General features: G+C 41.8%; 1 protein-coding gene and 43 non-coding genes across 44 annotated transcripts; 1 reads left to right on the plus strand and 43 right to left on the minus strand.

The window, feature by feature from the left end:
* Positions 1-47,255: 47,255 nt before the first annotated feature.
* TRNAP-AGG (transfer RNA proline (anticodon AGG)) lies at positions 47,256-47,327 on the minus strand. The gene has a single exon. It is a non-coding gene; the product is annotated as a tRNA-Pro (tRNA).
* Positions 47,328-48,539: 1,212 nt separating this feature from the next.
* TRNAP-CGG (transfer RNA proline (anticodon CGG)) lies at positions 48,540-48,611 on the minus strand. Its single transcript has one exon. It is a non-coding gene; the product is annotated as a tRNA-Pro (tRNA).
* Positions 48,612-48,859: 248 nt separating this feature from the next.
* Positions 48,860-48,931, minus strand: TRNAP-AGG (transfer RNA proline (anticodon AGG)). The gene has a single exon. It is a non-coding gene; the product is annotated as a tRNA-Pro (tRNA).
* A 728-nt stretch (positions 48,932-49,659) lies between these two features.
* TRNAP-AGG (transfer RNA proline (anticodon AGG)) lies at positions 49,660-49,731 on the minus strand. Its single transcript has one exon. It is a non-coding gene; the product is annotated as a tRNA-Pro (tRNA).
* A 1,212-nt stretch (positions 49,732-50,943) lies between these two features.
* Positions 50,944-51,015, minus strand: TRNAP-CGG (transfer RNA proline (anticodon CGG)). The gene has a single exon. It is a non-coding gene; the product is annotated as a tRNA-Pro (tRNA).
* Positions 51,016-51,261: 246 nt separating this feature from the next.
* On the minus strand, positions 51,262-51,335 carry TRNAP-AGG (transfer RNA proline (anticodon AGG)). The gene has a single exon. It is a non-coding gene; the product is annotated as a tRNA-Pro (tRNA).
* A 410-nt stretch (positions 51,336-51,745) lies between these two features.
* On the minus strand, positions 51,746-51,817 carry TRNAP-CGG (transfer RNA proline (anticodon CGG)). The gene has a single exon. It is a non-coding gene; the product is annotated as a tRNA-Pro (tRNA).
* A 246-nt stretch (positions 51,818-52,063) lies between these two features.
* TRNAP-AGG (transfer RNA proline (anticodon AGG)) lies at positions 52,064-52,137 on the minus strand. Its single transcript has one exon. It is a non-coding gene; the product is annotated as a tRNA-Pro (tRNA).
* Positions 52,138-52,869: 732 nt separating this feature from the next.
* Positions 52,870-52,941, minus strand: TRNAP-CGG (transfer RNA proline (anticodon CGG)). The gene has a single exon. It is a non-coding gene; the product is annotated as a tRNA-Pro (tRNA).
* A 248-nt stretch (positions 52,942-53,189) lies between these two features.
* Positions 53,190-53,261, minus strand: TRNAP-AGG (transfer RNA proline (anticodon AGG)). The gene has a single exon. It is a non-coding gene; the product is annotated as a tRNA-Pro (tRNA).
* Positions 53,262-54,471: 1,210 nt separating this feature from the next.
* On the minus strand, positions 54,472-54,543 carry TRNAP-CGG (transfer RNA proline (anticodon CGG)). Its single transcript has one exon. It is a non-coding gene; the product is annotated as a tRNA-Pro (tRNA).
* A 246-nt stretch (positions 54,544-54,789) lies between these two features.
* Positions 54,790-54,863, minus strand: TRNAP-AGG (transfer RNA proline (anticodon AGG)). The gene has a single exon. It is a non-coding gene; the product is annotated as a tRNA-Pro (tRNA).
* Positions 54,864-55,595: 732 nt separating this feature from the next.
* TRNAP-CGG (transfer RNA proline (anticodon CGG)) lies at positions 55,596-55,667 on the minus strand. The gene has a single exon. It is a non-coding gene; the product is annotated as a tRNA-Pro (tRNA).
* Positions 55,668-55,915: 248 nt separating this feature from the next.
* Positions 55,916-55,987, minus strand: TRNAP-AGG (transfer RNA proline (anticodon AGG)). The gene has a single exon. It is a non-coding gene; the product is annotated as a tRNA-Pro (tRNA).
* Positions 55,988-57,356: 1,369 nt separating this feature from the next.
* Positions 57,357-57,428, minus strand: TRNAP-CGG (transfer RNA proline (anticodon CGG)). The gene has a single exon. It is a non-coding gene; the product is annotated as a tRNA-Pro (tRNA).
* Positions 57,429-58,474: 1,046 nt separating this feature from the next.
* On the minus strand, positions 58,475-58,546 carry TRNAP-AGG (transfer RNA proline (anticodon AGG)). The gene has a single exon. It is a non-coding gene; the product is annotated as a tRNA-Pro (tRNA).
* A 408-nt stretch (positions 58,547-58,954) lies between these two features.
* TRNAP-AGG (transfer RNA proline (anticodon AGG)) lies at positions 58,955-59,026 on the minus strand. The gene has a single exon. It is a non-coding gene; the product is annotated as a tRNA-Pro (tRNA).
* Positions 59,027-60,717: 1,691 nt separating this feature from the next.
* TRNAP-AGG (transfer RNA proline (anticodon AGG)) lies at positions 60,718-60,789 on the minus strand. Its single transcript has one exon. It is a non-coding gene; the product is annotated as a tRNA-Pro (tRNA).
* An 886-nt stretch (positions 60,790-61,675) lies between these two features.
* Positions 61,676-61,747, minus strand: TRNAP-AGG (transfer RNA proline (anticodon AGG)). Its single transcript has one exon. It is a non-coding gene; the product is annotated as a tRNA-Pro (tRNA).
* Positions 61,748-62,476: 729 nt separating this feature from the next.
* TRNAP-CGG (transfer RNA proline (anticodon CGG)) lies at positions 62,477-62,548 on the minus strand. The gene has a single exon. It is a non-coding gene; the product is annotated as a tRNA-Pro (tRNA).
* Positions 62,549-62,636: 88 nt separating this feature from the next.
* TRNAP-AGG (transfer RNA proline (anticodon AGG)) lies at positions 62,637-62,708 on the minus strand. The gene has a single exon. It is a non-coding gene; the product is annotated as a tRNA-Pro (tRNA).
* Positions 62,709-64,078: 1,370 nt separating this feature from the next.
* On the minus strand, positions 64,079-64,150 carry TRNAP-AGG (transfer RNA proline (anticodon AGG)). The gene has a single exon. It is a non-coding gene; the product is annotated as a tRNA-Pro (tRNA).
* An 886-nt stretch (positions 64,151-65,036) lies between these two features.
* On the minus strand, positions 65,037-65,108 carry TRNAP-AGG (transfer RNA proline (anticodon AGG)). The gene has a single exon. It is a non-coding gene; the product is annotated as a tRNA-Pro (tRNA).
* Positions 65,109-65,837: 729 nt separating this feature from the next.
* Positions 65,838-65,909, minus strand: TRNAP-CGG (transfer RNA proline (anticodon CGG)). Its single transcript has one exon. It is a non-coding gene; the product is annotated as a tRNA-Pro (tRNA).
* Positions 65,910-65,997: 88 nt separating this feature from the next.
* Positions 65,998-66,069, minus strand: TRNAP-AGG (transfer RNA proline (anticodon AGG)). Its single transcript has one exon. It is a non-coding gene; the product is annotated as a tRNA-Pro (tRNA).
* A 1,527-nt stretch (positions 66,070-67,596) lies between these two features.
* Positions 67,597-67,668, minus strand: TRNAP-AGG (transfer RNA proline (anticodon AGG)). Its single transcript has one exon. It is a non-coding gene; the product is annotated as a tRNA-Pro (tRNA).
* A 1,846-nt stretch (positions 67,669-69,514) lies between these two features.
* TRNAP-AGG (transfer RNA proline (anticodon AGG)) lies at positions 69,515-69,586 on the minus strand. Its single transcript has one exon. It is a non-coding gene; the product is annotated as a tRNA-Pro (tRNA).
* Positions 69,587-71,432: 1,846 nt separating this feature from the next.
* Positions 71,433-71,504, minus strand: TRNAP-AGG (transfer RNA proline (anticodon AGG)). The gene has a single exon. It is a non-coding gene; the product is annotated as a tRNA-Pro (tRNA).
* A 1,846-nt stretch (positions 71,505-73,350) lies between these two features.
* TRNAP-AGG (transfer RNA proline (anticodon AGG)) lies at positions 73,351-73,422 on the minus strand. The gene has a single exon. It is a non-coding gene; the product is annotated as a tRNA-Pro (tRNA).
* A 2,965-nt stretch (positions 73,423-76,387) lies between these two features.
* Positions 76,388-76,459, minus strand: TRNAP-AGG (transfer RNA proline (anticodon AGG)). Its single transcript has one exon. It is a non-coding gene; the product is annotated as a tRNA-Pro (tRNA).
* A 2,485-nt stretch (positions 76,460-78,944) lies between these two features.
* On the minus strand, positions 78,945-79,018 carry TRNAP-AGG (transfer RNA proline (anticodon AGG)). The gene has a single exon. It is a non-coding gene; the product is annotated as a tRNA-Pro (tRNA).
* Positions 79,019-83,427: 4,409 nt separating this feature from the next.
* TRNAP-AGG (transfer RNA proline (anticodon AGG)) lies at positions 83,428-83,501 on the minus strand. The gene has a single exon. It is a non-coding gene; the product is annotated as a tRNA-Pro (tRNA).
* A 9,057-nt stretch (positions 83,502-92,558) lies between these two features.
* TRNAP-AGG (transfer RNA proline (anticodon AGG)) lies at positions 92,559-92,632 on the minus strand. Its single transcript has one exon. It is a non-coding gene; the product is annotated as a tRNA-Pro (tRNA).
* Positions 92,633-93,995: 1,363 nt separating this feature from the next.
* TRNAP-AGG (transfer RNA proline (anticodon AGG)) lies at positions 93,996-94,068 on the minus strand. Its single transcript has one exon. It is a non-coding gene; the product is annotated as a tRNA-Pro (tRNA).
* A 4,093-nt stretch (positions 94,069-98,161) lies between these two features.
* On the minus strand, positions 98,162-98,235 carry TRNAP-AGG (transfer RNA proline (anticodon AGG)). The gene has a single exon. It is a non-coding gene; the product is annotated as a tRNA-Pro (tRNA).
* A 1,846-nt stretch (positions 98,236-100,081) lies between these two features.
* Positions 100,082-100,155, minus strand: TRNAP-AGG (transfer RNA proline (anticodon AGG)). The gene has a single exon. It is a non-coding gene; the product is annotated as a tRNA-Pro (tRNA).
* A 7,936-nt stretch (positions 100,156-108,091) lies between these two features.
* Positions 108,092-108,163, minus strand: TRNAP-AGG (transfer RNA proline (anticodon AGG)). Its single transcript has one exon. It is a non-coding gene; the product is annotated as a tRNA-Pro (tRNA).
* Positions 108,164-108,411: 248 nt separating this feature from the next.
* Positions 108,412-108,483, minus strand: TRNAP-AGG (transfer RNA proline (anticodon AGG)). Its single transcript has one exon. It is a non-coding gene; the product is annotated as a tRNA-Pro (tRNA).
* A 407-nt stretch (positions 108,484-108,890) lies between these two features.
* On the minus strand, positions 108,891-108,964 carry TRNAP-AGG (transfer RNA proline (anticodon AGG)). The gene has a single exon. It is a non-coding gene; the product is annotated as a tRNA-Pro (tRNA).
* A 3,291-nt stretch (positions 108,965-112,255) lies between these two features.
* On the minus strand, positions 112,256-112,327 carry TRNAP-AGG (transfer RNA proline (anticodon AGG)). Its single transcript has one exon. It is a non-coding gene; the product is annotated as a tRNA-Pro (tRNA).
* A 408-nt stretch (positions 112,328-112,735) lies between these two features.
* Positions 112,736-112,807, minus strand: TRNAP-AGG (transfer RNA proline (anticodon AGG)). Its single transcript has one exon. It is a non-coding gene; the product is annotated as a tRNA-Pro (tRNA).
* A 407-nt stretch (positions 112,808-113,214) lies between these two features.
* TRNAP-AGG (transfer RNA proline (anticodon AGG)) lies at positions 113,215-113,288 on the minus strand. The gene has a single exon. It is a non-coding gene; the product is annotated as a tRNA-Pro (tRNA).
* Positions 113,289-117,675: 4,387 nt separating this feature from the next.
* LOC149635118 (uncharacterized) lies at positions 117,676-118,262 on the minus strand. The gene is made up of 2 exons (XM_089850894.1): positions 117,871-118,262; positions 117,676-117,812 (listed from the first exon to the last, which is right to left on the minus strand). Exons 1-2 carry the CDS (start codon positions 118,201-118,203, stop codon positions 117,798-117,800), a joined length of 348 nt encoding a protein of 115 aa, XP_089707020.1. The 5' UTR covers positions 118,204-118,262; the 3' UTR covers positions 117,676-117,797.
* Positions 118,263-119,315: 1,053 nt separating this feature from the next.
* Positions 119,316-119,505, plus strand: LOC149635119 (U2 spliceosomal RNA). The gene has a single exon (XR_016373236.1). It is a non-coding gene; the product is annotated as a U2 spliceosomal RNA (small nuclear RNA).
* Positions 119,506-132,886: the final 13,381 nt, after the last annotated feature.

The raw sequence follows: 132,886 nt of genomic DNA on the forward strand, positions 1-132,886 counted from the left end.
TTTTTTGATACAAAATAAATGTTCTATATTCTTCATTTTTGAAAATATATTTTTAAGCGTTTATAATGATTACTCTCTACACCTACACTAATCTTACACAAACAAGGAGTACTATAAACCCACTACTGGTAGCGGTATTTTTATTCAAACGTAAAACAATTTCGCTTAAGTTTATCATCTCTAGGCATCGTTAAAAATGTCTCTATCACTCCAAGGTCACTGTATGCACAGGATTTTACGACATTTTAACTCAAATTCATCTGATTATGTTTTAAAAAGGTTAAATCTAACTGGGAGTAAGATGAAAGGAGTAGAAGCTTATCTGTCTTAGGAAATATGAAATTTTATCTTAACAGTTCGTTAAATCATAAGTTTATAACGAAAAAACGCGGTAGGGGAAAACGAGCAGACAACAGCGATTTTTGGGGGTAGAAGGTTAAGAGCGCCATCTGTCGTCCGTGCCAAAGTTGAACTTCCTCTCGAAACGCAATGAGAAAGTGGATAAAATAATGCCATCAGCTATTTAACTGCGTAGATATATTTATCGACTTGACCCATGACATGCGCTTAACACTGGCTTTTATGAATCCTATTTAATGTTGGATGCTAGGAAACTTGGTAGACGTAACAGTCTGTACTAGTACCCAAGCATCCTTCAATAAACGCCTGGCAACATTGTGTTACGCATGGTACAACTAAAAACTAGGATGTGTATTTATCTTTCGACTCACTCCAAGCCTTTAAGCCCTCATTAGAGAGGATTTGAAACACTATCGTAATTCCAAGTGTCTCGAATCTCTACGTTCCTGTCCATTATGAACAGTGCTGAGAGAATGATACATCAGAAAGAGCCATTCAAATCGAATTGCCGAAAATATTATCCATATTTTCATTTCATACAACAGAGAAAACAAATTATTATGGTTCTGAGAGGAGCTTTCCATTTTGGTTGTTGTTCTCAAAAATATATCGCAATGCACGAGCCTTGTTGGATATAGGAGGCAATAAAGGAAATATATCACAATGCGTGGGCCTTGATAGATACAGGAGGCAATGTAGGAAATATAACGCAATGCACGGGCCTAAATAGATATAAGAGGCAATGTAGGAAATATAACGCAATGCACGGGCCTTGATAGATATAGGATGCAATGATTTATCGACTTCGGTACTTGAGAGGTTTATCTTTAATATTTAAATAAATATAATTATTTTTAATTATTTTAATCGCCAGTAAATAACTTTAAAAATAGTTAAATCGTTTAAAATAAAGTTGTTCCTATTATCTTTCGAAACTTTGCTAATATTGACGTTTAAAGTGAAGGGTACCCCTCTTGCCCGCTTTTTTCAAATTTTGGGGTATATATACGATTCGTTTCCATTATAATAATAGATAAAAACGCATTCGCGTGAACCGAAGCCTGCCATTGGGAGGCTAGACGTTTCTCGTAACCCTAGCCGATCGCCGCGTATATCTTGAAACCAATAATAGATAAAAACGCATTCGCGTGAACCGATGGTGGAAGCCCTGCCATTGGGAGGCTAGACGTTTCTCGTAACCCTAGCCGATCGCCGCGTATATCTTGAAACCAAACGATGACGAAGGAAAAGAAGCCAGAATGGACTGACTGGCGTCCATGTGGAATGGACAAAGACCTGAAGATGGTGGTGCATAGAAGCTAGTGTCAATGTGGAATTGACGAAGAACAGAAGATGGTGGTGCATAGAAGCTAGTGTCAAGGTGAAATTGACGAAGAACAGAAGATGGTTGTGCTTGGAAGCTTGCAAGTACAGACTAGTGTCCATGTGGAGTGGACGAAAACCAAAGCTGGTGGTGTTGGAACTCAAGTAGAATAGCCAGAGGAGACAAACCCAAATTTCCGTGAACTGTCAATGCAGTCCGGAAATTGGGAACACGTTTGCTCCGATACTCAAACTGCGAACGCGGTCACGTGGGGTCTGACAGACAGACACGGCCGGTGTAATACCTCTCCGTGACATACACTCACTCGGAGAGGTAAAAATATTATTGGCAATGAAAGAATCAACGTGATCACTTCGTCCGTTACTAGCAACCTACTCGCCATTTAGATGAACACGGACGGTAATAATGAACATTGAACTTTTAAATGATAAAATATACAAAAGGCTTTTCCTTTACCTTACAAACTGAGCATTCATGAGCACCATATACCCCAGGAGGCCCATCATTTTCGCATGCAATGCATTTAGTATTAGGTAGTACTGATGAAACTGCTGGTTCCGTAATGTCACTAGAAAATGTCGGAAGTGCTGGTCTCGTACCTTCACTAGATAGTGTTAGGACTGGTCGTTTCGTAACGTCACTAGATAGTGTTGTAACCCTAGGTACAGTGTCGTCAATAGTCGAATCTATAGCGGATTCTTCGAGTTTAGTTTCTACTTCTTCGTCGGAAGAAGAGTCTAAAATGGGGGTACAGAATCATTATGTGATGAAAATGAAAAAATGCATGTCTTACCATTGATTAAGGTCTTCGGTCGTTTGTTGCTTGCAACAAGCTTCATTCCACCATCGATGCACTTCATATGTGTTTCTAAAAAATCATCAATCCTCAACGGCAATCTCCCTCTGAACAGCCTGTTCTTTAAATCGTTGAAACTGCTCTCAACAGGGGCGCTGGTTGGAACGTCTCTCCCAAAACCAAAATGGTTTATCATGATTCCTGTCCAACAAGGTATTAGGCGAGTAAGTTTCAAAATATCTTCCACTAGGGCAGGCTGGTGCGCAGCGTTGTTATTTTCACCAACTTGTTCCTCTTGCGTTATTTCTTCCTTGCAAGAATTGAGAATCCTTGTAACCCAAGATCTATACGGATTTGCGACGTTACTCAGATCTTCTGTTTCTGGCCTTCATGGCCCAGAGTATTCAATTGTTGACGCATTTTCTTCCTCGTTGTCCTCTCCTACTTCCCGATCAATATAAACTTGCTCACATTTGTCGATACCATGAGATATGACGTTCTTCAGCCATTCCCTGCGTTGGGTGAACAGTGTGTCATCTTCAGTCAAACGCGATTTGCCATCGGTAGTGCTCAAACAAATTGTGAATATTGCTTGAAATATTCTTTGAAGATCGTCGATGTTTTTCGATAGTGCCGCTTGGGCCATCGCTCTAGTGTAAAACTGTCTGAAAGGACGATTATGCTTTTTGAATGATGGGAAGCTTACTACCAGTTTTATGACGTGAGCGATGTCACATCGTACAAAACAATTTGGCAAAATCGACTCAACAGTCCATCCTCGGGTGTCTTTAAAAACAATTTTTGCTGTTTTACTGAGGTAATCCACAAGAGACGAACAGTTAGCGAACGTTTTCACTATGGCTATCAGTAACGCAAGTGACATATCGGAAACTACTTCTTTGGGAGGGCAGTTATCAACATCTCGTAGCCACGTTGCCAACCAAAATTCAATTCTGTTCAAATTATGGGATTCTGAGAGCATTTGCGTGGCTGGGTAGATTTCATTAGTTGTGGCATATTTTGTTAAAAACACGAATAAAGTTAGATTTTCCGAAAATATTTTGTCATGAAATTAATTATTTAGAAGGGAGTACGTGTTGAGGAATACCAATATTGAATTAGGAGCAAGCGATCTTTTCAAAAGGAAAATGTAATTTTTTATAGCGGATACAAAATGAGGGTGATGCGTGAATTTATACATTTAACCTCTAATGCCTAAATGCTTGATTTCTTTTGTGGCCACTACTAAGGAATTTCCACTTCCGTACTTCAGAGTTTCTTGGTCAGAACTCATCTTACATTTGAAACATCACCACCTCTTACTACTTTGTAGGCGCTTCATTTTTTCCGTTTACAGATTAAGCGTATTAATTTTAGCACTGTCAAGGGCCTGGCTTCATATATTACGCGTAATCACTTAAGAACAGTAAAATGTACCAACAGTGAAGAGAAACCACATAGGAGAAACGTTGTTGCTTTGTTTTAAGTAGACGACAAAATAAGTTTATCCTTAATCATATTTTTTGAATATCAGTCTTCAATACCGATTGGTAACGAATAAATCAACTGATAGGGTTTCCAAACAATTAAACACCCATATGAAACAGACGAGTTATTGGAAGGTTTTGACTGAATCTTATTATTTCTGTTATATGATCTTTTCGCTCATTTTCAAATAAAAAGAGTTGAAAATATTCGAAATTTCTCTCCATAAAAAACATGTTTAAAACTTTTTGTTTAAAACGTTTTAAACAAATTTTTGTTTTCTTTAATGGCTGTTTAAAACAAGTTTTAAACAAGAGTTTAAAACAAATTGTTTAAAACCTGCCAACCCTGCTTAATATCTTCGTCAGAGATACTACTTTGTACATCCTCTCCAAGCAATGCAATTACGTTTTGTATACACCCATTAACATCAGCCTTAGATTTAAAAATACTGACTAAATCGGACTTCCTGAGTGATAAAGGTGGTTTCGACTTTGCCATTATGATGGGGCTAGCTTCTTCTTCAGTACCAGAAGAAGTCAGCAATTCAGCAGACATACTGCACTGGAAATAGTAATCAAATGACCTACTTTGATAACCCGGAGAGGTAGAGGTACAAAGTTCTCTTACCGTAATTTATTTTTTAAATTCTCTCAATATTACTCAAATTAGTGTTGCCCTATTGTTGGAATAAATGAGCTGTATGTTTTTTAAGTGCGTCGTTTATCGTTTTGCATATTTCGTTCCTTGTTTTTTTAGACTTTAGAACGTCAACTGTTAAAAGACCAGCCAAAACCGCAAATATATGTCCGGGTATTTCTATACAATGGCATTTACATTACATTTTAAAGAAAATTGCGTCGCAATTCACTTGTGCGTTGAAGAGTAATCATTGATCAAAAAAGACCCAATTTGTGCAATTTTCGATAGTTTTTTCGCTGTATCTCAAATGTTAGGTGATCTTTATAAACGGAGATTTAAACATAACATAGGAATGAAGCTCTTTACACATAACATACGTCAAAACACACTTAAACCTACTAGGGGGCTAACTTCGCCACCAGGTGGCGCACCCAAAAACTATTTACTTTGGGATCATCCTAGAAATAAGTGGAAGTCAAAAAACATGTATAAATATTGTCACTATGTGGCTTGTGGAATTATTGCCAAAATATCGGTCTTTTGTAACATAGTGCGCTGGCTTCTCTGTATTAAGTGTTGTATTTTCAGTTTTAGTCTGTTTATGAGACTCCGCTGGTTTTACTATATCATGTCTCGCATTTTCAGTTTTATCTGGTAACGAGACATTCCCCTAGCTCTCCCATAATAGGTCTATGACTTCCATATTTCAGGACTCTAATCAGACAGTCCAATAGTTACGATATATGAAGCTTCGCGCGTGCTAAATTTAGAATTGTTATGGAACAATCTGCCGGATGCTCTATTTTTGAGTTTCTAACGTCGTCGAGCTTGTTGAAATTTATCTGAATTATATCTATATCATGTCAACGTTTGATTTCTTCAATTTGTTCCGTTTTTCATTCTTAACTTCTGTTATTTTATTTTAACACTCGGTTTTCACTGGGCGTTTTTCGCAAAATTTTGCGGAAAAGGAAATTTTTTTCCTCTTTTTTGGCGAATTTCGCGATTTTGCGTTGCGGGACCTATTTCTATTTTTGCGAATTTTCCTGAGCCGCGTTTTTTTTCCGTAGGAACAAACCAATCATCGAGGGTATGCTAGTCACGTGGTTAACACTGAACGCGTGTTTACTAGGGAGCCGCCATTTTGAAATTTTCGGTGTTTAACCGAGACTTAACCTGTTTACCATCATTTTATTAGAGGACTGTGATGTTATTTAAATATTAAAATGAATAGATTCGAAAATTTTGGTGGAAAAGAAAGGAAGTGTCCTTTATCTTTGGGATGGAAGAAATTTAAGTTACAAAGATGTTAATATGAAGGAAATCTAATGAGCTCAATCGCTCAGTTCGGACACGGGGCTCAGATATTTATTTCCGCCGTGGTTTCGTCCTGTGGAAACCGACCACACAGGATAAAAAATTTCATGGCGGTTTTTACCCTTTTCGCTTTTTCTGCGAATATTTTTCCGGAAAGAAATTCGCCCAGTGAAAACCGAGTGTAATGATAAACCTTTACGGAAATGCGTCATTTCCTTTAATGCCGATGGATAGCGGCATGCTCGTCAAGTGATCACGACTCCAACACTCTTCGTGAACTGCTCAAAGTGTAGGATTTCGGTTGAAATAAAGGTTTAAGAAATCCAAATAATATCGAAACTTATTCTCCACTAAAGTTCCACAATTCTGCCGATGTAAATTTGAACTACAAGCAAAACATTCTTTAAAAACATTCTGTAAAGTGGGGTGGCGTAGCGGTTAGCGCTTTCGCCTCGCAGCAAGAGGATCCCGGGTTCGATCCCGGACTGTGGCACCGGGTAAAAATCTGGGAACAAATCCTTCTGCGTAGAGTTTGCAAGTTCTCTCCCCGCTTGTTTAAGGAGTTTTCCTCCGCGGTCTAACCCGGTTTCTCCTTTCCACCAAAACTTGCAGAGGTTAACGGTAATAGTTAGTATAGGGCGCTGTAGGTTAGCTGTGGCATAGGGGCTAGCCACCACCCCTCTATTCAATGTAAAGGGACCCGCCTGTAAACAAGCCACAGGCTTAGTGTGGAAATCCCTTCTAGTCAAAGCTATGATTATTATTATTATTAAAAGTCCATTATATCTCAACAACTAACTGTAACATGTTAATTTACCCAGATTAAAATAAAAATTTATCTTTATAGGCATGATTTTACAATAATATCAAAGAAAATGTTACGGATTGTGGCTAATTTCATCTTTCCCCTATATTTAGATAAGCCTTCAAATCGTTTGAAAATATAAATCTTTGCTATTATTATCGGAGATTAAATAGCAATGAACACTTTCGTCAAGTGCAGTCATTTGAGGCGTGCGGGAGTTCGGTCGAATGGGGCCTCCGAATTAATTTTTCGATCAAATGCTTTGGAACCTTCCATTTACCAGCCGATATCGTGTCTATTCGCCAGCCGATATCGTGTCCATTCGCCAGCCGATATCGTGTCCATTCGCCAGCCGATATCGTGTCCATTCGCCAACCGATATCGTGTCCATTTCGCCAACCGATATCGTGTCCATTCGCCAGCCGATATCGTGTCCATTCGCCAAAGGATATCGTGTCCATTCGCCAACCGATATCGTGTCCATTTCGCCAACCGATATCGTGTCCATTCCCCAGCCGATATCTTGTCCATTCCCCAGCCGATATCTTGTCCATTCCCCAGCCGATATCTTGTCCATTCCCCAGCCGATATCGTGTCCATCCGCCTGCCGATATCGTGTCCATAAGCCAGCCGTTATGTTGTCCATCCGCAAGCCGATTTTGCGTCTATTCACCTTGCGATTTCATAACCGTTTACCAGTTGATTTCGTGTCCATCCGCTTGCCGATTTTCTGACCGTTCGCTTGAAATTTCGTCTCCTCTAGACTACCAATTTCGTGTCCACTAGTCTACCAATAATTTCTTGTCAATTCGCTTACCGATTTTGTATCCATTAAGTGTATTTTGCAATCAACCGTAGTAAACGTTGGGATAGCAAGACTTATCTGGGCGGACATTTCGCACTGTAGGGTAGGGTCTAAAGTCACAAATCAGGCGATCCAAAAAACCGTCCAGCTAGTTAACATTCGTACTGTCCCCGCAGTTGATTTTTGTTGCAGGGGTACCAAACATGGCGCAGAATTTCAAAAGTAATAAAATTCCAGATGGCGCTTTAACCCTGTTTTTGTTTCGTGACGTGTCATAAATTTAAATATGGCGTTTCTGAGATAGCTCTATAGATCTAAATCGGTGGTTCGCACTTAGTTTTCAAACTAGGAGACGAAAACAAGTAAGCAAATTTATTTTTAAACTAAACTGAGAGTGAAAATGATTTTTAAAATGAAAATTTATTATCAAATTGGATAATTTTGTGTTTAATTGCTTATTTAGTAGCTTTTAAAGGACTTATTGCTTATATTTTCACTTTGAAATCTTTTTCAAACGTATTTTTCAAATTATATAACGGCTAACGAGCGCTGCTTTCTCTCATGGCCAAAGCGAGGGCTTAGGGGAAATAGAAAAAAGTCGGAGCTTCCATTAATATGGAAATGGTCTGAATGAAAAACGAAGATTAGTACCATTATAATAAATGTCTTTATTTCAAAATCCAGTTAACAAAATGGATCGATTGTTTAGTATATCAAATAATTGTACAGTTACTGTGCAATTCCTAGATGGAACGGTGGCAGGTCGCACCAGAGGACGCGGCAGAACCCGCCGAAATAGTTTTTTTCGAAATTGTAGCCAGTGGCGCTTAAGGCGCCACTTGTGGAAAAAGATATAACAAAAAAATAAATTCTTTTAATTCGAAGCAGACGACGCAAAGAGGATTTGTGTATGTCACGGTTACGAGCTTAAGGCTCGAAGCTCGATAAGAAACTTATTCGGGCTCGGCCCGAAGCTCGATAACCGAAAAATGCGAGGCTCGAGGCTCGGCTCGAAACCAAAAATGAAGGCTCGCGCAGCCCTAGTATCTCTATCCTTATAGAAATAATGAGATTTCGATGAGACTATACTTCACAGTAATGCATTTAAGTTCATATAGATAGTTCCTTTTAGCGCTTTACATTATGAAACCTATTTCCAAAAATTACTTAACCTCCGATCATGTCTTAGTCAACGTCTCAATGTTTTAACTTACTGAGGCTCGGTGTTTAATGTATTCGCAACAGTAATATTATCGCGTTAAAATACAAAAGGATATCATCTTAGTTTGCAATATTAATTGCTCGTTATTAACTTGAGCTTTCCATACAATAGTTACTAAATCATGGATCTCTATGATGTTATTTTTACGACTCAATGTTGAGCCTAAGTAGCACGATAAATTTATATTTTAGTTATTAGAAGTCAATAGTTTGAGGTGAATACTTTTAAATTTTGGTGTATCCTAAAATTAAACGTTACACATTAAAGGAGCAACAGTAAGCCCTAAACAAAAATCATTTTAGAACTCTTTAGAAAATTTCTTGAGATATTTCTTTGGAAATCCTTAGGGCATTCTATGGGAAATATTGGCTTCTTTTTCTTTAGAATTTTCTAAGGAACTATCTTTGGAATTTTCTTGGGAAATATCTTTGGGAATTTTCTTGGGAAATATCTTTGGGAATTTTCTTGGGTTGGGAAATACCTTTAAAGTTTTCATGGGTAATAGATAGGGAAATTATGGGGTAAATTAATTTAGCCCTGTAAAACGAAGGTAGTCCTGACATGCAGAACCATATCCCAATACAGGGAGTGCAGTTCTTATACGTTGAAGTACCCCTTATAGCGAACGCAGTTCTCGCATGCAGTGTGAAACTACTTTTAAAGTCAGACATTTAATCGACTTTAAATCATCCGAAAACGGCAGAAAGTTTTAACCTTGTGCAAATGTATGGGGTACTATGTTGGTTTTGGAGGCTTCATTGGCCAAGCAGTAGATACAGACGTTGTTGTCACATTTAATGAGATTTTTTCGAGCACCGGAAACGCGTTTAACCTAATTTTATCTACAATATTTAAAAAAAATAATAATTTTGAATAACGCTAGAAATAAGGATAAAAAATGTCACAAAAGAATTAGTTTTACCTTAAATTTACTTTTCAAAAGTAAAAATTCGTATAAGCAAACGTTCCGACTGCCAGCTTGTACTCCCTGTAAATCTAAACATCACGATTTTAATTATGCATATTTTACTTTTAATCTAATTTATTCTTTGCATAAACGCCTCACAGACTATTAAAGGCAAAAAATAGGCGTCTATAATAAACCATTTCAGCACTAGCCGAGCCTTAGCTACAGGATAAGCATTCGTGAAACGTTTTTAATTTTTTAACCATCAATGTCTATGTAGGAAAACTTAAGCTAAACAATTTCTGTAAAATACTTTGAGATAATTATATGAAAAGCATAATTGCAAATATATCTAGCCTTTTGAAATTCATCTCATTAATTCCTAACGAATTTTCTTTGGGAAATTAACCCTATTCTTTCTTTGGAAATTTATCCCAAGAATTTCTTTGGAAAACAAACCCTAGACCTTCTTTGGAAATTGATCTCTAGAATTCTTAAAGAATTTCTTTAGAAAATAATCCCAAGACATTCTTTGGCAATTTATCTCAAGAATTCTTTAGGAAATTCCAAGGAAGTCTTTCGAAATCGTTTCCCTAGAAAATGTCCTCAATGGCTCCCTAGGCTTTCAAAGAAATTCCTTAAGAACTCTTAAGATGATTTTTGTAAGGGAGCTTAGCCAGTATTCTACGCATAGTGATTTGGCTTATCCCATTCCCTTATTCAAGAGTCGATATTTTCAAATTTAATGTTTGTTTTGTCCACAGTATCGAAAGAATATTTGAAACCAGTCTACTTTCCACACATTTCTTTAATGCTAAATATAAAGCTCAAAATTACCTGCTCGAGTCTGATAGTTTGATATTGGACGAGCCCATGGACTTGTTCTTTCTCTGCTCCGTGTTTCGGGCCTTTGTTTTTGGCTGCGTTGGTTTTCATCGTCAAAGTGGTACTGTACGTAGTGAAACTTTACACGATTGATCATAAATAGGTACATAGCTATTTAGTTTGTAGTTGTAAACGGAATAAGTATAGCAATTTCCTTTTCTACTATACGCTCAAAAAATTGCGAAAGAAATTTGATGTAAAATCATCAACATTAAACTTTGAAAGTGTTTCAATTATCGAAAATTAGGCTCCAGTATTAATGGTAACGTTAGCCTATTAATTTTCGACAATAGAAAGCAGCACTTAAATTTCAGGCTGCAACAAGCGCAACCAAGGGAATATTTTTCCCATAAAATAAGCCGTCAAATATCAATTTACTTTTTATTCATTTTAAACCACTATGAAATAAAATTTGACGTATTATGTAATATTTTATCGCCCTTACAATCTCCGTGATATCACTTTTTTGGTGCCTTCGCGAAATGGAATTTTATACTCGTTAATGACAAACGAATATGTGAGCCTTATATAATACTTTTTTTTATTTCCGTGAATAAAACACGGGGTCGTTTCGGTAAGAAGGTAATTTCTCTATTGAGTTAAACCAATATAATTTCAGAAATATTTTTTTTAATTAAACATTTAAAAATTGGCGTATCGAGAAAACTAAATTTTTTACCATCGTGCTTACAAAATACACTCTAGCGGCTCGTTTTTATGATATATATATAATACATGAATGTAAGGTATATTTTCGTATTATATAAACATTTCTAGGAGTAAAATTTTAGTTTAACAATTTGTCTTTCTAATTCATGTGTTTTAATTAACATGAATGTGTGGGATCTTACGGCAGAATAAATATCAAAAAATTTAGGTTCTTTTTTACACGCGACAATTTAAGTTCTCTAACCGTTTTGGGTCAAATACAGAATTCTTCAAGAGTTGATATTTCGATTAAATCTTGTTTAGAATATAAACTTTATAAAGCATAGAAATCTTTAAACTACACTGTCGATTGTGAATGACAAGTGCGTAAAGTGTTTACCACTGAAATACATAATTTACAGTACATACAGTATACCATAAGTTTATAAGATATAATCCATTAACTATTATACTTCCTAGACCTCGCAATACTATACTGTATTTCTCCGCAGCAAAAAATAATTACTTTTTTCTCGGAAAGAAGCCATAAACAGTCCATACACATTTATTATTTCGTTTATACCGTGCACATTACCGATGAAAAACTCATTTACTTTAGTATTGTTTTACATTAGCTATGGAATATTGAAATTTGGTAATGGTATAAATAGTTTGATGGAAACTGGAGAGCGAGGGTCTCAGATTTTAAATTTATAAATCGCAAACAATATTTCCATCACTGCTATTTTTAATTTAATAGTATCACTGATCAAAAAAGGTTTTTTTTCCCAAAAGAGAGATTTTACCTTAATGCCATACGCAACATGTGGCAATTATTTTTCACTGATTGTTTAATACGACGCTTTCCCAATTTCACTCGACACGCAATGAACATAAAAGCAAGTACTAATAACAGAAAGAGAGACAATGGGTGTAGGAAAATCCTGTTCGCAAGCCGTAAATACGAGAAAACCAATTCACCATTTCTGGACTCCAATCGAAAGCCGATCGATTTCCGAAGCTATCGACATAATTTCCATAGCAATAACATCATAAACAAAAAAAGAAAAATCCTAATACTGCTTTTGAAATTTTTCGACTGTACGATTTTCAATTTAAAGGTAGGATTTTCGAAACATTTAAGGTTTGCAAAGAAAATCTCCCCATAAATCGTAAAATAATTGCAACGGATATTCCACATAAATATATAATGAAAATGCCAATAACGTCCGAGGCTTTAATTTGGGAAATATCATTTTTCTCGATTCTTTGAAGGCAGTTAATATAATGCTCGGAACTTTTGCGGATATCTTGTTGTATAAGTCCATTTTCAACCAGGTGAAGAGATCTGATGGAAATTATATAAACTTCCTGAGTAACGTCAGTGATAAAGTTTTTGAAGTGTATTTTTCAAATCCTTGACACTAATTCATTGTTGTTTATAAGGGTGCAAATAGAGCGTCAGGTAACAAATTAGAAGGTTTGGTACAAAATTACCTTAATAAATTACGAGCATCGAAAGATGAGATTCATTACGCCCTAGCATGAAAAAATAATATACAGTATAGCTCCCCATAAGTATGAAACGTAGTACATTTTCATACTACAGCATTTGCTTCCAAATTTGGCGCGTTTACACTTTTACGCTACGTGGGAGAACTTCAAGTAAAAGGAGGGCGATACCGACGCCGCCACCTAAGGTGTGTGCGAAAAGCAATATGGGCCAAGGAAATATGGCCGTGCCCGTAGAGACACAAGACACTCCTTACCTCGTACCAGTGTAGGCGCTAGCCTCGGTTGCCAAAATCTCGTGCCATCTATTAATTTATTATGATAATTTTGACATGCATATAATCAGTTATAATTATCATAATAATAACTTCTGGATCTTTAACGATTTAATTACAATATTACATTTTAAAATTTTCAAAACAAATATGTTATCTTTTTTAACGGCAAAAAATCTTAAAGGTGGCTCTAAAAGCTTTTTACAAATTTCAATGGAAGAATATGCTGTTTACATGGCCTAAATGGAGAGTTTTCTACTAATAGGGAGCTATATATTATTTTCTTATGGCCGTAGATGCTTCAATAAATTTTCTATCAAAGTTATAAGTAGGAGTAAGGATCTTACTCGAGGACAGGAGATGCAGCTTCGTGACAGAATAGACAAGGTGTACTTTTGAAAAACGCGTCGTCTGCTACTTATTCTGGAGTGAGATATTGACGAAAAACTTGAAATACGTAAATTTCCAGCACAAGATTTCTTAAGCAGGGCCGGAGATAAGAAAACATTCTTATAGGACATGTGTCCGGTGACTCCTCCTTTGACTGGAAAATTTATAGCACATCGTCAACTGGAGTGTGCATAAATAGTGTCGCATCTTCATAGTCAAGCTATCTAAACTTCGGATAAATTTTTTAGTCAAAATGTCAGTGACCGCGTTAGATTTTAAAACTATTATGGAACATTTTAAAATTTTATTGGACATTGTCTTATGTCCGGTGCTTATTTCCGGCCCTGGATTTAAGTCGTGCAACCGTGTTAGAGAAAGTACCTGTTGCATTCCCGAATGCAATAATCACTCATTTTCAAATAAAAATATAAGTTTCCATCGGTTTCCCAAAGAACAACCCGTTAAAAACTGGATTTTTGGCCTTGTGTAGCGCGTGATCGGGTGCGCTATGAACCCACAGACCAGAAATTATCTATCAAAATTTACCCTCTTCACTTGTGTCGGGGGGGGGGGGGAACCACGAAGAGTGAAATTTATTTAAAGAGGTAATAGTAATATGATATTCCACTAGCTAGGCCACCCGGGTTTGACGGACTGGTACTGTTTCTTTTCTATGAAGACAGTCACTAGGACCTACATTGCTTTGTCCTACTAGTATCAAAAAACTGCATGATTTGTTATTTTTATAAAATAAGGTTTTACAAAATATTCAAATTCAATAAGGCGATGCTTAATTAGAGCTTAATTATAGAACTATGATTTTACGGGTGGATAGGGCAATATTAATTGGATAATGGCTATAGAGTTTTGATCAAATCAAAACTTCTTCTAGTGTTAAAGATATAAACCATGCAATTTGGTCCAATCCGGTAACTAATTGTGTCTGTGCATGAAGAAAATGCAAATCACTTTCTCAAACATACTGTTTGTTTAATGACTGTCATAGAACCTTCTCGACTTAAATAGTATGACCCGCATTTTCCCTAAGAAAATGTAGCGTTGTCTTTCAGTTTCTTATTTAAATTTAAGGGGTAATACGTAAAACACTAATGAAAACTTTTAAATTGTACTTTGAACCTACGACTATTTTTGGAGCATCCTAGATATAAGTCGCAAACCTTTAAATAGATAAGATGAAATATAACCACACTTACAAGTAAGTGAGACTTTCTCTAGTTTTTGCAGGTAAAAATTTATTTAATGCAATTGCAGCTGCATTCCCATATTCTAATTGTTCAGTCAAATGAAAGCCGCATTTCAATTTTTCAATGAATCTATTATTCAGAAGAGTTACTCTTGTTGTGTAGTCGATGACAGCGAAATATACCCTTTGTAGCAATATACGTGACAAATATTCATTAGAGTGTAAATTCTGGTATGGTACCAGTGAACGAGTCGGATTTTCTTGCACACGTTTCCAGATCTTTTGAGTAACTGATGATTCGCCGTACTATAAATGATGTAAGGTTAACAGTATTATTTGAAAATCAACACGAATTCTCACTCAATTTCTTTGATGACAGTTATTTGGGATTTGTCTGGAAAATCTACGATATAGCACTATAGCCCAATTCTTTATTTGAACGTTCTCAGGTCAATTATTGGACACTTTTCCAAAATATACGTCCTTATAACTTGTTTACAGCTTTCTCCAAATTTTATGATCAAAAGATAATGAAATAATAACTATTGTCCCTGACTGTTCAATGAATTAGAGCTCGGCATTTTCTATCTATTATCCACAAATTAGTGGATAACCGATTATTTATAAACAAAGTTGTGGATATAATACGGTTTAACACATAAGTTCTAAGGATAATTTTCGAGGATGGATAAAGATAAAATGACGTGGATAATGGTTAGATAATGCCGGGTCCTATGCATTAGGTAGTTCCTGCTTTTGCTGTTCAGTTCAATAGGAATTTCAGTTCTATACATTTGGAAAGTGTCACTTTTGTACTTTTGTTCTACGGGAGTTAATTTCTGAGCCATTTTTTTTAAGTCAAACGGGATTCTACCCTATGGGATTGTGTTTAATGAGACACGAGTTCTGAAATACAGGAATCTTCTAGAGAAGGTGGCGTTTCGGGGACCCAAATTTGAGTAACTCAACTAAATTACTTCGAAAACCTTCGCGGGCGTGCGCAAAACCACTCATAAGTTTTATCGCAGACGGATGAATGGTTTAGGAATGCGAACGAGATAAACAATGAAGCATTAGATTTTATATACGCAAGGTGGTTCTGATAAAAAAAAGCCTGCCATAAATCAATGGCCGTGTTCTTATGGTCAAACTGAGTGGAAAGTTTTAGAAGTAGGGGGCCTAAAGCATTTAGTTATGAAGATATGTGCTCCCAAACTTTGGTCCCTAAAAAAAGGAATATTCGCACAGTGGAGTGTCACTTCTACTCATTTATTAGGACACTTCTGCTAGATAATTGTTAATTGTTCAAGAGCGTAAGGCTTTAGAAATTGTCTAATACTTCTAATCGAGATGGGCAGGTTGATATATCTTGATATGATATGATCGAAGTTAAGAGAGTTCGATGGGCAGTTTTGAGTCGAAAAGTCTCTGACATTGTGCCCTAAGGCCACTGCTCATAAGATATGATTAGAGTATTTTACTGATTATACGTTAATTTAATTAGCACTGTCTTTGAATTTTATAAGCTAAATGTAAGGGGTCATCCGTAAACCATTCTATTCAAATATTTTAAGCAATGGCCTTAGGGAAAAATCTCATGGAATATTTTCTACTTAAAAATGCCGACAGGACTCATTGTACTTCGGACCTACCACAAGTTTGAGAATACGCTCTTGAGATTTTAACCATAAGAATTAGAAGGATTACTACCTCAAACATATAGATTGTATTGGATCCTTTTTCAAACAACGGTATCGAATCAGGAAACGTGTCAAAGTCACTGAAGCTTTTGATGAAATTGCCAGGTTTGGAGACAATTAAAAACGATATTAAAACAGTGGAAATAGCCAAGCTTAAAAATCGTGATCCGAGTTTCCAAAACGTCAAAATGCATTTCTGGCTAAAGCGTTTATTTGGCATCTCAGGATAGCCTTCATTTAAAATATAAATTAATGAAAAAGGATTAAATTGTGACAAATGAAACTCACAACTGCCAACCAAAGGCGCTAAAAACTCCATATAAGCATCCGTGACTTCGATTGAGACTTTACATTTTTGAATAGAAAAAACAAACGATTAATGCATACATAAAAACAAGTGTCTGTGATACCAAGAGTAGCATAAACCAAACCTGGAAATATTTTTAAAATATGAGAAGGGACTCAAAATACTTCTTTTCAAAGTATAGCTTTGGTTTTTGAAGGCACTGGTTGTCTCTAACTGCGAGCCTTGACAAGTCATATTTTCCACAGATTTCTTTAATGGGGCATTACACTGCAGCTGCATCGAAATTCTATATCTATCAACAAGAATTCGAAACCAGGACAACAGATAGAAACGGCCTCCGAGATGCTGGAACACATGATACAACTTCTGGCTGCTAAACATAATTCAGTCATGATCTCTCAATCTATAAGGACCAGGAACTGAAGGTTTTGTGTAAGCTATTAACCAATACCATAAGTTCATAAGATATGTTCTATAAGTTTGTCACTGCTTAATGAAAGCTTGTCATGAAGTGACGTAGGGGAAACGTCATACATTCTCGTAAAGCGACGCCTGGTGGTGGTGAAGGGCTGTCAAAGGCTTAATACAGACTAAAAAGGAAGATGGACTGCTAAACCGCGTGTAGTCAATTCTCGAACTACCTCTCAGTATAGCATTAAGAAGTATAGGTAGTGTCATACTTATGGATCATATCTAATAAACTTATGCCAATATTAACATTACGTGCAGAGAAACAAACTTTCAAGGACACGCCTCCATGCTGTACAATATTCATCACGCCAGGAGACACCACTAGTAGCATCCCAAGCTAACTGCATGTGAGAGGTTAGCCAACTCTAGCGGTGTCTCTAGACGTGAGGGTAATTATCCAGTATGGAGGCTTGCCCCTGGTAGTTTGTTTCCCTGCTGACCCTGCATGCAATACGCGCATTGGAATTATTATTCAGTACTATAATAAAATAGCAACATATTAAATCGATTATAAGTATTGAACTTACACTTCAATAAAAGCAGAAAACAAATGCTCACTTTACTATCGTTTGAAATAATTGTGGGCCTTGGCCCAGTAAGACTCTCGCAGAGCCTGAATTAAACTATAGTCAGTGCTAGTTAACCGAAAAAGCATTCGAAAATATTTTTTCCCGCATTTCAAACGCTTGGGTATCATCTCTAAAAACCTTTTTTCTATTTAAATTTGTTCCTTCCTCAATTTAATCAGCGCGCAATAATTAAACAAGCATCACGGAGTGCAGCCATTTTGAATTTTTGAGGGTAAAATCGGGAAAACGTTTAATAACGTTCGTGATAAGCAAACGGATGGCGATACGATATCCCCGAAATTTGGCGTTATGATAACGCGTGATATCGTAACGCCGACACGTGAATCGCATTTTTTGAAATTTAACGCAAAGTGATATCATAACGCAAGTTTTCTTGCGTTAAAGCCATAACGCATGCCTGCTGAATCGCACCCTATATATATTTATTTATTATTAGCAAAATATTTATCAAATTACAGTGAGTTATATATTATATTTTATCTCTACTGAGTATTGATGTAAAGACAAATTTTTTTTTTGTTTAACACAGTACTATAGAGCTTCACAATTCATAAGTATATGAGATATGATTCATAGCTATGACACTTAGAAATGCAAGACCGCAATTTCGGTCCGCGACAATTTAATCTCGCCGTTATGGTCTTGCCGGTTTGGTCTCGCCGTTTTGGTCTCGGGACAAATGAGTCCCGGAAGAAATGGGTCTCGGGACAATTGGGTCTCGGTACAATTGGGTCTCGGGACAATTGGTTCTCGGGACAAAGGGGTCTCGGGACAATTGGGTCTCGGGACAATTGGGTCTCGGGACAATTGGGTCTCGGGACAAATGGGTCTCGGGACAAATGGCTCTTGAGATAATTGGGTCTCGGGACAAATGGGTCCCTGGACCTAACCCAACCCAACCTTGTTTGGAGGTAAGAAGATTATTTATATGAGTATTAAAAGCCCGCCTCTTACCACCAACAATTTATTTGCAATAATAGAAATATTTTGGAAAAGGCGGCAGCTAACTATTAGGAGAATATTTTGGAAAAGGTGGCAGCTAATTAGTAGGAGAATGTTTTGGAAAAGGTGACAGCTAATTAATTTCAGAATATTTAGGAAAAGTTGGCAACTAATTAGTAGGAGAATGTTTTGGAAAAGGTGGCAGCTAATTAATAGGAGAATATTTTGGAAAAGGTGGCAGCTAATTAATAGCAGAATATTTAGGAAAAGTTGGCAACTAATTTTTAGGAGAATGTTTAGAAAAAGGTGGCAGCTAATTAATAGGAGATTATTTTGGAAAAGGTGGCAACGAATTATCAGGACCATTGTTTTGGAAAAGGAGGCAACTAATTAGGTGACCAAATAATCACGAGACCACACCGTCCCGGGACCAAATAATCACGATGCCAAATAGTCCCGAGACCAAACATTCCCGAGACCAAACATTCCCGAGACCAAACATTCCCGAGACCAAATAGTCCCGAGACCAAATAGTCCCGAGACCAAACCGTCCCGGGACCAAATAATCACGATACCAAATATTCCTGAGACCAAATAGTCTCGAGACCAAACAGTCCCGAGACCAAACAGTCCCGAGACCAAACAGTCCCGAGACCAAACAGTCCCGAGACCAAATAGTCCCGATACCAAATAGTCCCGAGACCAAATTGTCCGGAGACCAAACAGTCCCGAGACCAAATAGTCCCGATACCAAATAGTCCCGAAACCAAATAGTCACGATAAAAAAAATAGTCCCGAGACCAAATAATCACGATACCAAATAGTCCCGAGACCAAATAATCACAATACCAAATAGTCCTGAGACCAAATCGGTGAGACCAATTAGTCCCGCGACCAAAATGGCGAGACCAAATTGTTCTGTTTCGCCGCAATTTACATGAAAATCACCGATTTAAATCTTACCGAAATTTTACAATTTTAATTTTATAAATTACCAAACAATTTCCGTATTTTGGGAATCAGAGTCAAAACCTTTTTGAGGAAAACTAAGTGTTTTAAACTGCCAGAGATTTATAACAAAATTAGCCTGTCTTTATTTCGGAGTTCAGTATTCCCTCAATTTATCTAAACATGGTATAAAGTTCTCACAATCCAAAATGGTTTAAAATGCTGTATACGAGTGAAAAAATAAATTGCCGACAGAACGGTAATTTTTTTCTCAAAATTTTAAATTACCGTTTTTAAAAATACAATAATTTCATATGGCTATTGACACTTCACAGTTTGTAATGAAAGAGATTTATTGAGAGCTGACTACACACAGTTTTGCTCTCTGCCTCCCAATTAAGTCGGTACAAAGCCTTTCACCGCGCCTCACCAGCGGTAGCTCTATGTCAGGGCTCAAAAACCAATGTCAAACTTAGGGTTCATACCTTATAAATTTATGTTCATGCCTGACCGATCCCAGCTCGAAGAGTTCTATTGGTTAAAGTTGGTAATGACGAATTCATTTAATCACAGACCTGTTTCAACTAATCCTTATATTCCACTCTACATAAACAAACATTAAGGATAAAAATTCTGTGTGGAAAACATTAATACTGCATAAATTATTGTTAAGATTAATTTTAAACAAGATTAAAACCAGTGGCTCGTCATCCAAATGATTTATAATAGGTGTAACTTTACTGTGTGACCACGTACGTCATAACTGACACTATGAGCTAAAAGATAACGCCTGGCAACATTATTACAAAACTAGTTGTTTTACGCTAATAAAATTGTCCTTGATGCAGAAACAATGGTAACACGGACGATGCAACTATTAAATGGACTGAAATTCTTCAGTGTTACTGGATTACGTATGACAAAATCGAAATTCAACTTTAAGCATCTGTTTCTAGCTTAAAGCTAGGTGTTTCACTAAAATAATATACGAACGTGCTACCTAATGCATTCAACATGTCAGAGCCATACACTTTTTGAAACTTTACGGTACTGCTGAGCATTGTGGCTTGTGGATTATCTATTATTATATTTTGTCCATAGTCGAAGACCCGTAAACCTAGAAATATTGAATGCTTCTCAGCACATAATATCGCCTCATGTTAAGATTACAACGCCAATTATGTCCATATAACATTCCTCGACCAGAGCGCGATTAAACGGGACTTAATTCTGGGACTACTTCTTGGTAAGTAATTGAGGTTTTAATCAGGCTTTGACGGAGGGTTGTTTTCATGTAAGTCGTCTTTTGCGGATACGAGGTAGTCGGCACCTTTAGGGTTCGCACGACAACAAGTTCCTTGTTCTCTCAAATTTGGTCGCCGAGAAGCTTACCTTACAAAAGTGTGCCACACTACAGACATTCTCGTAGTCATTGATTTCTTCTTCATGGAATCTTCCTTTAAAACTTTGTTAAACCGCCCTCTTTTTCTTCCTGGCGTTTCATTGGCTGTTCACAAGCATTGGAACAAAAAAAAGAAATTAAAAAACAACAGAAAAACGTACACCTAATCAAACAAACAAAAAACTAAATCCTTATCTCGCAACGACTCTATATAACTCAAACATTTTACAAAAATATTTCTTTCGTTATCAATAAATATAAAGCCATTATAACAAAAATACTAGTAATAGTAAAAAGTAGCTTGTAGGAAAACGTTAGACACCTGCTAAAGGGGAACCCAAACTTTAACTCGGAAAATTGAAATACCAAAAAAAGTGTACAAGCCTAGTTCTGCTCGATCAGCACGCGCAAAAGATAATTTCTTTATATAGGGTTTGCGCTCATATTTCGCAGGCCTCTGGCTATGTCAATAGCATGTTGTTGATAAGTTCTATTACGTTATGCGTGACATAAGTGGTGACGATTTCTATACCACCTCCCCTTTAATTCAAACAGAAAAACCCAGAAAAAGGATCTTTAAAGGCTTAAAGTACAAGAAATCAATGTATCCTTCACCATACTTGTATCATTGCACCTAACCCATGTACGTTAAATGACTTCACTAGACCCCTTCAGGAAGAAAATAATTTTACCCGTTGGGAATAAAGCTTGTGGCAATGCCAAATTTTCCCGGTTCCGAAAGTGGCTTGAGGAATATTCTAATAGCCAATTTCGTTTTTCCTTTGTTTTTTCTTCATTCGTTAGTAAGTAGTGGGCAGTATTAAGGAATGAAAATTTGACAAAAAAACAAACCTTCGAATTGCTTTCCAGACCAGTCCGCTTTCTAAATCAGATATCCGTGGTTAGAAACGATCTAAATTACTCGGTGTGACCGCTCGTATGGTTAACAGCTGCAAGCCACGATCAAACAATGCGACTAAAAGTATTTACTGAAGTATATAATACTTGAGAGGAAAGTTATGGTCATCATTAAAAATATGGAACTATGTCCCCGTTATCCGGGAAGTTATTTTTAGGCTAAGTGTTATTGGAAAGCCGTTAGTATGCCTGAAATCGATATTTTTATTCTAAGCACTTAAGAAAATACTTTATGGAACGGGTCACAAACATGAAAGGGATACTTAAATGCGCTACTAGCAGTATTGATACGAAATTCTGTCAATGTTAGATGTATCGTCGTGTAACAATTTCACCTCCTAATCTAAAATCAACAGATGTAGTTTAAGTTCCAAATTCGTATTCCTTTACCATCATTTGCTTTTTACCTCTCCGAGTGACGTATGTCACGGAGAGGTTCTGTAACGATCGTGTGTGTCTGTGTGTGTGGGTGTCTGTGGGGGTGGGTGTGATCCACTAGTGTAACAACGGACGGACACACATAGACTGCTTTTTAACCCTTTTCGTATTACTTTTGAGTTGAAAAAAAGATTATCTTAAATACTAATCTAAATACAATTAATATTATACATTTTCTTCGTTAGTTATTCGCCTTATTAAGCTTTACATCGTTTTAAAAAAGAACAATTAATCAATCTAGAAAGCCTTGACTAATATTGACGTATTAGATGAAGCATACGCATGTTGCTTCGCCTTACTCAAATAGGTAGTATACATATAAAGGTTTCGAATCGCAGCTATTGGTAATAACAGCGCAATTGCGTAAACCTTTGGTGGAAGCCCGGCCATTGCGAGGCTAGACGTTTCTCGTAACCCTAGCCGATCGCCGCGTATGTCTAAAGCTTTGTTCACATTGAGCTCGCACTTGCGTGTTCGCGCATTCGTTTATATGCATCGGCGTAACAGTACATGAAACATATTTGCCCTACTGATCAGATACACGCAAATATTTTGTTTTTCTATTCTGAGAGCCAATGAAATTTGAACAATCATTGCACTATCTACGTTGACCATATTTATTAATAGTGACTCGACTGAGCTTCACGCTGCTTCCGTCATTGTGAAAAAGTGATAAAATCGAAACTAATCGACATCCTGCACACCCCACCCTTCCCCTCGTCTGTGATTGGTGCTTTTCTCGTGAAGGCGCGAAATTCTTGGCCTAGTCGCAAGAAATTTGCATCTTTGCGATAGGAGCACGCGAAGTAACGAAAACCCAATTTGGAAAGTAGAGCGATGTTGCAAACAAGCGAAGCAAAGATGCGAACGCGCAAAAAGTGTCAGTCTGGACAGGCCTTTAACCTTAACGATGATGATGATGGAGATAGAAGCTAGTATGTACAGACTGGTGGCCATGTGGGATGGAGAAAAAAACCAGAAGATGGTGGTGTTTAGAAGCCATTACGTACAGACTGGTGTCCATGTGGGATGGACAAAAGACCAGATGATGGTGATGTTTTGAAACCAGGATGTACAGACTCATGTTCATGTGGGAATGACAGAAGGTCAGATGATGGTATATGATGGTGGTGCTTAGAAGCCAATAAGTACAGACTGGGGTCCACGTGGGATGGACAAAGAAATTTGTTCGATTTGCCAACTGCGAACACGGTCCCCTGGGGTGTAACAACAGACAAACAGACATACACACAGACAAACGCGTCGAAATTAGAACCTCTCCGTGACATCGGTCAGTTGGAGAGGTAAAAACTTGAACAATATGTATTTTCAGTTTTTTATGGAAATATTGTGCAAAGTGTATTGGAAATGATGTTCCATTTCCCAAAAAATATTGCGGCTTTGAACTTTGCGCAAATGTTAGTCAGGATAACGTTTATTTATACTATGTAAGTAAAACAACGGGTCCCACGTTTTTTGCGCAAATCATTGAGCGTGTAGTTTTATGTTTACATTAACATACAACTGGGAACATAATAGCATGCCAATGCTGCTAATGAAAACTGGACTAAAAACTTTCCCAAGAAAGAGAATTACAAGCGTTCGTGATTCGTCATAACCCATGCAGACGATCCGCTACCAGTTTTGTGAAGCGAGAATTGTGGGTGGAACCAAAATATAAGCAGACGACATTCTGATATAAAGTCCTCAATGATTTCGATATTAATTATTAATTAATGGAATACCATATATTAGTATGTTTAGTCCCGAAGCTCCTTTCACGAGGGTCGGAGGAATATGAATGAAGAGGCGGGTCATAGCGACAGAGGTAAAAAGGAATTTTTTAGCAATGTCATCAAAACGTAGTTTAACTGAGCCAATAAGATAATTTGAATTTTTCGTTACGTGTTGGAGGGAGGGACTCTATTCTGGGATATGAGTCGGACTGAATTAAATACAAACCATTCTCCATTCCGACTTCTAAAATTAAATCTATCCGTGGTGTTAGTAATAACCGAATTTTTTACAAATACGATCTCTAGTTTTAGGCTACGGTCTTTCTTCGAATTTAATCAACTCATTCCATTCTATCGTCGTTTGGAAAGAACCGAAGGCTTTAAATTAAACTCGGATCTTGGCGTTGAAGTTGATACGGCCCCTCTTGCGCTTTCCTTTGAGAGTATCGCGACCCTTCTTCAACTATGGCTCGTCTTTCTGTCGCTGTCATCATTGACCCTCGTTTTGGAAATCATTATAGATTATTTTCGCCATAATTTTTTATTAACCAATATAAACGCGAAACGCGTTTAAAAATAATTCATCGGCTTTAAGTGCAATTCAATCGTATTGTCTCGTACAAGTTCAGTACTAGCAGGAAAACATTGATTTCTTCTACTTGGAATCTTTAACAGGCCATTTTCTGGGTCTTTCTTCTTGAATTAAAGGGAGGTGTAGAATTCATCACCTTGAGGTCATGCATAATTTATTTGATCTTACAAACCACGGGGTATTAACATTTATATCGCCACTCCAACATATGAGTGGCAAACCCTTTTGTTAACAAATTATCTTTTCGTGTAGTGAACGAGTAGACCTAGGATTTTACAAATTTTTTTTAAATTTTGATTTATGGATTAAAGCTGGGGTTACCTCACAGTTCACAACGAACTTTTTTGTCTGGGCTACTTTCTTTCTATTATCATTATTAAACGTTTCAGTTGTGCCAGAGTAACCACGGAAGTCTGTAAACAGAGTGAAAACCGCGTCGAAATTTATTAAGTAGTTTTACCCGTGATCGAGGGCCGTTTTACGGTACCCGTGAATTTTTTAATCGCCACGCCAACTTCTCTGTGTCTTGCCAAAGCCCATTGATGTCTTGAGAACACTCTGTTCCTGGAAATAAAAATAGTGTAAAGTACTTTATATTCCTACCACGAAAAGGAGCACTTGGGGAATATATTTTTTTCCAGAGGTTTTACGCCCATGCTAGTTTTACGATTGAACTTGGCAAATCAGAAATGTGAGCACTTTTTATATTTAATCACCCTGTTTAATTTTGCAGGAGAAAAGAATTGTTTAAATGGCCCCTTATCTAATATTATGTCCAAAATGTGGAAAGCGAGTTTATGGAAGTCAAACGTTTTCTCCTTGTAAGCTATCTTCCGCTAGAGTACATACGAAGTGTTTAGGCATTATTGCTAAGGAGGATAATTTAGAATTTTGGGATTGGGTTGTGTCTAAACATACGTGTAATAACTGGAAGAGAAAAAGTGATGGTTTACTACCTATAAATCCTTTTAATTCATCGCAAGCCAATGACGCCGCAGCTAGATACAAATGATATATGAAGTAATGTAACTGGGAACAAGATAAAAAACTAGTGATATATTCCCAACCAGTGGCCCCATAACTTCTCATATAAGGAAGATTCAAGTAAAATGAAAGTATCAAAAGTTAATTTGTCAGCCGGCTCCCTTAACTCTATCAAGTCCTTCTATTCGAGCGAAAGAAAATCCCAGCAAGACCACATCTCGGAATATGTTGCGAAGTTGATAAGTTCACACTCAAGAACGGTATTGGGAAACAACGATCACAAACAGACGCAGTAAAATCAGTAACTGAAACGCAAAAACAGATGCAGGCTGTAAGTGCTGAAAACACCAGATTACCGACAATTATGAAGGACACTTCAAAGCTGGACAATCTGCTAGTGTCGTATACAGTACTTAAAAAACGAAAATAAAACGTTGTCAACTCTATTGGCAGACACCCTCTCCGCACGATCGGAGGGCACTATTAAGCTGGACAGCCTGACCTCTGAAATTCAAACTCTGAAACTTGAACAATCGAGGATCAGCGGACACCCTTCGAGAGCTCTCTGAATTAAACGAAAAAGATGACACTTCCCTCATGACCCGTATATACCTGATGGAACTGAGTACAAGAACATGACTGTGGACCAGAACGTGCCCAACAATACTACGGGTCAAGCATCGGTTAGAGTCACGAGAAGAAAATCAAACAAACCAAACTCAAACACAACGAAAAATTCGAAAAATAACAACTGTGTTCAAGGCTTGAATAAGCGAAAGCAAATCGTAGTCGGAAGCTTATCAGGGGCCCCATTCAAAGCTGCAGAAAATAGAGCATACAACAGTGCTGCGAAAAAAGGCCGTATTTGCAACACGTTTTGAATTTGGACTGACTAGCGTCGACTTGAGACATTGGCTTTTGGATAGACATGACTATAAAACAATCAAATGCCTAAAATTCAAATCAACACACCTTAAATTCTCCTCATTCTATATATCCGTCTCACACGATGAATATGAAAGACTAAAGGATTCCCATATTTGGTCAAGGACGTACATGTCAAACAATTTCGCGAGAGTTTATACAACAACCAAATTGACCCTGAAGGCGAAGAAGCTAGACCATGGAACAAATCATTCGCACAAAAACAATTCAACACGAACAATGATGAGTTACTAGACAAAGAAGGACACGTCTTCAGCTGAGAGCCTAGATAAAGACACTGACACCCGTCCTGACATTGAAATAACAAATTAATGAGGACTACAATATCCGGACAAATTATTCCGCAGGGACAGGACCGAGTAGCAAAAATGTGAAGAAAGGAAGCACAAGAAATTTATTGCCTTGCTTTAATCGAGCAAAAAAACAGCTGCGAGTCGCTTATAAAAATGTCAGAGGCCCAAGCACTAAACTAGATATCGTAAAGGCCAACCTATTTAACAACGATGACGACGTAGTATGCCTGACCGAAACATTCTTTGCTTAAACCACACACATTTTGTCAATGACTTTTTTCCGCCGGATATGAATGTTTTTAGAGCCGATCGGGTACAAACTTATATCAAGGACAAAAGAGGGGAAGCAGCTTGATTCTGGCAAAGAAGTATCTTTCCGTTAAGAGAAGAACTGATCTAGAGTATCGACTCGAGTGCGTATTGGTTCAAATAGACGGGCGAAATGGATCGAAAACCTTGATCGGAAATCACTACTTAGCACCTCAGATAGCAAAGGAACAATATATATCCAATATTTCGACGAATTTCATGTTGAACTAAAAGCAGTCCAAGATAATCGTTGGAGATTTAAACATTCCTGGAGTCAACTGGGAACTAGGGTTGACGACTGCATGTAATTCCTGGGTTAAAGCAAAGGCAGAAACTGTCCTTCATTTTGTTTAAACCTCAATCAACGTAATGTAGTACATAATATTTCTGGAAACATCTTGGATCTCGTTCTAACTACCTGCACGGAAACAGAAATTCTAGAAGATAAAACACCACTCGTTGAAGTAGATTGCTTTCACCCACCATTGACGATTAACCTTTTACTGAACGACGACCAACACACAAAACCTAATGAGAACAGGAAAAAACAGTTAAACTTCAAAAAAAGTACAACACACTGGGAGGACACTTTTGCGTTCAGTTTTGACCAGTTATTACCGGTACCAAAATTGAACACTTAAACAGTGTGCTAGGTTGCGCACTTTCATGCTCATTAATGAACACTGTGTGTGGTAGGATTTCTTCTTAGAGATGCAAAATTGAACAGTATAGTTAATAATTTGACACAGATAATGTGTCAATTTTGAATTGTGTAAATGACAATTAGGAAAGCTTATAGTGGTAGTTTTGAAAGCCTTCAATGACAAATTCTCATACTGAAGGTGGTAGTTTTGAATAGTTTAGCGGACCATTAATCTCCCATAATGCCGACCCTCGATATTTGTGTTGATTTCTTTTCAATGCACTGTATTCCCATTCGACCGTAACCTAAATGCTTAGATTCCATTAGATCGAACTCCCGCGCATTGGGCGGTTTACAATAAGTGGTATATAGCCACTAGGGACTGCACTTGACCAATGTGACCATATTCATGTTTTTCCGAAAATAATTGCTTTTTTTAAAGCAACGATTTGAAGTCTTAGGTAAATATAAGGGAATGGTGGAATACGCAATTCATTTGATATTATTGTAAAATGATGTTTGTAAAGACTAATTTATATTTAATTTAGGGTAAATAAGCTTGTTACAGTAAATGGTTGAGACATTACCGGATAATTTTGGAATTTTAATGAAAGTTTTGTTAATAAACCTCCTAACGTATTAGGCAAACTGTCAGGTTTTAACACATTCAATGTCGTCTAGTGTTATCAAGCACACCTTTCACCATTGAACGCCTAATATTTCCAAACTCTTCAAGAATGAAAAATTTCTTTCAAGTTTGAATACCCATTGAACCCTACTTTCTTAGAGTGTGTACAAACCTTTATACTCACCTGCGAGACCAGTCGTGGGAAGAATTACTTCGCACAAACTCGACTAACGAAGCCGTTGATATTCTGCATGATGTAGTAGATGAAACTCTTAATCAATTTATACCAAAAGAAGTTCGCAAGGGATTAAAACACTAAGAAAAGCGTTAAAACGAAAACAGTATTTCCATAAGAAGTACATACGATCCAATAACCAAACAGACTAGCTAAAATTTCAAGAATTAAGAAAGGAAACACAGGCGATTAACGATTAACAAAAGAAAAACATGGCCGTTCAATTGTGGACGAACTTAAAGAATATCCTCAAAACATATGGAAATATGCTAATAACGTGATTAAGCCCAAAGCTTGAGAGAGCGTAAGATTGGATGGGGAAAACGACAATAAGGCAATCACAGATAGTGGCAAAATTGCCGAAAAATTCAAATCCCATTTTCAAGAAATATGCGGCCAAAGGAGACAACTATTTAGCGTACATGAACGGAAAACTTTGATAGATAATGAGGGGCAAAACCTTCAGACTTTCCAAAGCCTTCAAGTCACAGAGAAAGACATTGATGAAAGATAAAAGCTAACAAGGCCAACGGCATAGACAACATTCCTGGTTTTATTGTTAAAGCCTGTGCACAGACATTAACAATCCCGCTCTTGCACATATTCAACTTGCCTCTGGCTCAGGGCGCTTTTCCTTAAAGTAGGAATACATCTTTGGCGGTACCACTATTTAAAAAAAGCAACAAAGGCGACATAAATAATTATAAGCTAATTACTATCATCTCGGTATTTTCAAAAGTATTCGAAAATGTCATGCCTGAGTACCTAAGCAACTGGTTCCTAACAGCTTTAGCACCGTCCAAACATCGCTTCTGTAAAGGAAGATCGAAAAATACCAACTTACTTTTATGAACTTCGTGGAACCAAGAGTCTCACACTTCATGGATTTAAGCAAGGCTTTTGGCCGGATGGACCAAGAGACAGAACTTACGCACGTCAGTTTTAAAACCACAGTTGGAATACCACAAGGGTCAGCACTTGGTCCTCTTCTCTTTTTAATATTTATAAATGATCTATTGTGGAGCAATGAGGACATGTCCCAAGCATTTGCAGACGACAACAAGATATTAAACGAAAATAAAACCATCGAACACTGCAAAGAGCTAAATACAAGATTAGATGGAATAAGTGATTGGGGAAAAACAATAGGCTTCCGCCTAACCCTGAAAAAACATACATCATGACTTACACTAAAAAGACAGACTACATTATCTATCCATACATGATTCATGGGAAAAAAATCTAATAACACGAATGCAAAACACTTACAATAGTTAAGAAGACAGGCCCGACCTATTTGATAAAACAAGCAAAGTTCATGTCTAATCTGAAAAGCTCCCTTTTTGGAAAGTAGAGATTTGCTATATTTAAAGTTGTAAAACATGGGAGGGGAGGTAAAATTTTATCGCATGTTATGTTTTAAATATCTAGATAATTTAATTTATTCGTGTATGGTTATGAAAAGTACTTTCCGGTATGTTATCATGCACAAAATTCAATTAAATTGTTATTTGCCTTAATGGCTATTTATTTATTGATAATTTTAGAAGTATTTTTTAAGTTTATGAGTTCTTTAGAGAGGAGGATTTATTTTGTTTTTTGATTGATTAGGTGTCGTTTTTTTGCTGTGGTTTCCTTAATTTTTTTTGTTCCTATACATGTGAATAGCCAATGAAACGCAAGGAAGAAGGCGCGACCGGTTAAACAAAGTTTTAAGCCCTTCCCCTTACATTCAATCAGTTGTTAGCCTTTTAAAGATTCCTGGTACTACTAATAGCAAAAGTCAGGGATATTTCATAACAAGTTCGGAAATCAAAATATTACCTTTCCTAGTCAAAAGGAGGTTTATCTACGTATATATTCACCTGAATGAGCAACCTTCATTGCTATTATTAATAGCCAACTGCAAGTGTTAAAATAATTATAATCACTTACTCTAGCGTGAAAAAATTTTATTTACAACTCTGTTGGTGTGTTCATGAAATTAACCACTATTATGACTATAAATATCTCCATTTTCGTGAAGGACTACAATATCTAGCCGTAAAATTAAAATATGTTGCATGTGTTTGTTATATAGTAATGCCTTGATACGAACATTTTCAAAAATAATGCAAATTTCATTTACGCTGGGCAGAAATTACGTTGAGTGTGGCGATAAAAGCTTTCTATTTTTTCGTCCGCATTCAACGTTAACGCTCTGCGCCAGCCAGTCAACAATAAGCTTGAGTTGTTATGTCATTTTCGACCATGCTTGTTCGGAAGGGGACGTCCGCGGTCCGCCGTGTTTTTATTTATTTAGTTCCTATTCGAGCTAGTTACTAGAACAAATCCCTTACAATGCCGAAATTCGATGCTGAAAGTTTTATGGAAGAAGTTCGGAACTATCCAAATCTTTATGATATTAGACACAGATAGGGTTCGAAATTACGGTAATTTACCTCGTAAATTACCGTTCATTGTAATTTACGAAAATTCCTAAATAAATTATATTGATCGTTTTAAGCTAAATAACGAAAAATACCACTTGAACATAGCTATACCTTTTAAAGCAAAGTGTTGTACATAATTTAAATACAGAATTTTGATGTTTGTAGCCCAAAATACTTTTGAACAGCATAATCCACTTTATTCTTCTTACCCATTATGCGAATTATTGCTATTTCAAGTTTTTAGAACAAAATTCTGACAAATACAGCTTTTCCAGCTGACGCAGCGGAACTCGACAACAAGAATAGACGAGAAAATACAATTTTATTTCCTTTTTCAAATTTTTCTCACGGTTGCCGTTCGCCCTTGTATCACTTACTCATGTGAAATCCTAATTACAAAAAATCTTTATTTCATTTTCAGTTTCTTTCTTTCTATCATAAGAAATAAAAAAAATAAATAATGATTATGTGAAAATAGAATTTCAAAGGCAAAACATGGAGCTTTTAGACCATTTTCCAAGAGAACGAAACGAGCGTAAATTACCACGGTAATAACCAGGGTAATTACCGTTTTCGTAATTTACCCGAGAAAATCGTTAATTACAGTTACCGTGCACAATGATTAATAAAAACAAAGGAAATATATGGCCCGCCATTGGTGCAATGTACAGTTTATCTGTTGAGCCTTGGTTCCATTATTTGCGAGAACTGCGCTAAGTGAAAACACAATAACGCTGGGCGTCAACTTAAAAAAACAAATCTGACGTTTTACGTTGAGCTGAAAAGTAGTTTTTTTCATCAAATGAAAACCATACTTAAGTAGTTACTGTTAGACCAAATCACATTCCTTTGAAGGTAGTTAATTTCAAGTATTTTCATACGTAGAGTTTAGATATCCTCTTTTTTACTATTAATGTTCCAATTATACAGAGCTGAAGCATTTATTAAATATATGTCGTGTTTTATAAACTAATCTACTTTAACTAAAGATTTAACGCGCTTTAACTAATCTACTTTACGTAAAGCGAGGAACACACATGCGTAAAAATTTCACGGAATCGTACTAAAAACTCGTAAACGTAAACTATTTTCTATTCCGTTTTCGTTTACGTTTCTGGATCTGAATCGCACTTGAACACGTAAACGCAAACGAAAAACTTAATTTGCGGTGTTGAAATTCGAAAACAGTGACATCTCTCTTTCGGTTAAAAAGGATTATATGCTCATAGAGGAGACCGAGGCTTAGGGTTGAAATCAATGCCACGAACCTAATAAACTGTACCGTGCCCTAATGGTATGCCAAATAGTTTGTTCGAAAATCGTATCATTAAAATAAACAGAAAAACTTGTCAAAAAGATGTAGAAAGCTTCTAACCCTTCCTTAAATAAGTTAGATAAGTGGCAATAAGTCGCAAGATGACTTGGTCCAATTAGCTAGCTGAACTTATTAAATATCCCCAAATCAGCGTTCTTCTACGATCTGCTTTTTTTTCTCTGCCATTTTTGCCCAAAACCTCGTACGGATCCGAGCATCTGATTGGCTGGAGCTTAGCGTAAAATGTTTTACGACGGAAAAAGTTGAGACAATTTCAACTCTCTTTTCTAGTACGTTTACGTCGAAGTTTTTTGTACGTTTACGTTTCAGTTTACGTTTCTGTCGAACTTTTACGCATGTGTGTTCCTCGCTTAAGTAGCTAATGTACTTTATGCAAAAAATAATCTACTTTCACTAACATTTAAACTAAAAAAATCGTTTACTTTAAATAAAAAATTACTCTATTTGGTTTGATCCCAGCATGTGTCATCGAGATTGACAAGATGACCCAATGGATGGGCTCATAATAGTAGCCACATCGTATGATCATGACATGTAGAAAAATTCGTACAAACACTTTAAATTTATTGGACTTTACCAACCCACTAAAAACCCCATAAATAAAATATTTGTAAAGAAAAAGGGTCAAAGGTTGATCAAGAAAAATGTAATTTTAAAAAATCACCCTTTTTCTCTCTAGCTCGATCATACCCAAAAATAACCCAAAAGCTTTAAAAGAAATTAAATATATAGCCTCACACTAAAACCCGAAAAGTAAAATTCAGAGTCTCATTGACGATGGACATTTGTAAAAATTCCCGGAAGTTTAAAATAGACCTTTTTCTTTAGCCATAATGAAATGTAAAAAAACCTCACAAGAGCTTGTAACTACTCCACGCCCTCCCCATTTCCCAAGAGAAAAGTCAACGTCGTCTACTTTTATAAAAAATTGTTCTGTTTTCTATTATATTTTTTGTTCTTTATCCCGATTCGGCTGGAGTGGCGCCTCACGCGTCACTCCCGATTAAAAAGAAAAACAAGCTGCTCCAGGGAGCATAACATTTTTGCACACCTAATAAATTTATAGGACATTGGTCCAGTGAGGAAGTGACCCCTATAGGTGTCTCAAAGTTATCTTATTTCCGTCCCTTCTTAAAATAAAACCAACAAAATAAATCACAGCTAGAAAAGGCTGATAGGGGGCGGAAATAAGTCAAATACTTTGAGCCTCCTGGAAATTCGTGAGAGCGGAAATAAGCAGAACACTTGAAATGTATCCAGGGACACTATTCTCTAAAAATTTCAATGATTAAATATCCAAATCCAAATGTAAACATTAGGGTTGGTTCCATAAGGAGAGAGAGCTTAAAACCTTATTCTTTAACCCAAATCCAAATCGACATTTGAATCTCCCACGAAACATTTCACCATTTCAAATTATTCTCTTATTTCTTTAACCAAAATCGACATTTGAATCTCACGCGAAACACTTACCCAAATGTACGTCACTTCCTCTTTCATTGCATAATTTTATTTCAGCATAAATTACACTAATTCTTTTGCCATTGGTTCTCCTACGAAACGGTGCCCACTACAATTGAGAAATTAAGAAGAAATAATGAATGTCGAAACAGCGAAATACTATAGAGCACCCTTCGGAAAAGTAAGTTAGAAGCATTTCATGATTTACTGTTGTGCAATGATATAGTTACTAGTCCAATGGCAAAGACTTCTTTGAACTAAAATAATTCACCAGATTGTGTTTAGCCTTTATCTTTCAAACAGTTCAGCTGAGTAAGTAAAGTTTTTTTACCAGTTTCCACCATATTTGATTTTCAATGAACAAGGAGAGAAAATTGGCTACATGATTAAATTCCTGCACGTTCTACAAACACTCGATAAGATCAAGTAATTCAGCGTTCTTTTTCTGTTTTGCGTAATAACCAGAATCATGCAAATGTTTTTCAGCGTTACTCTTATCCCGAATATTGACAAGTTTGCGGGAAAGAAAGTAAATAATTCTTGGAACGGACTTCTAGGAATGCTCCAGAGAAATGTACAATTAAAATAAATTCTGAACAAAGAATTAATTCTCGATACTAAGAATAAAATAACATGGCTTTTGCTTCCATGTAACGAAATTATGGTTTGGTCTTAAGGCTTATAGCACACTTTGTCATTTAATTGTTAAATATTTGTGAAAATAAGTTTGGCATAGTTTAATTGGAAATAAGTAGCTTTGAGTCTAATAGGGACATTAACTGTCAATTAACATGGAAGAATCAATTTATAGTCCGAGTCTTGAGGTATTCTTATAGTAACACAAGTTAGTTCTTGGTCAACTTATTTCAACAGTAATTGAGTAAACCTTTTCAATACACAGGAGGGAGACTTTTCACTAATACCGATGGTATTAACCACAGATCGTTTCAATTCGTTTGCAACTTCGCATCCTTTTTGGACTTCGAGAACCCAAATATTATTCGGAACGAACCAATCAAATGAAAACGATATTTTCTCTGTTATCAATAAATGCGTAACTTGTCTATACTAATTTCATATAATTTTGTAATCAAAGACATCAAGTTTCACGTTCCTAAAGTTTATCAGTCAACAGGATGAAGCTTTCTATTGCAGACTAATTTGAATGTCCAAAAATATGTTTAGTTTTAGGTTTTTAATTTGTTCCATCTTGAATCACTTAACCAATATGCAATAACCAAAAAGTGTTAATGTGAAAATATCTAGATAGTTGTTTTGTTCATTGGTGTCACTGCGCTGATTTACATTACTGGAAAACTAAACTCAAAATTTGGGAATGTGAAATCGGAACTACCCTTCATGTTTTTGTTGCAATGCCTTCTGGGAACGAGTAAGAAGTAATAAAGTAACGCTATGTACATTTCAAAACTAAATTCAATTTCATTCCCAGGTCCCCAAAGTTTGAATTGCAACGGAGTTTCTCGTTTTCTTTCTGTCTCGTGGAGTCTGGCGTCTTTCGTTCTATTGCTTTTCGTATCCTCGGAAATGACGTCACAGTTTGAAAGCAAAAAGGAAGCGCTCCCCTTCGATACCATCGAAGATGTATTTCACTTTCCCAATGCGAAGCCATTGTTAACCAAAAACGATGCAATTTTCAATTTTATTTAGGTCAGAAGAATTGCCGATTAGTTTATAAAAGTCATGCGTGGTGCTCTTATTAGCTTTAAAGAAATGTTTTCTGATTTCTTTTATTTTCGTTTAGAAAAATGCATTGATGAACACGGCTTATGCGGAAGTAATAAAACGAGGAGATGCGAACCCGGATTCGTGTTACCAGGCAATTGGCTCTTTAATGGAAAATGATGACATTCATTCGGGAGTTGAAAACCGACAAAGGTTTACCATTTCTAAGGATATTCTTCAATGGAATATGATCACCAAAACTGGAAGTTGCAAATTAAAATTAAGCAAACCTTTCACGATAAACTATTGGGCGATGTATTTTAAGAAAAATATTTCGCAAATTCTGATTAAGATTCTAAACACAAGGTTAGTGTCTCCTTTGAAGTTTAACGTTTATGGAGGAACGAACTTCACCGTATTTGTCAGGTTGCGCCAATTGACCGAGGGCAATTGCTTCGAGGATCTGAACCCGTCTTTGAAGAACGAATTGCATCCCTGTCAGAAACCGGAAACCCCTGATTCGTTCGTCGTCATCGACATCTCCGCTTTCATGGTCCTTTTCCGCCTCTGTCTCTTCGGATTCTCCATATCGTTCGTCACTCTCTTTCTCGAAATATACGTTTACATGTTGAAAGTTAACATGGTGGCGCCTTAGCTTATGGGTGTCATATCTTTAGACCGACATCACTCCTTCAAAAGGAAGTATACCAAAAAGAACAGTGCCTGCAAAACCCTATCCATCACTTACAGAATCGCTTTCTAACCATTACAGAATATTTTCAACTACTGCTATAGTTTATCGAAGTAATTCAGCCCCACACAGTCCCCCACAGAAATACAACCAAATGTTAGTGAATTTTGGTTGACCAAAACTTCATCGACAATCGCGTCGCAACAAAAGAAGACCGTTTTTCTTTTTCGCTTAATTAGTGTTTCTATTACGAGTCACTTGACTAGACCATCACATCAGTATAATATCAATCCACTGCCGAAGTTAATATCGTGACAAGCTTGGAAATTCGTGGTATTAAACAAAAATCACTCACTTAGCAAAAAAGGTGTAACGGGTCAAGTACAATCAACAAATAATCATCTATCACCAAATAATGTTCTTCCCCGAAAGAAAAGAAGAACCATTATTTCTCTTGTTCCCTTTAGAACTTTGGAAAACCATTAACGATATTTAATGGTTCCGACACACTACAACATTCACTATTGTTGGAATTAAAAAGTAAAACCAGCTAGCGAAAGTTCGGAAAGAAAAATTGAGAACGAGTAGTATTGATTCGACAACAAACAAAGACATAATGAAATATCCTGCCCCTATAAGAGTTTAAATATAAAATACTTTGATAAAAGCGTGAAAAATTAAGGACTCTAGAAAATGGTTAGTTAGCAACGAGTTCCACAAAAGTCGACCGCCCTTTCATCGATCCCCGCATTAAGTTTCCCTCCTAAGAAAGGAAGAACCATTATCTCCACTCTGATTCCTTCAAATCTTACGTAAACACCTTTCTTACTTTCATTGTTTCAACGTGGTTCGATATTCACTCAAACTATAAATTTATTGAAACATGAGACAGTGATAGCTTGGACAACAAGTTCAAACACGCAAAACGTTTTATCGGAATTTTTTCAATAATTTCCGTGCTTCCATGAGAATCGATCCCCACAAGTTAAATTGTACACGCAATAAAAATACTCCTCGGTTGCTATGTTGAAGAACGGCGTATGGGACCGATACACCTGATTACATTCTAAAACATTTCATTCTTTAGCAATTGCTTCCCCCACGACAACATTTAAGAAATTGAATAGAAATAATGACGCATGACGAAACAGCACAATACTACAAAGCACCCTTCGTTGAAGTAAGTTTAAAGCATTTCATGATTTACTACTGTTCAAAGATAATGTTACAAGTCCAATCGCAAGGACTACGTTGAACTAAGATAAGTCACAAGATTGAGTTCAGCTTTTGTCTTTCATAAACTTCAGCTGAGTAATTTATATATTTTTACCAGTTTTCGCCATATGTTTTTTCGAATGAACAAGGAGAGAAAATTGGCTCCATGATTAAATTCCTTCATGTTCTACAAATACTCGAGAATATCAAGTAATGTTAAAGACCTGTTTTACGCTACTCCTAAGAAAGGGAATAATGGAAGTGTTTTTCAGCGTTACTGTTATTCCGAATGCTGATCAGTTTTGGGGAGCGAAAGGTAATAATTCTTGGAATAGAATGTTAGGAATGCTCGAAAGAAATGTACAATTAAAAATATATTCTGAACCAAGAACACCTTCTCTATACTAAGAATATGTCAACATGGCTTCAGCTTCTTCTACAATCCACGCTTACTTTCATGGTTTGGTTGGAAATAGTAAACTTTGTAATTTATTGCTAAATTGTCGTGAAAATAATTAGGACATAGGTAATTTAAAATAAGTAGCAATGAGCTTTATAAGGTAGCTGATTTTCACTTAACATGGGAAAATTAGTTAAGAATCCAAGTCTTGCCATATTCGTACAGTAAAACGAGTTAGTTCTTGGTCATCTTTCATTAATAATTGATAAAACCTTTTCAATACACAGGAGGGAGATTTTTCACTATTACCCATGTCTCTAACCACGGATCGTTTCAATTCCTTCAAATCTTCGCATCCATTTTTAATTTCGAGATCCCAAATATTATTCGGAACAAATCAATCAAACGAAAACGATATTTTTTCGGTTGTCAGTAAATGGGTAACTAGTCTTTCCTTATTTCGAGATATAAACGTGATCAAAGATGTCCAGTTTCTCTTTCCGGGAATTACAGAATATTCCATGCAAAAATTTGTTTAATTTAGCTTTTCAATTTGTATCCATCAAGAAGCAATTGACATATGTTCAATATTTTAAAAGTGTTGATACGAATTGTCTCTAGATAATTGTGTGGTCCGTTGGAGTCATTCTGCTGATTAACATGACGGGGAAACTAAACTCTAAATATGTCAAAGTCAAATCTGAACTGCCCTTCATGTTTTTGTTGCAATGCATTCTGGGAACGAGTAAGAAATTCTAGAGCAACGCTAAACTCATTTCCCATATCTGAATTAGATTTCATTCTCAGGTCCCCAAAGTTTGAATTGCAACGGAGTCTCTCGTTTTCTTTCGGTCCTGTGGAGTCTGGCGTCTTTCGTTCTATTGGTTTTCGTATCTTCGGAAATGACGTCACAGTATTCAAGCACATCGGAAGTACTTCCCTTCGATATTATCGACGATGTATTTCACTTTACCAATGCGAAGCCTTTGCTGACGAAAAACACGGCAGAATTCAGTTTCATTCAGGTCAGATCAATATAAGAATTAAACGTCACTTCTTCAATTTGGCAAATAGAATTCATTCATGCTTCTCTTTACAGATTTAAAGAAAGATTTATAAAATTTCTTTTATGTTCGATTTAGAAAAACGCCTTGATTAACACGGCATATACGGAAGTAATAAAGCGAGCGCATGCCAACCCAGATTTATGTTACCAGACATACGGCACTCTAACCGAAAACGACGACATTCATTCACGAATAGAAAATCGAGAAAAATATATCATCTCCTCTGATGATCTTCGCTGGAATATAATCAAGACCAGATATGCCAAGACAGGAAGTTGCAAATTGAAACTAAGCCATTCTTTAATGATAACCTACTCGGTGTTGTATTTCAAGAAAAACATTTCGCAAACTCTGATCAAGACCATCAACAAAAGGTTAGTGTCTCCTTCGAAGTTGTAAGTTTATGGTGGAAAAAATTTAATCATATTTGTCAGGTTGCGCCAATTGACCGAGGGCGATTGCTTCGAGGATTTGAATCCATCTTTGAAGAACGAAATGCATCCATGTCAGAGAACGGAAACCCCGATGCGTTCGTCGTCATCGATGTCTCCGCTTTCATGGTCATTTTCCGCGTCTGTCTCTTCGGATGCTCCGCGTCCCTCATCAGTCTCGTTCTCGAAATATACGTTGACATGTTGAAAAGTTAACACGGTAGCGTCTCGCCTTAACAGAGTCTGACCTTTGGACTGACATTAATTCTACAAAAGATTAGTGTCCAGAAAAGCATATCCATCACCGACAAAATCAATTTTTGACCATTCTCGGATCTACTGAATATTTAAAGTAGTACAATAGTTATTAGATGTAATTAAGCCGCTACACGGTTCCCCACTGAAATTCATATAAGGACCTTCAACTGCGGTCCGAAAGCACCTAATGTATTTTAACTTTGTAAATATACTTATTTGATTAATTGCATTACGTATCAGTTTCTTATTAAAACAAACCAAAAGTAACAATCAAAACACCTTGGATCCAAAATTTAACATTTAGGGACTTTATCATCGACAACCCGACAATGAAAAAAAAACCATTATTTCTGCTCTGTTTCCTTCAGAACTGAAGTAAACAAGATTTTGGTTCAAAAGGGTATTATAATTTTCAATCATGCCACAAATTAAAAGTAACGCCACAAAGGCTCGGAAAATAAGGTGAAACACGCGAAGAGTTTCCTAAGACTGCGCTTTTTAATTGTTTGCCTGGGTGCACTCGGTATGGGAGAATTGATCCCCGCAATCTAATTTAAACTCGCCATCAAAATAATACTGCAGTTAAACATCCACTAGGTGAGCGCTAACTAGAGTACGAGTTTAAGGAAAAATACTTTATGCGGTTGCAATTTCAGGGGGTTTTTTTTGCATAACTGCACCAAGAACAACGAATAGTAATCAGCCCCTTTAATCGAAGTAAGTCTTAAACATCTAAGTGTAAAATACATTGGTACACGCGTCATAAAACTAACGACTCGAGTTCCCACAAAAGTCGACATGTCGTCGATCTCGAAAAAAGATTTTCCTCTCAAGGAAGGTAGGACCATTATCTTTGCTCCGTTTCCTTCGCTACTTTGGAAAACTTTACTATTTTCATGGTTTCAACGGGTTTCAATATTCACTCATGCCACAAATTAAAAGTAACGTACCAAAGCGAATGCGAAAAACACGCAAAGGGTGTTTTCAGGATTTCCTTCAAATTATACGAGTGACTGCTCGCTTTGCGCAAGGCGGGATCCTCGCAAGCTAAATTCTACACGCATTAAGAATACTGCGAGGTGCCTATGTCGAAGAACGGGGCTACTTGAGAAGAGACCAAAATACATTCTAAAATATTTCATTCTTTCGCAATTGGTTCTCCTACGAGACTGCGTCGACTACTTTAGTGTGTTACAACGAACTTTGTAGTGACGTCACATGCTCTTATCTCTTACCTTATTTTCAGGCGACCATATTGGCAGTCGCGAGACGTCGTCAGCTTGACAATACAAATTCGGGACCCAATATTGACGTCACAGTTTCCTCCCCCCAGCTTCGCGGTATCACACTATTGATAAATTAAAAACTGATAATAATGCACGTCGAAACAGCAGAATACTACAAAGCAACCATCATGGCAGTAAGTCTAAAGCATTTCATGATTTACTACTGTTCAAAGATAATATTACTAGTACAATGGCAAGGATTTCCTTGAACTAAGAAAATTCAGTAGATTATGTTCGCCCGTTGTCTTTCATACACTTCAGCTGAGCATGTTCTATTTTTACCAGTTATCGCCATTTATTTATTTGAATCAACAAGGAGAGGAAACTGGCTACATGATTAAATTCTTGCATGTTCTACAAACACTCGACAATATCAAGTAACTAAGAATAACGTTAGTGGTCTGCTTTTCTGATTTGCGAAATAACCCCAAAGGTGGGAATGTTTTTCAGCATTACTCTTATCCCGAATGCTGACACTTTTGGGGAGCGAAAGTTAATAATTCTTGGAACGGAATGCTAGGAATGCTCGAGAGAAATGTACAATTAAAAATATATTCTGAACCAAGAATTCATTCTCGATACTAAGAATATGTTAGGATTTAGCTTCCTAGAAATGAAATATCATGGTTTTGTTGTATTTGTCATTTTAAGGTTTAATTTTCACGGAAATAATTAGGGCCTACTTGATTCTGAAGAATCTGAGTTTTGTCATATTCTTATACAGGGTTCGTACGAAATTTTTACATTGAAAATCCCTGACTTTTCCAGGTTATCCCTGACCAAATTTTGCTAATATCCCTGACCTTTTCAAGGTGTTTACCAGAGCCCACTTCATCACACCTGTCTCATATCTAGCAATGCTCGAAGCATGGTTTGATATACCAAACGAAATCCCTGACATTTTAGGAAAAACTTTTAGATCCCTGACTTATCACAGACTTTTTCCCCTAATTTTCATATCCCTCACTTATCCAGGTTTTTCAGGTTCCGTACGAACCCTGTTATAGCAATACGAGTTAGTTCTTGGTCAACTTCTTTCAACAATAATCAAGTTAACGTTTCGAATACACAGGAGGTAGATTTTGAATTATCTCCCTTGGCATTAACCAGAGATCGTTTCAATTCCTTTATACCTTCGCACACATTTTTGATTTCGAGACTCCAAATATTATTCGGAACAAACCATTCAAATGAAAACGACATTTTCTCCGTAGTTGACATATGGGTAACTTGTATTTCCTAATATTCATATAAAATTGTAATCAGACGTCAAGTTTCACTTTCCTGAAGTTTATCAGTAAACAGGATCAAGCTTGCTATTGTAGATTAAACTCTCAGCAAAAATATGTTTCGTTGGGTTTATAATTTTATCCATGTTGAAGCAGTTGACTTGTATGTTTATATTTAAAATATCTAGATAATTGTGGCATCCGTTGGTTTCATTCTGCTGATTTACATGACGGGGAAACTAAAATCAAAATATGTCAAAGTCAAATCTGAACTGCCCTTCATGTTTTTGTTGCAATGCCTGCTGGGAACGAGTAAGGACTTTTAGACAAGCGATATGCTCATTTCATAATTGAATTCAATTTCAATCTCAGGTCCCCAAAGTTTGAATTGCAGCGGAGTTTCTCGTTTCCTTTCTGTCTCGTGGAGTCTGGCGTCTTTCATTCTATTGGTTTTTGTATCTTCGGTAATGACGTCACAGTATTCGAGCCAATCGGAAGCACTTCCTTTCGACACCATCGACGATGTATTTCACTTTCCCAAAGCTAAACCTTTGCTGACGAAAAACACGGCACAATTCAATTTCATTCAGGTTAATATAAGAGTTACGCGATACTTTCTCAATCGGTTAATATACGTCCTTCATTGTTTTCATCTTAGTTGTTTTTCATTTTTATTTCTTTATTTTCGATTTAGAAAAATGCACTGCATAACACGGCATATGCGGAAGTAATAAAGCGAGCAGACGCGAACCCAGATTCGTGTTACCAGACTTATGGCACTTTAACGGAAAACGACGACATTCATTCAGGAATTGAAAATCGAGAAAGATTTTTTATTGCTGGGGATATGCTTCGCTGGAATCTAATCAAGACCCGGTACGCAAAGACTGGAAGCTGTAAATTGAAGCAAAGCAAGCAGCCTTTAATAATAAGCTACTCGGTGTTGTATTTCAAGAAAAACATTTCGCAAACTCTGATCAAGACCATCAACAAAAGGTTAGTGTCTCCTTCGAAGTTGTAAGTTTATGGTGGAAAAAATTTAATCATGTTTGTCAGGTTGCGCCAATTGACCGAGGGCGATTGCTTCGAGGATTTGAATCCATCTTTGAAGAACGAAATGCATCCATGTCAGAGAACGGAAACCCCCGATGCGTTCGTCGTCATCGACGTCTCCGCTTTCATGGTCATTTTCCTCGTCTGTCTCTTCGGATGCTCCGCGTCCCTCATCAGTCTCGTTCTCGAAATATACGTTGACATGTTGAAAAGTTAACACGGTAGCGCCTCACCTTGCCAGAGTCTGACCTTTGGACTGACATTACTTCTAAAAATAGTATAGTGTCCAGAAAAGCAAATCCATCACCTCCAAAATCGATTTTTGACCATTCTCGGGTCTACTGAATATTTAAAGTAGTGCAATAGTTAATAGATGTAATTAGGCCGCTACACCGTTCCCCACCGAAATTCATATAAGGTCCTTCCAACGCGGTCCGAAAGCACCCAATGTACTTTTAGTTTGTAAATAAACTTATTTGATTATTTGCATAAAGTATTAGTTTCTTATTAAAACAAACCAAAAGTAACAATTAAAACACCTTCGATCCAAAATTTGTCATTAAGGGACTTTATCATCAACAACCCGGCAATGAAAAACCATTATTTATGCTCTGTTTCCTTCAGAAATGAAGTAAACAAGATTAATGGTTCGAAAGGGTATAATATTCACTCATGCCACAAATTGAAAGTAACGCCACAAAGGCTCGGAAAAGAAGTTAAAACACGCAAAGAGTTTCTTAAGACTGCGGTTTTTAATCCTTTGCCTGGGTGCACTCGGAATGCGAGGATCGATCCCCGCAAGCTAATTTAAATTCGCCAGTTTACCATCCACTAGTGAGCGCCAACTTGAGAACGAGTTTAAGAAAAAATACTTCATACGTTTGCAATTTCTGGTTTTTGTTTTTGCATAACTGCACCAAGAACAATGAAAACCTGAGAACTCGCTTACGAATAGTATTGAGTTCAAAACCAACTATACTGCCCTTTTAATTGAAGTAAATATTAAACATTTAATTGTAAAGCACTGTGTTAGACGCGTCAAAAACTATCGACACCATAAACTGGTTGCTTAGCAACTAGCGACTCGAGTTCCCATAAAGTTCGACACGTCATCGATCCCGAAATAAGATTTTCCTCACAAGGAAGGTAGGACCATTATCCCTGCTCCGATTCCTTCGCTACTTTGGAAAACTTTATTACTTTCATAGTTTCAAGGGGTTTCAATATTCACTCATTCCACAAATTACAAGTAACATACGAAAACGAAACCCTGAAGAACAAGTTCAAACACGCAAAGGGTTTTCTCAGGATTCTCTTCAAATTGTTAGAGTGGGTGCTCGCTTTTTGCAAGGATTGATCACCAAAAGCTAAATTCTATACGCAATAAGAATGCTGCGCGGTTGGAAAGTCGAAGTACGACACTACTTGAGAAACGACCAAAATACATGAATACATTCTATTACATTTCATTTTATTTTGCAATTGGTTTTCATAAGAAACTACGTCGAGTACAATTGAGAAATTAAAAACTCATAATAATGCACGTCGAAACAGAAAAATACTACAGAGCACCCTTCATTGAAGTAAGTTTCAAGCATTTCATGTTTAAGGATTATATCACAAGTCCAATCGCGTAGTCTAAGATAATTTGCTAGGTTATTTTCGTTTTCTGAATACGTTTAATTTTTTACTAGATATCTCCATTTGTTTTTTCGAATGAACAAGGAGAGAAAACTGGCTACATGATTAAATTCTTGCATGTTCTACAAACATCGACAATATCAAGTAATTAAGCGTAACGTTATTATAGACCCACACTTCGTACCTCCGTAGGTGTAGAATGTAGGTGTAGAGTGTAGGTGTAGAATGTCAAGGTCACTGTGTCAATGACCTATGACGTCATTATGCCACGCCCACCTGGGAAAACCCGCGCGCCACCTGGCGGGGAACCCGCGCGCACCCTCGCGGGAAAACTTGCGCGCCCCCTGGCGGCTGCGCCCCCTCGCGGGAAACTGGCGCACCCCCTGGCGGGAAAACACTGCGCGGGAATCTGGCAGTCCTGTCTCTTCTACAACTGTATCTGTGACGTCATTGGCGGGAAAACACCGCGCGCCGCCTATTGGGAAATTCCTGTCAGTCTCTTCTACAACTGTATCTGTGACGTCATTGATAAGAGAGAGATAGCTTTAAACGTACATTGACAAGGGCTAAATCTTCTACAACTGTATCTGTGACGTCATTAATAAGAGACGATAATGGATAGCTTGAAACGTACATTGACAAGGGTTAAATCTTCTACAATTGTGACGTCATTGATAAGAGACGAAGATGAATGGATAGCTTTAAACGTACATTGACAAGGGTTAAATAGAAAATCTTTCTTTGAGAAAGTGTAATTATGGAAAATAAGTTAAGCCGAGTGTATTATAACAGTGAAAGTCCTCTCAGTTACGGTAGCGCAAAGAAATTGAAACAAGGAGTGAAAAATGTTTCGAAGAAAAAAATTAAGACGTGGTTTCAGTCTCAGCCAACATATACCATTCACAAATCAAGGAGGATATACTTTCCAAGAAATCGTACTTACGTTACAACAGCCAATGAAGTATTTCAGTGCGACTTGATCGATCTACGAAATCTTAAAAAATATAATAAAGGGTTTCAATATATTCAAACTATTATTGATATCCTCTCAAAATATGCTTGGAGTCTTCCTTTGAAAATTAAAACTAGTAAAGAGGTTTTGAAAGCTTTGCGGAGAGTTATTAAAGAAAGAAAGCCGATACGAATTAATGTTGATCAAGGTAGTGAATTTTTATCAAAATTGTTTAAAGATTATTTAAGAAAAGAGGGAATAAGTCTTTATACTAGTGTAGGTGCAATTAAATAGTTGCTAAATTACTTCTGCAAAACTCGGGCCCGTCCGGGATTTGAACCCGGGACCACTCGCACCCAAAGCGAGTATTATACCCCTAGACCAACGGACCATGTGTGTAACAAAAAAACGCTCAACTTATTGGCCTTCCCTGTAGTTAGTTGCATTTAAATAGTCACTATTTTAATTCTGCAAAAACTCGGGTCCGTCCGGGATTTTTACCCGGGACCACACACACCCGAAGCGAGTATCTTACCCCTAGACCAACGGACCATGTGTGTAACAAAAAAACGCTCAACTTATTGGCCTTCCCTGTAGTTAGTTGCATTTAAATAGTCACTATTTTAATTCTGCAAAAACTCGGGTCCGTCCGAGATTTGAACCCGGGACCACTCACACCCGAAGCGAGAATCATAGCCCTAGACCAACGGATCACGTGCGTAACTAAAACATGCTCAACTCATAGGCCTACCCTGTAGTTAGTTGATTTAAATAGTCACTAAATTACTTCTGCAAAACTCGGGTCCGTCCGGGATTTGAACCCGGGACCACTCACACCCGAAGCGAGTATCATACCCTTAGACCAACGGACGAAAAATGACAATGAAACATGCTCAACTTATAGGCCTAACCTGTAGTTAGTTTCATTTAAATAGTCACTAATTTACTTCTGCAAAAACTCGGGTCCGTCCGTGATTTGAACCCGGGACCACTCACACCCGAAGCGAGTATCATAGCCCTAGACCAACGGATCACGTGTGTAACTAAAACATGCTCAACTCATAGGCCTACCCTGTAGTTAGTTTATTTAAATAGTCACTAAATTACTTCTGCAAAACTCGGGTCCGTCCGGGATTTGAACCCGGGACCACTCACATCCGAAGCGAGTATCATACACTTAGACCAACGGACGAAAAATGACAATGAAACATGCTCAGCTCGTAGGCCTACAATTTAACTAGTTGCATTCAAATAGTCGCACAATTACTTCTGGAAAAACTCGGGTCCGTCCGGGATTTGAACCCGGGACCACTCACACCCTAAGCGAGTATCATACCCTTAGACCAACGGACGAAAAATGACAATGAAACATGCTCAGCTCGTAGGCCTACAATTTAACTAGTTGCTTTTAAATAGTCGCTAAATTACTTCTGCAAAACGCGGGCCCGTCCGGGATTTGAACCCGGGACCACTCGCACCCTAAGCGAGTATCATACCCCTAGACCAACGGACCATGTGTGTAACAAAAAAACGCTCAACTTATTGGCCTTCCCTGTAGTTAGTTGCATTTAAATAGTCACTATTTTAATTCTGCAAAAACTCGGGTCCGTCCGGGATTTTAACCCGGGACCACACACACCCGAAGCGAGTATCTTACCCCTAGACCAACGGACCATGTATGACCCTGAAACATGCCATCCCGTAGGCCTACCATGTTGTTAGTTGTGTTTAAATAGTCACTAAATTACTTCTGGAAAAACTCGGGTCCGTCCGAGATTTGAACCCGGGACCACTCACACCCGAAGCGAGAATCATAGCCCTAGACCAACGGATCACGTGTGTAACTAAAACATGCTCAACTCATAGGCCTACCCTGTAGTTAGTTGATTTAAATAGTCACTAAATTACTTCTGCAAAACTCGGGTCCGTCCGGGATTTGAACCCGGGACCACTCACACCCGAAGCGAGTATCATACCCTTAGACCAACGGACGAAAAATGACAATGAAACATGGTCAGCTCGTAGGCCTACAATTTAACTAGTTGCTTTTAAATAGTTGCTAAATTACTTCTACAAAACTCGGGCCCGTCCGGGATTTGAACCCGGGACCACTCGCACCCAAAGCGAGTATTATACCCCTAGACCAACGGACCATGTGTGTAACAAAAAAACGCTCAACTTATTGGCCTTCCCTGTAGTTAGTTGCATTTAAATAGTCACTATTTTAATTCTGCAAAAACTCGGGTCCGTCCGGGATTTTTACCCGGGACCACACACACCCGAAGCGAGTATCTTACCCCTAGACCAACGGACCATGTGTGTAACAAAAAAACGCTCAACTTATTGGCCTTCCCTGTAGTTAGTTGCATTTAAATAGTCACTATTTTAATTCTGCAAAAACTCGGGTCCGTCCGGGATTTTTACCCGGGACCACACACACCCGAAGCGAGTATCTTACCCCTAGACCAACGGACCATGTGTGTAACAAAAAAACGCTCAACTTATTGGCCTTCCCTGTAGTTAGTTGCAATTAAATAGTCACTATTTTAATTCTGCAAAAACTCGGGTCCGTCCGAGATTTGAACCCGGGACCACTCACACCCGAAGCGAGTATCATACCCTTAGACCAACGGACGAAAAATGACAATGAAACATGCTCAGCTCGTAGGCCTACAATTTAACTAGTTGCATTCAAATAGTCGCTAAATTACTTCTGCAAAAACTCGGGTCCGTCCGGGATTTGAACCCGGGACCACTCAAACCCGAAGCGAGTATCTTACCCCTAGACCAACGGACCATGTATGACTCTGAAACATGCCATCCCGTAGGCCTACCATGTTGTTAGTTGTGTTTAAATAGTCACTAAATTACTTCTGGAAAAACTCGGGTCCGTCCGAGATTTGAACCCGGGACCACTCACACCCTAAGCGAGTATCATACCCTTAGACCAACGGACGAAAAATGACAACGAAACATGCTCAGCTCGTAGGCCTACAATTTAACTAGTTGCTTTTAAATAGTCGTTAAATTACTTCTGCAAAACTCGGGCCCGTCCGGGATTTGAACCCGGGACCACTCGCACCCTAAGCGAGTATCATACCCCTAGACCAACGGACCATGAGTGGAACAAAAACACGCTCAACTTATAGGCCTACCCTGTAGTTAGTTGATTTAAATAGTCACTAAATTACTTCTGCAAAACTCGGGTCCGTCCGGGATTTGAACCCGGGACCACTCACACCCGAAGCGAGTATCATACCCTTAGACCAACGGACGAAAAATGACAATGAAACATGCTCAACTTATAGGAATAACCTGTAGTTAGTTTCATTTAAATAGTCACTAATTTACTTCTGCAAAAACTCGGGTCCGTCCGTGATTTGAACCCGGGACCACTCACACCCGAAGCGAGTATCATAGCCCTAGACCAACGGATCACGTGTGTAACTAAAACATGCTCAACTCATAGGCCTACCCTGTAGTTAGTTTATTTAAATAGTCACTAAATTACTTCTGCAAAACTCGGGTCCGTCCGGGATTTGAACCCGGGACCACTCACATCCGAAGCGAGTATCATACACTTAGACCAACGGACGAAAAATGACAATGAAACATGCTCAGCTCGTAGGCCTACAATTTAACTAGTTGCATTCAAATAGTCGCACAATTACTTCTGGAAAAACTCGGGTCCGTCCGGGATTTGAACCCGGGACCACTCACACCCTAAGCGAGTATCATACCCTTAGACCAACGGACGAAAAATGACAATGAAACATGCTCAGCTCGTAGGCCTACAATTTAACTAGTTGCTTTTAAATAGTCGCTAAATTACTTCTGCAAAACGCGGGCCCGTCCGGGATTTGAACCCGGGACCACTCGCACCCTAAGCGAGTATCATACCCCTAGACCAACGGACCATGTGTGTCACAAAAAAACGCTCAACTTATTGGCCTTCCCTGTAGTTAGTTGCATTTAAATAGTCACTATTTTAATTCTGCAAAAACTCGGGTCCGTCCGGGATTTTAACCCGGGACCACACACACCCGAAGCGAGTATCTTACCCCTAGACCAACGGACCATGTATGACCCTGAAACATGCCATCCCGTAGGCCTACCATGTTGTTAGTTGTGTTTAAATAGTCACTAAATTACTTCTGGAAAAACTCGGGTCCGTCCGAGATTTGAACCCGGGACCACTCACACCCGAAGCGAGAATCATAGCCCTAGACCAACGGATCACGTGTGTAACTAAAACATGCTCAACTCATAGGCCTACCCTGTAGTTAGTTGATTTAAATAGTCACTAAATTACTTCTGCAAAACTCGGGTCCGTCCGGGATTTGAACCCGGGACCACTCACACCCGAAGCGAGTATCATACCCTTAGACCAACGGACGAAAAATGACAATTAAACATGGTCAGCTCGTAGGCCTACAATTTAACTAGTTGCTTTTAAATAGTTGCTAAATTACTTCTACAAAACTCGGGCCCGTCCGGGATTTGAACCAGGGACCACTCGCACCCAAAGCGAGTATTATACCCCTAGACCAACGGACCATGTGTGTAACAAAAAAACGCTCAACTTATTGGCCTTCCCTGTAGTTAGTTGCATTTAAATAGTCACTATTTTAATTCTGCAAAAACTCGGGTCCGTCCTGGATTTTTACCCGGGACCACACACACCCGAAGCGAGTATCTTACCCCTAGACCAACGGACCATGTGTGTAACAAAAAAACGCTCAACTTATTGGCCTTCCCTGTAGTTAGTTGCATTTAAATAGTCACTATTTTAATTCTGCAAAAACTCGGGTCCGTCCGGGATTTTTACCCGGGACCACACACACCCGAAGCGAGTATCTTACCCCTAGACCAACGGACCATGTGTGTAACAAAAAAACGCTCAACTTATTGGCCTTCCCTGTAGTTAGTTGCAATTAAATAGTCACTATTTTAATTCTGCAAAAACTCGGGTCCGTCCGAGATTTGAACCCGGGACCACTCACACCCGAAGCGAGTATCATACCCTTAGACCAACGGACGAAAAATGACAATGAAACATGCTCAGCTCGTAGGCCTACAATTTAACTAGTTGCATTCAAATAGTCGCTAAATTACTTCTGCAAAAACTCGGGTCCGTCCGGGATTTGAACCCGGGACCACTCAAACCCGAAGCGAGTATCTTACCCCTAGACCAACGGACCATGTATGACTCTGAAACATGCCATCCCGTAGGCCTACCATGTTGTTAGTTGTGTTTAAATAGTCACTAAATTACTTCTGGAAAAACTCGGGTCCGTCCGAGATTTGAACCCGGGACCACTCACACCCTAAGCGAGTATTATACCCTTAGACCAACGGACGAAAAATGACAACGAAACATGCTCAGCTCGTAGGCCTACAATTTAACTAGTTGCTTTTAAATAGTCGTTAAATTACTTCTGCAAAACTCGGGCCCGTCCGGGATTTGAACCCGGGACCACTCGCACCCTAAGCGAGTATCATACCCTTAGACCAACGGACGAAAAATGACAATGAAACATGGTCAGCTCGTAGGCCTACAATTTAACTAGTTGCTTTTAAATAGTTGCTAAATTACTTCTACAAAACTCGGGCCCGTCCGGGATTTGAACCAGGGACCACTCGCACCCAAAGCGAGTATTATACCCCTAGACCAACGGACCATGTGTGTAACAAAAAAACGCTCAACTTATTGGCCTTCCCTGTAGTTAGTTGCATTTAAATAGTCACTATTTTAATTCTGCAAAAACTCGGGTCCGTCCGAGATTTGAACCCGGGACCACTCACACCCGAAGCGAGTATCATACCCTTAGACCAACGGACGAAAAATGACAATGAAACATGCTCAGCTCGTAGGCCTACAATTTAACTAGTTGCATTCAAATAGTCGCTAAATTACTTCTGCAAAAACTCGGGTCCGTCCGGGATTTGAACCCGGGACCACTCAAACCCGAAGCGAGTATCTTACCCCTAGACCAACGGACCATGTATGACTCTGAAACATGCCATCCCGTAGGCCTACCATGTTGTTAGTTGTGTTTAAATAGTCACTAAATTACTTCTGGAAAAACTCGGGTCCGTCCGAGATTTGAACCCGGGACCACTCACACCCTAAGCGAGTATTATACCCTTAGACCAACGGACGAAAAATGACAACGAAACATGCTCAGCTCGTAGGCCTACAATTTAACTAGTTGCTTTTAAATAGTCGTTAAATTACTTCTGCAAAACTCGGGCCCGTCCGGGATTTGAACCCGGGACCACTCGCACCCTAAGCGAGTATCATACCCTTAGACCAACGGACGAAAAATGACAATGAAACATGGTCAGCTCGTAGGCCTACAATTTAACTAGTTGCTTTTAAATAGTTGCTAAATTACTTCTACAAAACTCGGGCCCGTCCGGGATTTGAACCAGGGACCACTCGCACCCAAAGCGAGTATTATACCCCTAGACCAACGGACCATGTGTGTAACAAAAAAACGCTCAACTTATTGGCCTTCCCTGTAGTTAGTTGCATTTAAATAGTCACTATTTTAATTCTGCAAAAACTCGGGTCCGTCCGGGATTTTTACCCGGGACCACACACACCCGAAGCGAGTATCTTACCCCTAGACCAACGGACCATGTGTGTAACAAAAAAACGCTCAACTTATTGGCCTTCCCTGTAGTTAGTTGCATTTAAATAGTCACTATTTTAATTCTGCAAAAACTCGGGTCCGTCCGGGATTTTTACCCGGGACCACACACACCCGAAGCGAGTATCTTACCCCTAGACCAACGGACCATGTGTGTAACAAAAAAACGCTCAACTTATTGGCCTTCCCTGTAGTTAGTTGCAATTAAATAGTCACTATTTTAATTCTGCAAAAACTCGGGTCCGTCCGAGATTTGAACCCGGGACCACTCACACCCGAAGCGAGTATCATACCCTTAGACCAACGGACGAAAAATGACAATGAAACATGCTCAGCTCGTAGGCCTACAATTTAACTAGTTGCATTCAAATAGTCGCTAAATTACTTCTGCAAAAACTCGGGTCCGTCCGGGATTTGAACCCGGGACCACTCAAACCCGAAGCGAGTATCTTACCCCTAGACCAACGGACCATGTATGACTCTGAAACATGCCATCCCGTAGGCCTACCATGTTGTTAGTTGTGTTTAAATAGTCACTAAATTACTTCTGGAAAAACTCGGGTCCGTCCGAGATTTGAACCCGGGACCACTCACACCCTAAGCGAGTATCATACCCTTAGACCAACGGACGAAAAATGACAACGAAACATGCTCAGCTCGTAGGCCTACAATTTAACTAGTTGCTTTTAAATAGTCGTTAAATTACTTCTGCAAAACTCGGGCCCGTCCGGGATTTGAACCCGGGACCACTCGCACCCTAAGCGAGTATCATACCCCTAGACCAACGGACCATGAGTGGAACAAAAACACGCTCAACTTATAGGCCTACCCTGTAGTTAGTTGATTTAAATAGTCACTAAATTACTTCTGCAAAACTCGGGTCCGTCCGGGATTTGAACCCGGGACCACTCACACCCGAAGCGAGTATCATACCCTTAGACCAACGGACGAAAAATGACAATGAAACATGGTCAGCTCGTAGGCCTACAGTTTAACTAGTTGCATTCAAATAGTCGCTAAATTACTTCTGGAAAAACTCGGGTCCGTCCGAGATTTGAACCCGGGACCACTCACACCCGAAGCGAGAATCATAGCCCTAGACCAAGGATCACGTGTGTAACTAAAACATGCTCAACTCATAGGCCTACCCTGTAGTTAGTTGATATAAATAGTCACTAAATTACTTCTGCAAAACTCGGGTCCGTCCGGGATTTGAACCCGGGACCACTCACACCCGAAGCGAGTATCATACCCTTAGACCAACGGACGAAAAATGACAATGAAACATGGTCAGCTCGTAGGCCTACAATTTAACTAGTTGCTTTTAAATAGTTGCTAAATTACTTCTACAAAACTCGGGCCCGTCCGGGATTTGAACCAGGGACCACTCGCACCCAAAGCGAGTATTATACCCCTAGACCAACGGACCATGTGTGTAACAAAAAAACGCTCAACTTATTGGCCTTCCCTGTAGTTAGTTGCATTTAAATAGTCACTATTTTAATTCTGCAAAAACTCGGGTCCGTCCGGGATTTTTACCCGGGACCACACACACCCGAAGCGAGTATCTTACCCCTAGACCAACGGACCATGTGTGTAACAAAAAAACGCTCAACTTATTGGCCTTCCCTGTAGTTAGTTGCATTTAAATAGTCACTATTTTAATTCTGCAAAAACTCGGGTCCGTCCGGGATTTTTACCCGGGACCACACACACCCGAAGCGAGTATCTTACCCCTAGACCAACGGACCATGTGTGTAACAAAAAAACGCTCAACTTATTGGCCTTCCCTGTAGTTAGTTGCAATTAAATAGTCACTATTTTAATTCTGCAAAAACTCGGGTCCGTCCGAGATTTGAACCCGGGACCACTCACACCCGAAGCGAGTATCATACCCTTAGACCAACGGACGAAAAATGACAATGAAACATGCTCAGCTCGTAGGCCTACAATTTAACTAGTTGCATTCAAATAGTCGCTAAATTACTTCTGCAAAAACTCGGGTCCGTCCGGGATTTGAACCCGGGACCACTCAAACCCGAAGCGAGTATCTTACCCCTAGACCAACGGACCATGTATGACTCTGAAACATGCCATCCCGTAGGCCTACCATGTTGTTAGTTGTGTTTAAATAGTCACTAAATTACTTCTGGAAAAACTCGGGTCCGTCCGAGATTTGAACCCGGGACCACTCACACCCTAAGCGAGTATCATACCCTTAGACCAACGGACGAAAAATGACAACGAAACATGCTCAGCTCGTAGGCCTACAATTTAACTAGTTGCTTTTAAATAGTCGTTAAATTACTTCTGCAAAACTCGGGCCCGTCCGGGATTTGAACCCGGGACCACTCGCACCCTAAGCGAGTATCATACCCTTAGACCAACGGACGAAAAATGACAATGAAACATGGTCAGCTCGTAGGCCTACAATTTAACTAGTTGCTTTTAAATAGTTGCTAAATTACTTCTACAAAACTCGGGCCCGTCCGGGATTTGAACCAGGGACCACTCGCACCCAAAGCGAGTATTATACCCCTAGACCAACGGACCATGTGTGTAACAAAAAAACGCTCAACTTATTGGCCTTCCCTGTAGTTAGTTGCATTTAAATAGTCACTATTTTAATTCTGCAAAAACTCGGGTCCGTCCGGGATTTTTACCCGGGACCACACACACCCGAAGCGAGTATCTTACCCCTAGACCAACGGACCATGTGTGTAACAAAAAAACGCTCAACTTATTGGCCTTCCCTGTAGTTAGTTGCATTTAAATAGTCACTATTTTAATTCTGCAAAAACTCGGGTCCGTCCGGGATTTTTACCCGGGACCACACACACCCGAAGCGAGTATCTTACCCCTAGACCAACGGACCATGTGTGTAACAAAAAAACGCTCAACTTATTGGCCTTCCCTGTAGTTAGTTGCAATTAAATAGTCACTATTTTAATTCTGCAAAAACTCGGGTCCGTCCGAGATTTGAACCCGGGACCACTCACACCCGAAGCGAGTATCATACCCTTAGACCAACGGACGAAAAATGACAATGAAACATGCTCAGCTCGTAGGCCTACAATTTAACTAGTTGCATTCAAATAGTCGCTAAATTACTTCTGCAAAAACTCGGGTCCGTCCGGGATTTGAACCCGGGACCACTCAAACCCGAAGCGAGTATCTTACCCCTAGACCAACGGACCATGTATGACTCTGAAACATGCCATCCCGTAGGCCTACCATGTTGTTAGTTGTGTTTAAATAGTCACTAAATTACTTCTGGAAAAACTCGGGTCCGTCCGAGATTTGAACCCGGGACCACTCACACCCTAAGCGAGTATCATACCCTTAGACCAACGGACGAAAAATGACAACGAAACATGCTCAGCTCGTAGGCCTACAATTTAACTAGTTGCTTTTAAATAGTCGTTAAATTACTTCTGCAAAACTCGGGCCCGTCCGGGATTTGAACCCGGGACCACTCGCACCCTAAGCGAGTATCATACCCCTAGACCAACGGACCATGAGTGGAACAAAAACACGCTCAACTTATAGGCCTACCCTGTAGTTAGTTGATTTAAATAGTCACTAAATTACTTCTGCAAAACTCGGGTCCGTCCGGGATTTGAACCCGGGACCACTCACACCCGAAGCGAGTATCATACCCTTAGACCAACGGACGAAAAATGACAATGAAACATGGTCAGCTCGTAGGCCTACAGTTTAACTAGTTGCATTCAAATAGTCGCTAAATTACTTCTGGAAAAACTCGGGTCCGTCCGAGATTTGAACCCGGGACCACTCACACCCGAAGCGAGAATCATAGCCCTAGACCAAGGATCACGTGTGTAACTAAAACATGCTCAACTCATAGGCCTACCCTGTAGTTAGTTGATATAAATAGTCACTAAATTACTTCTGCAAAACTCGGGTCCGTCCGGGATTTGAACCCGGGACCACTCACACCCGAAGCGAGTATCATACCCTTAGACCAACGGACGAAAAATGACAATGAAACATGCTCAGCTCGTAGGCCTACAATTTAACTAGTTGCATTCATATAGTCGCTAAACTACTTCTGCAAAAACTCGGGTCCGTCCGGGATTTGAACCCGGGACCACTCAAACCCGATGCGAGTATCATACCCTTAGACCAACGGACGAAAAATAACAATGAAACATGCTCAGCTCGTAGGCCTACAATTTAACTAGTTGCATTCAAATAGTCGCTAAATTACTTCTGGAAAAACTCGGTTCCGTCCGAGATTTGAACCCGGGACCACTCACACCCAAAGCGAGTATCATATTCTTAGACCAACGGACGAAAAATGACAATGAAACATGCTAAGCTCGTAGGCCTACAATTTAACTAGTTGCTTTTAAATAGTTGCTAAATTACTTCTGCAAAACTCGGGCCCGTCCGGGATTTGAACCCGGGACCACTCGCACCCAAAGCGAGTATTATACCCCTAGACCAACGGACCATGTGTGTAACAAAAAAACGCTCAACTTATTGGCCTTCCCTGTAGTTAGTTGCATTTATATAGTCACTATTTTAATTCTGCAAAAACTCGGGTCCGTCCGGGATTTTTACCCGGGACCACACACACCCGAAGCGAGTATCTTACCCCTAGACCAACGGACCATGTGTGTAACAAAAAAACGCTCAACTTATTGGCCTTCCCTGTAGTTAGTTGATTTAAATAGTCACTAAATTACTTCTGCAAAACTCGGGTCCGTCCGGGATTTGAACCCGGGACCACTCACACCCGAAGCGAGTATCATACCCTTAGACCAACGGACGAAAAATGACAATGAAACATGCTCAGCTCGTAGGCCTACAATTTAACTAGATGCATTCAAATAGTCGCTAAATTACTTCTGCAAAAACTCGGGTCCGTCCGGGATTTGAACCCGGGACCACTCAAACCCGAAGCGAGTATCTTACCCCTAGACCAACGGACCATGTATGACCCTGAAACATGCCATCCCGTAGGCCTACCATGTTGTTAGTTGTGTTTAAATAGTCACTAAATTACTTCTGGAAAAACTCGGGTCCGTCCGAGATTTGAACCCGGGACCACTCACACCCTAAGCGAGTATCATACCCCTAGACCAACGTACCATGAGTGGAACAAAAACACGCTCAACTTATAGGCCTACCCTGTAGTTAGTTGATTTAAATAGTCACTAAATTACTTCTGCAAAACTCGGGTCCGTCCGGGATTTGAACCCGGGACCACTCACACCCGAAGCGAGTATCATACCCTTAGACCAACGGACGAAAAATGACAATGAAACATGCTCAGCTCGTAGGCCTACAATTTAACTAGTTGCATTCAAATAGTCGCTAAATTACTTCTGGAAAAACTCGGGTCCGTCCGGGATTTGAACCCGGGACCACTCACACCCTAAGCGAGTATCATACCCTTAGACCAACGGACGGAAAATGACAACGAAACATGCTCAGCTTGTAGGCCTACAATTTAACTAGTTGCTTTAAAATAGTCGCTAAATTACTTCTGCAAAACTTGGGCCCGTCCGGGATTTGAACCCGGGACCACTCACACCCGAAGCGAGTACCATAGACCTAGACCAACGGATCACGTGTGTAACTAAAACATGCTCAACTCATAGGCCTACCCTGTAGTTAGTTGATTTAAATAGTCACTAAATTACTTCTGCAAAACTCGGGTCCGTCCGGGATTTCAACCCGGAACCACTCACACCCTAAGCGAGTATCATAGCCCTAGACCAACGGATCACGTGTGTAACTAAAACATGCTCAACTCATAGGCCTACCCTGTAGTTAGTTGATTTAAATAGTCACTAAATTACTTCTGCAAAACTCGGGTCCGTCCGGGATTTGAACCCGGGACCACTCACACCCTAAGCGAGTATCATACCCTTAGACCAACGGACGAAAAATGACAATGAAACATGCTCAGCTCGTAGGCCTACAATTTAACTATTTGATTTTAAATAGTCGCTAAATTACTTCTGCAAAACTCGGGCCCGTCCGGGATTTGAACCCGGGACCACTCGCACCCTAAGCGAGTATCATACCCCTAGACCAACGGACCATGAGTGGAACTAAAACATGCTCAACTCATAGGCCTACCCTGTAGTTAGTTGATTTAAATAGTCACTAAATTACTTCTGCAAAACTTGGGTCCGTCCGGGATTTGAACCCGGGACCACTCACACCCGAAGCGAGTATCATACCCTTAGACCAACGGACGAAATATGACAATGAAACATGCTCAGCTCGTAGGCCTACAATTTAACTAGTTGCATTCAAATAGTCGCTAAATTACTTCTGGAAAAACTCGGGTCCGTCCGAGATTTGAACCCGGGACCACTCACACCCTAAGCGAGTATCATACCCTTAGACCAACGGACGAAAAATGACAACGAAACATGCTCAGCACGTAGGCCTACAATTTAACTAGTTGCTTTTAAATAGTCGCTAAATTACTTCTGCAAAACTCGGGCCCGTCCGGGATTTCAACCCGGGACCACTCGCACCCTAAGCGAGTATCATACCCCTAGACCAACGGACCATGAGTGGAACAAAAACACGCTCAACTTATAGGCCTACCCTGTAGTTAGTTGATTTAAATAGTCACTAAATTACTTCTGCAAAACTCGGGTCCGTCCGGGATTTGAACCCGGGACCACTCACACCCGAAGCGAGTATCATACCCTTAGACCAACGGACGAAAAATGACAATGAAACATGCTCAACTCGTAGGCCTACAATTTAACTAGATGCATTCAAATAGTCGCTAAATTACTTCTGCAAAAACTCGGGTCCGTCCGGGATTTGAACCCGGGACCACTCAAACCCGATGCGAGTATCATACCCTTAGACCAACGGACGAAAAATGACAATGAAACATGCTCAGCTCGTAGGCCTACAATTTAACTAGTTGCATTCAAATAGTCGCTAAATTACTTCTGGAAAAACTCGGGTCCGTCCGAGATTTGAACCCGGGACCACTCACACCCGAAGCGAGAATCATAGCCCTAGACCAACGGATCATGTGTGTAACTAAAACATGCTCAACTCATAGGCCTACCCTGTAGTTAGTTGATTTAAATAGTCACTAAATTACTTCTGCAAATCTCGGGTCCGTCCGGGATTTGAACCCGGGACCACTCACACCCGAAGCGAGTATCATACCCTTAGACCAACGGACGAAAAATGACAATGAAACATGCTCAGCTCGTAGGCCTACAATTTAACTAGTTGCATTCATATAGTCGCTAAATTACTTCTGCAAAAACTCGGGTCCGTCCGGGATTTGAACCCGGGACCACTCAAACCCGATGCGAGTATCATACCCTTAGACCAACGGACGAAAAATGACAATGAAACATGCTCAGCTCGTAGGCCTACAATTTAACTAGTTGCATTCAAATAGTCGCTAAATTACTTCTGGAAAAACTCGGTTCCGTCCGAGATTTGAACCCGGGACCACTCACACCCAAAGCGAGTATCATATTCTTAGACCAACGGACGAAAAATGACAATGAAACATGCTAAGCTCGTAGGCCTACAATTTATCTAGTTGCTTTTAAATAGTTGCTAAATTACTTCTGCAAAACTCGGGCCCGTCCGGGATTTGAACCCGGGACCACTCAAACCCGATGCGAGTATCATACCCTTAGACCAACGGACGAAAAATGACAATGAAACATGCTCAGCTCGTAGGCCTACAATTTATCTAGTTGCTTTTAAATAGTTGCTAAATTACTTCTGCAAAACTCGGGCCCGTCCGGGATTTGAACCCGGGACCACTCAAACCCGATGCGAGTATTATACCCCTAGACCAACGGACCATGTGTGTAACAAAAAAACGCTCAACTTATTGGCCTTCCCTGTAGTTAGTTGCATTTAAATAGTCACTATTTTAATTCTGCAAAAACTCGGGTCCGTCCGGGATTTTTACCCGGGACCACACACACCCGAAGCGAGTATCTTACCCCTAGACCAACGGACCATGTGTGTAACAAAAAAACGCTCAACTTATTGGCCTTCCCTGTAGTTAGTTGATTTAAATAGTCACTAAATTACTTCTGCAAAAACTCGGGTCCGTCCGGGATTTGAACCCGGGACCACTCAAACCCGAAGCGAGTATCTTACCCCTAGACCAAGGAACCATGTATGACCCTGAAACATGCCATCCCGTAGGCCTACCATGTTGTTAGTTGTGTTTAAATAGTCACTAAATTACTTCTGGAAAAACTCGGGTCCGTCCGAGATTTGAACCCGGGACCACTCACACCCTAAGCGAGTATCATACCCCTAGACCAACGGACCATGAGTGGAACAAAAACACGCTCAACTTATAGGCCTACCCTGTAGTTAGTTGATTTAAATAGTCACTAAATTACTTCTGCAAAACTCGGGTCCGTCCGGGATTTGAACCCGGGACCACTCACACCCGAAGCGAGTATCATACCCTTAGACCAACGGACGAAAAATGACAATGAAACATGCTCAGCTCGTAGGCCTACAATTTAACTAGTTGCATTCAAATAGTCGCTAAATTACTTCTGGAAAAACTCGGGTCCGTCCGGGATTTGAACCCGGGACCACTCACACCCTAAGCGAGTATCATACCCTTAGACCAACGGACGGAAAATGACAACGAAACATGCTCAGCTTGTAGGCCTACAATTTAACTAGTTGCTTTAAAATAGTCGCTAAATTACTTCTGCAAAACTTGGGCCCGTCCGGGATTTGAACCCGGTACCACTCACACCCGAAGCGAGTACCATAGACCTAGACCAACGGATCACGTGTGTAACTAAAACATGCTCAACTCATAGGCCTACCCTGTAGTTAGTTGATTTAAATAGTCACTAAATTACTTCTGCAAAACTCGGGTCCGTCCGGGATTTCAACCCGGAACCACTCACACCCTAAGCGAGTATCATAGCCCTACACCAACGGATCACGTGTGTAACTAAAACATGCTCAACTCATAGGCCTACCCTGTAGTTAGTTGATTTAAATAGTCACTAAATTACTTCTGCAAAACTCGGGTCCGTCCGGGATTTGAACCCGGGACCACTCACACCCTAAGCGAGTATCATACCCTTAGACCAACGGACGAAAAATGACAATGAAACATGCTCAGCTCGTAGGCCTACAATTTAACTATTTGATTTTAAATAGTCGCTAAATTACTTCTGCAAAACTCGGGCCCGTCCGGGATTTGAACCCGGGACCACTCGCACCCTAAGCGAGTATCATACCCCTAGACCAACGGACCATGAGTGGAACAAAAACACGCTCAACTTATAGGCCTACCCTGTAGTTAGTTGATTTAAATAGTCACTAAATTACTTCTGCAAAACTCGGGTCCGTCCGGGATTTGAACCCGGGACCACTCACACCCGAAGCGAGTATCATACCCTTAGACCAACGGACGAAAAATGACAATGAAACATGCTCAGCTCGTAGGCCTACAATTTAACTAGTTGCATTCAAATAGTCGCTAAATAACTTCTGGAAAAACTCGGTTCCGTCCGAGATTTGAACCCGGGACCACTCACACCCAAAGCGAGTATCATATTCTTAGACCAACGGACGAAAAATGACAATGAAACATGCTAAGCTCGTAGGCCTACAATTTATCTAGTTGCTTTTAAATAGTTGCTAAATTACTTCTGCAAAACTCGGGCCCGTCCGGGATTTGAACCCGGGACCACTCGCACCCAAAGCGAGTATTATACCCCTAGACCAACGGACCATGTGTGTAACAAAAAAACGCTCAACTTATTGGCCTTCCCTGTAGTTAGTTGCATTTAAATAGTCACTATTTTAATTCTGCAAAAACTCGGGTCCGTCCGGGATTTTTACCCGGGACCACACACACCCGAAGCGAGTATCTTACCCCTAGACCAACGGACCATGTGTGTAACAAAAAAACGCTCAACTTATTGGCCTTCCCTGTAGTTAGTTGATTTAAATAGTCACTAAATTACTTCTGCAAAAACTCGGGTCCGTCCGGGATTTGAACCCGGGACCACTCAAACCCGAAGCGAGTATCTTACCCCTAGACCAACGGACCATGTATGACCCTGAAACATGCCATCCCGTAGGCCTACCATGTTGTTAGTTGTGTTTAAATAGTCACTAAATTACTTCTGGAAAAACTCGGGTCCGTCCGAGATTTGAACCCGGGACCACTCACACCCTAAGCGAGTATCATACCCCTAGACCAACGGACCATGAGTGGAACAAAAACACGCTCAACTTATAGGCCTACCCTGTAGTTAGTTGATTTAAATAGTCACTAAATTACTTCTGCAAAACTCGGGTCCGTCCGGGATTTGAACCCGGGACCACTCACACCCGAAGCGAGTATCATACCCTTAGACCAACGGACGAAAAATGACAATGAAACATGCTCAGCTCGTAGGCCTACAATTTAACTAGATGCATTCAAATAGTCGCTAAATTACTTCTGCAAAAACTCGGGTCCGTCCGGGATTTGAACCCGGGACCACTCAAACCCGATGCGAGTATCATACCCTTAGACCAACGGACGAAAAATGACAATGAAACATGCTCAGCTCGTAGGCCTACAATTTAACTAGTTGCATTCAAATAGTCGCTAAATTACTTCTGGAAAAACTCGGGTCCGTCCGAGATTTGAACCCGGGACCACTCACACCCGAAGCGAGAATCATAGCCCTAGACCAACGGATCATGTGTGTAACTAAAACATGCTCAACTCATAGGCCTACCCTGTAGTTAGTTGATTTAAATAGTCACTAAATTACTTCTGCAAATCTCGGGTCCGTCCGGGATTTGAACCCGGGACCACTCACACCCGAAGCGAGTATCATTCCCTTAGACCAACGGACGAAAAATGACAATGAAACATGCTCAGCTCGTAGGCCTACAATTTAACTAGTTGCATTCATATAGTCGCTAAATTACTTCTGCAAAAACTCGGGTCCGTCCGGGATTTGAACCCGGGACCACTCAAACCCGATGCGAGTATCATACCCTTAGACCAACGGACGAAAAATGACAATGAAACATGCTCAGCTCGTAGGCCTACAATTTATCTAGTTGCTTTTAAATAGTTGCTAAATTACTTCTGCAAAACTCGGGCCCGTCCGGGATTTGAACCCGGGACCACTCAAACCCGATGCGAGTATTATACCCCTAGACCAACGGACCATGTGTGTAACAAAAAAACGCTCAACTTATTGGCCTTCCCTGTAGTTAGTTGCATTTAAATAGTCACTATTTTAATTCTGCAAAAACTCGGGTCCGTCCGGGATTTTTACCCGGGACCACACACACCCGAAGCGAGTATCTTACCCCTAGACCAACGGACCATGTGTGTAACAAAAAAACGCTCAACTTATTGGCCTTCCCTGTAGTTAGTTGATTTAAATAGTCACTAAATTACTTCTGCAAAAACTCGGGTCCGTCCGGGATTTGAACCCGGGACCACTCAAACCCGAAGCGAGTATCTTACCCCTAGACCAAGGAACCATGTATGACCCTGAAACATGCCATCCCGTAGGCCTACCATGTTGTTAGTTGTGTTTAAATAGTCACTAAATTACTTCTGGAAAAACTCGGGTCCGTCCGAGATTTGAACCCGGGACCACTCACACCCTAAGCGAGTATCATACCCCTAGACCAACGGACCATGAGTGGAACAAAAACACGCTCAACTTATAGGCCTACCCTGTAGTTAGTTGATTTAAATAGTCACTAAATTACTTCTGCAAAACTCGGGTCCGTCCGGGATTTGAACCCGGGACCACTCACACCCGAAGCGAGTATCATACCCTTAGACCAACGGACGAAAAATGACAATGAAACATGCTCAGCTCGTAGGCCTACAATTTAACTAGTTGCATTCAAATAGTCGCTAAATTACTTCTGGAAAAACTCGGGTCCGTCCGGGATTTGAACCCGGGACCACTCACACCCTAAGCGAGTATCATACCCTTAGACCAACGGACGGAAAATGACAACGAAACATGCTCAGCTTGTAGGCCTACAATTTAACTAGTTGCTTTAAAATAGTCGCTAAATTACTTCTGCAAAACTTGGGCCCGTCCGGGATTTGAACCCGGTACCACTCACACCCGAAGCGAGTACCATAGACCTAGACCAACGGATCACGTGTGTAACTAAAACATGCTCAACTCATAGGCCTACCCTGTAGTTAGTTGATTTAAATAGTCACTAAATTACTTCTGCAAAACTCGGGTCCGTCCGGGATTTCAACCCGGAACCACTCACACCCTAAGCGAGTATCATAGCCCTACACCAACGGATCACGTGTGTAACTAAAACATGCTCAACTCATAGGCCTACCCTGTAGTTAGTTGATTTAAATAGTCACTAAATTACTTCTGCAAAACTCGGGTCCGTCCGGGATTTGAACCCGGGACCACTCACACCCTAAGCGAGTATCATACCCTTAGACCAACGGACGAAAAATGACAATGAAACATGCTCAGCTCGTAGGCCTACAATTTAACTATTTGATTTTAAATAGTCGCTAAATTACTTCTGCAAAACTCGGGCCCGTCCGGGATTTGAACCCGGGACCACTCGCACCCTAAGCGAGTATCATACCCCTAGACCAACGGACCATGAGTGGAACAAAAACACGCTCAACTTATAGGCCTACCCTGTAGTTAGTTGATTTAAATAGTCACTAAATTACTTCTGCAAAACTCGGGTCCGTCCGGGATTTGAACCCGGGACCACTCACACCCGAAGCGAGTATCATACCCTTAGACCAACGGACGAAAAATGACAATGAAACATGCTCAGCTCGTAGGCCTACAATTTAACTAGTTGCATTCAAATAGTCGCTAAATAACTTCTGGAAAAACTCGGTTCCGTCCGAGATTTGAACCCGGGACCACTCACACCCAAAGCGAGTATCATATTCTTAGACCAACGGACGAAAAATGACAATGAAACATGCTAAGCTCGTAGGCCTACAATTTATCTAGTTGCTTTTAAATAGTTGCTAAATTACTTCTGCAAAACTCGGGCCCGTCCGGGATTTGAACCCGGGACCACTCGCACCCAAAGCGAGTATTATACCCCTAGACCAACGGACCATGTGTGTAACAAAAAAACGCTCAACTTATTGGCCTTCCCTGTAGTTAGTTGCATTTAAATAGTCACTATTTTAATTCTGCAAAAACTCGGGTCCGTCCGGGATTTTTACCCGGGACCACACACACCCGAAGCGAGTATCTTACCCCTAGACCAACGGACCATGTGTGTAACAAAAAAACGCTCAACTTATTGGCCTTCCCTGTAGTTAGTTGATTTAAATAGTCACTAAATTACTTCTGCAAAAACTCGGGTCCGTCCGGGATTTGAACCCGGGACCACTCAAACCCGAAGCGAGTATCTTACCCCTAGACCAACGGACCATGTATGACCCTGAAACATGCCATCCCGTAGGCCTACCATGTTGTTAGTTGTGTTTAAATAGTCACTAAATTACTTCTGGAAAAACTCGGGTCCGTCCGAGATTTGAACCCGGGACCACTCACACCCTAAGCGAGTATCATACCCCTAGACCAACGGACCATGAGTGGAACAAAAACACGCTCAACTTATAGGCCTACCCTGTAGTTAGTTGATTTAAATAGTCACTAAATTACTTCTGCAAAACTCGGGTCCGTCCGGGATTTGAACCCGGGACCACTCACACCCGAAGCGAGTATCATACCCTTAGACCAACGGACGAAAAATGACAATGAAACATGCTCAGCTCGTAGGCCTACAATTTAACTAGATGCATTCAAATAGTCGCTAAATTACTTCTGCAAAAACTCGGGTCCGTCCGGGATTTGAACCCGGGACCACTCAAACCCGATGCGAGTATCATACCCTTAGACCAACGGACGAAAAATGACAATGAAACATGCTCAGCTCGTAGGCCTACAATTTAACTAGTTGCATTCAAATAGTCGCTAAATTACTTCTGGAAAAACTCGGGTCCGTCCGAGATTTGAACCCGGGACCACTCACACCCGAAGCGAGAATCATAGCCCTAGACCAACGGATCATGTGTGTAACTAAAACATGCTCAACTCATAGGCCTACCCTGTAGTTAGTTGATTTAAATAGTCACTAAATTACTTCTGCAAATCTCGGGTCCGTCCGGGATTTGAACCCGGGACCACTCACACCCGAAGCGAGTATCATACCCTTAGACCAACGGACGAAAAATGACAATGAAACATGCTCAGCTCGTAGGCCTACAATTTAACTAGTAGCTTTTAAATAGTTGCTAAATTACTTCTGCAAAACTCGGGCCCGTCCGGGATTTGAACCCGGGACCACTCGCACCCAAAGCGAGTATTATACCCCTAGACCAACGGACCATGTGTGTAACAAAAAAACGCTCAACTTATTGGCCTTCCCTGTAGTTAGTTGCATTTAAATAGTCACTATTTAAATTCTGCAAAAACTCGGGTCCGTCCGGGATTTTTACCCGGGACCACACACACCCGAAGCGAGTATCTTACCCCTAGACCAACGGACCATGTATGACCCTGAAACATGCCATCCCGTAGGCCTACCATGTTGTTAGTTGTGTTTAAATAGTCACTAAATTACTTCTGGAAAAACTCGGGTCCGTCCGGGATTTGAACCCGGGACCACTCACACCCGAAGCGAGTACCATAGACCTAGACCAACGGATCACGTGTGTAACTAAAACATGCTCAACTCATAGGCCTACCCTGTAGTTAGTTGATTTAAATAGTCACTAAATTACTTCTGCAAAACTCGGGTCCGTCCGGGATTTCAACCCGGAACCACTCACACCCTAAGCGAGTATCATAGCCCTAGACCAACGGATCACGTGTGTAACTAAAACATGCTCAACTCATAGGCCTACCCTGTAGTTAGTTGATTTAAATAGTCACTAAATTACTTCTGCAAAACTCGGGTCCGTCCGGGATTTGAACCCGGGACCACTCACACCCTAAGCGAGTATCAAACCCTTAGACCAACGGACGAAAAATGACAATGAAACATGCTTAGCTCGTAGGCCTACAATTTAACTATTTGATTTTAAATAGTCGCTAAATTACTTCTGCAAAACTCGGGCCCGTCCGGGATTTGAACCCGGGACCACTCGCACCCTAAGCGAGTATCATACCCCTAGACCAACGGACCATGAGTGGAACAAAAACACGCTCAACTTATAGGCCTACCCTGTAGTTAGTTGATTTAAATAGTCACTAAATTACTTCTGCAAAACTCGGGTCCGTCCGGGATTTGAACCCGGGACCACTCACACCCGAAGCGAGTATCATACCCTTAGACCAACGGACGAAAAATGACAATGAAACATGCTCAGCTCGTAGGCCTACAATTTAACTAGTTGCATTCAAATAGTCGCTAAATAACTTCTGCAAAAACTCGGGTCCGTCCGGGATTTGAACCCGGGACCACTCAAACCCGATGCGAGTATCATACCCTTAGACCAACGGACGAAAAATGACAATGAAACATGCTCAGCTCGTAGGCCTACAATTTAACTAGTTGCATTCAAATAGTCGCTAAATTACTTCTGGAAAAACTCGGGTCCGTCCGAGATTTGAACCCGGGACCACTCACACCCGAAGCGAGAATCATAGCCCTAGACCAACGGATCACGTGTGTAACTAACACATGCTCAACTCATAGGCCTACCCTGTAGTTAGTTGATTTAAATAGTCACTAAATTACTTCTGCAAAACTCGGGTCCGTCCGGGATTTGAACCCGGGACCACTCACACCCGAAGCGAGTATCATACCCTTAGACCAACGGACGAAAAATGACAATGAAACATGCTCAGCTCGTAGGCCCAAATTTAACTAGTTGCATTCAAATAGTCGCTAAATTACTTCTGGAAAAACTCGGGTCCGTCCGAGATTTGAACCCGGGACCACTCACACCCGAAGCGAGAATCATAGCCCTAGACCAACGGATCACGTGTGTAACTAAAACATGCTCAACTCATAGGCCTACCCTGTAGTTAGTTGATTTAAATAGTCACTAAATTACTTCTGCAAAACTCGGGTCCGTCCGGGATTTGAACCCGGGACCACTCACACCCAAAGCGAGTATCATATTCTTAGACCAACGGACGAAAAATGGCAATGAAACATGCTAAGCTCGTAGGCCTACAATTTAACTAGTAGCTTTTAAATAGTTGCTAAATTACTTCTGCAAAACTCGGGCCCGTCCGGGATTTGAACCCGGGACCACTCGCACCCAAAGCGAGTATTATACCCCTAGACCAACGGACCATGTGTGTAACAAAAAAACGCTCAACTTATTGGCCTTCCCTGTAGTTAGTTGCATTTAAATAGTCACTATTTAAATTCTGCAAAAACTCGGGTCCGTCCGGGATTTTTACCCGGGACCACACACACCCGAAGCGAGTATCTTACCCCTAGACCAACGGACCATGTATGACCCTGAAACATGCCATCCCGTAGGCCTACCATGTTGTTAGTTGTGTTTAAATAGTCACTAAATTACTTCTGGAAAAACTCGGGTCCGTCCGGGATTTGAACCCGGGACCACTCACACCCGAAGCGAGTACCATAGACCTAGACCAACGGATCACGTGTGTAACTAAAACATGCTCAACTCATAGGCCTACCCTGTAGTTAGTTGATTTAAATAGTCACTAAATTACTTCTGCAAAACTCGGGTCCGTCCGGGATTTCAACCCGGAACCACTCACACCCTAAGCGAGTATCATAGCCCTAGACCAACGGATCACGTGTGTAACTAAAACATGCTCAACTCATAGGCCTACCCTGTAGTTAGTTGATTTAAATAGTCACTAAATTACTTCTGCAAAACTCGGGTCCGTCCGGGATTTGAACCCGGGACCACTCACACCCTAAGCGAGTATCAAACCCTTAGACCAACGGACGAAAAATGACAATGAAACATGCTTAGCTCGTAGGCCTACAATTTAACTATTTGATTTTAAATAGTCGCTAAATTACTTCTGCAAAACTCGGGCCCGTCCGGGATTTGAACCCGGGACCACTCGCACCCTAAGCGAGTATCATACCCCTAGACCAACGGACCATGAGTGGAACAAAAACACGCTCAACTTATAGGCCTACCCTGTAGTTAGTTGATTTAAATAGTCACTAAATTACTTCTGCAAAACTCGGGTCCGTCCGGGATTTGAACCCGGGACCACTCACACCCGAAGCGAGTATCATACCCTTAGACCAACGGACGAAAAATGACAATGAAACATGCTCAGCTCGTAGGCCTACAATTTAACTAGTTGCATTCAAATAGTCGCTAAATAACTTCTGCAAAAACTCGGGTCCGTCCGGGATTTGAACCCGGGACCACTCAAACCCGATGCGAGTATCATACCCTTAGACCAACGGACGAAAAATGACAATGAAACATGCTCAGCTCGTAGGCCTACAATTTAACTAGTTGCATTCAAATAGTCGCTAAATTACTTCTGGAAAAACTCGGGTCCGTCCGAGATTTGAACCCGGGACCACTCACACCCGAAGCGAGAATCATAGCCCTAGACCAACGGATCACGTGTGTAACTAACACATGCTCAACTCATAGGCCTACCCTGTAGTTAGTTGATTTAAATAGTCACTAAATTACTTCTGCAAAACTCGGGTCCGTCCGGGATTTGAACCCGGGACCACTCACACCCGAAGCGAGTATCATACCCTTAGACCAACGGACGAAAAATGACAATGAAACATGCTCAGCTCGTAGGCCCAAATTTAACTAGTTGCATTCAAATAGTCGCTAAATTACTTCTGGAAAAACTCGGGTCCGTCCGAGATTTGAACCCGGGACCACTCACACCCGAAGCGAGAATCATAGCCCTAGACCAACGGATCACGTGTGTAACTAAAACATGCTCAACTCATAGGCCTACCCTGTAGTTAGTTGATTTAAATAGTCACTAAATTACTTCTGCAAAACTCGGGTCCGTCCGGGATTTGAACCCGGGACCACTCACACCCAAAGCGAGTATCATATTCTTAGACCAACGGACGAAAAATGGCAATGAAACATGCTAAGCTCGTAGGCCTACAATTTAACTAGTAGCTTTTAAATAGTTGCTAAATTACTTCTGCAAAACTCGGGCCCGTCCGGGATTTGAACCCGGGACCACTCGCACCCAAAGCGAGTATTATACCCCTAGACCAACGGACCATGTGTGTAACAAAAAAACGCTCAACTTATTGGCCTTCCCTGTAGTTAGTTGCATTTAAATAGTCACTATTTAAATTCTGCAAAAACTCGGGTCCGTCCGGGATTTTTACCCGGGACCACACACACCCGAAGCGAGTATCTTACCCCTAGACCAACGGACCATGTATGACCCTGAAACATGCCATCCCGTAGGCCTACCATGTTGTTAGTTGTGTTTAAATAGTCACTAAATTACTTCTGGAAAAACTCGGGTCCGTCCGGGATTTGAACCCGGGACCACTCACACCCGAAGCGAGTACCATAGACCTAGACCAACGGATCACGTGTGTAACTAAAACATGCTCAACTCATAGGCCTACCCTGTAGTTAGTTGATTTAAATAGTCACTAAATTACTTCTGCAAAACTCGGGTCCGTCCGGGATTTCAACCCGGAACCACTCACACCCTAAGCGAGTATCATAGCCCTAGACCAACGGATCACGTGTGTAACTAAAACATGCTCAACTCATAGGCCTACCCTGTAGTTAGTTGATTTAAATAGTCACTAAATTACTTCTGCAAAACTCGGGTCCGTCCGGGATTTGAACCCGGGACCACTCACACCCTAAGCGAGTATCAAACCCTTAGACCAACGGACGAAAAATGACAATGAAACATGCTTAGCTCGTAGGCCTACAATTTAACTATTTGATTTTAAATAGTCGCTAAATTACTTCTGCAAAACTCGGGCCCGTCCGGGATTTGAACCCGGGACCACTCGCACCCTAAGCGAGTATCATACCCCTAGACCAACGGACCATGAGTGGAACAAAAACACGCTCAACTTATAGGCCTACCCTGTAGTTAGTTGATTTAAATAGTCACTAAATTACTTCTGCAAAACTCGGGTCCGTCCGGGATTTGAACCCGGGACCACTCACACCCGAAGCGAGTATCATACCCTTAGACCAACGGACGAAAAATGACAATGAAACATGCTCAGCTCGTAGGCCTACAATTTAACTAGTTGCATTCAAATAGTCGCTAAATAACTTCTGCAAAAACTCGGGTCCGTCCGGGATTTGAACCCGGGACCACTCAAACCCGATGCGAGTATCATACCCTTAGACCAACGGACGAAAAATGACAATGAAACATGCTCAGCTCGTAGGCCTACAATTTAACTAGTTGCATTCAAATAGTCGCTAAATTACTTCTGGAAAAACTCGGGTCCGTCCGAGATTTGAACCCGGGACCACTCACACCCGAAGCGAGAATCATAGCCCTAGACCAACGGATCACGTGTGTAACTAACACATGCTCAACTCATAGGCCTACCCTGTAGTTAGTTGATTTAAATAGTCACTAAATTACTTCTGCAAAACTCGGGTCCGTCCGGGATTTGAACCCGGGACCACTCACACCCGAAGCGAGTATCATACCCTTAGACCAACGGACGAAAAATGACAATGAAACATGCTCAGCTCGTAGGCCCAAATTTAACTAGTTGCATTCAAATAGTCGCTAAATTACTTCTGGAAAAACTCGGGTCCGTCCGAGATTTGAACCCGGGACCACTCACACCCGAAGCGAGAATCATAGCCCTAGACCAACGGATCACGTGTGTAACTAAAACATGCTCAACTCATAGGCCTACCCTGTAGTTAGTTGATTTAAATAGTCACTAAATTACTTCTGCAAAACTCGGGTCCGTCCGGGATTTGAACCCGGGACCACTCACACCCAAAGCGAGTATCATATTCTTAGACCAACGGACGAAAAATGGCAATGAAACATGCTAAGCTCGTAGGCCTACAATTTAACTAGTAGCTTTTAAATAGTTGCTAAATTACTTCTGCAAAACTCGGGCCCGTCCGGGATTTGAACCCGGGACCACTCGCACCCAAAGCGAGTATTATACCCCTAGACCAACGGACCATGTGTGTAACAAAAAAACGCTCAACTTATTGGCCTTCCCTGTAGTTAGTTGCATTTAAATAGTCACTATTTAAATTCTGCAAAAACTCGGGTCCGTCCGGGATTTTTACCCGGGACCACACACACCCGAAGCGAGTATCTTACCCCTAGACCAACGGACCATGTATGACCCTGAAACATGCCATCCCGTAGGCCTACCATGTTGTTAGTTGTGTTTAAATAGTCACTAAATTACTTCTGGAAAAACTCGGGTCCGTCCGGGATTTGAACCCGGGACCACTCACACCCGAAGCGAGTACCATAGACCTAGACCAACGGATCACGTGTGTAACTAAAACATGCTCAACTCATAGGCCTACCCTGTAGTTAGTTGATTTAAATAGTCACTAAATTACTTCTGCAAAACTCGGGTCCGTCCGGGATTTCAACCCGGAACCACTCACACCCTAAGCGAGTATCATAGCCCTAGACCAACGGATCACGTGTGTAACTAAAACATGCTCAACTCATAGGCCTACCCTGTAGTTAGTTGATTTAAATAGTCACTAAATTACTTCTGCAAAACTCGGGTCCGTCCGGGATTTGAACCCGGGACCACTCACACCCTAAGCGAGTATCAAACCCTTAGACCAACGGACGAAAAATGACAATGAAACATGCTTAGCTCGTAGGCCTACAATTTAACTATTTGATTTTAAATAGTCGCTAAATTACTTCTGCAAAACTCGGGCCCGTCCGGGATTTGAACCCGGGACCACTCGCACCCTAAGCGAGTATCATACCCCTAGACCAACGGACCATGAGTGGAACAAAAACACGCTCAACTTATAGGCCTACCCTGTAGTTAGTTGATTTAAATAGTCACTAAATTACTTCTGCAAAACTCGGGTCCGTCCGGGATTTGAACCCGGGACCACTCACACCCGAAGCGAGTATCATACCCTTAGACCAACGGACGAAAAATGACAATGAAACATGCTCAGCTCGTAGGCCTACAATTTAACTAGTTGCATTCAAATAGTCGCTAAATAACTTCTGCAAAAACTCGGGTCCGTCCGGGATTTGAACCCGGGACCACTCAAACCCGATGCGAGTATCATACCCTTAGACCAACGGACGAAAAATGACAATGAAACATGCTCAGCTCGTAGGCCTACAATTTAACTAGTTGCATTCAAATAGTCGCTAAATTACTTCTGGAAAAACTCGGGTCCGTCCGAGATTTGAACCCGGGACCACTCACACCCGAAGCGAGAATCATAGCCCTAGACCAACGGATCACGTGTGTAACTAACACATGCTCAACTCATAGGCCTACCCTGTAGTTAGTTGATTTAAATAGTCACTAAATTACTTCTGCAAAACTCGGGTCCGTCCGGGATTTGAACCCGGGACCACTCACACCCGAAGCGAGTATCATACCCTTAGACCAACGGACGAAAAATGACAATGAAACATGCTCAGCTCGTAGGCCCAAATTTAACTAGTTGCATTCAAATAGTCGCTAAATTACTTCTGGAAAAACTCGGGTCCGTCCGAGATTTGAACCCGGGACCACTCACACCCGAAGCGAGAATCATAGCCCTAGACCAACGGATCACGTGTGTAACTAAAACATGCTCAACTCATAGGCCTACCCTGTAGTTAGTTGATTTAAATAGTCACTAAATTACTTCTGCAAAACTCGGGTCCGTCCGGGATTTGAACCCGGGACCACTCACACCCAAAGCGAGTATCATATTCTTAGACCAACGGACGAAAAATGGCAATGAAACATGCTAAGCTCGTAGGCCTACAATTTAACTAGTAGCTTTTAAATAGTTGCTAAATTACTTCTGCAAAACTCGGGCCCGTCCGGGATTTGAACCCGGGACCACTCGCACCCAAAGCGAGTATTATACCCCTAGACCAACGGACCATGTGTGTAACAAAAAAACGCTCAACTTATTGGCCTTCCCTGTAGTTAGTTGCATTTAAATAGTCACTATTTAAATTCTGCAAAAACTCGGGTCCGTCCGGGATTTTTACCCGGGACCACACACACCCGAAGCGAGTATCTTACCCCTAGACCAACGGACCATGTATGACCCTGAAACATGCCATCCCGTAGGCCTACCATGTTGTTAGTTGTGTTTAAATAGTCACTAAATTACTTCTGGAAAAACTCGGGTCCGTCCGAGATTTGAACCCGGGACCACTCACACCCTAAGCGAGTATCATAACCTTAGACCAACGGACGAAAAATGACAATGAAACATGCTCAGCTCGTAGGCCTACAATTTAACTAGTTGCTTTTAAATAGTCGCTAAATTACTTCTACAAAACTCGGGTCCGTCCGGGATTTGAACCCGGGACCACTCAAACCCGATGCGAGTATCATACCCTTAGACCAACGGACGAAAAATGACAATGAAACATGCTCAGCTCGTAGGCCTACAATTTAACTAGTTGCATTCAAATAGTCGCTAAATTACTTCTGGAAAAACTCGGGTCCGTCCGAAATTTGAACCCGGGACCACTCACACCCGAAGCGAGAATCATAGCCCTAGACCAACGGATCACGTGTGTAACTAAAACATGCTCAACTCATAGGCCTACCCTGTAGTTAGTTGATTTAAATAGTCACTAAATTACTTCTGCAAAACTCGGGTCCGTCCGGGATTTGAACCCGGGACCACTCACACCCGAAGCGAGTATCATACCCTTAGACCAACGGACGAAAAATGACAATGAAACATGCTCAGCTCGTAGGCCTACAATTTAACTAGTTGCATTCAAATAGTCGCTAAATTACTTCTGGAAAAACTCGGGTCCGTCCGAGATTTGAACCCGGGACCACTCACACCCGAAGCGAGAATCATAGCCCTAGACCAACGGATCACGTGTGTATCTAAAACATGCTCAACTCATAGGCCTACCCTGTAGTTAGTTGATTTAAATAGTCACTAAATTACTTCTGCAAAACTCGGGTCCGTCCGGGATTTCAACCCGGGACCACTCACACCCAAAGCGAGTATCATATTCTTAGACCAACGGACGAAAAATGACAATGAAACATGCTAAGCTCGTAGGCCTACAATTTAACTAGTAGCTTTTAAATAGTTGCTAAATTACTTCTGCAAAACTCGGGCCCGTCCGGGATTTGAACCCGGGACCACTCGCACCCAAAGCGAGTATTATACCCCTAGACCAACGGACCATGTGTGTAAAAAAAACGCTCAACTTATTGGCCTTCCCTGTAGTTAGTTGCATTTAAATAGTCACTATTTTAATTCTGCAAAAACTCGGGCCCGTCCGGGATTTGAACCCGGGACCACTCACACCCGAAGCGAGTACCATAGACCTAGACCAACGGATCACGTGTGTAACTAAAACATGCTCAACTCATAGGCCTACCCTGTAGTTAGTTGATTTAAATAGTCACTAAATTACTTCTGCAAAACTCGGGTCCGTCCGGGATTTCAACCCGGAACCACTCACACCCTAAGCGAGTATCATAGCCCTAGACCAACGGATCACGTGTGTAACTAAAACATGCTCAACTCATAGGCCTACCCTGTAGTTAGTTGATTTAAATAGTCACTAAATTACTTCTGCAAAACTCGGGTCCGTCCGGGATTTGAACCCGGGACCACTCACACCCTAAGCGAGTATCAAACCCTTAGACCAACGGACGAAAAATGACAATGAAACATGCTTAGCTCGTAGGCCTACAATTTAACTATTTGATTTTAAATAGTCGCTAAATTACTTCTGCAAAACTCGGGCCCGTCCGGGATTTGAACCCGGGACCACTCGCACCCTAAGCGAGTATCATACCCCTAGACCAACGGACCATGAGTGGAACAAAAACACGCTCAACTTATAGGCCTACCCTGTAGTTAGTTGATTTAAATAGTCACTAAATTACTTCTGCAAAACTCGGGTCCGTCCGGGATTTGAACCCGGGACCACTCACACCCGAAGCGAGTATCATACCCTTAGACCAACGGACGAAAAATGACAATGAAACATGCTCAGCTCGTAGGCCTACAATTTAACTAGTTGCATTCAAATAGTCGCTAAATAACTTCTGCAAAAACTCGGGTCCGTCCGGGATTTGAACCCGGGACCACTCAAACCCGATGCGAGTATCATACCCTTAGACCAACGGACGAAAAATGACAATGAAACATGCTCAGCTCGTAGGCCTACAATTTAACTAGTTGCATTCAAATAGTCGCTAAATTACTTCTGGAAAAACTCGGGTCCGTCCGAGATTTGAACCCGGGACCACTCACACCCGAAGCGAGAATCATAGCCCTAGACCAACGGATCACGTGTGTAACTAACACATGCTCAACTCATAGGCCTACCCTGTAGTTAGTTGATTTAAATAGTCACTAAATTACTTCTGCAAAACTCGGGTCCGTCCGGGATTTGAACCCGGGACCACTCACACCCGAAGCGAGTATCATACCCTTAGACCAACGGACGAAAAATGACAATGAAACATGCTCAGCTCGTAGGCCCAAATTTAACTAGTTGCATTCAAATAGTCGCTAAATTACTTCTGGAAAAACTCGGGTCCGTCCGAGATTTGAACCCGGGACCACTCACACCCGAAGCGAGAATCATAGCCCTAGACCAACGGATCACGTGTGTAACTAAAACATGCTCAACTCATAGGCCTACCCTGTAGTTAGTTGATTTAAATAGTCACTAAATTACTTCTGCAAAACTCGGGTCCGTCCGGGATTTGAACCCGGGACCACTCACACCCAAAGCGAGTATCATATTCTTAGACCAACGGACGAAAAATGGCAATGAAACATGCTAAGCTCGTAGGCCTACAATTTAACTAGTAGCTTTTAAATAGTTGCTAAATTACTTCTGCAAAACTCGGGCCCGTCCGGGATTTGAACCCGGGACCACTCGCACCCAAAGCGAGTATTATACCCCTAGACCAACGGACCATGTGTGTAACAAAAAAACGCTCAACTTATTGGCCTTCCCTGTAGTTAGTTGCATTTAAATAGTCACTATTTAAATTCTGCAAAAACTCGGGTCCGTCCGGGATTTTTACCCGGGACCACACACACCCGAAGCGAGTATCTTACCCCTAGACCAACGGACCATGTATGACCCTGAAACATGCCATCCCGTAGGCCTACCATGTTGTTAGTTGTGTTTAAATAGTCACTAAATTACTTCTGGAAAAACTCGGGTCCGTCCGAGATTTGAACCCGGGACCACTCACACCCTAAGCGAGTATCATAACCTTAGACCAACGGACGAAAAATGACAATGAAACATGCTCAGCTCGTAGGCCTACAATTTAACTAGTTGCTTTTAAATAGTCGCTAAATTACTTCTACAAAACTCGGGTCCGTCCGGGATTTGAACCCGGGACCACTCAAACCCGATGCGAGTATCATACCCTTAGACCAACGGACGAAAAATGACAATGAAACATGCTCAGCTCGTAGGCCTACAATTTAACTAGTTGCATTCAAATAGTCGCTAAATTACTTCTGGAAAAACTCGGGTCCGTCCGAAATTTGAACCCGGGACCACTCACACCCGAAGCGAGAATCATAGCCCTAGACCAACGGATCACGTGTGTAACTAAAACATGCTCAACTCATAGGCCTACCCTGTAGTTAGTTGATTTAAATAGTCACTAAATTACTTCTGCAAAACTCGGGTCCGTCCGGGATTTGAACCCGGGACCACTCACACCCGAAGCGAGTATCATACCCTTAGACCAACGGACGAAAAATGACAATGAAACATGCTCAGCTCGTAGGCCTACAATTTAACTAGTTGCATTCAAATAGTCGCTAAATTACTTCTGGAAAAACTCGGGTCCGTCCGAGATTTGAACCCGGGACCACTCACACCCGAAGCGAGAATCATAGCCCTAGACCAACGGATCACGTGTGTATCTAAAACATGCTCAACTCATAGGCCTACCCTGTAGTTAGTTGATTTAAATAGTCACTAAATTACTTCTGCAAAACTCGGGTCCGTCCGGGATTTCAACCCGGGACCACTCACACCCAAAGCGAGTATCATATTCTTAGACCAACGGACGAAAAATGACAATGAAACATGCTAAGCTCGTAGGCCTACAATTTAACTAGTAGCTTTTAAATAGTTGCTAAATTACTTCTGCAAAACTCGGGCCCGTCCGGGATTTGAACCCGGGACCACTCGCACCCAAAGCGAGTATTATACCCCTAGACCAACGGACCATGTGTGTAAAAAAAACGCTCAACTTATTGGCCTTCCCTGTAGTTAGTTGCATTTAAATAGTCACTATTTTAATTCTGCAAAAACTCGGGCCCGTCCGGGATTTGAACCCGGGACCACTCGCACCCTAAGCGAGTATCATACCCCTAGACCAACGGACGATGAGTGGAACAAAAACACGCTCAACTTATAGGCCTACCCTGTAGTTAGTTGATTTAAATAGTCACTAAATTACTTCTACAAAACTCGGGTCCGTCCGGGATTTTTACCCGGGACCACACACACAAGAAGCGAGTATCTTACCCCTAGACCAACGGACCATGTATGACCCTGAAACATGCCATCCCGTAGGCCTACCATGTTGTTAGTTGTGTTTAAATAGTCACTAAATTACTTCTGGAAAAACTCGGGTCCGTCCGAGATTTGAACCCGGGACCACTCACACCCTAAACGAGTATCATACCCTTAGACCAACGGACGAAAAATGACAATGAAACATGCTCAGCTCGTAGGCCTACAATTTAACTAGTTGCTTTTAAATAGTCGCTAAATTACTTCTACAAAACTCGGGTCCGTCCGGGATTTGAACCCGGGACCACTCAAACCCGATGCGAGTATCATACCCTTAGACCAACGGACGAAAAATGACAATGAAACATGCTCAGCTCGTAGGCCTACAATTTAACTAGTTGCATTCAAATAGTCGCTAAATTACTTCTGGAAAAACTCGGGTCCGTCCGAGATTTGAACCCGGGACCACTCACACCCGAAGCGAGAATCATAGCCCTAGACCAACGGATCACGTGTGTAACTAAAACATGCTCAACTCATAGGCCTACCCTGTAGTTAGTTGATTTAAATAGTCACTAAATTACTTCTGCAAAACTCGGGTCCGTCCGGGATTTGAACCCGGGACCACTCACACCCGAAGCGAGTATCATACCCTTAGACCAACGGACGAAAAATGACAATGAAACATGCTCAGCTCGTAGGCCTACAATTTAACTAGTTGCATTCATGTAGTCGCTAAATTACTTCTGCAAAAACTCGGGTCCGTCCGGGATTTGAACCCGGGACCTTTCAAACCCGATGCGAGTATCATACCCTTAGACCAACGGACGGAAAATGACAATGAAACATGCTCAGCTCGTAGGCCTACAATTTAACTAGTTGCATTCAAATAGTCGCTAAATTACTTCTGGAAAAACTCGGGTCCGTCCGAGATTTGAACCCGGGACCACTCACACCCGAAGCGAGAATCATAGCCCTAGACCAACGGATCACGTGTGTATCTAAAACATGCTCAACTCATAGGCCTACCCTGTAGTTAGTTGATTTAAATAGTCAATAAATTACTTCTGCAAAACTCGGGTCCGTCCGGGATTTCAACCCGGGACCACTCACACCCAAAGCGAGTATCATATTCTTAGACCAACGGACGAAAAATGACAATGAAACATGCTAAGCTCGTAGGCCTACAATTTAACTAGTAGCTTTTAAATAGTTGCTAAATTACTTCTGCAAAACTCGGGCCCGTCCGGGATTTGAACCCGGGACCACTCGCACCCAAAGCGAGTATTATACCCCTAGACCAACGGACCATGTGTTTAACAAAAAAACGCTCAACTTATTGGCCTTCCCTGTAGTTAGTTGCATTTAAATAGTCACTATTTTAATTCTGCAAAAACTCGGGTCCGTCCGGGATTTTTACCCGGGACCACACACACCTGAAGCGAGTATCTTACCCCTAGACCAACGGACCATGTATGACCCTGAAACATGCCATCCCGTAGGCCTACCATGTTGTTAGTTGTGTTTAAATAGTCACTAAATTACTTCTGGAAAAACTCGGGTCCGTCCGAGAATTGAACCCGGGACCACTCACACCCTAAACGAGTATCATACCCTTAGACCAACGGACGAAAAATGACAATGAAACATGCTCAGCTCGTAGGCCTACAATTTAACTAGTTGCTTTTAAATAGTCGCTAAATTACTTCTACAAAACTCGGGTCCGTCCGGGATTTGAACCCGGGACCACTCAAACCCGATGCGAGTATCATACCCTTAGACCAACGGACGAAAAATGACAATGAAACATGCTCAGCTCGTAGGCCTACAATTTAACTAGTTGCATTCAAATAGTCGCTAAATTACTTCTGGAAAAACTCGGGTCCGTCCGAGATTTGAACCCGGGACCACTCACACCCGAAGCGAGAATCATAGCCCTAGACCAACGAATCACGTGTGTAACTAAAACATGCTCAACTCATAGGCCTACCCTGTAGTTAGTTGATTTAAATAGTCACTAAATTACTTCTGCAAAACTCGGGTCCGTCCGGGATTTGAACCCGGGACCACTCACACCCGAAGCGAGTATCATACCCTTAGACCAACGGACGAAAAATGACAATGAAACATGCTCAGCTCGTAGGCCTACAATTTAACTAGTTGCATTCATATAGTCGCTAAATTACTTCTGCAAAAACTCGGGTCCGTCCGGGATTTGAACCCGGGACCACTCAAACCCGATGCGAGTATCATACCCTTAGACCAACGGACGGAAAATGACAATGAAACATGCTCAGCTCGTAGGCCTACAATTTAACTAGTTGCATTCAAATAGTCGCTAAATTACTTCTGGAAAAACTCGGGTCCGTCCGAGATTTGAACCCGGGACCACTCACACCCGAAGCGAGAATCATAGCCCTAGACCAACGGATCACGTGTGTATCTAAAACATGCTCAACTCATAGGCCTACCCTGTAGTTAGTTGATTTAAATAGTCAATAAATTACTTCTGCAAAACTCGGGTCCGTCCGGGATTTCAACCCGGGACCACTCACACCCAAAGCGAGTATCATATTCTTAGACCAACGGACGAAAAATGACAATGAAACATGCTAAGCTCGTAGGCCTACAATTTAACTAGTAGCTTTTAAATAGTTGCTAAATTACTTCTGCAAAACTCGGGCCCGTCCGGGATTTGAACCCGGGACCACTCGCACCCAAAGCGAGTATTATACCCCTAGACCAACGGACCATGTGTGTAACAAAAAAACGCTCAACTTATTGGCCTTCCCTGTAGTTAGTTGCATTTAAATAGTCACTATTTTAATTCTGCAAAAACTCGGGTCCGTCCGGGATTTTTACCCGGGACCACACACACCCGAAGCGAGTATCTTACCCCTAGACCAACGGACCATGTATGACCCTGAAACATGCCATCCCGTAGGCCTACCATGTTGTTAGTTGTGTTTAAATAGTCACTAAATTACTTCTGGAAAAACTCGGGTCCGTCCGAGATTTGAACCCGGGACCACTCACACCCTAAACGAGTATCATACCCTTAGACCAACGGACGAAAAATGACAATGAAACATGCTCAGCTCGTAGGCCTACAATTTAACTAGTTGCTTTTAAATAGTCGCTAAATTACTTCTACAAAACTCGGGTCCGTCCGGGATTTGAACCCGGGAGCACTCAAACCCGATGCGAGTATCATACCCTTAGACCAACGGACGAAAAATGACAATGAAACATGCTCAGCTCGTAGGCCTACAATTTAACTAGTTGCATTCAAATAGTCGCTAAATTACTTCTGGAAAAACTCGGGTCCGTCCGAGATTTGAACCCGGGACCACTCACACCCGAAGCGAGAATCATAGCCCTAGACCAACGGATCACGTGTGTAACTAAAACATGCTCAACTCATACGCCTACCCTGTAGTTAGTTGATTTAAATAGTCACTAAATTACTTCTGCAAAACTCGGGTCCGTCCGGGATTTGAACCCGGGACCACTCACACCCGAAGCGAGTATCATACCCTTAGACCAACGGACGAAAAATGACAATGAAACATGCTCAGCTCGTAGGCCTACAATTTAACTAGTTGCATTCATATAGTCGCTAAATTACTTCTGCAAAAACTCGGGTCCGTCCGGGATTTGAACCCGGGACCACTCAAACCCGATGCGAGTATCATACCCTTAGACCAACGGACGGAAAATGACAATGAAACATGCTCAGCTCGTAGGCCTACAATTTAACTAGTTGCATTCAAATAGTCGCTAAATTACTTCTGGAAAAACTCGGGTCCGTCCGAGATTTGAACCCGGGACCACTCACACCCGAAGCGAGAATCATAGCCCTAGACCAACGGATCACGTGTGTATCTAAAACATGCTCAACTCATAGGCCTACCCTGTAGTTAGTTGATTTAAATAGTCACTAAATTACTTCTGCAAAACTCGGGTCCGTCCGGGATTTCAACCCGGGACCACTCACACCCAAAGCGAGTATCATATTCTTAGACCAACGGACGAAAAATGACAATGAAACATGCTAAGCTCGTAGGCCTACAATTTAACTAGTAGCTTTTAAATAGTTGCTAAATTACTTCTGCAAAACTCGGGCCCGTCCGGGATTTGAACCCGGGACCACTCGCACCCAAAGCGAGTATTATACCCCTAGACCAACGGACCATGTGTGTAAAAAAAACGCTCAACTTATTGGCCTTCCCTGTAGTTAGTTGCATTTAAATAGTCACTATTTTAATTCTGCAAAAACTCGGGCCCGTCCGGGATTTGAACCCGGGACCACTCGCACCCTAAGCGAGTATCATACCCCTAGACCAACGGACGATGAGTGGAACAAAAACACGCTCAACTTATAGGCCTACCCTGTAGTTAGTTGATTTAAATAGTCACTAAATTACTTCTACAAAACTCGGGTCCGTCCGGGATTTTTACCCGGGACCACACACACAAGAAGCGAGTATCTTACCCCTAGACCAACGGACCATGTATGACCCTGAAACATGCCATCCCGTAGGCCTACCATGTTGTTAGTTGTGTTTAAATAGTCACTAAATTACTTCTGGAAAAACTCGGGTCCGTCCGAGATTTGAACCCGGGACCACTCACACCCTAAACGAGTATCATACCCTTAGACCAACGGACGAAAAATGACAATGAAACATGCTCAGCTCGTAGGCCTACAATTTAACTAGTTGCTTTTAAATAGTCGCTAAATTACTTCTACAAAACTCGGGTCCGTCCGGGATTTGAACCCGGGACCACTCAAACCCGATGCGAGTATCATACCCTTAGACCAACGGACGAAAAATGACAATGAAACATGCTCAGCTCGTAGGCCTACAATTTAACTAGTTGCATTCAAATAGTCGCTAAATTACTTCTGGAAAAACTCGGGTCCGTCCGAGATTTGAACCCGGGACCACTCACACCCGAAGCGAGAATCATAGCCCTAGACCAACGGATCACGTGTGTAACTAAAACATGCTCAACTCATAGGCCTACCCTGTAGTTAGTTGATTTAAATAGTCACTAAATTACTTCTGCAAAACTCGGGTCCGTCCGGGATTTGAACCCGGGACCACTCACACCCGAAGCGAGTATCATACCCTTAGACCAACGGACGAAAAATGACAATGAAACATGCTCAGCTCGTAGGCCTACAATTTAACTAGTTGCATTCATGTAGTCGCTAAATTACTTCTGCAAAAACTCGGGTCCGTCCGGGATTTGAACCCGGGACCTTTCAAACCCGATGCGAGTATCATACCCTTAGACCAACGGACGGAAAATGACAATGAAACATGCTCAGCTCGTAGGCCTACAATTTAACTAGTTGCATTCAAATAGTCGCTAAATTACTTCTGGAAAAACTCGGGTCCGTCCGAGATTTGAACCCGGGACCACTCACACCCGAAGCGAGAATCATAGCCCTAGACCAACGGATCACGTGTGTATCTAAAACATGCTCAACTCATAGGCCTACCCTGTAGTTAGTTGATTTAAATAGTCAATAAATTACTTCTGCAAAACTCGGGTCCGTCCGGGATTTCAACCCGGGACCACTCACACCCAAAGCGAGTATCATATTCTTAGACCAACGGACGAAAAATGACAATGAAACATGCTAAGCTCGTAGGCCTACAATTTAACTAGTAGCTTTTAAATAGTTGCTAAATTACTTCTGCAAAACTCGGGCCCGTCCGGGATTTGAACCCGGGACCACTCGCACCCAAAGCGAGTATTATACCCCTAGACCAACGGACCATGTGTTTAACAAAAAAACGCTCAACTTATTGGCCTTCCCTGTAGTTAGTTGCATTTAAATAGTCACTATTTTAATTCTGCAAAAACTCGGGTCCGTCCGGGATTTTTACCCGGGACCACACACACCTGAAGCGAGTATCTTACCCCTAGACCAACGGACCATGTATGACCCTGAAACATGCCATCCCGTAGGCCTACCATGTTGTTAGTTGTGTTTAAATAGTCACTAAATTACTTCTGGAAAAACTCGGGTCCGTCCGAGAATTGAACCCGGGACCACTCACACCCTAAACGAGTATCATACCCTTAGACCAACGGACGAAAAATGACAATGAAACATGCTCAGCTCGTAGGCCTACAATTTAACTAGTTGCTTTTAAATAGTCGCTAAATTACTTCTACAAAACTCGGGTCCGTCCGGGATTTGAACCCGGGACCACTCAAACCCGATGCGAGTATCATACCCTTAGACCAACGGACGAAAAATGACAATGAAACATGCTCAGCTCGTAGGCCTACAATTTAACTAGTTGCATTCAAATAGTCGCTAAATTACTTCTGGAAAAACTCGGGTCCGTCCGAGATTTGAACCCGGGACCACTCACACCCGAAGCGAGAATCATAGCCCTAGACCAACGAATCACGTGTGTAACTAAAACATGCTCAACTCATAGGCCTACCCTGTAGTTAGTTGATTTAAATAGTCACTAAATTACTTCTGCAAAACTCGGGTCCGTCCGGGATTTGAACCCGGGACCACTCACACCCGAAGCGAGTATCATACCCTTAGACCAACGGACGAAAAATGACAATGAAACATGCTCAGCTCGTAGGCCTACAATTTAACTAGTTGCATTCATATAGTCGCTAAATTACTTCTGCAAAAACTCGGGTCCGTCCGGGATTTGAACCCGGGACCACTCAAACCCGATGCGAGTATCATACCCTTAGACCAACGGACGGAAAATGACAATGAAACATGCTCAGCTCGTAGGCCTACAATTTAACTAGTTGCATTCAAATAGTCGCTAAATTACTTCTGGAAAAACTCGGGTCCGTCCGAGATTTGAACCCGGGACCACTCACACCCGAAGCGAGAATCATAGCCCTAGACCAACGGATCACGTGTGTATCTAAAACATGCTCAACTCATAGGCCTACCCTGTAGTTAGTTGATTTAAATAGTCAATAAATTACTTCTGCAAAACTCGGGTCCGTCCGGGATTTCAACCCGGGACCACTCACACCCAAAGCGAGTATCATATTCTTAGACCAACGGACGAAAAATGACAATGAAACATGCTAAGCTCGTAGGCCTACAATTTAACTAGTAGCTTTTAAATAGTTGCTAAATTACTTCTGCAAAACTCGGGCCCGTCCGGGATTTGAACCCGGGACCACTCGCACCCAAAGCGAGTATTATACCCCTAGACCAACGGACCATGTGTGTAACAAAAAAACGCTCAACTTATTGGCCTTCCCTGTAGTTAGTTGCATTTAAATAGTCACTATTTTAATTCTGCAAAAACTCGGGTCCGTCCGGGATTTTTACCCGGGACCACACACACCCGAAGCGAGTATCTTACCCCTAGACCAACGGACCATGTATGACCCTGAAACATGCCATCCCGTAGGCCTACCATGTTGTTAGTTGTGTTTAAATAGTCACTAAATTACTTCTGGAAAAACTCGGGTCCGTCCGAGATTTGAACCCGGGACCACTCACACCCTAAACGAGTATCATACCCTTAGACCAACGGACGAAAAATGACAATGAAACATGCTCAGCTCGTAGGCCTACAATTTAACTAGTTGCTTTTAAATAGTCGCTAAATTACTTCTACAAAACTCGGGTCCGTCCGGGATTTGAACCCGGGAGCACTCAAACCCGATGCGAGTATCATACCCTTAGACCAACGGACGAAAAATGACAATGAAACATGCTCAGCTCGTAGGCCTACAATTTAACTAGTTGCATTCAAATAGTCGCTAAATTACTTCTGGAAAAACTCGGGTCCGTCCGAGATTTGAACCCGGGACCACTCACACCCGAAGCGAGAATCATAGCCCTAGACCAACGGATCACGTGTGTAACTAAAACATGCTCAACTCATACGCCTACCCTGTAGTTAGTTGATTTAAATAGTCACTAAATTACTTCTGCAAAACTCGGGTCCGTCCGGGATTTGAACCCGGGACCACTCACACCCGAAGCGAGTATCATACCCTTAGACCAACGGACGAAAAATGACAATGAAACATGCTCAGCTCGTAGGCCTACAATTTAACTAGTTGCATTCATATAGTCGCTAAATTACTTCTGCAAAAACTCGGGTCCGTCCGGGATTTGAACCCGGGACCACTCAAACCCGATGCGAGTATCATACCCTTAGACCAACGGACGGAAAATGACAATGAAACATGCTCAGCTCGTAGGCCTACAATTTAACTAGTTGCATTCAAATAGTCGCTAAATTACTTCTGGAAAAACTCGGGTCCGTCCGAGATTTGAACCCGGGACCACTCACACCCGAAGCGAGAATCATAGCCCTAGACCAACGGATCACGTGTGTATCTAAAACATGCTCAACTCATAGGCCTACCCTGTAGTTAGTTGATTTAAATAGTCAATAAATTACTTCTGCAAAACTCGGGTCCGTCCGGGATTTCAACCCGGGACCACTCACACCCAAAGCGAGTATCATATTCTTAGACCAACGGACGAAAAATGACAATGAAACATGCTAAGCTCGTAGGCCTACAATTTAACTAGTAGCTTTTAAATAGTTGCTAAATTACTTCTGCAAAACTCGGGCCCGTCCGGGATTTGAACCCGGGACCACTCGCACCCAAAGCGAGTATTATACCCCTAGACCAACGGACCATGTGTGTAACAAAAAAACGCTCAACTTATTGGCCTTCCCTGTAGTTAGTTGCATTTAAATAGTCACTATTTTAATTCTGCAAAAACTCGGGTCCGTCCGGGATTTTTACCCGGGACCACACACACCCGAAGCGAGTATCTTACCCCTAGACCAACGGACCATGTATGACCCTGAAACATGCCATCCCGTAGGCCTACCATGTTGTTAGTTGTGTTTAAATAGTCACTAAATTACTTCTGGAAAAACTCGGGTCCGTCCGAGATTTGAACCCGGGACCACTCACACCCTAAACGAGTATCATACCCTTAGACCAACGGACGAAAAATAACAATGAAACATGCTCAGCTCGTAGGCCTACAATTTAACTAGTTGCTTTTAAATAGTCGCTAAATTACTTCTACAAAACTCGGGTCCGTCCGGGATTTGAACCCGGGAGCACTCAAACCCGATGCGAGTATCATACCCTTAGACCAACGGACGAAAAATGACAATGAAACATGCTCAGCTCGTAGGCCTACAATTTAACTAGTTGCATTCAAATAGTCGCTAAATTACTTCTGGAAAAACTCGGGTCCGTCCGAGATTTGAACCCGGGACCACTCACACCCGAAGCGAGAATCATAGCCCTAGACCAACGGATCACGTGTGTAACTAAAACATGCTCAACTCATACGCCTACCCTGTAGTTAGTTGATTTAAATAGTCACTAAATTACTTCTGCAAAACTCGGGTCCGTCCGGGATTTGAACCCGGGACCACTCACACCCGAAGCGAGTATCATACCCTTAGACCAACGGACGAAAAATGACAATGAAACATGCTCAGCTCGTAGGCCTACAATTAAACTAGTTGCATTCATATAGTCGCTAAATTACTTCTGCAAAAACTCGGGTCCGTCCGGGATTTGAACCCGGGACCACTCAAACCCGATGCGAGTATCATACCCTTAGACCAACGGACGGAAAATGACAATGAAACATGCTCAGCTCGTAGGCCTACAATTTAACTAGTTGCATTCAAATAGTCGCTAAATTACTTCTGGAAAAACTCGGGTCCGTCCGAGATTTGAACCCGGGACCACTCACACCCGAAGCGAGAATCATAGCCCTAGACCAACGGATCACGTGTGTATCTAAAACATGCTCAACTCATAGGCCTACCCTGTAGTTAGTTGATTTAAATAGTCAATAAATTACTTCTGCAAAACTCGGGTCCGTCCGGGATTTCAACCCGGGACCACTCACACCCAAAGCGAGTATCATATTCTTAGACCAACGGACGAAAAATGACAATGAAACATGCTAAGCTCGTAGGCCTACAATTTAACTAGTAGCTTTTAAATAGTTGCTAAATTACTTCTGCAAAACTCGGGCCCGTCCGGGATTTGAACCCGGGACCACTCGCACCCAAAGCGAGTATTATACCCCTAGACCAACGGACCATGTGTGTAACAAAAAAACGCTCAACTTATTGGCCTTCCCTGTAGTTAGTTGCATTTAAATAGTCACTATTTTAATTCTGCAAAAACTCGGGTCCGTCCGGGATTTTTACCCGGGACCACACACACCCGAAGCGAGTATCTTACCCCTAGACCAACGGACCATGTATGACCCTGAAACATGCCATCCCGTAGGCCTACCATGTTGTTAGTTGTGTTTAAATAGTCACTAAATTACTTCTGGAAAAATTCGGGTCCGTCCGAGATTTGAACCCGGGACCACTCACACCCTAAACGAGTATCATACCCTTAGACCAACGGACGAAAAATGACAATGAAACATGCTCAGCTCGTAGGCCTACAATTTAACTAGTTGCTTTTAAATAGTCGCTAAATTACTTCTACAAAACTCGGGTCCGTCCGGGATTTGAACCCGGGACCACTCAAACCCGATGCGAGTATCATACCCTTAGACCAACGGACGAAAAATGACAATGAAACATGCTCAGCTCGTAGGCCTACAATTTAACTAGTTGCATTCAAATAGTCGCTAAATTACTTCTGGAAAAACTCGGGTCCGTCCGAGATTTGAACCCGGGACCACTCACACCCGAAGCGAAAATCATAGCCCTAGACCAACGGATCACGTGTGTAACTAAAACATGCTCAACTCATAGGCCTACCCTGTAGTTAGTTGATTTAAATAGTCACTAAATTACTTCTGCAAAACTCGGGTCCGTCCGGGATTTGAACCCGGGACCACTCACACCCGAAGCGAGTATCATACCCTTAGACCAACGGACGAAAAATGACAATGAAACATGCTCAGCTCGTAGGCCTACAATTTAACTAGTTGCATTCATATAGTCGCTAAATTACTTCTGCAAAAACTCGGGTCCGTCCGGGATTTGAACCCGGGACCACTCAAACCCGATGCGAGTATCATACCCTTAGACCAACGGACGGAAAATGACAATGAAACATGCTCAGCTCGTAGGCCTACAATTTAACTAGTTGCATTCAAATAGTCGCTAAATTACTTCTGGAAAAACTCGGGTCCGTCCGAGATTTGAACCCGGGACCACTCACACCCGAAGCGAGAATCATAGCCCTAGACCAACGGATCACGTGTGTATCTAAAACATGCTCAACTCATAGGCCTACCCTGTAGTTAGTTGATTTAAATAGTCAATAAATTACTTCTGCAAAACTCGGGTCCGTCCGGGATTTCAACCCGTGACCACTAACACCCAAAGCGAGTATCATATTCTTAGACCAACGGACGAAAAATGACAATGAAACATGCTAAGCTCGTAGGCCTACAATTTAACTAGTAGCTTTTAAATAGTTGCTAAATTACTTCTGCAAAACTCGGGCCCGTCCGGGATTTGAACCCGGGACCACTCGCACCCAAAGCGAGTATTATACCCCTAGACCAACGGACCATGTGTGTAACAAAAAAACGCTCAACTTATTGGCCTTCCCTGTAGTTAGTTGCATTTAAATAGTCACTATTTTAATTCTGCAAAAACTCGGGTCCGTCCGGGATTTTTACCCGGGACCACACACACCCGAAGCGAGTATCTTACCCCTAGACCAACGGACCATGTATGACCCTGAAACATGCCATCCCGTAGGCCTACCATGTTGTTAGTTGTGTTTAAATAGTCACTAAATTACTTCTGGAAAAACTCGGGTCCGTCCGAGATTTGAACCCGGGACCACTCACACCCTTAACGAGTATCATACCCTTAGACCAACGGACGAAAAATGACAATGAAACATGCTCAGCTCGTAGGCCTACAATTTAACTAGTTGCTTTTAAATAGTCGCTAAATTACTTCTACAAAACTCGGGTCCGTCCGGGATTTGAACCCGGGACCACTCAAACCCGATGCGAGTATCATACCCTTAGACCAACGGACGAAAAATGACAATGAAACATGCTCAGCTCGTAGGCCTACAATTTAACTAGTTGCATTCAAATAGTCGCTAAATTACTTCTGGAAAAACTCGGGTCCGTCCGAGATTTGAACCCGGGACCACTCACACCCGAAGCGAAAATCATAGCCCTAGACCAACGGATCACGTGTGTAACTAAAACATGCTCAACTCATAGGCCTACCCTGTAGTTAGTTGATTTAAATAGTCACTAAATTACTTCTGCAAAACTCGGGTCCGTCCGGGATTTGAACCCGGGACCACTCACACCCGAAGCGAGTATCATACCCTTAGACCAACGGACGAAAAATGACAATGAAACATGCTCAGCTCGTAGGCCTACAATTTAACTAGTTGCATTCATATAGTCGCTAAATTACTTCTGCAAAAACTCGGGTCCGTCCGGGATTTGAACCCGGGACCACTCAAACCCGATGCGAGTATCATACCCTTAGACCAACGGACGGAAAATGACAATGAAACATGCTCAGCTCGTAGGCCTACAATTTAACTAGTTGCATTCAAATAGTCGCTAAATTACTTCTGGAAAAACTCGGGTCCGTCCGAGATTTGAACCCGGGACCACTCACACCCGAAGCGAGAATCATAGCCCTAGACCAACGGATCACGTGTGTATCTAAAACATGCTCAACTCATAGGCCTACCCTGTAGTTAGTTGATTTAAATAGTCAATAAATTACTTCTGCAAAACTCGGGTCCGTCCGGGATTTCAACCCGTGACCACTCACACCCAAAGCGAGTATCATATTCTTAGACCAACGGACGAAAAATGACAATGAAACATGCTAAGCTCGTAGGCCTACAATTTAACTAGTAGCTTTTAAATAGTTGCTAAATTACTTCTGCAAAACTCGGGCCCGTCCGGGATTTGAACCCGGGACCACTCGCACCCAAAGCGAGTATTATACCCCTAGACCAACGGACCATGTGTGTAACAAAAAAACGCTCAACTTATTGGCCTTCCCTGTAGTTAGTTGCATTTAAATAGTCACTATTTTAATTCTGCAAAAACTCGGGTCCGTCCGGGATTTTTACCCGGGACCACACACACCCGAAGCGAGTATCTTACCCCTAGACCAACGGACCATGTATGACCCTGAAACATGCCATCCCGTAGGCCTACCATGTTGTTAGTTGTGTTTAAATAGTCACTAAATTACTTGTGGAAAAACTCGGGTCCGTCCGAGATTTGAACCCGGGACCACTCACACCCTAAGCGAGTATCATACCTTTAGACCAACGGACGAAAAATGACAATGAAACATGCTCAGCTCGTAGGCCTACAATTTAACTAGTTGCTTTTAAATAGTCGCTAAATTACTTCTGCAAAACTCGGGCCCGTCCGGGATTTGAACCCGGGACCACTCGCACCCTAAGCGAGTATCATACCCCTAGACCAACGGACGATGAGTGGAACAAAAACACGCTCAACTTATAGGCCTACCCTGTAGTTAGTTGATTTAAATAGTCACTAAATTACTTCTGGAAAAACTCGCGTCCGTCCGAGATTTGAACCCGGGACCACTCACACCCGAAGCGAGAATCATAGCCCTAGACCAACGGATCACGTGTGTAACTAAAACATGCTCAACTCATAGGCCTACCCTGTAGTTAGTTGATTTAAATAGTCACTAAATTATTTCTGCAAAACTCGGGTCCGTCCGGGATTTGAACCCGGGACCACTCACACCCGAAGCGAGTATCATACCCTTAGACCAACGGACGAAAAATGACAATGAAACATGCTCAGCTCGTAGGCCTACAATTTAACTAGTTGCAATCAAATAGTCGCTAAATTACTTCTGGAAAAACTCGGGTCCGTCCGGGATTTGAAGCCGGGACCACTCACACCCTAAGCGAGTATCATACCCTTAGACCAACGGACGAAAAATGACAACGAAACATGCTCAGCTCGTAGGCCTACAATTTAACTAGGTGCTTTAAAATAGTCGCTAAATTACTTCTGCAAACCTTGGGCCCGTCCGGGATTTGAACCCGGGACCACTCACACCCGAAGCGAGTACCATAGACCTAGACCAACGGATCACGTGTGTAACTTAAACATGCTCAACTCATAGGCCTACCCTGTAGTTAGTTGATTTAAATAGTCACTAAATTACTTCTGCAAAACTCGGGTCCGTCCGGGATTTCAAACCGGAACCACTCACACCCTAAGCGAGTATCATAGCCCTAGACCAACGGATCACGTGTGTAACTAAAACATGCTCAACTCATAGGCCTACACTGTAGTTAGTTGATTTAAATAGTCACTAAATTACTTCTGCAAAACTCGGGTCCGTCCGGGATTTGAACCCGGGACCACTCACACCCTAAGCGAGTATCATACCCTTAGACCAACGGACGAAAAATGACAATGAAACATGCTCAGCTCGTAGGCCTACAATTTAACTAGTTGCTTTTAAATAGTCGCTAAATTACTTCTGCAAAACTTGGGCCCGTCCGGGATTTGAACCCGGGACCACTCACACCCGAAGCGAGTACCATAGACGTAGACCAACGGATCACGTGTGTAACTTAAACATGCTCAACTCATAGGCCTACCCTGTAGTTAGTTGATTTAAATAGTCACTAAATTACTTCTGCAAAACTCGGGTCCGTCCGGGATTTCAAACCGGAACCACTCACACCCTAAGCGAGTATCATAGCCCTAGACCAACGGATCACGTGTGTAACTAAAACATGCTCAACTCATAGGCCTACCCTGTAGTTAGTTGATTTAAATAGTCACTAAATTACTTCTGCAAAACTCGGTTCCGTCCGGGATTTGAACCCGGGACCACTCGCACCCTAAGCGAGTATCATACCCCTAGACCAACGGATCATGAGTGTAACAAAAAGACGCTCAACTTATAGGCCTAACCTGTAGTTAGTTGCATTTAAATAGTCACTAATTTACTTCTGCAAAAACTCGGGTCCGTCCGGCATTTGAACCCGGGACCACTCACACCCAAAGCGAGTATCATATTCTTAGACCAACGGACGAAAAATGACAATGAAACATGCTAATCTCGTAGGCCTACAATTTAACTAGTTGCTTTTAAATAGTCGCTAAATTACTTCTGCAAAACTCGGGTCCGTCCGGGATTTGAACCCGGGACCACTCACAACCGAAGCGAGTATCATACCCTTAGACCAACGGACGAAAAATGACAATGAAACATGCTCAGCTCGTAGGCCTACAATTTAACTAGTTGCATTCATATAGTCGCTAAATTACTTCTGCAAAAACTCGGGTCCGTCCGGGATTTGAACCCGGGACCACTCAAACCCGATGCGAGTATCATACCCTTAGACCAACGGACGAAAAATGACAATGAAACATGCTCAGCTCGTAGGCCTACAATTTAACTAGTTGCATTCAAATAGTCGCTAAATTACTTCTGGAAAAACTCGGGTCCGTCCGAGATTTGAACCCGGGACCACTCACACCCGAAGCGAGAATCATAGCCCTAGACCAACGGATCACGTGTGTATCTAAAACATGCTCAACTCATAGGCCTACCCTGTAGTTAGTTGATTTATATAGTCACTAAATTACTTCTGCAAAACTCGGGTCCGTCCGGGATTTGAACCCGGGACCACTTACACCCAAAGCGAGTATCATATTCTTAGACCAACGGACGAAAAATGACAATGAAACATGCTAAGCTCGTAGGCCTACAATTTAACTAGTAGCTTTTAAATAGTTGCTAAATTACTTCTGCAAAACTCGGGCCCGTCCGGGATTTGAACCCGGGACCACTCGCACCCAAAGCGAGTATTATACCCCTAGACCAACGGACCATGTGTGTAACAAAAAAACGCTCAACTTATTGGCCTTCCCTGTAGTTAGTTGCATTTAAATTGTCACTATTTTAATTCTGCAAAAACTCGGGTCCGTCCGGGATTTTTACCCGGGACCACACACACCCGAAGCGAGTATCTTACCCCTAGACCAACGGACCATGTATGACCCTGAAACATGCCATCCCGTAGGCCTACCATGTTGTTAGTTGTGTTTAAATAGTCACTAAATTACTTCTGGAAAAACTCTGGTCCGTCCGAGATTTGAACCCGGGACCACTCACACCCTAAGCGAGTATCATACCCTTAGACCAACGGACGAAAAATGACAATGAAACATGCTCAGCTCGTAGGCCTACAATTTAACTAGTTGCTTTTAAATAGTCGCTAAATTACTTCTACAAAACTCGGGTCCGTCCGGGATTTGAACCCGGGACCACTCAAACCCGATGCGAGTATCATACCCTTAGACCAACGGACGAAAAATGACAATGAAACATGCTCAGCTCGTAGGCCTACAATTTAACTAGTTGCATTCAAATAGTCGCTAAATTACTTCTGGAAAAACTCGGGTCCGTCCGAGATTTGAACCCGGGACCACTCACACCCGAAGCGAGAATCATAGCCCTAGACCAACGGATCACGTGTGTAACTAAAACATGCTCAACTCATAGGCCTACCCTGTAGTTAGTTGATTTAAATAGTCACTAAATTACTTCTGCAAAACTCGGGTCCGTCCGGGATTTGAACCCGGGACCACTCACACCCGAAGCGAGTATCATACCCTTAGACCAACGGACGAAAAATGACAATGAAACATGCTCAGCTCGTAGGCCTACAATTTAACTAGTTGCATTCATATAGTCGCTAAATTACTTCTGCAAAAACTCTTTTCCGTCCGGGATTTGAACCCGGGACCACTCAAACCCGATGCGAGTATCATACCCTTAGACCAACGGACGGAAAATGACAATGAAACATGCTCAGCTCGTAGGCCTACAATTTAACTAGTTGCATTCAAATAGTCGCTAAATTACTTCTGGAAAAACTCGGGTTCGTCCGAGATTTGAACCCGGGACCACTCACACCCGAAGCGAGAATCATAGCCCTAGACCAACGGATCACGTGTGTATCTAAAACATGCTCAACTCATAGGCCTACCCTGTAGTTAGTTGATTTAAATAGTCAATAAATTACTTCTGCAAAACTCGGGTCCGTCCGGGATTTCAACCCGGGACCACTCACACCCAAAGCGAGTATCATATTCTTAGACCAACGGACGAAAAATGACAATGAAACATGCTAAGCTCGTAGGCCTACAATTTAACTAGTAGCTTTTAAATAGTTGCTAAATTACTTCTGCAAAACTCGGGCCCGTCCGGGATTTGAACCCGGGACCACTCGCACCCAAAGCGAGTATTATACCCCTAGACCAACGGACCATGTGTGTAACAAAAAAACGCTCAACTTATTGGCCTTCCCTGTAGTTAGTTGCATTTAAATAGTCACTATTTTAATTCTGCAAAAACTCGGGTCCGTCCGGGATTTTTACCCGGGACCACACACACCCGAAGCGAGTATCTTACCCCTAGACCCACGGACCATGTATGACCCTGAAACATGCCATCCCGTAGGCCTACCATGTTGTTAGTTGTGTTTAAATAGTCACTAAATTACTTCTGGAAAAACTCGGGTCCGTCCGAGATTTGAACCCGGGACCACTCACACCCTAAACGAGTATCATACCCTTAGACCAACGGACGAAAAATGACAATGAAACATGCTCAGCTCGTAGGCCTACAATTTAACTAGTTGCTTTTAAATAGTCGCTAAATTACTTCTACAAAACTCGGGTCCGTCCGGGATTTGAACCCGGGACCACTCAAACCCGATGCGAGTATCATACCCTTAGACCAACGGACGAAAAATGACAATGAAACATGCTCAGCTCGTAGGCCTACAATTTAACTAGTTGCATTCAAATAGTCGCTAAATTACTTCTGGAAAAACTCGGGTCCGTCCGAGATTTGAACCCGGGACCACTCACACCCGAAGCGAAAATCATAGCCCTAGACCAACGGATCACGTGTGTAACTAAAACATGCTCAACTCATAGGCCTACCCTGTAGTTAGTTGATTTAAATAGTCACTAAATTACTTCTGCAAAACTCGGGTCCGTCCGGGATTTGAACCCGGGACCACTCACACCCGAAGCGAGTATCATACCCTTAGACCAACGGACGAAAAATGACAATGAAACATGCTCAGCTCGTAGGCCTACAATTTAACTAGTTGCATTCATATAGTCGCTAAATTACTTCTGCAAAAACTCGGGTCCGTCCGGGATTTGAACCCGGGACCACTCAAACCCGATGCGAGTATCATACCCTTAGACCAACGGACGGAAAATGACAATGAAACATGCTCAGCTCGTAGGCCTACAATTTAACTAGTTGCATTCAAATAGTCGCTAAATTACTTCTGGAAAAACTCGGGTCCGTCCGAGATTTGAACCCGGGACCACTCACACCCGAAGCGAGAATCATAGCCCTAGACCAACGGATCACGTGTGTATCTAAAACATGCTCAACTCATAGGCCTACCCTGTAGTTAGTTGATTTAAATAGTCAATAAATTACTTCTGCAAAACTCGGGCCCGTCCGGGATTTGAACCCGGGACCACTCGCACCCAAAGCGAGTATTATACCCCTAGACCAACGGACCATGTGTGTAACAAAAAAACGCTCAACTTATTGGCCTTCCCTGTAGTTAGTTGCATTTAAATAGTCACTATTTTAATTCTGCAAAAACTCGGGTCCGTCCGGGATTTTTACCCGGGACCACACACACCCGAAGCGAGTATCTTACCCCTAGACCAACGGACCATGTATGACCCTGAAACATGCCATCCCGTAGGCCTACCATGTTGTTAGTTGTGTTTAAATAGTCACTAAATTACTTGTGGAAAAACTCGGGTCCGTCCGAGATTTGAACCCGGGACCACTCACACCCTAAGCGAGTATCATACCTTTAGACCAACGGACGAAAAATGACAATGAAACATGCTCAGCTCGTAGGCCTACAATTTAACTAGTTGCTTTTAAATAGTCGCTAAATTACTTCTGCAAAACTCGGGCCCGTCCGGGATTTGAACCCGGGACCACTCGCACCCTAAGCGAGTATCATACCCCTAGACCAACGGACGATGAGTGGAACAAAAACACGCTCTACTTATAGGCCTACCCTGTAGTTAGTTGATTTAAATAGTCACTAAATTACTTCTGGAAAAACTCGCGTCCGTCCGAGATTTGAACCCGGGACCACTCACACCCGAAGCGAGAATCATAGCCCTAGACCAACGGATCACGTGTGTAACTAAAACATGCTCAACTCATAGGCCTACCCTGTAGTTAGTTGATTTAAATAGTCATTAAATTATTTCTGCAAAACTCGGGTCCGTCCGGGATTTGAACCCGGGACCACTCACACCCGAAGCGAGTATCATACCCTTAGACCAACGGACGAAAAATGACAATGAAACATGCTCAGCTCGTAGGCCTACAATTTAACTAGTTGCAATCAAATAGTCGCTAAATTACTTCTGGAAAAACTCGGGTCCGTCCGGGATTTGAAGCCGGGACCACTCACACCCTAAGCGAGTATCATACCCTTAGACCAACGGACGAAAAATTACAACGAAACATGCTCAGCTCGTAGGCCTACAATTTAACTAGGTGCTTTAAAATAGTCGCTAAATTACTTCTGCAAAACTTGGGCCCGTCCGGGATTTGAACCCGGGACCACTCACACCCGAAGCGAGTACCATAGACCTAGACCAACGGATCACGTGTGTAACTTAAACATGCTCAACTCATAGGCCTACCCTGTAGTTAGTTGATTTAAATAGTCACTAAATTACTTCTGCAAAACTCGGGTCCGTCCGGGATTTCAAACCGGAACCACTCACACCCTAAGCGAGTATCATAGCCCTAGACCAACGGATCACGTGTGTAACTAAAACATGCTCAACTCATAGGCCTACCCTGTAGTTAGTTGATTTAAATAGTCACTAAATTACTTCTGCAAAACTCGGGTCCGTCCGGGATTTGAACCCGGGACCACTCACACCCGAAGCGAGTATCATACCCTTAGACCAACGGAAGAAAAATGACAATGAAACATGCTCAGCTCGTAGGCCTACAATTTAACTAGTTGCATTCATATAGTCGCTAAATTACTTCTGCAAAAACTCGGGTCCGTCCGGGATTTGAACCCGGGACCACTCAAACCCGATGCGAGTATCATACCCTTAGACCAACGGACGGAAAATGACAATGAAACATGCTCAGCTCGTAGGCCTACAATTTAACTAGTTGCATTCAAATAGTCGCTAAATTACTTCTGGAAAAACTCGGGTCCGTCCGAGATTTGAACCCGGGACCACTCACACCCGAAGCGAGAATCATAGCCCTAGACCAACGGATCACGTGTGTATCTAAAACATGCTCAACTCATAGGCCTACCCTGTAGTTAGTTGATTTAAATAGTCAATAAATTACTTCTGCAAAACTCGGGCCCGTCCGGGATTTGAACCCGGGACCACTCGCACCCAAAGCGAGTATTATACCCCTAGACCAACGGACCATGTGTGTAACAAAAAAACGCTCAACTTATTGGCCTTCCCTGTAGTTAGTTGCATTTAAATAGTCACTATTTTAATTCTGCAAAAACTCGGGTCCGTCCGGGATTTTTACCCGGGACCACACACACCCGAAGCGAGTATCTTACCCCTAGACCAACGGACCATGTATGACCCTGAAACATGCCATCCCGTAGGCCTACCATGTTGTTAGTTGTGTTTAAATAGTCACTAAATTACTTGTGGAAAAACTCGGGTCCGTCCGAGATTTGAACCCGGGACCACTCACACCCTAAGCGAGTATCATACCTTTAGACCAACGGACGAAAAATGACAATGAAACATGCTCAGCTCGTAGGCCTACAATTTAACTAGTTGCTTTTAAATAGTCGCTAAATTACTTCTGCAAAACTCGGGCCCGTCCGGGATTTGAACCCGGGACCACTCGCACCCTAAGCGAGTATCATACCCCTAGACCAACGGACGATGAGTGGAACAAAAACACGCTCAACTTATAGGCCTACCCTGTAGTTAGTTGATTTAAATAGTCACTAAATTACTTCTGGAAAAACTCGCGTCCGTCCGAGATTTGAACCCGGGACCACTCACACCCGAAGCGAGAATCATAGCCCTAGACCAACGGATCACGTGTGTAACTAAAACATGCTCAACTCATAGGCCTACCCTGTAGTTAGTTGATTTAAATAGTCACTAAATTATTTCTGCAAAACTCGGGTCCGTCCGGGATTTGAACCCGGGACCACTCACACCCGAAGCGAGTATCATACCCTTAGACCAACGGACGAAAAATGACAATGAAACATGCTCAGCTCGTAGGCCTACAATTTAACTAGTTGCAATCAAATAGTCGCTAAATTACTTCTGGAAAAACTCGGGTCCGTCCGGGATTTGAAGCCGGGACCACTCACACCCTAAGCGAGTATCATACCCTTAGACCAACGGACGAAAAATTACAACGAAACATGCTCAGCTCGTAGGCCTACAATTTAACTAGGTGCTTTAAAATAGTCGCTAAATTACTTCTGCAAAACTTGGGCCCGTCCGGGATTTGAACCCGGGACCACTCACACCCGAAGCGAGTACCATAGACCTAGACCAACGGATCACGTGTGTAACTTAAACATGCTCAACTCATAGGCCTACCCTGTAGTTAGTTGATTTAAATAGTCACTAAATTACTTCTGCAAAACTCGGGTCCGTCCGGGATTTCAAACCGGAACCACTCACACCCTAAGCGAGTATCATAGCCCTAGACCAACGGATCACGTGTGTAACTAAAACATGCTCAACTCATAGGCCTACCCTGTAGTTAGTTGATTTAAATAGTCACTAAATTACTTCTGCAAAACTCGGGTCCGTCCGGGATTTGAACCCGGGACCACTCACACCCTAAGCGAGTATCATACCCTTAGACCAACGGACGAAAAATGACAATGAAACATGCTCAGCTCGTAGGCCTACAATTTAACTAGTTGCTTTTAAATAGTCGCTAAATTACTTCTGCAAAACTTGGGCCCGTCCGGGATTTGAACCCGGGACCACTCACACCCGAAGCGAGTACCATAGACGTAGACCAACGGATCACGTGTGTAACTTAAACATGCTCAACTCATAGGCCTACCCTGTAGTTAGTTGATTTAAATAGTCACTAAATTACTTCTGCAAAACTCGGGTCCGTCCGGGATTTCAAACCGGAACCACTCACACCCTAAGCGAGTATCATAGCCCTAGACCAACGGATCACGTGTGTAACTAAAACATGCTCAACTCATAGGCCTACCCTGTAGTTAGTTGATTTAAATAGTCACTAAATTACTTCTGCAAAACTCGGTTCCGTCCGGGATTTGAACCCGGGACCACTCGCACCCTAAGCGAGTATCATACCCCTATACCAACGGATCATGAGTGTAACAAAAAGACGCTCAACTTATAGGCCTAACCTGTAGTTAGTTGCATTTAAATAGTCACTAATTTACTTCTGCAAAAACTCGGGTCCGTCCGGCATTTGAACCCGGGACCACTCACACCCAAAGCGAGTATCATATTCTTAGACCAACGGACGAAAAATGACAATGAAACATGCTAATCTCGTAGGCCTACAATTTAACTAGTTGCTTTTAAATAGTCGCTAAATTACTTCTGCAAAACTCGGGTCCGTCCGGGATTTGAACCTGGGACCACTCACAACCGAAGCGAGTATTATACCCTTAGACCAACGGACGAAAAATGACAATGAAACATGCTCAGCTCGTAGGCCTACAATTTAACTAGTTGCATTCATATAGTCGCTAAATTACTTCTGCAAAAACTCGGGTCCGTCCGGGATTTGAACCCGGGACCACTCAAACCCGATGCGAGTATCATACCCTTAGACCAACGGACGAAAAATGACAATGAAACATGCTCAGCTCGTAGGCCTACAATTTAACTAGTTGCATTCAAATAGTCGCTAAATTACTTCTGGAAAAACTCGGGTCCGTCCGAGATTTGAACCCGGGACCACTCACACCCGAAGCGAGAATCATAGCCCTAGACCAACGGATCACGTGTGTATCTAAAACATGCTCAACTCATAGGCCTACCCTGTAGTTAGTTGATTTATATAGTCACTAAATTACTTCTGCAAAACTCGGGTCCGTCCGGGATTTGAACCCGGGACCACTCACACCCAAAGCGAGTATCATATTCTTAGACCAACGGACGAAAAATGACAATGAAACATGCTCAGCTCGTAGGCCTACAATTTAACTAGTTGCATTCATATAGTCGCTAAATTACTTCTGCAAAAACTCGGGTCCGTCCGGGATTTGAACCCGGGACCACTCAAACCCGATGCGAGTATCATACCCTTAGACCAACGGACGAAAAATGACAATGAAACATGCTCAGCTCGTAGGCCTACAATTTAACTAGTTGCATTCAAATAGTCGCTAAATTACTTCTGGAAAAACTCGGGTCCGTCCGAGATTTGAACCCGGGACCACTCACACCCGAAGCGAGAATCATAGCCCTAGACCAACGGATCACGTGTGTATCTAAAACATGCTCAACTCATAGGCCTACCCTGTAGTTAGTTGATTTATATAGTCACTAAATTACTTCTGCAAAACTCGGGTCCGTCCGGGATTTGAACCCGGGACCACTCACACCCAAAGCGAGTATCATATTCTTAGACCAACGGACGAAAAATGACAATGAAACATGCTAAGCTCGTAGGCCTACAATTTAACTAGTAGCTTTTAAATAGTTGCTAAATTACTTCTGCAAAACTCGGGCCCGTCCGGGATTTGAACCCGGGACCACTCGCACCCAAAGCGAGTATTATACCCCTAGACCAACGGACCATGTGTGTAACAAAAAAACGCTCAACTTATTGGCCTTCCCTGTAGTTAGTTGCATTTAAATTGTCACTATTTTAATTCTGCAAAAACTCGGGTCCGTCCGGGATTTTTACCCGGGACCACACACACCCGAAGCGAGTATCTTACCCCTAGACCAACGGACCATGTATGACCCTGAAACATGCCATCCCGTAGGCCTACCATGTTGTTAGTTGTGTTTAAATAGTCACTAAATTACTTCTGGAAAAACTCTGGTCCGTCCGAGATTTGAACCCGGGACCACTCACACCCTAAGCGAGTATCATACCCTTAGACCAACGGACGAAAAATGACAATGAAACATGCTCAGCTCGTAGGCCTACAATTTAACTAGTTGCTTTTAAATAGTCGCTAAATTACTTCTACAAAACTCGGGTCCGTCCGGGATTTGAACCCGGGACCACTCAAACCCGATGCGAGTATCATACCCTTAGACCAACGGACGAAAAATGACAATGAAACATGCTCAGCTCGTAGGCCTACAATTTAACTAGTTGCATTCAAATAGTCGCTAAATTACTTCTGGAAAATCTCGGGTCCGTCCGAGATTTGAACCCGGGACCACTCACACCCGAAGCGAGAATCATAGCCCTAGACCAACGGATCACGTGTGTAACTAAAACATGCTCAACTCATAGGCCTACCCTGTAGTTAGTTGATTTAAATAGTCACTAAATTACTTCTGCAAAACTCGGGTCCGTCCGGGATTTGAACCCGGGACCACTCACACCCGAAGCGAGTATCATACCCTTAGACCAACGGACGAAAAATGACAATGAAACATGCTCAGCTCGTAGGCCTACAATTTAACTAGTTGCATTCATATAGTCGCTAAATTACTTCTGCAAAAACTCGGGTCCGTCCGGGATTTGAACCCGGGACCACTCAAACCCGATGCGAGTATCATACCCTTAGACCAACGGACGAAAAATGACAATGAAACATGCTCAGCTCGTAGGCCTACAATTTAACTAGTTGCATTCAAATAGTCGCTAAATTACTTCTGGAAAAACTCGGGTCCGTCCGAGATTTGAACCCGGGACCACTCACACCCGAAGCGAGAATCATAGCCCTAGACCAACGGATCACGTGTGTATCTAAAACATGCTCAACTCATAGGCCTACCCTGTAGTTAGTTGATTTAAATAGTCACTAAATTACTTCTGCAAAACTCGGGTCCGTCCGGGATTTGAACCCGGGACCACTCACACCCAAAGCGAGTATCATATTCTTAGACCAACGGACGAAAAATGACAATGAAACATGCTAAGCTCGTAGGCCTACAATTTAACTAGTAGCTTTTAAATAGTTGCTAAATTACTTCTGCAAAACTCGGGCCCGTCCGGGATTTGAACCCGGGACCACTCGCACCCAAAGCGAGTATTATACCCCTAGACCAACGGACCATGTGTGTAACAAAAAAACGCTCAACTTATTGGCCTTCCCTGTAGTTAGTTGCATTTAAATTGTCACTATTTTAATTCTGCAAAAACTCGGGTCCGTCCGGGATTTTTACCCGGGACCACACACACCCGAAGTGAGTATCTTAGCCCTAGACCAACGGACCATGTATGACCCTGAAACATGCCATCCCGTAGGCCTACCATGTTGTTAGTTGTGTTTAAATAGTCACTAAATTACTTCTGGAAAAACTCTGGTCCGTCCGAGATTTGAACCCGGGACCACTCACACCCTAAGCGAGTATCATACCCTTAGACCAACGGACGAAAAATGACAATGAAACATGCTCAGCTCGTAGGCTTACAATTTAACTAGTTGCTTTTAAATAGTCGCTAAATTACTTCTACAAAACTCGGGTCCGTCCGGGATTTGAACCCGGGACCACTCAAACCCGATGCGAGTATCATACCCTTAGACCAACGGACGAAAAATGACAATGAAACATGCTCAGCTCGTAGGCCTACAATTTAACTAGTTGCATTCAAATAGTCGCTAAATTACTTCTGGAAAAACTCGGGTCCGTCCGAGATTTGAACCCGGGACCACTCACACCCGAAGCGAGAATCATACCCTTAGACCAACGGACGAAAAATGACAATGAAACATGCTCAGCTCGTAGGCCTACAATTTAACTAGTTGCATTCATATAGTCGCTAAATTACTTCTGCAAAAACTCGGGTCCGTCCGGGATTTGAACCCGGGACCACTCAAACCCGATGCGAGTATCATACCCTTAGACCAACGGACGAAAAATGACAATGAAACATGCTCAGCTCGTAGGCCTACAATTTAACTAGTTGCATTCAAATAGTCGCTAAATTACTTCTGGAAAAACTCGGGTCCGTCCGAGATTTGAACCCGGGACCACTCACACCCGAAGCGAGAATCATAGCCCTAGACCAACGGATCACGTGTGTATCTAAAACATGCTCAACTCATAGGCCTACCCTGTAGTTAGTTGATTTAAATAGTCACTAAATTACTTCTGCAAAACTCGGGTCCGTCCGGGATTTGAACCCGGGACCACTCACACCCAAAGCGAGTATCATATTCTTAGACCAACGGACGAAAAATGACAATGAAACATGCTAAGCTCGTAGGCCTACAATTTAACTAGTAGCTTTTAAATAGTTGCTAAATTACTTCTGCAAAACTCGGGCCCGTCCGGGATTTGAACCCGGGACCACTCGCACCCAAAGCGAGTATTATACCCCTAGACCAACGGACCATGTGTGTAACAAAAAAACGCTCAACTTATTGGCCTTCCCTGTAGTAAGTTGCATTTAAATTGTCACTATTTTAATTCTGCAAAAACTCGGGTCCGTCCGGGATTTTTACCCGGGACCACACACACCCGAAGTGAGTATCTTAGCCCTAGACCAACGGACCATGTATGACCCTGAAACATGCCATCCCGTAGGCCTACCATGTTGTTAGTTGTGTTTAAATAGTCACTAAATTACTTCTGGAAAAACTCTGGTCCGTCCGAGATTTGAACCCGGGACCACTCACACCCTAAGCGAGTATCATACCCTTAGACCAACGGACGAAAAATGACAATGAAACATGCTCAGCTCGTAGGCTTACAATTTAACTAGTTGCTTTTAAATAGTCGCTAAATTACTTCTACAAAACTCGGGTCCGTCCGGGATTTGAACCCGGGACCACTCAAACCCGATGCGAGTATCATACCCTTAGACCAACGGACGAAAAATGACAATGAAACATGCTCAGCTCGTAGGCCTACAATTTAACTAGTTGCATTCAAATAGTCGCTAAATTACTTCTGGAAAAACTCGGGTCCGTCCGAGATTTGAACCCGGGACCACTCACACCCGAAGCGAGAATCATATCCCTAGACCAACGGATCACGTGTGTAACTAAAACATGCTCAACTCATAGGCCTACCCTGTAGTTAGTTGATTTAAATAGTCACTAAATTACTTCTGCAAAACTCGGGTCCGTCCGGGATTTGAACCCGGGACTACTCACACCCGAAGCGAGTATCATACCCTTAGACCAACGGACGAAAAATGACAATGAAACATGCTCAGCTCGTAGGCCTACAATTTAACTAGTTGCATTCATATAGTCGCTAAATTACTTCTGCAAAAACTCGGGTCCGTCCGGGATTTGAACCCGGGACCACTCAAACCCGATGCGAGTATCATACCCTTAGACCAACGGACGAAAAATGACAATGAAACATGCTCAGCTCGTAGGCCTACAATTTAACTAGTTGCATTCAAATAGTCGCTAAATTACTTCTGGAAAAACTCGGGTCCGTCCGAGATTTGAACCCGGGACCACTCACACCCGAAGCGAGAATCATAGCCCTAGACCAACGGATCACGTGTGTATCTAAAACATGCTCAACTCATAGGCCTACCCTGTAGTTAGTTGATTTAAATAGTCACTAAATTACTTCTGCAAAACTCGGGTCCGTCCGGGATTTGAACCCGGGACCACTCACACCCGAAGCGAGTATCATACCCTTAGACCAACGGACGAAAAATGACAATGAAACATGCTCAGCTCGTAGGCCTACAATTTAACTAGTTGCATTCATATAGTCACTAATTTACTTCTGCAAAAACTCGGGTCCGTCTGGGATTTGAACCCGGGACCACTCAAACCCGATGCGAGTATCATACCCTTAGACCAACGGACTAAAAATGACAATGAAACATGCTCAGCTCGTAGGCCTACAATTTAACTAGTTGCATTCAAATAGTCGCTAAATTACTTCTGGAAAAACTCGGGTCCGTCCGAGATTTGAACCCGGGACCACTCACACCCGAAGCGAGAATCATAGCCCTAGACCAACGGATCACGTGTGTATCTAAAACATGCTCAACTCATAGGCCTACCCTGTAGTTAGTTGATTTAAATAGTCACTAAATTACTTCTGCAAAACTCGGGTCCGTCCGGGATTTAAACCCGGGACCACTCACACCCAAAGCGAGTATCATATTCTTAGACCAACGGACGAAAAATGACAATGAAACATGCTAAGCTCGTAGGCCTACAATTTAACTAGTAGCTTTTAAATAGTTGCTAAATTACTTCTGCAAAACTCGGGCCCATCCGGGATTTGAACCCGGGACCACTCGCACCCAAAGCGAGTATTATACCCCTAGACCAACGGACCATGTGTGTAACAAAAAAACGCTCAACTTATTGGCCTTCCCTGTAGTTAGTTGCATTTAAATAGTCACTATTTTAATTCTGCAAAAACTCGGGTCCGTCCGGGATTTTTACCCGGGACCACACACACCCGAAGCAAGTATCTTACCCCTAGACCAACGGACCATGTATGACCCTGAAACATGCCATCCCGTAGGCCTACCATGTTGTTAGTTGTGTTTAAATAGTCACTAAATTACTTGTGGAAAAACTCGGGTCCGTCCGAGATTTGAACCCGGGACCACTCACACCCTAAGCGAGTATCATACCTTTAGACCAACGGACGAAAAATGACAATGAAACAGGCTCAGCTCGTAGGCCTACAATTTAACTAGTTGCTTTTAAATAGTCGCTAAATTACTTCTGCAAAACTCGGGCCCGTCCGGGAATTGAACCCGGGACCACTCGCACCCTAAGCGAGTATCATACCCCTAGACCAACGGACCATGTATGACCCTGAAACATGCTCATCCCGTAGGCCTACCTTGTTGTTAGTTGTGTTTAAATAGTCGCTAAATTACTTCTGCAAAACTCGAGTCCGTCCAGGATTTGAACCCGGGACCACTCACACCCTAAGCGAGTATCATACCCTTAGACCAACGGACGAAAAATGACAATGAAACTTGCTCAGCTCGTAGGCCTACAATTTAACTAGTTGCATTTAAATAGTCGCTCAATTACTTCTGCAAAACTCGGGTCCGTCCGGGATTTGAACCCGGGACCACTCACACCCTAAGCGAGTATCATACCCCTAGACCAACGGACCATGAGTGTAACAAAAACAAGCTCAACTTATAGGCCTAACCTTTAGTTAGTTGCATTTAAATAGTCACTAATTTACTTCTGCAAAAACTCGGGTCCGTCCGGGATTTGAACCCGGGACCACTCACACCCGAAGCGAGTATCATACTCCTAGACCAACGGATCATATATGACCCTGAAACATGCCATCCCGTAGGCCTACCATGTTGTTAGTTGTGTTTAATAAGTCACTAAATTACTTCTGGAAAAACTCGGGTCCGTCCGAGATTTGAACCCGGGACCACTCACACCCTAAGCGAGTATCATACCCTTAGACCAACGGACGAAAAATGACAATGAAACATGCTCAGCTCGTAGGCCTACAATTTAACTAGTTGCTTTTAAATAGTCGCTAAATTACTTCTGCAAAACTCGGGCCCGTCCGGGATTTGAACCCGGGACCACTCGCACCCTAAGCGAGTATCATACCCCTAGACCAACGGACGAAAAATGACAATGAAACATGCTCAACTTATAGGCCTAACCTGTAGTTAGTTTCATTTAAATAGTCACTAATTTACTTCTGCAAAAACTCGGGTCCGTCCGGGATTTGAACCCGGGACCACTCACACCCGAAGCGAGTATCATAGCCCTAGACAACGGATCACGTGTGTAACTAAAAAATGCTCAACTCAAAGGCCTACACTGTAGTTAGTTGATTTAAATAGTCACTAAATTACTTCTGCAAAACTCGGGTCCGTCCGGGATTTGAACCCGGGACCACTCACACCCGAAGCGAGTATCATACCCTTAGACCAACGGACGAAAAATGACAATGAAACATGCTCAGCTCGTAGGCTTACAATTTAACTAGTTGCTTTTAAATAGTCGCTAAATTACTTCTACAAAACTCGGGTCCGTCCGGGATTTGAACCCGGGACCACTCAAACCCGATGCGAGTATCATACCCTTAGACCAACGGACGAAAAATGACAATGAAACATGCTCAGCTCGTAGGCCTACAATTTAACTAGTTGCATTCAAATAGTCGCTAAATTACTTCTGGAAAAACTCGGGTCCGTCCGAGATTTGAACCCGGGACCACTCACACCCGAAGCGAGAATCATATCCCTAGACCAACGGATCACGTGTGTAACTAAAACATGCTCAACTCATAGGCCTACCCTGTAGTTAGTTGATTTAAATAGTCACTAAATTACTTCTGCAAAACTCGGGTCCGTCCGGGATTTGAACCCGGGACCACTCACACCCGAAGCGAGTATCATACCCTTAGACCAACGGACGAAAAATGACAATGAAACATGCTCAGCTCGTAGGCCTACAATTTAACTAGTTGCATTCATATAGTCGCTAAATTACTTCTGCAAAAACTCGGGTCCGTCCGGGATTTGAACCCGGGACCACTCAAACCCGATGCGAGTATCATACCCTTAGACCAACGGACGAAAAATGACAATGAAACATGCTCAGCTCGTAGGCCTACAATTTAACTAGTTGCATTCAAATAGTCGCTAAATTACTTCTGGAAAAACTCGGGTCCGTCCGAGATTTGAACCCGGGACCACTCACACCCGAAGCGAGAATCATAGCCCTAGACCAACGGATCACGTGTGTATCTAAAACATGCTCAACTCATAGGCCTACCCTGTAGTTAGTTGATTTAAATAGTCACTAAATTACTTCTGCAAAACTCGGGTCCGTCCGGGATTTGAACCCGGGACCACTCACACCCAAAGCGAGTATCATATTCTTAGACCAACGGACGAAAAATGACAATGAAACATGCTAAGCTCGTAGGCCTACAATTTAACTAGTAGCTTTTAAATAGTTGCTAAATTACTTCTGCAAAACTCGGGCCCGTCCGGGATTTGAACCCGGGACCACTCGCACCCAAAGCGAGTATTATACCCCTAGACCAACGGACCATGTGTGTAACAAAAAAACGCTCAACTTATTGGCCTTCCCTGTAGTTAGTTGCATTTAAATTGTCACTATTTTAATTCTGCAAAAACTCGGGTCCGTCCGGGATTTTTACCCGGGACCACACACACCCGAAGCGAGTATCTTACCCCTAGACCAACGGACCATGTATGACCCTGAAACATGCCATCCCGTACGCCTACCATGTTGTTAGTTGTGTTTAAATAGTCACTAAATTACTTCTGGAAAAACTCTGGTCCGTCCGAGATTTGAACCCGGGACCACTCACACCCTAAGCGAGTATCATACCCTTAGACCAACGGACGAAAAATGACAATGAAACATGCTCAGCTCGTAGGCCTACAATTTAACTAGTTGCTTTTAAATAGTCGCTAAATTACTTCTACAAAACTCGGGTCCGTCCGGGATTTGAACCCGGGACCACTCAAACCCGATGCGAGTATCATACCCTTAGACCAACGGACGAAAAATGACAATGAAACATGCTCAGCTCGTAGGCCTACAATTTAACTAGTTGCATTCAAATAGTCGCTAAATTACTTCTGGAAAAACTCGGGTCCGTCCGAGATTTGAACCCGGGACCACTCACACCCGAAGCGAGAATCATATCCCTAGACCAACGGATCACGTGTGTAACTAAAACATGCTCAACTCATAGGCCTACCCTGTAGTTAGTTGATTTAAATAGTCACTAAATTACTTCTGCAAAACTCGGGTCCGTCCGGGATTTGAACCCGGGACCACTCACACCCGAAGCGAGTATCATACCCTTAGACCAACGGACGAAAAATGACAATGAAACATGCTCAGCTCGTAGGCCTACAATTTAACTAGTTGCATTCATATAGTCACTAATTTACTTCTGCAAAAACTCGGGTCCGTCTGGGATTTGAACCCGGGACCACTCAAACCCGATGCGAGTATCATACCCTTAGACCAACGGACGAAAAATGACAATGAAACATGCTCAGCTCGTAGGCCTACAATTTAACTAGTTGCATTCAAATAGTCGCTAAATTACTTCTGGAAAAACTCGGGTCCGTCCGAGATTTGAACCCGGGACCACTCACACCCGAAGCGAGAATCATAGCCCTAGACCAACGGATCACGTGTGTATCTAAAACATGCTCAACTCATAGGCCTACCCTGTAGTTAGTTGATTTAAATAGTCACTAAATTACTTCTGCAAAACTCGGGTCCGTCCGGGATTTAAACCCGGGACCACTCACACCCAAAGCGAGTATCATATTCTTAGACCAACGGACGAAAAATGACAATGAAACATGCTAAGCTCGTAGGCCTACAATTTAACTAGTAGCTTTTAAATAGTTGCTAAATTACTTCTGCAAAACTCGGGCCCATCCGGGATTTGAACCCGGGACCACTCGCACCCAAAGCGAGTATTATACCCCTAGACCAACGGACCATGTGTGTAACAAAAAAACGCTCAACTTATTGGCCTTCCCTGTAGTTAGTTGCATTTAAATAGTCACTATTTTAATTCTGCAAAAACTCGGGTCCGTCCGGGATTTTTACCCGGGACCACACACACCCGAAGCGAGTATCTTACCCCTAGACCAACGGACCATGTATGACCCTGAAACATGCCATCCCGTAGGCCTACCATGTTGTTAGTTGTGTTTAAATAGTCACTAAATTACTTGTGGAAAAACTCGGGTCCGTCCGAGATTTGAACCCGGGACCACTCACACCCTAAGCGAGTATCATACCTTTAGACCAACGGACGAAAAATGACAATGAAACATGCTCAGCTCGTAGGCCTACAATTTAACTAGTTGCTTTTAAATAGTCGCTAAATTACTTCTGCAAAACTCGGGCCCGTCCGGGAATTGAACCCGGGACCACTCGCACCCTAAGCGAGTATCATACCCCTAGACCAACGGACCATGTATGACCCTGAAACATGCTCATCCCGTAGGCCTACCTTGTTGTTAGTTGTGTTTAAATAGTCGCTAAATTACTTCTGCAAAACTCGAGTCCGTCCAGGATTTGAACCCGGGACCACTCACACCCTAAGCGAGTATCATACCCTTAGACCAACGGACGAAAAATGACAATGAAACTTGCTCAGCTCGTAGGCCTACAATTTAACTAGTTGCATTTAAATAGTCGCTCAATTACTTCTGCAAAACTCGGGTCCGTCCGGGATTTGAACCCGGGACCACTCACACCCTAAGCGAGTATCAAACCCTTAGACCAACGGACGAAGTATGACAATGAAACATGCTCAGCTCGTAGGCCTACAATTTAATTAGGTGCATTTAAATAGTCGCTAAATTACTTCTGCAAAACTCAGGTCCGTCCGGGATCTGAACCCGGGACCACTCGCACCCTAAGCGAGTATCATACCCCTAGACCAACGGACCATGAGTGTAACAAAAACAAGCTCAACTTATAGGCCTAACCTTTAGTTAGTTGCATTTAAATAGTCACTAATTTACTTCTGCAAAAACTCGGGTCCGTCCGGGATTTGAACCCGGGACCACTCACACCCGAAGCGAGTATCATACTCCTAGACCAACGGATCATATATGACCCTGAAACATGCCATCCCGTAGGCCTACCATGTTGTTAGTTGTGTTTAATAAGTCACTAAATTACTTCTGGAAAAACTCGGGTCCGTCCGAGATTTGAACCCGGGACCACTCACACCCTAAGCGAGTATCATACCCTTAGACCAACGGACGAAAAATGACAATGAAACATGCTCAGCTCGTAGGCCTACAATTTAACTAGTTGCTTTTAAATAGTCGCTAAATTACTTCTGCAAAACTCGGGCCCGTCCGGGATTTGAACCCGGGACCACTCGCACCCTAAGCGAGTATCATACCCCTAGACCAACGGACGAAAAATGACAATGAAACATGCTCAACTTATAGGCCTAACCTGTAGTTAGTTTCATTTAAATAGTCACTAATTTACTTCTGCAAAAACTCGGGTCCGTCCGGGATTTGAACCCGGGACCACTCACACCCGAAGCGAGTATCATAGCCCTAGACAACGGATCACGTGTGTAACTAAAAAATGCTCAACTCAAAGGCCTACACTGTAGTTAGTTGATTTAAATAGTCACTAAATTACTTCTGCAAAACTCGGGTCCGTCCGGGATTTGAACCCGGGACCACTCACACCCGAAGCGAGTATCATACCCTTAGACCAACGGACGAAAAATGACAATGAAACATGCTCAGCTCGTAGGCCTACAATTTAACTAGTTGCATTTAAATAGTCGCTAAATTACTTCTGGAAAAACTCGGGTCCGTCCGGGATTTGACCCGGGACCACTCACACCCTAAGCGAGTATCATACCCTTAGACCAACGGACGAAAAATGACAATGAAACTTGCTCAGCTCGTAGGCCTACAATTTAACTAGTTGCATTTAAATAGTCGCTCAATTACTTCTGCAAAACTCGGGTCCGTCCGGGATTTGAACCCGGGACCACTCACACCCTATCGTTATTGTTATTGTTGAAGGGGGTGGCGCGTCGTCGCGCCGAGCACCGATACCAAGGGTATATTGTGCGCCCCGAGCTTGTTAGACTACGAAGAGTCCTGTCGCCTCGATGAATCGGAGAATCCGGTTGGCCGAGACAGTAGAGAACTGGTGAGGTTCCATAGTATGCATGTCGAAATGCTCGAACCTCATGGCCGCGAGGTAGTCGCAGCTACAGAGGATATGGGAGGAGGTTTCCTCTACCTCCCGGCAGAACCTACAGAGTGGGTCATCAACGATGCCCAATAAGTGCAGGTGTCTATTCAGCCGGCAGTGTCCAGTGAGGAGACTGGTGACCAGCCTAATTTTGTTTTTAGTGAGGGCAAGCAGTTCCTTTGCCCTAGTGATAGAAGGACCCGGGACAAACTCCTTGGCCTGTCTCTGTCCATCCATGTCAAGCCAGAGCTGCAGTTGAAGTGCAGACATCCGGCAGTGAATCCTATGGCGAATGATGCCATGGGGGATGGGAACCGCAGGCTCTGGTCCGAAGAACTTCGCCTCAGCCCCCCTTTTGGCATACATATCAGCCCTCTCATTGCCCAGGTATCCGCAGTGCCCTGGCACCCACAGCAATTGAACCTTGTTGCGGGCAGCCAAAGAACCCAGCAGATCCAGACAGCTGAGCACCAGTCTGGAATCGACAAGGCACTGATTTAGCGCCTTGAGGGCGGCCTGACTATCCGAATAGATCTGAATCGTCCGTCCGCAATAGTTTTTCTTGTTGCAGAAATCCGCGCATAAACAAATGGCCATGATTTCCGCCTGGAAAACGCTGGCATAGTTGCCAAGGCTCTCGTAAAAACCAAACTTCTTGGTCAAGCAGTAGACCCCGGCACCAACTCCAGAGTCCGTCTTGGAGCCGTCCGTGAACCAGACGGACTCCCCCCCAGTCCCGAGGACTGGGGTTGTCTCCCAATCAGCGCGACTGGGAAAGTGCACGCTGAAGGGCTTGTCGAAGTGGTATGATATAACAGACTTATCTGAGACCATCACGAGTGATGGCTCAGTGTTGCTGTACTCACTGAAAAGCTTGGTGTGACTGAAGTCCCAATGCTTGGGCTTCCACCAGCCGAGGTTGTTGAGCCTACAGGCTCCCATAATAGCTTCCTCCTCAATAAAAAGGTGAAGAGGAAGCATATTGAGAAGGATTTCCAGAGAAGCTGTGGGGGCTGTCCTCATGGACCCCGTGATACCGATGCACGCCAGCCTTTGAAGCTTGCGTAGTTCATCTTGGGCGGTTTTAAGGCGAACCCTGGGCCACCAGACAAGAGCTCCATAGGAGACCACTGGCCTGATGATCCTGGTATAAATCCAGTTTACAGCGCTAGGGCTTAAGCCCCAGGACTTGCTGACTGAACTTCTTAAACGCCAAAATAAAATTTTGGCCTTCTTGATACTCAGATCAAGGTGGGTCTTCCAAGTAAGCTTGGCATCGAAAGTCACGCCAAGGTATTTGACCTCGGAGGACTTCTTTAAAACCTGTCCAAAGAAGGAAATATCGTTGAATAGGTCATTAGTCCTTTTCCGAGTAAACGGTATAAGGACAGTCTTGTTGGGATTGACGGTTAGGTTAACACCCCCACACCAATCCTCAACATCATGCAAGACAGACTTCATCAGTGCAGCGATAGTTATAGGGAACCTCCCTGTAACAATCACTGCGATGTCATCCGCATAGCCAAAACAGTGACATCCCCTCTCCCCGAGTCGACCCAGCAGCTCATCCACCACCAGGCACCAAAGAAGAGGGGAAAGAACCCCTCGCTGAGGACAGCCACGGTCGGTGGAGATCTCCAAGGTTTCCCCGAGAAGAGACGCCGTCACCCTGCGATACGTGAGAATGGATTTTATCCAACAACACAAAGTGTCGTCAATACCAAACCGCTCCGCAGCGCGAAGGATGACTTCACTAGAGACCCTATCAAAGGCACCCTCAATATCAAGGAAGATGGCCAAAGACATCTCCTTGAACTCGATGGCCCTGTCAAGGCAGTTCAAAATGCCATGAAGCGCCGTCTCTGTGGATTTGCCTTTCTGATAGGCAAACTGAAAAGTGGACAGGGGTGTGTGGGAAAGAACACCATCCCGCAGATACCTGTCCACCAATTTCTCTAAAGTCTTTAGGAAGAAAGAGGTAAGACAGATAGGTCTAAATGCCTTAGCCTCAAGATAGCTCGTCTTCCCAGGTTTGGGAATAAAGATAACCTTCGAGCGCTTCCAGACATCTGGAATATGCGCCAGAGCAATGCAGGCTCTAAATATCCTGCACAGATGAGGGCCAATGGCGTCTATGCCTTCCTGGAGGAGGGCGGGAAAGACGCCATCTGGGCCAGGGGACTTGTAGGGCTGAAACGAGTTTACAGCCCACTGAAGTCTAGAGTATGTAACTACCTTATTGGCGATGCCCCAGTCCGCCCTGTGCGCTCTCCGAAAGTGCACGGGGGGAGCGCCGGCGCCTGTGAGGTCATAGGCCTTGGAGTCCGGGAAGTGTACCTTAAGCATATGCTTAAGGGTATCAGTCCCTGACTTGGTAAACTCACCATCTGCCACCTTGATGGTGCTGAGCTGGTGAGTGTTATCATGAGCCAGGATCTTCATGATTTTGGCAGTAGCGGGGGCATCAGAGATGCTACCGCAAAAGTCCCTCCAGGAGTTCCTCTTGGCCTCCCGGATGGCTTTATTATACTTATTGAGGGTCTGTCTATAAATAGTCCAGTCCCCAGTCCTCTTAGCCCTATTAAAGAGTTTCCGAGTGAGCTTGCGAAGCTTGCCAAGTTCCGTATTCCACCAAGGAACGAGCCTTGGCCGGCTGGCAAGCTTCGCTGGACAGTTGTGGTGGTAGGAATCGATAATGGCTTGTTGCATGAGATCAACTGCCGAATCAAATTCCAGCACCGAGGAAAGCTTTGGCGCATTACCTCTGAGAAGGAGGCGAAGTTCCTCCCTGTAGCCGGACCAGTCGGTCCGACGGGGGTTACGCAGTTCCGTCTTAACCGAAGTTGACTTGACCGCAACCGAGAAGCAGATGTGCCTATGGTCCGAAAGAGACGGTTCATTAGACACATGCCAGTTAAAAACCGACAGACTGATATTGTCTGTGGCCAGGGTGACATCAATGACCTCCTTTCTGTTAGAAGTAACAAAGGTTGGCTCATTGTGCCTGTTGAGAATATGCAGGTTCGTACCGACCAGATATTCAAGCAGTTCATCACCACGTCTGTTGCAGTCACTGCTGCCCCACGTGACATGGTGGGCATTGGCATCACAGCCAAAAATGAGCCTGTCCCCCTGCCTCTCACATCGGTCGACAAGAGCGACGACCTCCTGTGGTGGAGGGGAACCCGTGGCATCATGGGGAAAGTAAGCAGACGCCATGATAAGACCAGTTGCCACTCCAGAAGAGGAGGGCATTACCTTAATCACAGCAGTATCCCTAGTGAGGTAGTTCGGAAGCGGAAGGATGTCAAGACCCTTCCTGGTCAGAACACACGCCCTGGGGTTGGGGAGGTAAAGTCATAAGAGATATTACCTGCATTCTTTAAACCAAGGATTTTACCATTATGAATCCAAGGTTCCTGAATGAGGGCCACATCCAGGCCCTCTAAGGCAAACCTCCGGCATAAAACTGCCGAGGCTGCTTTGCAGTGATGCAGGTTGATCTGGATCACCTTGATGCTCATGCCTTAGGAAGAGAGGCGGCCCCGGCTACTTGCTTGGCGGTAGCGTGGAGTCCCGATCTAGGACCGGTATCTCCTTCGCCTCCACCAGCAGCACCCTCGGACCCCAACTCCATCCCAGTAACAGGAGCGTAGGTCCTCTCGGTATCAGAGTCTTTCAAAAAGTCGGACTCTGTCCCGAGGTCTATGTCTGAGCCATCTGGAAAGGATGGCTCCAAATTAATGCCAGCAATATTTGCTGCCAGCTCCCCACTCACGCTGGCTGCAGTATTGCCTTCTTCTTCAGAAGCCTCAGAGGCATTCTGGAGAGGGTCCTTTGGCGCGTTCAGGACTTTAAATGTCCCGACATCCACACCAGTAAGACCCTCGAAGCCGGCCTCCTTGATGGCCTCCATGGAGGAGCCATCAATTAGGAAGATCCAGCGTCTGGTGCTCTTCTCATCGAACGACTTCAGGCACCGCCAACAGTCGGTCAGAAACCTGCCGTTGTAGGCCTTCAATCGCCGGAGAAGAGCCGCCGGATCAGTGGTGCGACGGTCCTTGGTCCGGAAGGACACCTTGAACGGCTTCGGGAGTTCACAGGCCTTCATCACTGAAAGCCGTGTTCCCCCTATGGCACGCTCATTATGGTGTAGCACCTTCACGAGCCATTCGCTGGTCGCCAAATCCCCACATGAGTAGATCATGGCCCCAGTCATGATGTGGAAATTGAGAGGACGCGGCAGCGAGCTTCCCGAAGAAAGCTCAGCGTCCAGTGCGTCAAGTATAGCGGCCTGGATGGGAACGACGTCCTCCTCCGTGACCGCATTAGTCGGATAGCCATCTTTAACGATGGCCATCTTGACAATACGGGCGACGTCGCAGTAAGACTTGGTCTTCTTTGACGCCGCAGCTTGTCTTGGTTTGGATCAAGGCCGAAAAAACAAACGATATGTGTGAGGTTTATCATTTGACTGAAGTTTCAGATATTGCAATTGTTTTAGTTATTTTTATCCATTTAATCCTTAATCAATATTAAATTCAATCAAATGATTTTACTGTTAATCGATCTAGTCCCTCTAAATTAATTGAAAAAATTACATATCTACGCTTTTTCAAGAACAATACATTTTCCGAAAACATTTTATCATGAAATTAATTATTTTGAAGGGATTTCGTGTCGTTGCTCACTAACTTGTAGGCACCTTGACGGACATAGTTTTAATTGTTGCTGGCTTAACAAATTTTCAAGTTTGCCCCAAAAAAGTTTAAATTTGTAGTAAAATTAATTTGTTGTCCGCGTAAGAAAACAAGGTACTCAACACATCAGACTCTATTTTACTTCCAGACTTTTGAAAATGGTGTATTGGGAAATCAAGATAAATCTAGCCATCCTATAGGGTTTTGAAATCCCAGTGGTTTTCAATGAGCGCCTGTATAGATGTTTACTCTGCCGAACACAGATGTTCAAGGAAATGTGTCCACTAAGGCAGCAATTAAAACTAATTGATGTAATATTATTAAATTAATCAATATAGGGTTGATAAATAATTAAGATTGGGTATGTGGTACTTCTGTCCGCAGTGCATAGACTATTTTAGAGCAATTTTTCATCCAGTAAATAGCTTTTTTTGTATAATTTCGAGTAATTAGGTTCATAATTTAATTAATTAATTAGCGTTAATTAATGAAATATTTAAGCTTAATTAACCGTGCAATTAGTATCGCTTCTCGACCTTTTGGCTAAGATCATGTGTAGTATCTGTTCTGATCAGCTTAATATCTGATCGGGTTCCATTGGGACCCTTCGATATTAACTCGCTTTTTGGAATTGGGCGAAGTTTAACGGGCTTGCCCGACTTCGCCACGAGTCGACCTGATATTGCATTACATTCAGGATCGGCTCACCCCCTCTCTAATTAAATCAAAATTAAACACGCTTATTTTGAAGAAGCTAACATCAAAGAGATTAGGAGTTGAAGCTAACTGCTTGGGCAAGGCATTGTGGGAGCTCTCGATGTACTGCTTTATCCTCAGGTTATAGTTCACTCTTTATATCCGGTTCACCGCATTTCAACCAATAAGAGTGCAGAGAAAGACTTCCAAAGCGAGAACACTCCAGCCAAGCAAAGAGGGTAGCCTCTTTGTACCCTCTTTGCTGACATATGTCCATACTATCTCACTCCATTTTATCTCTATTTGCCATTGATACAAATAAACATGTTTAAGCGATTTGCAGTAGATCAGCTTCAGGTTTTTGCACAGACTCGAATCCAGCCTGTGACAAAATTAGTGTTTTACTGTTTGGATTAGGTAGTTCTCCCAAGATAAAATAACAACAATATATATTGCGTAACTAAGATATAAACAAAAATGTGTTTCCTATTAAATCTGCATTAGCCAAGAAACCCGGCGTTGTCCGGGATGTTTTAAGGATCTGAAGTCTATGTAGATGCCCACTCAAATAAAACATCTCCTTGAAGGCATTTCTTTTTAACCAGTTATATTGCAACTATCAATTTTAATTAAACGATGCTCAATAAGAAGTTAATTATAAAGGTTACAGGTATACAATAAGAAGTTCTTAATAGGCTTAATGGCTAGGTGTTAGCACAAGTCCCAACCCTTGTGAAGAACTGAACCAAACTACTTCTAATGAACTTGATTTCCCTAGTGTTACTGATATCATAAGTTAATAAGATATGTTCCAAAAGTATGAGACTACCCATACTTCGTAGTGCTACAGACTTACAGCTCGAGCTAGTTCGAGAACGACGGAAGCGAGTATTGAAGTCCTACATTCGGTGGCAGGACTTCCATCTTCCTATTTAGTCTGAATTGCTAAGCCTTTGACAGCGCCTCATCAGGCGTATGTTGCTTTACCTCCAATCTATGACCTACTTCAATCACTTCTTGTCAAACTCCAGTTTGTATCCAGGAGTTTGAAAACTTATTATGGAACATATCTTACCATTACTGGTTTAAAACAGCTTTGATAAACCGTTTCTGGTTTATAATAAGAAATGCCAGGATCTGTGAAAAAATTGGTTTCAATGTAGTCCCTTTCAAGATAACTCCTTGATGGTTTAAAAATGGTAATGCTAAAAACAGCAAACCATTAAGGGTTTAAAAGTGGTTCATAGAAAACAGCAAACCATTACTGGTTTAAAAGTGGTACCTACAAAAAACTGCAAACCATTGAGGGTTCACTGTTAGAAAACATGGTTTACATAGGTTGAAAAAACAGCGGAAACCTCTTTGAGTTAAAAAAGAAGCAAGAGGGTCTTCTTTCGATTTAAAAAAACATATTCTAGAGGGCCAGTAGGCCCTTCTAGATAAGAACCCACACCCTCCCGTAATGTTAAAGAAATAATTCACAGATTTTAGGCTTAGCGTCCCATAGAAAAAGCATGGGATTTTTGGTGTTCCACTCCATCGAATAACTCAGAAACTACTGCAAAGTTAAGGTTCGGAACACTTTTGAATTATCAAGCAACTATGGAATGTTGAACTTTTGAAGTTTGATTAAGAACAATTAAGTCTAAGTATTTTATTTTAATTAATTTATAAATCATGGTAAAACCGTTACATATATTACACTGTTTGCATAGCATTTGTTTTCCCTCCAACGGGTTTGTGGCGAATAGGAAAACACTTCTGCCTACGGAGCAGAAGACTGCAGGTTCGAATCCTGGCAAGCTCGGTGTTTATTTTTACAGATCTTTTATACATCATAAAAGAAATATCCTATAAATACAATGTTTGGATAATTTTTTTTGTTGTTACGAATACGAGCATGTGGCGTAATGGATAACGCATTTGCATTCGAGGCAAAACATTGCAGGTTCGAGTCTTGGAACGCTCGTTGTCAATGTTTGATGAAGATTCTTAGTATATAGAAGGAGAAATTCTTAAATAACAAATTTTCAATGAAATGTGCGCGTGCTGGCGCATGGTATAGAAATAACTTTTTTTAAAACCTATACAAAATGGTTAACTAAACTTTACACTGAGAGATGTGCCTTTGCTATATTGCTGTAAAGTTTGGTTGTGGAAAAAGTACACCCCTTGGTTGCGAAACCTTGGGTCTAACTCTGAAAATTCTTTTCACGTCGTAATGTTAAGCTCCGTAGAGATTAACAATAAGAGTTAGGATTGAGTATATATAGAAAATCCCAGACGCGATTTTCTAAATTATGGGTCATTTAAAAATTTCATTGGACAAAGTTCAGTGTGCTGTTTTTATTTCCGGCCCAGGTCAGGATAGGTGAAACTATCTCAGGGCCGTAAATAAGCACAGGACACTGGACATTGTCCAATAAATATTTAAAATGTTCCATTATTTTTATTTAAATCTAAAGGGGTCACCGGACGGTTGACCAGTAAACTTTTCCGAAGTTTTGATGGCTTGAACATTGATAAAGGATGCGCGTGAAAAACATTTGTCGCTCTATAGGATGTGCAACTCCCTATATTAAAAAGTAGATAAGTAGATACTAGCGCCACCTGGCTACCAGTGCTGGAAAGCATCGCGTGAAAAATAAAATGTAATTAATACAAATTAAGGCTGAAGGAACAGATATTATATAAAAAAGACTTGGTTTGCCCAAGCCTTAAAAACAAAACGATAAGAGTTTTTCCAGTTGACTGAAGCGTGGATATTATTTTTTTTCTATTGAATTTTAAAGACAATCCGTATTTTACTTCTCTTTAGAATTTAATTCAATCACCTGATTTTACTGCTAATGGATTAGTTTCCTATAAATTAATTGAAATAAAAAATTACTTATCTCAGATTTTTCAACATCAATTCCATTTTCCGGAAACATTTTATCGTGCAGCTATTATTTTGAGGGAAAACGTGCAAATTTAATCAAATTGACACTTTCTTTTTTAATTACCGGGAATTTAAATTTCAAAGGGTTTTAAACACATAAAGTTTTCATAATGTTGTCAACTAAACAGCAACTCAACCAACACTTCTAAAATCTTCCCCACAAGTACTGATATACACAGTTCAATAATTGTCACTGTGCTTAAAGAAACGAACCCCTTTATTAAATATAAGAAAGGTGATAACAGCCCCCTTTTGTATTCGAAAAGACCGCATATAATACATTATTAATGAGAGTATTATTTGAAAACTAAAGTACGGGGGTTAAGGAATGTCCAGTCTTAGATTGGAGCAAATTATGATTGCCACTCTTGAAACGTTCCACTTTCTCCCTTGAAAAGAGAACATTTCAGGAAAATGGAATTGTGGTTGAAAAATCTGAGATAAGTAATTTTTTATTTCAATTAATTTATAGGAAACTAATCCATTAGCAGTAAAATCAGGTGATTGAATTAAATTCTAAAGAGAAGTAAAATACGGATTGTCTTTAAAATTCAATAGAAAAAAAATAATATCCACGCTTCAGTCAACTGGAAAAACTCTTATCGTTTTGTTTTTAAGGCTTGGGCAAACCAAGTCTTTTTTATATAATAATACGTATGTGCTGAATTCAAACTCTTTTACTTTTGAAAAAAGAACCTTGAAAGATGGTAATGCTAGAATTTCAAAAACCTTTGAGTTCCCGAAACTTTACACAATTTAGCTATCCAATTAAAAATTCTTATAATAAATTCATAAGAAAATAATATATAGCACCCTATAATTATGAAACGTAGAATATTTTCATACTACAACATTTGCTTTCAGATTTAGCGCGCTTACACTTTTACAACCTGTGGGAGACGTTTTGGTACTACAATAGGGGGGCACAAGGGACATCCAATCCCCAACCTCAAGGTAGTCCGAATACCGGAGGTGCCCAGCAGGCTGCATTCTTAGCATCATTCCTGCAATCTTTTTCAAACCTGGCGGTATCTAACCAGGACAGTGTGAAAGGTTTAGAGCCCCCGGAACGATTAGCATTTTGCCGACGAAGAAATGAAAGCGTCCCTGAATTCATTAGAAAATTTGAGGAATACGTAAGCTTCCATAAAATTAGCGAGGATAATAAAATGCTTTTTATGCCCCTCCTATTAAGGGATAATGCCCTTTATTGGTTTCGTTCCCTCCCCCCAGGAGTAGATTGGGCAGAATTTAAGGGACGATTAAAAAGACATTATAGAATAAAGGACGAAGGAGCTAAGGCCAGGATAGACTTACAGACGAGAAAACAAAAACCAAATGAATCCATCGATGAGTTTTTCGGTCATTTTGTTAGGGTTAATCAGAGTTTACATCCCCCAATACCGGAAGATGGGTTGCTCCTTATTATTAAACGCAATCTAAGGATGGAATATAAGGGGTTACTCATGGTTCTCCCAGCGAATACAATTGCGGACTTGCATGACATTAGCTTAAACATAGAACAAACCTTCGACTTAAATCCACCAAGTCAATCCTAAAATGAGACTATCCCACCTAATAAGGCAACTCAAGACCCTATAGTTGTTAGAGAACAGGTAGCTCCCCCGACAACGAATTACTCCCAGACGGGAACGGGTCAAAGGTGTACCCAATGTATGGGACATGTTACTAATAGGGACATCCGTCACGGAAATACTAACACCCCACTTCCGGACGGATCCCAAGCTCCTACCCCTGCCCACGTTGTTCCACACAGTCCTCCAGCTCAAAATTATCGAGCTCCTTTCCCGAGGCCAAACCCCCAATCTTGGCAACCCCACCGGGACTCAAGAAGACGTCCACCCCAAGACGATTACCCTCGTCAAACTCGAGTTTTCGAAAGGAGAAACCCTGTCTATGAACCACGAGAACAACCACCTCGACAACGAGCCCTTCCGCCTATTCCAAGACGCCACTCGAACCCGGAGAATCAAATTCCTCAGACTTTCCATCAGGAAGCTCGACCAATCACCTGCTTTAACTGCGGTGGTTTAAGTCATTATGCGAGTGAGTGTCCATCACCACGGATTGACAGACAGAGAGGTCAGAATCCGGGAAACGCCAACCCGGGGGGAGTCTCAGAGGACGTCTCCCTCCCGCGTCTCGATAGTCCCAAACGAAGAGAATGGAATTGTGGCAGGACCGCCCCTTCGGCTTGCCACAGTTCAACGAAGAAGAGGCCTTCCGAAAAGGAGTCCTCACTAATAAAAATAAAATTTGAACATACAAGCCTACCTACTAGAATTGACAATGGGGCAGAAGTTTCAATGATAAGCCTAGACCAATGGAGGGCCATACAAAGGTTTAGAGGGGACATTAGACTAGAGCCCAACTCAGAAAGATCCGAGTGTATCGCTATGGGAAACGGACAATATTCTTTTACTGAAGGCTCTACAATATTAGATTTTGAAATAACGTTTGAACAGAATATCATTAGGAGATTTAATCAAGAATTTCACATCGACCCTTCTCTACTCTGTGACGCAATCCTAGGGCAAGACTCCCTCGATGACTGGAAAACAGTCATCGACTTTGGGAACCTAACTTGTACCATAGATGGATTAACCCAAAAATTTGTTGAAGTAACCGAAGATCAATTGCCACCGTCGCCGCAAATGATCTCTAACGTCAACGAAGCAGTTGATTCAACCTCACTCTCGTATAGACAGAAGAGAAAGTTGAAAGAACTCCTTCTCCGATTCCCCGAACTGTTTAGTGATAAGTTAGGACGAACCAGTTTAGTCGTACATGAAATACATACCAGTAGTGCTAAGCCTATCCAAAAAAGACCCTACCGTTTAAGCGAAGATAAGAAAAAAATTATCGAACGAAATATCTATAAGATGCTGAAGGACGGCATCATTAAGCCATCGACTTCTCCATGGGCTTCGCCAGTAGTTATCATTGAACAAGACGATGGATCTGGAACTGGGAAAAAGAAGTATAGATTTTGTATAGATGTTCGAGAACTCAATTCCATCACAGCCAAAGACCCCTATCCGATTCCTCGAATCGATGAAACGCTAAGCAAGCTGGGAAAACCCAAGTACAAAACAGCCTTGGACTTGAAATCTGAAATTGGCAAGTCGAGATGAAACACGGAAGTGCCCCCAAAACTGCCTTCATAACTCACGCCGGCAAGTATGAGTTCAATGTTCTCCCATTTGGACTCTGCAACGCACCGAGTACCTTTCAGCGTTTGATGGATGAGGTATTCCGAGATGGAGAAAAATTCTCTATCGTCGTATATCTGGACGACATCCTCATCGCATCCGAAACATGGAAGGAACAAAAGAACGCTCTAGAATACGTCATGAATAAATTGAAGAACGCTGGCCTTACTCTTCAATTGAAGAAAAGCAGATTTACTCAGTCGGAGACGGGAATCTATATTGATCCATCAGAGGTGCACTGAGAGAAAAAGTCGTTATTTCAACTGATATGCCTTCAGTTAAATCTACAAATTAGCCTGTAGTGACGGTTTTACTGGATTTTCGTGTAGTTTTTACGCAGCCATATTTTGTTTTTATTACCGAATTATTAGTATTTGGTTATTGATGTGTAAGACCTGTAATTTTAACAGATTCATTTGTTATTTCTACACGATATTCGTAGATATTTATACATCAGTGTGGTGTTTCTTGAAATACAGCCACAGGCACGTAAAAATAACAGGATAATGTTGAATGTACGTGGAGGCTGTAAAAGTGGAATTACAGAATATATCCCCTTTTTAACTGGTTACTTCTCGTTGTCAAAACGGGGAATTTCCTACACTCTAATTCACACATGAAGCCCGTAATTCCAACACTCATGATTGTAATTTCAACAAACTGTTCTTAATGATTGGGGAATGCAGCCACGGGCACGTAAAAATAACAGGATAAAGTTGAATTTAGGTGTAGGCTGTAAAATTCTAATTACAGAATGTATCGCTTCTTTAACCAGTTCTTTGTCGTTCTCAAAACGGGCATTTCCTATTTGGTAATTCAGGTAGGAGGCCTGTAGTTCCAGCATGCTAGTTTGTAATTTTAACTAACTTTTTCTTATCATTGGGGAATACAGCCACAGGCACGTAAAAATATCAGGATATTGTTGAATGTATGTGAAGGCTTTAAAATTGGAAATACATTATATATTCCCTTTTCAACTGGTTACTTCTCGTTCAGAATACAGGGTATTGCCTACTTTCTAACTAACATATGAAGCTTGTTATTCCAACACTCATGTCTGTAATTTACACAAACTGTTCTTTATGATTGGGGAATACATCCACAGGTACATAAAAATAACAGGATAAAGTTGAATTTACGGGAAGGATATAAAATTCTAATTATAGAATGTATCCCATTTTTAACCAATTACTTGTTGTTTTCAAAACGGGACATTTCCTATTTAGTAATTCAGGTAGGAAGCCTGTAGTTCCAACATGCTAGTTTGTAAATTTCAACAAACTGTTCCTTATCAGTGCATAAATAATATAACCGTTTGAAAATGGTTTGTTTAAGATTTCTAAAATCTCCAAAACCCCTGGAAGGTTTTAACAACCCAAAACAGTTTAGTAACAGTTTCACTAAAAATCCAAACCATTAATGGTTTCAATACTTTTCTTTCATTCCCATATACATGCTCTAAAAAGGTTTGAAATTAAACCATTTAAGGCTTCATTCAATAGGGACACATCAACTCGGGCTACCAAAAGTAAGACCGGCCCTTCTTGCCCAATCAGCTTTACTCCTCCACTAGCCTTCATCTTTATAAAACCCTCCATCATTTAAATGTAAAAGCCTGGGAGGAGCCTTCTTTAAGCTTTAATTTTAGACGAACAATAAGGTATGCAATTTAGAATAGGGTCTTTGCGCGTGACGTCAATTTACCTTCCCCCTTTCCTCTCCCCTTGCTGGCTGCCCGCTCTGGCCACGTTAGGACGCCATGTTGACATCCCCTGAAAACCGGTTTTCGCCCCCTATTTCTTCCCCCTTTTTACTCTGGCGGAAACACCCTTTACAGTATAATTTAAGTTTATTATCACATACGTACTAGAGGCTAAAGCTATGCTCCGGTGTTCTTCCACTCATAAATCCGTTTTTGGTATTATTAGTGAGTATAGACATCAACAAGTTTTGACACGTTTTTAAAAGTTAAACCTGATTTCGCTAGTCATAATCATGTGTTTCTGAATACAGAATTTAAAAACAATCTAACGTTAGAATGAGAGATGAACAATTTGGAAACTGAAAATTTTCGGTTAAACCACCAAACAAAATTAATTTCAAAAACCATATTAAATAAACCCTTTTTGTTGCCCTTGAACTCTTTAGAAGAAGAGAGGCCTACAACAAAATGACGGGTCACGCGTAGTCTTTCCATTCTTGGAAAAAATGGCACCACCTTTTGATAACTCCTTCAGGGCAGAAACTGGTGAAGTCGAGGAAGATCGAGGGGCCAGTCACTCAGCGTAATCGTTTTTTTCTTTTTTACCACCAACGAACACTAGTACTTAGCCGTGAGGCCTTGAGCCCCAGGAAGAAGTGAGCGTGAGACCCTACGCGGCCCAACACTGACGGGGGTCGCTAGGTCGTATGTGTGTAAACAGGGAAGGAAATGAGGTTTACTTGGGTGGTGACGGAAGGTGGAAGTGGGGTAAGTCACCTCCGGCGGACACGGGACAGTCGGCACCTATAGGGTAGGATCGCCGACATGTGTCGTATTCCCTCAAACTTCGCCGCCCAGAAGCTTGGCTCACAGGAAGCGTAATCGTTGTACAAGCAGTGCTAAAATGATTACGCGTTATCTTTAAAAGCCCCGCTTTTGGCAAAGCTTAAATGATTATGCGTAATCAGTAATCGGTGTATACAGGCAATCCGAGTGTGATGAGCACCTCGAATACGATTCAATAGAGCAATACCGGCTCCGTGCCTTTGCATCTGTTCGGGCTTAGGGGATACTATAAGTTTATAAGATATATTCCAGTAGTTTGGTACTTCCTATACGTTCTAATGCTATAGCATGGCTGCATGAATGCTGTGGGCTTTTTATTTTCTTTTCTTAACAAGTTGACAAATGACAATACCAAATATCTGTATAGGGTATTTTGAGACATTCCCCCCCCCTTGACCCCAGGAATTCGGAAAGAGGAATTTCCAATGTAGTGCATATTCCATTTAATTAAGGGAATAGAATATTTAAAAATATTGTTCATAGTCTTGGTAAGATCTCTGATATATTTAGCGTTGTTGGTGAATGGTGATATTATTTTTCAGATCGGAAAGGCTTTTCCACCACTTTCTCAAATAATTTTCTTCTTTCTTTCACTCAAGTTGGTTCTTTAATTTAATCCTTATTATTACAATTTGAAAATTTCTGAATATGGAACAATTACAGCTTACGTTATTAAAATAGTACCAATACCAACTTCGCCAAAGGGGGGGATGAGAATATACTGATCTGAATAACCGAAGTATTTCGGAAAATTTAAACACTTTTTCCTATGGCGGTGGACACTATTGGGAAATGATGAGGCGTTATTGTAAGCATAAGAATAATAGTACGATTATTAAAATGTTAACAATATTTTGCTATACGGAACGGAAACAACAATTTCATCTAAACATGGCCCTAAGATACGCAGAAATAATACGAAATTTAGACCTGCAAAATCCATATTTTAAAGATCAGTGATTCCTGGTAGGTATTATTAACCCCATTTTGACGATTGATAATGACTAGCCCCTCGGACCCGGGGTTTGGGAGCGTGGGGTGGGAGGGGATCACGTGGGTACTTTTTTGTTCGAATTTATTTGTTGCAACACGCTCTGAAATAGTAACATTTGAGCCTTGAGGGAGTAAGTCCAGTCTAAAATGGTACAACATTTTAACGGAAATCTTAAACTTTTAAGAAATACTTCAATTAAACCAAGGTATTTTCATTTTGAAGGATCCTGTTCACCAAAGAATAATTAATTTAAACATTGCCCGCAACTTCGCTCAAATAATCCGAAATTTAGACACAGCCAACCCAAATTTTTTAAACCATCTAATTTTAATGATCAACCTTGTTAACACCGTATTACCGCACACTGAAGAAGTAAACAACATCATTGGACCAGCAATTGCTCATGAAATTTTGTCCTACATCCATCGAGGATGAACTGTAATTATAGTTTGCGAATGTTTTATTTTATTTTGAAAATCGCATTTCGAACAAAAGCTAAATTCTATGTAAGGGGATAATATAAGTACTATATACTTCTGGCATTACTCACTAAATGGTCGGACATTAACCCGAAAATGCGCACAATTATACCATGAAATCTAAAATCACTGGTGAAAATTATATACAGATTTTCCAAACTTCCCCATCCCTTTTTATACTCTACAATAATCGCAGCCATGTTATCTTCCAACAGAGCCCCACACTGCCAAAGGTAGACATCTGCCATTAAGTGGGAACTGTGGGACAAATTTTTCGTCTATGGTAAAAGCCTTAAATATAGTGGCTTGAAGATACTAAAATACCTCAACATTCTAGCCCCTTACGAATTTCTAACCCAAACCCCAAACACATATCAGTAGGCATGCTAACACTGAGTGCCCCCCCCCCCAATCCAAACAGTATGATGGGATTCGACTCATCCAAAATTTTCCACTTTCTCTCCCATCCAGCCCCAAAAGGCTGATTTACGTTTTTCAGTCTTTGCTAGAGGTTTTAGTACCAGGCGACCTCCCCTTTGCAAAATCCCCCGCGCAATCACTCTGCAGTCGTTGGCAGTTTGAAAAAAATTTCATTTATAAAGGGTTGCCCAGTTGCCCTAGATTTTTCGGACAAAGAAACCTTTTTTGCGAAGCGGCTGAGTATTAATTGGTAAGTTTAATTTTAAATTTTAAACATTTATATAATTTAAAGTTATAGATCTACTTTAACGTAACCTTGTCAAGGTCTCAGATACAAATTTCCATATTATTCTTACATATCTTAACACAAACTGTGGGCCCATTAAGTTTCATGGCCTTGTTTAATTATACGTAATAATCGTTATGAGGGTTGGGTTTATCAAAAACTGGACATATCCATTGAAGCTTCACAATGAGTATATAAATACAAAGGACAGGCCGACAAGCAAATTATAATTCCTAGTCTTGTTTTACTATCAGGAGATAACAATATAGAGTTATGTTTTTCCTATACACTGCAACGTCATAACCCTCTATCTCTTACCTTAGTGATATCCCCCCTGCTAGGAGCAAATAGTATTCTCTAACACAAACTTGCCCCCGAAACAGGGGATAAACGGTTCACTCCCCCTCTCAACCGAAATTACTCTATTAACCACACTTAATAATTTTAGTGAGAGGACAAAGATTGCAACAAGGTCCAACAAACATCGAATTGAACCTGAACCGCAAAACAAGACTGGATCAAATTGAAAGGTAAATAAAATGATCTTCTTATCTTGAATATCAGATGTCAGATATTTGTTATTTTTCGGTATTATCGAGGTAGTTTTAATAGGGTTTGTTTAATTATTAGTTTAAAAATATATTCTATTCATACTTCAACATTCAATACTTCTTAACGCTTAAGATTTACTGAGAGCTACTTCGAGAACGACGCGAGAATTGACTACACGCGGCCTTGCATTCCATCTCCCTATTTAGTTTTTACTAAGCCTTTGGCAGCGCCTCACGAGAATGTATGACGTTGCAACTACGTCACTCAAAAACGTTTCTCAATAAAGTATGCAAGGATGATACTAGAGGCTAAAGCCTGCTATGTTATGTATAGGGTAGCCGGTAGGTTATACGCGTAACGCGTCGAATAGGGACTTGGCAGTACTACGTCATGCAACCTCACTCTAGCTTCGACTCTAGGTAGAAAGCATACCAAGAGGGGGTTAGAAGAGGGGCGTAAATAGCTTCCACTCTGCAAAAAAGAATACCAGAATGGCGGCTGGGGTGGAAATACCCCCAAATTTCCAAGTCCCTATCGCAGCAAGATAAGGATTAAGTTGTTCACTCTTAACCCATTGATGGAACTTGAAAATAGACATTTCTTGCAATATTAATATATTATTTCATTATGACCAGACTTCCTTTATTATTAAAAATAGAAATATAAGTAGGCTTATCCGAACTCTTAAAATTTGTAATTTGAAAATTTGAAATCCAAATTAAAATATATATATAAACGCCCGTAGTGTAGCTGGGGCAGGTCGCCCGAAGTGCGGCCGACTCAGCTATTATTTAAATCGAGGGGGTAGACACTGGAGAGCTCAGGTGTACAATAAGGCTTGAACTCAATGCACCGTCAAAGTTGAACTCTGCAAACTCAGGTGTGCACGGAGTCCCCGAGTGTCAGCCCCCCTCGATTTAAATATATCTAAAAATTCCGAAATATAATCGAAAGCGTGGGCCGAAACTTCAGAGGCGGGTCGTGTGAAAAACATCGCGCGCATTCGAAGGACATGTATACTTTACTGCACAAGTATTGCTTATAGTCGACCTTGGCTAAGAAGAAAGCGAAAGTATTTGGGGTTTTACCCCTTAAAGGGAGGGTGAAAAAAACAATTAAGTGACTTTTTTATCGATTCTTCTACCAATTGTAAGGCCAATCGGTTTAGCTAATCAATCGGCAAATATCTCCAAAAGATTTTATTAATAAAAATAGATTTAGATTTTCAATGTTACATTAAACGCAGCGCCTATAACCAATCGTATCCTGCCTTCCAGCTAGCAAAATACTCGTGGCATGCTCTTTGTCGCGCGCCACGTTTGTCACTTCGCGCGCATTTCTTATCACATCTCGCGTTATAATCTGAATCTAGTTTGATTTTGAAAATGATTCTGATATATTTCCTGAATCATTAACTAGCAAATAGGTCTTTTAATTAGTAGAAGAATAATTAAAAATACCACTTGATTTTTTCTCTTCACCCTCCCTTTAATAAGAATGAGAGTGGGCAGTGTTGTGGACACTGGACAGTGGGAGCCGCACCTTCTCTGGGGCAAAGATAAGGATTTTATCCTTCTCATTTACCAATGAAACTAACCATAAGTAAAATTATTAGCCATAACTACGCCATGGAAGCGATACTCGGTCAGAACCTAGTTTTATTTCCATTGTATCCCTTCTTGGAGTCCAAAGCTTTAGCGCAATGATAGCGCGCGCTTTGATCAATTTTAAAGGGGTAATATAATGAATATAGCATACATGAAAATATTTTTATGGCTCACCAAAGGGGTTCACGTTGATCCACAGTAATTTTTCCCACAGCCCCTGCGTAAACTAATATTGGCGCGTTATCAGTCCATCTTTAGTATATGGGGATTGAAGATTTAAGAATTTTAAAAACAGGGAGTGGCGTACTTATGATATAACCTAAAAATTTTCCACTTTT

The sequence above is a fragment of the Phalangium opilio genome, unplaced genomic scaffold, assembly GCF_054372755.1.
Source record: "Phalangium opilio isolate 3A_F unplaced genomic scaffold, DU_Popi_V2 ptg000095l_1, whole genome shotgun sequence".
Taxonomy (NCBI): Eukaryota; Metazoa; Arthropoda; class Arachnida; order Opiliones; family Phalangiidae; genus Phalangium; species Phalangium opilio.

Bases quoted from the DNA above. Each gene is read 5' to 3' on its own strand.
- LOC149635118 (XM_089850894.1), bottom strand. From the start codon at position 118,203: ATGAAGGCCTGTGAACTCCCGAAGCCGTTCAAGGTGTCCTTCCGGACC.